This window comes from Arvicanthis niloticus, chromosome 21 (genome assembly GCF_011762505.2).
Source record: "Arvicanthis niloticus isolate mArvNil1 chromosome 21, mArvNil1.pat.X, whole genome shotgun sequence".
Classification (NCBI taxonomy): Eukaryota; Metazoa; Chordata; class Mammalia; order Rodentia; family Muridae; genus Arvicanthis; species Arvicanthis niloticus.
Genome location: NC_047678.1, coordinates 1,879,879 through 2,024,057, shown reverse-complemented (window position 1 = coordinate 2,024,057; position 144,179 = coordinate 1,879,879). Strand labels below are relative to the sequence as shown.

At 39.9% G+C, this 144,179-nt stretch overlaps 2 protein-coding genes and 1 pseudogene across 5 annotated transcripts in view; 1 reads left to right on the top strand and 2 right to left on the bottom strand.

Moving 5' to 3' along the window:
• The window catches only part of Myo6 (myosin VI), a 122,800-nt gene extending 107,453 nt beyond the window's left edge, over positions 1-15,347 (bottom strand). Inside the window, 1 exon segment of the mRNA XM_076918064.1 lies at positions 15,158-15,347. The gene's annotated coding sequence lies outside the window, so the exon portion shown is untranslated.
• A 20,755-nt stretch (positions 15,348-36,102) lies between these two features.
• Senp6 (SUMO specific peptidase 6) lies at positions 36,103-119,026 on the bottom strand. Of its 4 annotated transcripts, XM_034483855.2 has the most exons (24): positions 118,537-119,026; positions 102,340-102,433; positions 100,589-100,646; positions 96,008-96,153; positions 94,711-94,815; positions 89,948-89,968; positions 85,001-85,071; positions 78,355-78,497; positions 75,768-76,155; positions 67,123-67,355; positions 60,921-61,085; positions 58,986-59,019; positions 58,502-58,696; positions 56,291-56,517; positions 54,468-54,577; positions 54,270-54,386; positions 49,668-49,787; positions 48,101-48,193; positions 44,083-44,507; positions 40,980-41,083; positions 39,313-39,401; positions 38,076-38,144; positions 37,828-37,978; positions 36,103-36,631 (listed from the first exon to the last, which is right to left on the bottom strand). In XM_034483855.2, exons 1-24 carry the CDS (start codon positions 118,583-118,585, stop codon positions 36,422-36,424), a joined length of 3,417 nt encoding a protein of 1,138 aa, XP_034339746.1. In that variant the 5' UTR covers positions 118,586-119,026; the 3' UTR covers positions 36,103-36,421. The 4 variants fall into 4 exon arrangements, with proteins under 4 accessions (XP_034339746.1, XP_076773423.1, XP_076773425.1 ...); XM_076917308.1 differs by lacking the exon at positions 89,948-89,968 and having other exon boundaries at positions 118,537-118,727; XM_076917309.1 differs by lacking the exon at positions 48,101-48,193 and having other exon boundaries at positions 36,281-36,631; positions 118,537-118,727.
• Positions 119,027-127,340: 8,314 nt separating this feature from the next.
• LOC117693618 (large ribosomal subunit protein uL24 pseudogene) lies at positions 127,341-130,307 on the top strand (annotated as a pseudogene).
• The last annotated feature ends 13,872 nt before the right edge of the window (positions 130,308-144,179 follow it).

Sequence of the window (144,179 nt, the reverse complement as noted above, 5' to 3'; positions counted from 1 at the left end):
CATAAAATGCTATTTTCATCAATATACTCTATTACCCATAGATTAGCACATTAAATAAGTTTAAATTTTCTAAGCTTTAACTTCTAATACAGTAAATAATACAGATAGCCTGCAATCTTTATGACAGTCTCAATAATTTATGAGTGGGAAAGACTACTAGGAAGAGTGTGAGTGATTGGAGATGTGTCATATAATTGTTATTGATGCTATAAAATAGCTATAATGTAAATATAAACTTTTAAAGGATATTGGGGTGGGGTTCAAATACTGGGAATTTAACCATGGCCTTGCACACCCTAGAAAGTCACTGTACCACTAAGCTAATTCAAAAGGCTACCTTGAAAGAGTTAATTCAAGCAAATCCTTAAAGAAGGATAAGACTGACTCATTCCAAACAAAGGATCAGTCTGAGTAAGAATGGGGAGATAAAATATCTGGGAATAGGTCCGTGACATACGGCTAGACCATGCGCAGACAGGGTGTCACCGAGAAACAAAGAGGGTCTGAAACCTGCTCGAGTTTGCGTTCTGTTACTGGAATGACATGACTAAAAGCAACTTGGGGAAGGCAGTGTGTTCATGTCAGCATAGGATCACAAACCACCATCACCAGGAGCTTGAAGCAGAAACCACAGAGGGACACTGCTTAATGAGCTGCTCCCAGGCTCACCTTCAGCTGCCTTTCTTACAGAGTCCATCACATGTTCAGGGAGGATACTGCCCACAGTGGGCTGGCCCTCCTACAATTGTTAGCAATCAGGGAAATGACCACAGGCCAATCTGATGTGGGCAATTAATCAACTGAGGTTCCTTCTTCCCAGATGGGTCAAACTGACAACCAAGATTAGCCATCCCAAACCCCAAATTCTCCAGCAAGAGTTTGGATTGTAAAGAATGTTAATGAGGGGCCACTGTGGACCCATACGGGGCAGGAGACTGTCAGCATCAGTTCCACCTAGATGTAGAACCCTCTAAGGATACGACACGAAGAGAGAGCCATCGGAGGAAGACACGTTTGGAAGGAAAAGTCATAATGCCAGCACTCAGTTGCAAGCCAAGGTGGATCTTCAGAGGCAGAGCAGTGCTGGGCACACTTGGTGAAATCTACCAAGCAATGCCAGCAAGGACGGCCACAAGTTCTGCACAGGAGCTCTGCACAGGAGTGGTGCCATGTAAGGAACAGAAGAGGAATCTGGAAGGGATGTGGAAAGCTTTAAGAACCCATCAGCTTTACTGGCAAGGTGATACCGAAATAAATTCTGGAAAATTGTAGATAGAGGTGAAAGCATGAACAATACTGCTGACGTGATGACCACAAGAAGACGGTGAGAGAATTAAGTGCCAAGCGTGGACTGCTGAGACAGTGCGTGGCAACGGGAGGGGGTGGGGAAGAGGGGAGGAGGAAAAAGCAATAGGCAATGTCAGAGGCCAGCAAGAAGGCAGGAGGAGGGGCAGTCGCCCTAACAGCCAAGGCTGGCAGAAGGAAATACAGTCTAAATGGGGCCACTGGATCTATTAGTTAGCAGCTTACAGAGCAGGCATTGTGAAGTGTTCAGGGCAGAACACAGGCTGCAGAGAATCTGGGATCAAGGCCTTGTTAGCATGATATTAGGAACAGACAATATTCTGCCCACAACCACATGAAAATGTGTTCCAGACAGCAGTGTATTTGCTTTTCAACTTAATAACTTCAAATCAATTATCTTCTGAAACTTATCCATCCTCAAAAATTCATTTCAGACATGGGAAAGTGGCTTTGGCATAAATAGACTCTACACATCCTGAATTTTCTAAAACTTTTGCTTTAGTTGTTTTATTTTTGTTGGTTTCGGTATTATTATCATCATTATTATTATTACTATTACTATTTAGACAGGGTGTCTCTATTATGTAATTCTAGATATCCTAGAACTCACTGTGTAGATGAAGCTGGCCTTGAACTCCCAGAGATTCACCTACCTCTGCCTCCTGAGTACTGAGATTAAAGGCAAGCACCACCATGCCTGACCTATTTAACATATTTGTGTGTGTGTGTGTGTGTGTGTGTGTGTGTGTGTGTGTAGGGGTGTGTGTGTAAGGGGTATGTGTAAGGGGTGTGTGTAAGGGGTGTGTGTGTGTAGGGGTGTGACACCTTAAACCTTGGGAGTCTATTCTTCCAAGTAGAATCCAAAGATTGAAAGAATTCGTGTTGTCAGGCTTTCTTTAACCTGCTAAGCCATCTTCTGGGCTCAAAATTCAGGAATTTTATAAAACAAACATAATTTGCTACTACTGAAGCTCAAACTGTTGCTTAAAACAGGGGTTCTTACCATAGATAAGTCTACCGAAATACACATTAGTGTATAATCAGCAGGTAACATTTGAGCAAAACTGTCACCCAACCATTCTTGACTGGTAATGGGATGTGAAATGAGGTCAAATTTCATTTTGACACATTTAAAGCAAAGGTATACACAGCGAGAACTACGGCTATACAAAAATGAAGTGTGGACAAGTGGACTTTATTACGATAAAGTCGTAATAGTCTAGAAAACAATGACTTGTTTTCAAAAGGATTCTTCCCCTTACAAATAAGTCACTACTTAGTCCCTGTTTCAATCTCTCGTCTGGGGAGGAGCCCTCAGGCGCCAGGTGCTTATGTGCTTGGTGAGTCAGTTTCGCCGCCCATCTTCACACAGGCTCCGGGGCCTGGACTCAGGTCACCAGGTTTGCACACCAACACTTCTCCCCACTTGGCAGAACCACCTTGTCAGCCCCACTGGGCCCTGCAATAAGTGAGAGGCCCTCCAAGTAGCAAATATTATAAATCAGTTCATCATTCTCTTTATCCACAAGAAAGAAGAAAACAATTGTTTAAAGGAGATACCTCGAGTACGTGTACAAAACCAGTTCTCAAGAGGAATGGCTCCGTTTCTGTATGGTCAGGTCTCCCTTATCTCACCATCTGGCAGTGTAGGCTGGAACTGGGAGGCAAGGGAAACCTGAGGGAAATTCCAGATCCACCAGGAACACGGGTACCTGAGAGAGGCCTTGGACTTGAAAGGGCAGCAGCCATAGGAGTCATAATCATGGTCATGGAGCACGCTGACAGACGCCGGGCAGTGTGTAATCAGGCTGCTGACCCAGGGGCCTAACAGTCTTCCATTTGGGTAAGTAATACAGCTTGTGTGTTCTTCTGTTTCAAAAGTGCATGTTAATCCATTTCAATATTATATGCCAAAGAGATGAGATCTAAAGAACAAGACCGAAGTCCATGCATCCTGGATCAGATCCAGAAACAGAAACACGCCTTCAGGAAAGAGCGGCCTGCTTTCCCAGGCCACCACTGGACAGTCTCTATGTTTAACAGCTCATTAAAACTGCCAAATAAACAACTCATTTCTAAGTTCCTAATCTATGTAGCCTTCCTTGCTGAAATAGAAGGAGGGGGAAAAAAACAAACCGAGGGAGGGAGGGAAGACAGAGGGAGGGAATGAGGGGAAAGGGAGGGAGGGAGGGAGGGAGGGAGGGAGGGAGGGAGGGAGGGAGGGAAGACAGAGGGAGGGAGGGAGGGAGGGAGGGAGGGAGGGAGGGAGGGAGGGAGGGAAGACAGAGGGAGGGAGGGAGGGAGGAAAGACAGAGGGAGGGAGGGAGGGAGGGAGGGAGGGAGGGAGGAGAAGGGAAAGGAAGGGGAAGATTAAAATGTATTATCAAATGGAATATCAAATTCTGGTTGAAATAAACATTTTCTCTCTGTTTTAAAATATTTGTGTGGTGTCTAGTCATAAGGTCAAACTCATTCATTTCTCATCTCCACATTCTTCCTCCAAAACAGAAAAATCCTTCTTAAGATAAGATTTGCTTCCTCAATTAGCCACTTGGATAAGTGGTGATTGATTTTTGATTTTTGCTCATCTGTTTCCTCTGTCATCTCCGTGGCCAACACAAGCCCTGGTTTTGTTTGGAGTCTGAACACCATCGTAACAGACATCTTGTTCTTCTAACCTCCAAGATGAATATGAACAGGAAAAGCACAGGAGCACCTACAGTCCTCACCAGCACACGCATGGCCTTTGTTCCTTTGCCAAACACGAAGCCCTAAAGGATAGCAGACAGCAAACTGTACCCACAAACCAAAACACAAATGCTCAGTCTGATTTTATACATACATACATACATACATACATACATTCATACATACATACATACATACATACATTCATTCATTCATACATACATACATTCATACATACATACATACATACATACATTCATACATACATTCATACATACATACATACATACATTCATACATACATACATACATACATTCATACATACATACATACATACATTCATACATACATACATACATACATTCATACATACATACATACATACATTCATACATACATACATACATACATTCATACATACATACATACATTCATTCATACATACATACATACATTCATACATACATACATACATACATTCATACATACATACATTCATACATACATACATACATACATTCATACATACATACATACATACATTCATACATACATACATACATACATTCATACATACATACATACATTCATTCATACATACATACATACATTCATACATACATACATACATACATTCATACATACATACATTCATACATACATACATACATACATTCATACATACATACATTCATACATACATACATACATACATACATACATTCATACATACATACATACTAAGGAAGAAAAGAAAAGTTCTAAACTCAGTCCTTAAATCAGGGAAATTCAAAGAGCTGTTTGTAAACCAGCACCACAATTCTCTCCTGGGGAATTCTAATTCAGATAAACACTTAGGGTCTACAAGGCTGTTTCCCTAGTAAACGTGCCTGAGACTTAGACGGACCTTCCGAGCTTGTTCCCTGTCCTCTGACGACCACACAAACACACACTTGCACACACTCCACACACAAACAAAAGGGCAACTTTTAAAAAATTTTTAAATAAAACAAAGTTTTAGAAGTTGTTACAAACACTTTAGGTCACCTCTTTAAAATAATAAAATAAGATAAAATAAAACCTTTCAGAAAGAACACTCAAATAGACAGTTCCAGAGAGCAGCGCTAATGTAACGGATTCCAAACCTACTCATTTTGATCACACTGTTTGTAGGAAAAGAAAAACAAACAAAAACAAAAACAAAACATTCTTTTTTAAAACCTCAATTATGGAATACAACCAGAGGTATCCTGTATTTGAATTTGAATTTGTAATTTATATATATTTCTCAATTAATTTGCTTCTAGGCAGCATGGCTAAGATGGCTAACCTTCATTAAACACGACTAAATTGGGAGCTAGAGAGATTGCTCAGTGGTTAAGAATCGTGTTGTTCTCCCAAAGAACAAGGGTTCGATTCCCAGCACCCACATGGTAGCTTAGAACTGTCTGGCTCCAGGGCACACAATGCACGTGATACACAGAAATAAATGCAAACAAACACCCACACCATACACATAAAAGGAAAGCTTTTTTTTTATTTATAAGTTCACTTATGATTACCTAGGAGACACATTGCTGAGTGTGTCCGTGAAAACATTTCCAAAAGATTTACTGGAGGAGGAAAATCCACCCAGAATAGGGCAGCAAGGGTCTCAAGCAGAATTTAAAGGGTAAATGGAAAAAGCCAGCTGAGGAGTAACACTCGTCCCTCTGCTTCCTGACTGCAGAAGCACTGTGACCAGCTGCCTCAGGCCCTCACCTCCACTCTTTCCCCACGATGGAATGTCTCCCTCAAACTGTGAGCCACCAAGAAAACCTGTCCCTGAAGTTGCTTCTGCCTGGTGTTCTGTCACCGCAGCATGAAAAGTGTCTAACGTAGTGACTCTTCCTTTTCTGAAAGCTGTTGGGCAGAGCTTCTTTCTGTTTCAGAAGATCCCTCAAAAGAAGAAAAGCTGTGACTGGCCTGTTACTTGGCAGAAGTACTGCCTGTATCCTCAGAACCTTTTGTACTGCCTCTGTAAGAAGGAAGAGAGACTTTCTCCAGCACCCTCCATCCAGGCATCCAAAGTGTCAAATTTTTCTAGAATTAGGATTGACTAGGGGCAACAGTTTCAATTAACAAGGGCCCTGGTTTCGATCTCCAGGACACACAAAGATAAGATTCCTGGTGAGGCTGGAGTGAGTATCCAGAAGAGAAAAAATCCAGGTAAAGTCAGGCACAAGAGTTCACATCTGTAATCTCCACACAAAGGAAGAAACTCCAGGTGTTCCAGAACAGCAAAACGAAACCCTGCCTCAAACAAACACTGACCAGGTAAGTAGAAATGCAAGCTTCAGAATACAAAGGACTTTGGTTGCAAATAATTTGTTAAGTTTAGTTATTTAAAGGGTTTTTTGTTTTTTTTTTTTTTTTTTTTACTGAAACCGATTTATTCAACTAAAAAGAGAAGACCCAATGATGAAAAATGGTATAGTAATGAAAATTATATAACAAACACAGAAAGCCATAATGACATGTTAATAATATATTTTAAAAGATGTACATGGCCGGGCGGTGGTGGCGCACGCCTTTAATCCCAGCACTTGGGAGGCAGAGGCAGGTGGATTTCTGAGTTCGAGGCCAGCCTGGTCTACAGAGTGAGTTCCAGGACAGCCAGGGCTACACAGAGAAACCCTGTCTCGAAAAAAAACCAAAAAAAAAAAAAAAAAAAAAAAAAAACCCCCCCAAAAAAAAAAAAAGAGTGTACATTATGTTTCTTATTAGGATAATACATTGATTGATGGTGATAGATAGACAATAGATGTTTTGTTAAATAACTGGATAAGACATCTTGATTACTTCATATACAAGTAGTCCCAAGCATTTACAAATGTATCGCAATGCTAACAAGTTATTTAAAGTCACCGAGAGAATGTTACAAATTCCCAGGGGTTCTAATTAATCTCGTAGCTCTTCTCCCACAGCTGTACCCTCAACTCTCCTATTCTGGGGAGGATGAGCCTGCAGAGAGAATCACTTAGTTCCCTGCCTGGGTTCTGCCAATGGAAATCACTGGCCAAGGCCTGAAGGCAGAAGCCAGGGAACCTCCCTTCCTCTAGCTCTGCCTCAAAGCCACAGCTCCCACTGGTCCTCCTCCACAGGGCCAGATGGCAGCCCTGGTGATCTCTGGAGAATGGCGGACTTCTAGCTCCGCAGTGCTCAGCACCCTTGTTTGCTCTCTCACTGCTGCAAGCACTTGCCGTGATTTGCATCATCAAGAAGAATCCTCTTTCCTACGAGTGCTTTTTTCCTGTTCTGACTGGTACCACTCTGCTCACTCAGTAGTCCACACTAAAGAAATCTAATTAAGGCTTTTTTTTTTTACGACTTATACAAGCATATTTTTTATTCCTGCTATTTTTATAACAGTTTAAAGGTTACATACTAATTCACTCTAAACAAAGCTAGGTCATCACAATCTAATTAGTTATGAAACCAAACACTGCATTGCCCTGACTCAATATAAATGCTATAAGCTTCAAGGAAGCTCTTTAAAAAGAAGGAAAACTCAGTGAAAGGATTCTGGTAGGGGATATTTCACTTCCATTTTCCCCACCTCTCCTGTATGATCCAAACCACTTGCTTTCACTGTTGAAGCCCTTCCTAAGAACAGGAGGAAGAAAGCTTTAAGCCAGCACTTCTCAAACGTTGGTATGCCAGTAAATCAAAGGTAAGCTTATTAAATGCTGACACTCTGGCCCTGCCGTCACCTTCTTTATGTTTTACCAGCTCCCAGGGTAATTTCAAAATGAACAGGGGCCACCTTCAAGCCTCTAACCTACTCTCCCTTCCTTTCTTCCTTCCTTCCTCCCTCCTTTCCTTTCCTTCCTTCCTTCCTTCCTTCCTTCCTTCCTTCCTTCCTTCCTTCATTTATTTTTGGATGAAAGGACACACATAGCCAAAAAGAGGAGAAACAATGATCAATATGGGGACATTCTGAACCATTCTGTGCCTGGACTGCTGCCAACTGAAGAATCAGAAGTGAAGTCAATTAAAAAAAACAACCAGGCAAGCAAACACTGCCTCCATTTTACAGTGAGAAAACTGAAACTAAATAAATAAATTTGACCACCAAGTTAATTAGCAAACACCAAGACCTCCTGGGTGTGCCTATGGTCTCTTCCCAGTGAAGGTGACCCATAAACACTCCTGTTTAAACGCCCTTTGGAATCGGAAGCCCCAGAGATTTCACAGGAAGGCATAACCCTAAGGGACAAGCATTATCAAGGAAGGCCCTCCTATCTGTCCGACCATTCCCATCCCTCTGGCCTCTCCCCACCTTCCTCCTTCACCAAGGCCTTCTGCTTTCCACCTTCCGACACACACAGAAGTCAGTGTATTTGTATAAGCACGCTGTCCACATATGCTCCACCTATTACATGCTAACTACCGCAAGGGATTTGACTGTCCGGATTCAAATGTCGGCTGGGAGCTTGAGCAAAATCTTGATCTCTGTCTCAGTTTCCCAATATGTAAAATGAGTCACAATGCCAATCCCAAGGGTGACAATGTGACTACCACCATGCCTCAATTACTCTTGTGGTATAGTATCTGGCACACAGCAAAACGGCAACAAGCAACAGCTACAATTTAAATGACACCGACTCCTCTTAGACCAACACATGGGCCCGGGGCTCTATTAATTTTCTTGGTCTCATGTCCTGATACTGTGATGAGTAATGAAACATCCTGGTATTTGTGTGCAGCAGAGGTGACACAGTGTTATACCCTGGTGGACTGGGAGTGTCCAGGAGGAGAATATTTTAGGGCAAATAAGTCTTTCCATAGCCCTCAAATTACACTGCTTTGACAACTGTCTATTTCTCAATGTTAGAGTCAGCCCTGTTGATTACATGCTGGAATGAAAAGTCTATAATTAGCTTAATTCAAAACAACAATGAGATGTCACTCAGCCCAAGGACTTGGCCTTACTATAATCACTGTATCCCCAGGACCAAGAACAGTGCCTGATCTCTCAATATTTTAAGATATGTGTGTGTGTGTGTGTGTGTGTGTGTGTGTGTGTGTACACAGGTGCCCTGAAGCCAAAAGACAGCACTGGATTTTTTTAAAACTGGAACTGCAGGCACATAAGGAGCTGCCTGATCTGGGTGCTGGAAATTGAACTTAGGTCCCCTAAACAAGCAAAACTGACTGTTCAGTCAGTTCTCCAGCCCCTCAAATATTTTTAAATGAATTAAGGGAACCATCATACACACACATGTGAGTGCACACACACACACCATTAATGATTCCTAACCAAGAGTCATAACCATTAGATCAACACCAATAAACTAAGTAATAAAGGTTATTTTCAGAATTCTCCAAGAACATTTCTCTTTTATTTATTACAAATACATATAATTTTTGTTTTATTACACCTGTAATCCCAGCACAAGGAACTGAGGCAAGAGAGTGGCAAGCTGAAGACCAACTTGGCTACATGGCAAAACTCTGACTAAAATCAACAACAAAAGAAGCAAAATTTAAGCCGGGCAGTAGTGGCACATGCTTTTAATCCCAGCACTTGGGAGGCAGAGGCAGGTGGATTTCTGAGTTCGAGGCCAGCCTGGTCTACAGAGTAAGCTCCAGGACAGCCAGGGCTACACAGAGAAACCCTGTCGAGAGAGAGAGAGAGAGAGAGAGAGAGAGAGAGAGAGAGGAAGAAGAAGAAGAAGAAGAAGAGGAGGAGGAGGAGGAGGAGGAGGAGGAGGAGGAGGAGGAGGAGGAGGAGGAAGCAGCAAAATTTGAGAGAGAGAGAGAGAGACAGAGAGAGGAAAGAAGCAAAATTTTTGATTTTTCAGAATTTTAATTATCTGGATTAAAATCATAATATGATGTAAGTTCCTTGCTGACAGACTAGTCCTAACACCAGGAAGTAGAGCAATACTGCCAAGAAGAGCCTTCCACCCTGGGAACACAGAGACAACATGACCCATCCTCAGAAATCCTTCTAAAGGACTACCTGACCTTAAACAAGTTAGTTAACTTTAAGTAATAATGTTTAGGGTTTTAAATCTTTATTTTCATACCTACAAAAGAAGAATAAACTTGCTATGCCTGTTTTATCAAGTTGTTTTAAGGGAAGAATACACCTAAAATTATTTCTACATCTATATGTATATGTCTTTTGGAGATATTAAAAAAGAAGATATTCACTTTTGGCATAAACACATTCAGATTTTCCTGGGAAAGGAGAGGGAGTGGCATAAGAAAGAGTCTCACAAAGCTGAGGTTGGCCTGAAACTCAAAGGGCTCTGCTTGCCTCCACCTCCTCAGTGTCGGGATTATACACAGATGCTACCACGCCCAGTTTTATACAGTGGTAGAAGTCAAACCCAGGACCTCACACATGCTAGGCAAGTGCTCTGTGAACTAAGCTACATCTCAAACCTCATTCGGTAGGGGGCGGGGGTGTTTTTCTTTGTCTGTTTGTTTTGTTTTGGGGGTTTTAATTTGTTTATTTTTTAGATGGGATTTTCTCGTATTACCCAGATTAGCTACAAAAAGCTGAGTTCAATCCTCGTGCCTCATCAACCTCCCATGTACCTGGACTACCTCATTGTAGATTTTAAGTGTTCCATTTCAAACCATATTTTTATATATCTGACAATCTTGGATAATTCCTAGATCCAAAGATCCCCATCATAACCAAAACTCTGCCACATGAAAGAGCTCACCTTGTAAAAGTGAATCAGCTGATTTCTTTCTTTAAAATAAAGATGTGCGTTTTTATTTATCTGTATGTGTCTGTGTGAGTACATGCTACACATGTATGGATGTCTGCAGAGGTTAGAAGGCACTAAATCCCCTGGAGGTGGATTTGCAGGTGATCGTAAGGTACCCAACAAGGATACTGGTAATGGAATTCTGGTCCTGCGGAAGAACAAGTACCCTTAACTGATGAACCATCTCTCCAACCCCTGGTTACTTTCAAATACAATAACAAGTGATGTAACACACACACACACACAAAAGATGCCTGTGTTCTTGCTGGGAGCTTCCCTGGTGGCATTAGTCAGCATGAGTGCTGGTGTTGCACCCTGTGTGAATATACACTGAAGGAATGTGCTTCGGTGTTTTGGTTTCACCCGATGCATGCTTTCTGCACAACCAATTATCTCCTCTCCTTTTAACACCAGCAAGATTTCTAAACACGCCAGAGTTGTGCTCTGGGTTTGATTTCCTAGGCTTCAGTACTCACAAAGAAAATTTTGGTGGATTTGTGGTAATTTCTCCAAATTTTATGTTATTGCTTTCTAATATTTATGTTTTAAGGTCATCAGCCCACTAAAAAAGCTAACGAATAAAAGCATACTATTGTAAACACAAAAGATCCTGGTACCTCTAAACATTACCTAATGCCTCAAAAACAGAACTTTTAAGTCATTTAACTAGGGTCGGTTATCAATTACCTGTACTCTGACCTCTTTCCAAAAGAAAAAAAACAAAGCATGTTACCATCAAATGCTAATGATTCATATTTAAGTCACTGGACGATTTTTTTTTTTCCACACATCTATCCAAAAGGCAAAGGACTCTGCCATTTCATTCCTTTAGGTGAATTACAGGGATACTCATGAAGCTTGATATATATATATATATATATATATATATATAGAGAGAGAGAGAGAGAGAGAGAGAGAGAGAGAGAGACAGAGAGACAGAGAGACAGAGAGACAGAGAGAGACAGAGAGAGACAGAGAGACAGAGAGACAGAGACAGACAGAGACAGAGACAGACAGAGACAGAGAGACAGAGAGAAATAGGGCTAGAGAGAAAGCTTAGAGGTTAAGAGCACTTGTTCTTCCAGCAGACCCAAGTTTGGTTCCCAGCACTCAAGCCAGGCAGCTCACAACCAAACATAGCTCCAGGTAAATGGGGTATGACATGCTTTTCTGGCCTCTACAGGCATTATCTCTCACACACACATACGAAAATAATTAATAAAGTAAATTTTCTTTAAGAAGCCATGACCATTTTGGTTAAAAGACATTATATAAGCTGGGTGTGGTAGTATATGCCTTTAATTCCAGTGTTCAGGAGACAGAGGTAAATGTATCCCTGTGGGTTAGAGCCAGCCAGGTCAGTCTCAACAATGAGTTCAAGGTTGTACTACATAGAGAGACTCTGTCCCAAAAATATAAAAAAGCAGGGGGTGGGGTTGGGGTAGCAAGATGGCTCAGCAGATTAAAAAAAAAAAAAAAAAGAAAAGAAAAGAAAAGAAAAACCACTTGCCAGGCAAGCAGGATGACCTGAGTCTGGCAAAAATTGACTCCACAAAACTGTCCTCTGACTTTTACAAGTATGCTATGTGTGGGCACACACAAATTATATACACACAATCATAAATAATTATTGTCCTAGGCTAAAGATATAGTTCCCCTGATAAAGTGCCTACCTAGCACCAAACTAGGTTTGACCCTAGTACTATGTAAATAAGCAAGGGCAGAGCTGCAAGCTCTGGCACTTGGGAGGTGGAGGTAGGAGGATGTCTTAAGCTTTATTATTATTTTTCTTTCTTAAATTACAACTATTTGTTCATGGCTATGTGCCATGGCATATGTGCGGTAGTCAGAGGACAATTCACAGAAACTGCTTCTTATGAGACCCAGGGATCCAGCTAAGGTCATCAGGGTTGCAAACAAGTGCTTTTACCTGCTGAGCATCTCCCAGGCCTGGATATCTTAATCTTGAAGCATGTTTCCCTCCTTAGGTTAAAGCTAATTGAATAACATTTAAGAGACAGTCACTGTATTTAAGAGTAACAATATAGCTCATTTGAAAGACAAGATATGAATACGAAATCAATCCAGGATTAGATTGCACTGGTAATTTCTATAAACCCATCAAAATGAAAAGCACATAATACTTAATACATGCTGGAACCACACCAGAAATGATGCCCCATCATTGGGTCACTGCTCAAGGCCTTGAGAAAGAAGACAGAACTCAATTAGTTCTAGACTCCATGCATGGCCTATCCCAGTTTACTCAGGGTACAGACTTCTAATCTCCAGATCAGTTCTACAAAGGGCTCTCAATAGGTCACCAAGTAAACGGAAATCAAGACAGCTTCTGGTGAAAGGGGAAGAGAGGCTTTGCTGTCAGAAGACTCCCATGTGTACTCAGAGTCTGGACTTTGACCCTCCAAGGCTACATGCAAGTATTAATTCTCTGAGCCTCTGTTTTCTCCTCTATAAAAGAAAAGATGTCAACCTGGAAAATTATTTTGTAATTTAACCTTACAAACCTTAAGGTTTTTTGTGTCACACCGCTACCAAATCACTAGTTCATACAAAATATCTCTTTCTGGGAATCACCATTATACTGTGTGAGATTTATCCAAATTGGAATGTGTTTTTCAAACTTTTATGTTTAAATAAGATGTTTTAGTACAGAAAATGAAAACCCCAGTACCCAGGGCCTCACACACAAACACACACAAGGCAAGGGCTCTACCCACTGAATGACATTCCCTGTCCTATGTCCTAAGTGGAGTTTTGAGTACCAAGAGAAAGTTAAAAATTAGAGAAATTTTTTTAATGTGGAGTTCTTATGTATTTATTCAGACCTTGCAATGGTGGAGATCTTTAAAACCATCTAAAGGCCTTTCAAAACCCAGATACAGACCAGTTGTCTAAACAATAAATGATCCACCACAGACTCCGGGCAAAGTCACAACAGGATGAGAGAGGAGCCTTCGGCTTCTCTCCGATTTCCTGGCCACTGTTATTTTAAAACTTGATAGTGTAAACAGGGGAAAATCCCTTTCAGATAAGCCCTATGGACTATAATTTGCATCGTTGTTTTTAATATATTGTTGTTTCTATTAAAAATCATAGTTGTTTTTTTGTTCACATAGTTGCTCATGTGTCTAGGTGCTAAAGATCATATGTAAAATCTATACTACATGGCTTTTTAACTGTATATTTAATCACAATACTCTTTTCTTAATGGTAGTATTCTGTCCCTGCCTTTTATAAGTAACTTTTGAAAACAAATACAAAACTTGAAAGGAAGAGAAAAAATAGGTAACAGACCACACACACACACACACACACACACACACACACACACACACGAAATAAAAACACTGCAGGCAGACGAGCATCAGACTAAAATGACTTGTATTTACCACTGTGCTTGTTTACTCCTGTGCAACTGCAAACACAGAAAAAGAGCGGATATTTAAAAGTCAATGAGCTGTCCTGAAGAACTGCATTGTTTCTGGCTCTTCCTCTGCCCACCCCCAACCTCCTTGTAGCATTTGTGGTTATTTCTAAAATTAATGCTAGAGGGAGGGCATTAAGGTAATTTTTTTTTTCCACTAAGCATTTCCCAGTTGGAAAACCACAAGCCAAGATGTCTTCAAGTTGAGTTAATTTGTACACAAATGTTGCTGATCCGCGGCCAACCTTTGGACCATCACCACCACCAAGCTCAAGACTCAGATTTTATGGTGTTACAGTCTCAAGGGCTGTTAAAAGCCCCAAGCTTTTCGAGCATCCTGCAACTGTACCACGAAAGCAAACTAAAGTTTTATTCAACACATATGAAATCGGAGCAGCGTCCGTATAGAGCTCCAGCAGTACCTCCACATTGGGATTTAAACAGACCTGCCCTACATACTTTATGCCGGATAAAATGTATCGCTGTGTAAAAGTTCCTGACATAGATTATCTAAGAATGGCCTTATCAAATTATTTCCTATTTAAAAATACAATACACAGCTAGCACGTTTTAATTAGTTTAAGACGTTTTGGAATTAAATAACGAAGTTATTTTCAGCAACACATCCATAAAACTCACACTCAAGACACTAGACCGCTTAGAAACTAAAATTCCAGCTTTGTAGAATGCTACCATAGTCTTCTTCTGCACAGCTAAATTATTAATAGTATCATTTGATCTTTACTTCTGACAACAAACTAGTCTGTATAGAATTTTCACTGTGCTTCCCGAGGAGAAAATAAAACTATCTCGAAGTGTCAGGTGGGACTCGTCGGGTGACAGGAGCCCCGCTGGCCCGAGAAGGGGAAGCCAGAGCTCCAGTCGGCGCCGGGTAGAGCAGAGGCCAAAGCGGTGAGGACAGGCAGGCGGGCAGGCGCCCACACTCACCGGGCGAGGCAGGTGCGCGAGGGGTCGCGGCCGTGGAGAGGCTGCCGGGCTGCGGGCGCGAAGGGCGAGCGCGACGCCGCGGCCGAGAGCGAGCACGGGAGACGTCGGCGGCCGGGATACGCTTCCTGCTGGGACAGATCCCGGATCGGTCTCCACCCGCCGGCTGGAGAGCCCCGCAGAGTGCCCAGCCTGCGGCGCACGTCACTGCTACGGAGCGCCCAAGGGGGCGGGAGGCGGGGCCGGAGGCGGGAGTTTGTGGGAGCGGGGCGGGGCGGCTGAAGAAGGGGCAGGTCTTCATTGGGGCGGGGACCGCCGAAGAGGCGGGGCCTTGGGGCAGAAGGGCTGAGAGGGGCGGGGTCCTAGGCAGCAGGGCGGAGCGGGCTCGCAAAGCGTAGGGTCTTAGGAATGAAAGAGCGGAGGGACCCGGCCTCAAGTCTAGGAGCGCCGGGGCGGCTGGGAAGGGGAGGCCTCTAGAGCCTCTCTAGGTCGAGAGGGGCGGGACCTCAGGACGCGCCGGGGAGGGGATGGTCGAAGGAGTGCTGCGTAGGGGCGTGGCCTAATGGCGTGAGGCAAGAGAAGGGCGGGGCCTCAGAGGTCTAGTAGGAGCGGAGGTCAGAGGCTCGGACCACATCCCTGCATCCCTGCGAGCTGCTGGCTGCAGGTAGCCCCTCACGAAATTCCCTTCCTCGCAGTGGTAGCTTTTTCCAGTGCCACAGCGAGGGTTCACAGCAAAGAGTCAGTTGAAGAAAAGTTGAGAGTGGGACAGGCGAACTGCGGAAGAACTCGCTTGTGGGGTTTAAGTGTGGCACGGCGGCCCATCCAGGCTTGTCCTCCTCAACTGCCTGTGTCAACTTTCTTCTGTTCAGTCCTTGGAGGTTTGGGCCACGGAAGAAAATGTTTTCTTCCCTGGCCGGCCTCCCATTCAGATATCATATTTAATTCTTACAGCCCCTGTATTTCCACCCTGCCCCCTTTGTGGTTGTTTATTTGGAGTCGTGAGAGAGAGACTCGGTCTGTAACCAGGCTGTCCTGGAACTCATCATGTAGCCTGCACAAGCCTTAAAATAGTGATAGTCCTTGTGGGCTGGTTTTATAGAACTGAGCCAACTGCCCACGCTTTATCTTTCCGGTTAATTTTACTGTCCTTTATAAGGTCATGTGTGAGTCATCGTTTTAAATTAAATATTACATTCCTATGCAAATTTGAGAACAAACATCTTCTTTACTAAGAAAAAAGGTGACTACAAAAACAAAATAAGGGACTGGCAAGTAGTTCAGCCAGTGAGGGTTCTTCAGCCCATCCTGAAAGCCCAGCATGTTTCAAGGGAACCAACTCCTCAAATTGTCCTCTGACCACCGGGCACTGTCTGGAAGATTCCTAGAAAAAAAAAAAAAAAAAAAAAAAAAAAACGTTTCAGAAATTCAAACTGGACCTGGTACCTCATGCTCGTGATTCTAGCTACTCAGGAGACTCAAGTTCAAGACCAGTGTGATCTGTTAGTAACATCCTGTTTCAGAGAGAGCTGGACTATAACTCCACAGTAGTATGCTTGCCTAGCATGAGAGGCACTGGGTTCAATCCATATCACCACAAAAATGCTAAGGGTCAGACATTCAGAGACGACCCAACAGGCTTGATGAAAAACTCCCGTTCACTGAACACATTTCAAATTCATAAGACAATAAGTAAAATTAGGGAAACTAAAAAAGGGGAAGAAAAACTAAGAAAGGAAGTAATTTACAGCAATCACAGAAATGTAGCTCCAGATTGCCAAAAGAAAAATCTCAACTATATCAGATTGTAAAATGAACTAAAGCCAGGGGCAAACTTATTTCTATAACTCCAGTGCTAGGATGAAGGAGGAGGATGGAGGGCAAGTAGAACCTTTGGGCTCACTGGCCAGCCATTCTAGCAGAAATGGTGAGGTCCAGATTCACTGAGACCCTGTTACAAAAAATAAGATGGCAAAAGACTGAAGAAGATGCCTGTGTTGGCTAGGTTTTTCATTTTGTTTTGTTTTGTTGGGTTTGGGGGGTTTGTTTTTGTTTTGTTTTGTTTTGTTTTGTTTTGTTTTTTGGCAGCTTCTTGCAAGATAGAGTCATCTGATTTGGAACTTCAGTTAAGAAAATCCCCTATCAAATTGGCCTTGTAGGCAAGCCTATGGGACATTTTCTTGAATGATAATTGATGTGGAAGGACCCAGTCCACTATGAAAAGTGTCATTCCTGGGTGGGCAGTCCCAGGGAATATCAGAAAGCAAACCGAACAAGCCAGGGCAAATAAGCCAGTAAGTAGGAATTCTCCATTACCTCTGCAACAATTCCTGCCTTCAGGTTCCTGTTTGGAGTTCCTGCACTGTCTTTTTCCCTTGATGATGGGTTGAGACATGAAATAAGCCCTAAGCTGGTTTTGGCTGGTATTTTATCACAGTAATTCAAAGCAGACTAAGGCAATGCCTAACACTGGGCTCGGCCCAAACACGCTGCAGGGACGCAGAATCAATTGGCTTCTTTAAAATGAAGATCATGGTGCTGAAGAGATGGCTTAGCAGTTGTGAGCACATGGTGGCTAATAACAACCTTTAACTCCAGCTCCAGAGAGAATCTTGCAGCCTATTCTAGCCTCGACAAGCACTGCATGCCTGTGGCACACAGACATACATACAAGTACAGCCCCCTACACATGAAGTAAGTATAAGAATAGCAAAATAGTAATAATAATAATATATTTCTTTAAAGAAAAATGAAGATTGCTACATATGTTTAATACATACCTTACTTAATTTTGAATTTGGCATAAAAATCTGTTTGCAAGTCAGTAGGTATTTTATTTACAGTTGCTTTTTGTGACTAATGATGCCCAAGAGTCTTTTCCTCCCTTTGCCTCCTCTTTGGTCTGTTTAGTCTCTTTGCTTCTAGCCTCGTGTCTCTCTGCCCAGTTCCTCTTTCTGTCTTCTACCATTATCATTTTGCAGGCCATCATCACTGCAGATCTTAGATAATCATAACCACTAGCCTAGATTTAAGATTCCAACAGTGAATGGTTCTCCACTATCCTCAGCAGAAAGTCCTTAAGATACCTTCCCCTGGACCCTTACATGCTTGGGGACTGGATCTGTGGGTTGATGCCTGCTAGGCAAGCCCACCACAACTGAGTTACGTCAGTCCTAAAATACCTGGTAAGATCCGGAATCTAGCCACCTTTTGCAAACCGGTAGTTCTTGTTTGATTAGCATAGTGGATTATTTCTTCTTTCTGTTTTTTTTTTTTTTTTTCAAGGCTCTTCACTGGTCATGTGATCCCACCGTTCACTACTATGTTCAAGCCCACAAGCTGAGCCACCAGGTGTCTGTCCTGGGAATCACTGTCTTCTCCATGCTTAGATGCCCAACCTCATTTCTACCCACAGCCTTCCTCCATGTCTCATACATTACATTCAAGTCATTCTGAAGGGCTTTTGTGTCCCCAAACACACACTCTATACTATTTACTACACTGGAGCACAGCCAGGCTAAACCCAATTATTTCTTCAAAACAAAGCCTGCTTGTCCTCTCCAAGAATTTTCCCTACCCGCCCTGATGGTAAATCCTAGGCATAATTCAGTTCTGTTCCCATCTTTCACTTAATATCTACTGTACAAATATCTCTTATAATACATATTACACTAATCGCCACCTAGGCCTACTTTTGTGTATTCTCTACTTGGCCTGTATACTCTTTGAGGACACAATAGGCAATCCTTTGGATTCCAAGTGTCAAGCACAGTCACTTTTTTGTTAAGTAGTGACTACAGGGCCCAAGATGTAACTCAGTGGTAAAGTATTTAATGGTAAATAAATAAATAGTGCCTACCAGTGGTATTATTATTGAATAAAGAAGAGGGACGGACAAACAGATGACGATTTTGGAAACTGCATAATGGAAGTAACTCTGTCTTTGTGGCCCTATTTACATGCCTTAATTTCTACATTGAGCCTCCACATCTCCCCCCCCACCCCCCGCCCCTCTGTTAACAGGGCTTCATAGATCACAGGAAGGCCCGAGCTTAGAGCTGAGGATGCTCTTTCTTCTTTTTTAAAACTTAATTAGGTCTTTGACAATTAAAGGGTCTATGATCCTCGCATAATGTACGCAGAGTGCCTGTGAGTGTGATGCAGAAACTCATCATCTACCTGTTCAAACTAACTTAACTAATGCTGACAGTCCTACTGACTGGCATTACTAGGACCTGTGCTCAGAGTTACACCATCCAGGGCTCCTTCTCTTCTTCCACTTTCAGAGTCACCAAATCCAGTTCATTACATATCCTAAATTATTCCAGAGTTGATACTCTACTCCATCATACTATGCGTCACCTTCTTTTATATGAACCCCCGATGTTGTTTCTGCTCATTCCAGCCCATTCTCTGCTCCATTCCTAGAGTTGCCTCCTGTCCAGTCTGATCACATCACCCCTTTGCCATGTCCCAATACCTTCAGCAATTCCTTTTTAGCTTGATCAAACTTGTCTTCTAAAATGCCTCTTACATCCAAACGTGTCCTTCCTTGTAAAATACAGTTTTGGCAAGAACCCTGCTGAATCCCTCAGCAAGAAGCACTGCCCTCAGCATCTCAGCCTCCACCATCCCCTCTGCTGAAGTCTGATCGCCCACATGACCTGAGCTAGCATCTCCTTTCCCCTGATGTTGTCTTTAAGATCTTCTCTGTCTACTAACCTCACCTTGGTCTTGGCTGTAAGTTCCCACTTGCAGCGAGTTCAGTGCAGAGCCCAGTCTCCCATTCCCTCTACAAAAACTCCATCACCATTGTCCCTGTTCCAGCCATCACCAGCATGAGTAAAGAAAGTCACAGTACAGTTATGCTTCAACAAATATCACTGAACATGGATTTTTTTTTTCAGTATCTTTTAGGTAACTAAAATTCACTACTGAAAGGCAAATGGAACCCTTCACAATTCTGGATGGACCCCAGTCAAAAGTGCTGTGATATTTTATATTTCTCTGTCTTCCAAAACTCAAAAGCCAGCCATGTTTGCTCAAACTTGGGAGAGTAAGACAAAGGGGTAGAGGAGATTGCAACAGTTCCAAAGCTAGTCCAGAGCAACATTGTGAATTACATTGGGCTACATTGTGAGACTCCATCTGAAAAAAAACAAAAAAAAACTTTCAGTTTTTAGCAAATGTTATTGCATTTGCTAAAAAGGGTTTTAATTTTTGTGTATTATTTTATCCCTTTAATGATGCTTCAAAATACTGAGTTTGTTTTGTTCATATAGAACTCTCAAACATAAAGCCTCATGCATGCAAAGCACACGATCTCCTGCTGTGATACTGCACCCAGCCCAGAGTACTGAGCCACCTAGGCACAGTGGCATTCACCTGCAATTCCAGCTGCTTCAGTGCAATTCCAGAGAGTCACTGGAGCCAGGAAGTCCATGCCAGCCTCAGCAACAGAATGAGACCTCAAAGCAAAAGACAGAGCAAGGGCTAGAGAGATGTCTCAATGGGAAAAGGTGCCTGTGCCTGAGTTCAGACTCCAGGACCTGTATGGCAAAGGAGGAAACATTCCACGCACGGTCCTCTGACTTCTGCCCTCACACCATGACATTTAGCATACTCCATGTGCAAAATAAATATATTTAAAAACATATTCTAAGAAAACAGAACTGTCAGCTGTGGTGGTGCAGACCTTTAATCCCAGCGGAGGCTGAGGCAAGTAAATCTCTGTGAGTTTGAGGCCAGCCTAGTGTACATAGTGACTTCCAGGATTGCCAGAAGGCAGCTCTATGTAGATACTCTGTCTCAAAACACAAACAACAATGGAGGAGGGGGAGAAGGGGGAGGAGGAGGAGGAAAGAAAGGAAAAAGAAAAGAAAAGAAAAGAAAAACAGATTATATCCTTTTATATTCTTGTCCCGGAAGGCTGATGTACTGTCTGCCTCAATAAATTAATAAAAATAGCAGTACTAAGTATAATTTATCATAATCACTACACGGCGGCATCATGCTAAGCCCTCTGAGCGATGACTCCACTCAGGACTACAGTGAGCATTTGCCTACGAGGTCTCTGAACTCGCATCTCAGTTGTGGAGAATGTTTCATTTTTATGTCTTGGCGGAAGCCAGAGGCCTGCTCACTTGGGAAAGTGATTTGGGCCAAAGTCCTTGTCATTACCTGTAGCTGGGGCAGAGGCCTGGCACTGGACCTGACCTAATCTATCAGGAAATGTGTGCAAAGTGATACAAAGATTCAGAGATGGGGACCAATGGTTCACAGTAGTGTGGGCAGCTGTGGCAGCCAGCTTTGCTGATGAGGGCAACAGTGCGCTCGTGCGGCCGCCCCTCAGTCTAGACAGCCAGATCTCCGCCATCTTGGGTGGTGTTGAGAGTTTGCTGGCTGCACATCGAAGCTTACAAATGTGATGATAGGCTAAATCTCAGTGAAGCCTGAGTGGATGGGTCCAGGTTATTGCTCTGAGAACTCATTTCCTGCTTTGCTCTTCACCTGTCTGATTATTATTAACCACAAGGTAATATTTAACTCCAACAGATTCAATTAGGCACTTCCAAGGCAGTGATTCCTTGAAACTTCCTTGATCTGTTTCAAGATACCACTGCTGCTTTTTAAATGGCATCTGCTTATTGCACATGATGATGCGTTTCAGAAGGAGAAATTCTTTAAATATATCATGTGACTTTACCATACTCGCCTAAGTGCCCCCCCCCCCTTTAATTTTTCCTTCTTCCTTCAAGGGAATAAGGCTATGAGCAAAAGAGTGGGACACGTGGGGTCCTCCTCTGACCTCCACAGGCACATGGGTAATACACCGACACACATGTGCAAGCACATACACATATGCACTGACACACACAAATGAAAAACTGAAAACCAATACATAGAGCCAGTGAGATGGCTCATCAAGAAAAAGCACTTGCTGCACAAACCTGACAAAGTGAGTTAGAACCCATGTAAAAAGTTGGGTGCAGCGGCTTGCCTCTGTAATCCCAGCACTCCTGTGGCAAGATGAAAGGCGGAGACAGGAAAAAAATGGAATAGCTATCCTGGACCACACTGCATAGTAAATAAAAAAAATAGAAAATAAGTAAAAAGTAGCAAGAAAGATTCTGCTTCATTCAACAAGGTATAAGTAAGGCTCAACTCAATTCTCCAAAATTGTCCTCAGATCTTCTTAGGTGTGATATGGCACACACATACCTGCAATAATACAACATATATCTCCCCACCCTGCTAAGGAAAATACTCTTTAAGCAAATAAATAAAATAGAATAGGTTTCCAAAAGGCATGTGAAAGCTTTCCTGAACATAGATTGAATGTGAAATGTGCCCTCATGGTTTGGAACTTCTGACGCCCAGCTGGTGACAATTTTGGGGAAGGTTGTAGGAATATTAAGAGGTGGAGACTCGATGGAGAAGGGCGTCACTCAGGGCAGGTCTTGTAGTTTTACAGCCCTGTCCCCATGTCACGACTATATAGTTCCAGACTGCAGATGCCACGTGGCCAACCACCTCCTATCCTCTTGCCGTACCTAACCATTTTCCTGTCTCCGCCTTCCATCTCGCCACAGGAGTGCTGGGATTACAGAGGCAAGTCCCCGATGGTCTGCACCTCTGATCCTCCCTTAAGTTGCTTCTTTTTAGGTATTTTGTCACTTAAACAGAAAAAGTAACTAGGACACTAGATATTGATAATGGTCTATTTCTTACCTGGCAAGATATTACATGGATGTGTTCACTGTGACTTCCCATTGTGACGGACCTTCATTCCCCTCTCCGTCCATCTGCCCCTCCCTACCTCCCTCCTTTCTTTCTGTTTGCTGTGTAGCCCTGCCTGGCCTGGAACTCTTGGTGATCTGCCCACTTCTCTCCCAACTGCTGATCTCAAAGGTGTGAGCCAGCACACACCTGACTTCTTTCTGATCTAAAGACAGGGTTTTGCTCTGCTGCTCAGTGTGATCCCCACTCCGCGGCCTAAGTGACTCTCCTGCTCTCTTGCCTTCTCCGTGTGGATGCCAACACTTGACCTGACGGGAGACACATTCACACTGGGGCGCATGCCCTACGTGACTCAAAAAAAAATTTTTTTCCCACCGACCCAGAAGCTTCTGAGCCCTGAAGTTTGGTTGTTTGTGAAGGCTTCATTTCATAGGTACAATTCTGTCAGTCACTAGGCACTGGTGATGACATCAGTCTCCAGCCATTTTCTCCTCTCTGGAGGTCTGAGTTCAAGACATAAGAGTAAAAAGAAATTTACAATGAAAGTGACATTGGGGAAAAAAAAATGTAAAGATAGAAGAGAAGCCAGTGTGAGCTTTGGTCACTTTGACCTTCACTGCAGGCACCTGAAAGTATTAGATCACTAAACGTTATCCAGCTCTAGGTGTCTACAGGACATTGTGCCTGCATTGTGGATGCTTGCTAGGTATATAGTTCTGTTTTTTCTGCCAGTCACTAGCACATGGCTCCTGATTTTACTCAACATTTAATAGACATTTCCTTCAAAGCAATGCTGCTTTAGAATAAAGTCTGTCCTTACTTGCTGCCTCCATGACACATTAATCTGTAATTATCTGAAGTCATGTTTATCAAGTTGTAGTTCCTGTGACTTCCAGGTAAAGTGTTTTTATTGTTGTTGTTTGTTGTGGTCAAGACAGGGTCTTACTACATAGCTCTGGCTGTTCTGGAATTCACTGTATACTTCAGGCTGGCCTCAAACTCACGGAGACCTGCCTGCCCCTGCCTCACAAATTCTGGGAGTTTTACAGATGTGTAAGTCATGTGTCACTAAAACCAGTTTAAGAAATTTGTTTTGAGATGAGAGCTCATATAGTCCGGGATGGACTTTTTCCTCACTGTGTAAGCAGAGATGACCTTGAAGTCCAGATCATTCTGCCTCCACCTCCCAAGGACTGACATTACAGGTGTGTGCTGTCCTGCCTGGTTCCAAGCAAAGCTGTTTTACATAATGTTTTTGTGTTTGATTAGCTAGGCAGGGAAGAAAAGTACCAGCTTGTAGCTATGGTACCCAGGCCTCTCAGGCTAACACCTGGCTAGTCGCCCCACAGTACAGGCTTCCTCCTGCTTCACTGTTTCTGAGCTGATTAGGAATAGAGGAAACTTGGCTGGTGACATGGCCCAGCGGGGAAAGGTGCTTCCATCTAAGCCTGATCATTTGAGTTCTGTCCCAGGACCCACAGGCCACTGCTGCAAGTTTTGTCTGATCTCTGTACATACTCCTCACCCCACAAATAAATAAACAGAAGCATTTTTTTTTTAAAGTAAAAAGTAGAGGAAACCAAAAAGGGCAAACATTACAATAAAAGATATTTGTTTTAGTCACATCATTAAAGATGTTAGAAATGTTTTAGACTCTTCATGCCAGAAACTGGGGAAAGAGCCCAATATGTATATATGCATGTATGTATGTGTGTGTGTGTGTGTATACTTGTATGTATGTATGTATGTATGTATATAATATGTACTATAATTATACAATATAATATATTCTATGTGTTATATACAATATTATATAATTATATATTATATATACATACATTAGAATATATATATATAGTTTTATGTGTATGAGTGTTTTGCCTGAGCGTATGTATATGCACCATAAAAATGTGAGGAGCTTTTAGAGATCAGAAGAGTGTGTTTGTTGGATCCCCTGGAACTGGAGTTACAGATGGTTTTAACTCACTATGTAGGTTCTGGGACTTGAACCTGGGTACTCTGCAGAAACAGCAACTGCTCTTAACCACTGAACCATCTCTCAGTCCACCAACTATGCTTCCTTATTGTGTCACTGTTACATTCCAGTTGAACGCTCCCATTCCCTAACCAGAGTTTGAACCTAATGCTTCACACCCTGTTCTCTTTCTAATGGAATGTTTATTAATAATGTGAAGACAAGCAAATTAAATTAACTCAGCTTAATTTAAAAAGTCCAAGGTACTTTCAAGGTATAATAAACTTTGAATGTTTATTTATTTATTTATTTATTTATTTATCACTCCAGATTTTATCACCCTCCGTCGTCCACCCAACGACTGTTCCATATCCCATACTTCTAACCCACCCTCTGCCTCCACAAGGCTGCCCCCGCACGCACCTGACCTCTAAACTCCCAGGGGTCTCCAGTCTCTTGAGGGTTAGGTGCATCATCTCTGATTGAGCACAGACCCAGCAGTCCTCTGCTGTATATGTGTTGGGGGCCTCATATCAGCTGGTGTATGCTGCCTTTTTTGCTGGCCCAGTGTTCGAGAGATATCGGAGGTCCAGATTAATTGAGACTGCTGGTCTTCCTACAGGGTTGCCCTCCTCCTCAGCTTCTTCCAGCCTTTCCCTAATTCAACTATAGGGGTCAGCAGAAAGTTTTTCTTTTGATGTTTTAAAATTCTCCATAGAGAAATGTGTTTAACTGTGTGAAACTGTTGTGGTGCAGATGTTACCCCAGCTGGTCAGGAGCCTGAGGCAGCAAGATCCCCCAAGCCTGGAGTAGAAGCCAGAATGGGCAACATTGAGATAGATACTGTCATTTTCTGTCTGATTTTTACCTGGGCCTGGGAGTGTAACTCAATGTTAAAAGCATTTGCCTGAGGCAACCAAAGCCTTGGATGCAAACCCTACAACCCCAGTATAGAGGAAATAAAAAATGAGCAGACCAATAACAATATTTAAGTAAACCAGAGAATTAGGAAGCACCCTGCCTCAGTATAAACCAGCCAGATAGTTCAGAGCTCAAAAATATCTTCCTAAACTGAGAATGGTGGTGTAAGTCTTTAATTTCAGAACTTGAGAGGGTCGCTGTGGTTTTGAGACCAGCTTGATGTACCTAAGTGACTTCCAGGTCAGCCAGGGCTATAGAGAAACCCTGTCTCAACCAAACCAAACCAACAAAACAAACAAGTAAGCAAACAAAAATTTCTATTATGTTACTGAAACTAAGCATTGAGAATTTTAAAAATGTGTATTTATTCATGTACTTATTACTGTGGTATGTGTGTGAGCATGTTACAGTGTAAATGTGAAGATCACAGAACTGTGTGGAGTCAGTTCTTTCTCTCCATCTTTAGGTGGGTTCCAGAGATCTGAACCAGCTTACTTCCCAAGCCCCTTTACTGAGTCATTTCATCAGCCCACTGACAATTCTTGAAATAAATACCTTTTATAACTTACGTAGCGGGGATGTATTATCAATGCATCTAAGTTGTTACTAGACAAAATATTACTCGTGTACATTTAAGTCTTATAGCATGTTAGATTAAGCCTTAGCATTGGCATTATACAAATTGCAATGGCAATATCACGTAATGTGTGTTTGTTAGTTGGCTGGCTTGTTTGTGACAGGGTCTTACTATGTAACCCTGGCTGGGCCACCAACTCACCATGTAGACCAGGCTAGCTATGGACTTGCAGCAATCTTCCTGTTTCTGCTTCCTGAGCGCTGGAATTACAGATATGTGGCCCCACAGCCGGCGTTTATGTGATGAATTTTTATAGGAATTTTTTATAATCAGAATTCATCTTGTTATTGCTTTAGAAAGAGTAAGAATTGTTTCTCAGCTGTGTGTGCTGAGAAGGGGCAGTGTCAAAGAAAAGCAGCTGCAGCAAGAACTGTATTTTCTTTTATTATTATTATTTACATTCCAAATGTTGCTCCCTTTCCAGTCCTCCCTCCCTTCACCTCTGGGAGGGTATCCCCCTTCTCTAGGGCATTAAGACTGTACAGGATTAGGTGCATCCTTTTCAATAAGGCCAGACAAGGTGGTCTTCTGCTACATATGTGCGGGGGATGGGGGCCCATGGACTAACCTGTGCATGCTCTTTGGTTAGTGGCTTAGTCTCTTGGAGCTCCCGAGGTCTAGGTTGGTTGATACTGTTGGTCTTCCTATGGGGTTGATATCACCTGAGAACTGTATTTTCTATTTTGGCAAATGTGTCAGCAATGTCTCTCAAGTTTGAAGCTATTGCTTACACTAAACTCCAGTTAATGAATTTAGCCTTGCCCTGGGCTTTCTTGCTTACCTGGCAATAGAAAATTATAACTAATGGTTATATCTAGAAGATAATTTCTTCTGAAGTTATCCATTTGTAGCCAAGTCAATATTCAAGGAATAAAAATCGAAAAACTGTTATGATAACCTACCAATTAGCATTTGAACTTCTACTGATAGTAAAAATTTATTCTAAAACTCACAACAGGGTTTAGGATGGAGTTCATTGGTAGAGTGATTTGCTGAACATACACTGAAGCCCCAGTGGATTCCCAGCACTGCATAAAAGTTGTGTTAGTGCAGGTCTGCAGCCTCAGCATGATGGTATGGAGGCAAGGGGATCAGAAGGGCATCCTCAATTACCTAGTTCTTGGCTATATGACCCTGCCAAATCCAGCATACACACACACAAACACATGCACACACACACACACACACACACACACACACACACACACACACACACACACATGCACACACACCATGCCTCACTTCCTTGCTGTGTGGAGTTGATAGTCTCTACTGTTTCCTCTACTCCCCTTTTAACACATCATTTTTCATGTCATATTCCTCTTTGGATTTCATATATCATATATATCATATATCATTCACAGTGGCCTTGCCATACATGAACCTCTCTTTTAGTTAATTATGGTTTTGTTTAATGTTTTCTTCAAATCATTATTATTTTTAACAATTACTTACTGGGTTTTCCTCCATGCGTTTTTATATGGTCAAGGGACAATTTGTAGGAGTCTGTTTTTCTCCTTCCACCACATGGTGTCCAGGGGTCCAACTCAGCTTAGCAAGTGGCCCTACCTACTAAGCCATCTTGCCTACCCAATTAATTCCTTTAGAGGATCCTTGCTGCCTTGAGGTCCAGTCTGTCCTCTAACTTACTTATCTCCCAGCCTCAGGCCCCTTCACATTGGAATTGCAGGCGTCCAGTGCCAAGCCTGGCCTCTCCTCTGTTTTTATAAACCCTTTTTGGTATTTGTCCTCCTGTATAAACTTTGAATTTTCATTAAAAGCACAATACAAACTACTAATAAACAGTTGTGTTCGGAGGCTTGCTGCTAGGATGTTAGCATTTCTAGTGTTTCCTTCCTGATTAAAAATTGTCTGTTTTTCTAGGGTTATTGTTTATAGTTATGGTCTATAATTGTCAATAAAATTCTATAGTTTCTCATACAGGTCATATATTTCTTTTGAAAAAAGTTTTGCATGGGAATAAAGTGATGCACATGGAGATCAGAGAAGTCACCGGAGTCAGTTCTAGGGATCAAACTCAGGTTGTCAAGCTTAGTAGTAGGCGCATCTACCACTGAGCTATCTTGCCAACTACAGTCAACATTAGCTTTAATTGTAATCTCAGTTACAATTCTTTGCCAGTAATGTGAATTTTTCTAATTAATTTTCTGTATTTTCATTGTCAGAATTAATTTTTGGCATATATTATCCAGGTGCAGCATCTGATCTTCTTGTTCTATCACTCTATAAATAAATAAATCCAAATGGAAATGTTCCATTCCCCCCAAAAGTTTTTTTCTTAGTATATTTGCAACAATTTTAAAAAACGGCACCTAATTTTTTTTTAAAGATTAAGCCGGGCGGTGGTGGCGCACGCCTTTAATCCCAGCACTTGGGAGGCAGAGGCAGGCGGATTTCTGAGTTCGAGGCCAGCCTGGTCTACCGAGTGAGTTCCAGGACGGCCAAGGCTACACAGAGAAACTCTGTCTCGAAAAACCAAAAAAAAAAAAAAAAAAAAAAAAAAAAAAAAAAAAAAAAAAAAAAAAAAAAAAAAAAAAAGATTAAGTTAACTGATTTTAAGTATTTTACAATTTATTACATTGTTACTTTCTCATTTTGTTTTCTGTCTCACCTTCCAGTGCTGGGAGCAAGCCCAGAGTTCTCATGTTTGGCATCGGAGCTACACCCTCATCCTGGTCCTACCTTTTGACATTTTCACTAGAACTTTGTATTACAGGTTTCACAAGTGAACTGGAATATTTTCAAGGGCTTTAATGGTCTGGAACAATTTGCTGTTCCCTCAAAGTTCAAACAAGTGGATCCATCCACTTGGTACATGTTTCTGGTACAGGCTCTTGACATTTTTGCCAGCATCTTCTCTAAGTGCACAGGTTCTAGCCAAACTTACTTCTTGAATCTGTTCTGATGCTTTTCAAATTGTGGTCACAGTGTTAGAAGTTGATGTCTCATTTTCAAGCTTTCTGTCTTGGATATGACTTTTCTCTTTTCTCTAGGCTTGAGAGTTTATTTTATATTTATCTTTTTAAAAACCAGACTCATAGTCTGGAGAGATGGCTCAGCAGCTAAGAGCAGTGACTGCCCTTCCAAAAGTCCTGAGTTCAATTCCCAGCAGCCACACGGTGCTCACAACCATCTGTAATGGGAACTAAGGCCCTCTTCTGGTGTGCCTGAAGACAGCTACAATGTACTCATATAAATAAAATAAATAAATCTTAAAAAAAAAAAAAAAAAAAACCAGACTCATGAGTAGCAAGGAGGAATAGCATTCGTTTCACTAAAATAGTGTTCTTTTCTTTCTACTTTGTTGGACAAAATACAATTGATTGCCCCATTTTAACATGAGGTTTCAACTCTTATTCTTTGTCCAATAATAGACATCTATCACCTTTTTTTGTGTACCTAACTTAATGAAATCATTAGAATTTTAGAAATCTCAGTAATTTTAGCATGAGAACGTGACAATTCAATGTAAAACAGGATTTTTAATAAATGGTGCTGGCATAAATGATAGTCTTGAAGAACTTAAAGCCATATACAGACATAAACTTCAGTCCCATTACTAACAATTTAAAAATCTTGTAAGAAATATTTGCCCAAGTGTACTACCTCAAGTTAGCTAAGACTGAAAAGTCAAATAATATATAAAAATTAAAAAAAATCTGCTAAGGAAAATACAGCATGAGGTGTACAAATAAGAGATGTCAAAAAAGTACATTTGTAGCCGGGTAGAGGTTATATAGGCTTATGATACCAGTACCTGGGAGGCTGTGGCAGCAAACCCTGCACTACAGAACAAGACCCTATACATCTGCAACACAAATGGCAAAGTAGAAGGTCAGATGCTAATGGGAAGAATATACACTGCCTGGGGAAAGCATTCAAATCAGTGATAAGGGAAAGCCAGGGTAACAACAAAGAGCTTTTCACTCAAGGCTTCAAAGAACTGTTAACACCTTTAAGGAAAATAAAACCCACAAACAGATGCCCACTATGGCAGAAGTCACCAAAACAACAAAAACAAAGCCCAGCCTACCAACCAACCAACCAACCAACCCTTTCTCTCCTGGAGAAGTTGTAAAAGCAAGCTTCACTGGTCAGTTGGAAGCTAGAACGTGCAGACTTATGTAGACTGAATGCTGGGTGGAAGCTTGTGTCAGTGCTACCCACAAGCTGCCTTTCCCACTCTGAAGACAGAGAAGCTACATCTGACAGGCCCATGTCTGTGAGCAACAACAATTAAGTAGGGCTCCCCTTCTTTTTCTTTGCTTTCCTGGACATGTTATGATCAAAGTAAGGAAATATCTTACAAAGAGTAAGGGCTGAGATTGTGTAAATGTTTCTATAGCATTTTTTATAGGAAAAACTAGCATTATTAACAGCGAGATAAGGCTAAATAGTTTGTATGAGATACTATGGAGACAAGATTCTATAAGTGTTTATAAAAGTTACCCTAGTTTTTTAAGAAAAATTGTATTTTCATACATTTATTATATAAATGCCCAGAAAAATAATAAGATATGAGGGAAAGACAAAAAGGAGAGAAAAGTTCAGAGCATAATAAAAAAAATCACAACTTTAATTACATGCCTCAGTTCAGGTATAAAACACAGACAGGACACAGGCTCACAGAGCACTTCGGCAGGCCAATGTGGGGATGGATGCGCGGTGCCTCAGCTTCCATGGCTGCCTGAGACACCACATCACTCAAGCACATCACTGGTTCCCAAGTGTGCTTTTGCCTGTAATCTTTTAGGGCTGTAAAGTTATGGACTACATTGCACACAGGAGTTGGTAACGTAGGACCAGGCTTGGCAACTCTTATTTCTGCTTTCCACTAATTCTGAGACAAAGTCAAGTTTATTTGATAAGATACAGTTTTATTTCAGAGGTTAAAATAATGCCCATCTTAAAATAATTTATTAGGCTGCCATTTTCACACCTTTTCTTCCAATGTGCAAACTGGTTGCTTCCTTTAACCTAAATTCCCAGCACCTAGATCTGCTCCACTTCCTCCCGTTTTGTTTCCTGTGCCTGCTCTGTCCTTGGGCCCAATCAGCTGACAGAAGGGGACAGGGAGTGGAGTGTAAAACTCAGCAAGCACTGGGGTAGCTTCAAGTTTGGACATCTTGTACAAGTAGATCAAGCATGGGTTACCTTTAGGTTACACCCCTCTAGTCTTTTCTGGGAAGGAACATTGGTATTTTATTCTAATGTTACGTCTTCCTTTCATGAGGTTTATATTTAAAAATAGAAAGCTTTGCTTAAAAAAAAAAAAAAAACAACGTTCTTTATCTCTTTGGTAGTGTCACGAGTTTTAGAAATGATCTGGCTTCTACAACATATTTTATGTTAGTAATGGCTAACGTTAGTCAGTTTTTCTATTAAGCAGCATATGTTTGAGCTACCTTTGAACCATTTGTTAAGAAACAACACACGTTCTGACTGGGATACAGAACAGCCTTGTGTTCTTGTTGAATGTTCCTAAAAGGAACATTTCAAATGGGACTTCTGTTCTCTTTCCAGCAGTCCTATCACACAGGCATATTATCTACGCCTCACGCGGGGACGCATGTATTCATTAAGAGACTGCACTCCTTCTGGTGCCCTTCTCATTACTCCATGATCTTCTCTGCATTCACGTCTGATCATGTTACTCCCGTTCTGAAATGCTTCCGTAACTTTTCACTGTAGTGATCGTGATCTTCCACCTGGCCACAGGCCCTGCATGACTAGCTCCCAGCCTCCCCCTCCACTTCACTGAACTCGGCTGTATAAGGCATTCCGAAAAACTATGCAAATGTTTACACTGTATTTAAAAATAGCGTACTTCAGAGCAACCCCTAAAACCCGCCTTCAGAGATGAAGACTCCACAACAGTCCATCTCTAGGACACGATCAGTATCTTACTCACCTAATCTTACCAAGTACAGGTTAACCTAGCGACGTTAATGCTGTGAATTCAAGAAACTCTTTGGACTTATCTGTCTCATAAAATGTAAGTACTAGCAGTACACAAATCTAAAATTATTAAGGAAGTGAATTCATTCATCTTAAATGTTCTAAACATCATCCAGCACTTAGTACATAATTAATGAGGCAATTATCATTTTAGGCAAAAGCATCCTTCTTTCTACTTCCTCCCTAGACTACTACCAGTAATCACCCCCCCCAGGAAGTCTCTAACCTGAGAACTGGAGATTACCATCTTTATCTACACTGGCTAGCACTCACTCATGGAGCTGATTAATGCATTTCCCACCACACTGTGAAGTGGGAACATGGTGTCTATGTGATCTTCTACTAAGTAGTAGGTGCTCAAAACACTGAATGCTTAATGCATTTTAAAATCTAATTAAATTCCTTTACAGTTACCTGTATAAAGCTAATCATGATAACTTTTTATAAATCTGAACAACTTTCAGCAAGTTTCAAATATTCAATTATGTTAATAAGGCTATTCCTTCTTATAAAAGAAAAAAAAATTGCAGATTTTGACAAAACAAAAAAACCAGCCACACCTTTAGGTATGATGCTCACCTATTATTTAGTTCTAAGGGGAAGTTCAACCTAGCAGTAAGAGGTTCAGAGAAAAGGGAAGCGCCTCCAGACAGCCTTTCAAGTCACTTCCATTTTTATGATTTCTACTTTCATGTTGGTTGGGATCTGACGACTTCACAAAAGTTATCAATTCTCTTTTCCCTAAACATTAGTGTGAAAAAAGTAATTTATAACCTTTACCTTACAAAAGTTATTTTCATGTTTTTTAAAGAACTTCATTTCACCAATGCATGTTACTTTCAAGATTCTAAATAACTCAATTGTTGAAAAAAAATTGTTTTTTAAACCCTCAAACAAGCTTCAAAACCATCTTCTCTTGAAGGTTAATTCTCAAAACATCTTAAGTTGTTCACACTAGTTGATCTGGGAATGGAAGATAAGGCCCAACTGCTTATGGTGGTCTGAACTTTTACTTAATAATTCTGCATATCAATTACTACACGACAGACTTTGAGAAGTACAGTGGAGAAATGTGTCTAACTCGCTTGAAGCTGCTCTGCACACTTGACCCTGGATATGAACTGCTAGTCTGCAGTCTGCCCTCACAGTGGGCTTCTATGTCTCGTCCTCACTCCACAGAGCAGTTTTGATGTCTTTCTGCTCTAGACAAACACCACCCTGCCTTGTCAGTTAAAAGGCTACTTCTTTCCTATAGATCATTCCACCAACTCCTGATTTAAAAAAGACTCAGTGGACTGAGTCTTAAGTGTAATTTTGAGAGAACTGGTATTTTCTATCTTGACAGTCTTCAGGGATTACAAATAGGCATTTTGGAGAAAAATACTGAATTCATTTTATGCTTTTAAATAAAACCATCTACATTTAATTGACTCAATTAAGCACAAGCTGCATGCAAAGAAAAGCTGTTTCAGGTTTGCGTGGAGCCGACCCAGTCATGTTCTCAGCTGTCTGAAGTCAGTGACACCAAAGGGATGAGACTGGTTAAAAGCTCCTTTGCTCCTCAACTACCAGAAGTCAGACACATACAAATTTTATGGCAAGTAATCTAAAACTCCTCTAAATATGATTAACTGTTATTCTATCCAACAAGAAAACCGATACAGCAGCTCTATCTAATTAGTGAAGTTACCAGATAGCCGCATGCAGTTCTGGTGTCAAGTGACAGGTTTCTGACAAAAAAATTCTGTCTCACAGCTTGTACTAATCACACATTTTAAAGAGGGATCTCCACTTTAAACTATTTATAAAAGAACTAGAGGACACAATTATCAAGCAAATTTACCCCTCGAAAGACTGTGTCTAGTTCTGCAGTATTCCTAGCAGTTCCAAAGATCTTAATGTGTATGTTGCAAGGGCATTAGCACAACCAGCAGAAGTAAAAAGCTTTCTTTACAGGGGTGGAACAAAAACCACCAAAGAGCTACGTGTTTTATCTCTAGAAAGTTGACACACAGCAATCTTTATTTTTCATACTGAAATTTAAAAAAAAAAAAAAAAAAAATTGACCAGAATTAGCCCAGGGAACAATTTATAACTTTACCTTATCAAAAATTACCTAACACTATAAAATAAAACTACCAAGAACAAAACACCACAAACATTTAAAAATACTTTGTTTTGTTTGAGACAGTGTCTCACCATATTTTGGGCTGACCTTTAACTGCCAGACTCAAGTGGTCAAGTACCTCAGCCCCCGGAGCAGCTGGTATTAAATGGTCTGTGCTAGTATACCTGGTCCTTACAGTAACTTTTCCAGTTTCCTAAAATTTTGGCAAAGTCCATTTTAAAAATAAAGCTTGCCAATCTCGTTTATACGTTCTATTAAGCTTTTTAAATTCCTTTTCCTTGGTCTTAACTTCAGGAGAGAATAAAAGCATACTGACATTTTTCAGTTAGAAATAAAATTTAAAAAACTTTTCTAATCAATTAAATTAGAATCTAACTAAATTAAATTAGAAAACATATCTGAGCTAATTATATGGCCTAGCAGCTATAAAGTCTTACTAAAAAGAAATAATCAGAAGTAAGAAAGTTAAAATAAAAAAAGAAAACATGATTGCTAGCACTAAGGTGACTTTTCCTTACACTAAATTCAGTGGTCACTAGAGACGAGCTTTTTGTTAACATTCTCATGCACTTAAAACCTTTCCCAATACTTTACTAAACACATTAACAGTCTAAATTGTGGCTCACAGTGCCAGAGTCAGCCACATTAAAAATAAAGTATTTGCAGAAAAAAAATTGGCCTTTTTGTGGTGGTTGTTGTATGGGCATTTAAAAATTCACTAACAAAAATGCTTAAAATACATATTTTAAGTCTTACACTTAACTCAAAATATATATCATTCATTTGAGAAAATAATAGTTTCTACATACACAAGTGAGAACTCTACATGAATTACAAATGTCGCATCAAAAGCTTCACATTTTTGTATTTTATTTGCTACACGGTATTATTAAAGGGCCTCCGGATGTTAAACGTACACTCTCTCTGTCACTGTACTACAGGCCTGACCAATATCTTCTCAACTTAAATAGAAAACTGAAAATAAAAGCTTCTGTTGCACTATGCAATTAAAGAGAGCATAGTATTTTATCAAAACAATGCTAAACAAAATAATGAAAAATAGCAGAAGCTACAGAAAATAAGTTCCTATTTGAAATCCCGTGTTCACACAGATTAAAAATGTTTGTAACTAGTTCTATCATTCAGGCTGCAGCATACTGTAAGATGAACTGCAAAGGTAATATTGGATATTTGAGATTCAAGCTGCACTTGCCAGGATAGCTTTCACCTGAGTTGCAAAGGGTATACTGGTGCAGTGACACTTCACTAGCAGAAGTCAAGGCGCACTGTCTTTGATTGCTCCTAATGTGTTTAAGTATTTGTGTAAAATTATTAATAGTTATTATACTTTGGGGTTCTGCGAACAAACAAAAGAGCATGAGTTGAAAAGATATTAATTTTTCTTGCTATGCAAGCATATAGAGATGCATTTTTAGTTTAAAATGTCTTTGACAACTATATTTTCACATTTTTGAGTATTTTAGAACAAAGGTTTAAAAAAAATCATAAGATACTTCTATTCCCATGAAATAAAATCACACTGAGGAATTATGCAAGTTCACTAAAGAATATCAAATTAATCATTTCCTCCTATAAATACTTTATTTATTTGTGTTTAAAGTTGCAGTTTTAGTACTATTAACAGAAAATACATAACAAAGGCTTCCTAAAAGTGAAAAAAATAATTATAAATGTTGGAAAAGTTGGCCTCATTAACATATTTACAGACTTTTACTTAATACACACTCCTTTGGAAATCACTTATGACATTTTTACAGGCTTTATCACCCCAAGTCTCTGAGTAGTGAGCACTTTAGCTCTTTACTGTCTACACCCGCAAGTAATGCTGTGTCCCCTGGAAGGGAGGCCCTTCCAAGCCCAGCCTCGTCATCACTGTGCTGCGAAGCTGCTGGCGCGCTGCTCCGCCCCTTCCCCTGAGGACAGCTCTGTTGAGGCAGTGTCCTTCAGCTGCTTCTCTTTACTCTGCACTTCCTGCAGCTTCAAAATGATGTTCCGGATTTCTTCTCGTTTTGTTTTCATTCTGGGGGGAGGAAACCAGTTCACCAAATTCATAGGGAGCTCAAAATTTAGTATTGGATTCTGAAAATAAAAAGATTTAATAGCTATTAGAAAATTATAATGGGGACATTTTTGTTTCAGTTATAACACTCAAAAGTTAAATATCACTATCTATTCATCTGTCACACTCCACAAGCAGGGTACTGAGTCAGGCACTGGTGATAAAGAGTGCTGGCCTAGACTAGCGGCTGGCAAACTACAGTTACTGGGAAGAATTCTGCCTATACCCTGTTTCTGCACTAACGTTCACTTTAGCAGAAGCAAACAAGTTTACAAATGGTTTACTGTTTGTACAGCAGTAGGACTGAGAACTATAGGAATCTCCACACCAGGAAACACAAGTATTTACTTTCAGGCCCTGCTAAGGAAAAGAATGACAGCACCATACTATATAAAAAGAAAGCTGATCTTGGCAAACATAACAGAAAAGTATGATGTGTAATGAGACTAACCCCATTGGGTCTGATATTTAAGGCTAACCTGGAGAGTGAGTAGATGTTAGTTAGCCAAAGAATGACAGAAGCACAGAAGCATCAAGGAGACATGGCACAATAAGGAACAGAGTGACTTCCAACTCGCTGATGCTCAGCTATGTTTAGGCTACGAGAGGGGTTCTGTCTTAGGCTCACCAACAACAGGGAGCCACTAAATATAACCTGGTGAGAGTAACCGCTATGAAGAGCATCTCAGAACAACACTAACGCTGACTTGAAAGTGCTGGCAAGAATGCAGGAATGCATACACATGACTTTTTAAAGTGCTAAAAAGAGACTTGGTCTCTTTTTAATTAAACTGCTCATTTTTAATTATGCTGCACATTTAATAAGCAGTGATTAAGGAGTCACGAGAATGTAAAGAGTATGTGAGAGAGGCTTGTATAGAGCCAGGCTGCAGGATGAGAATGAAGGAAGAACAGTGGCGAGGGCTGGAGGTCAAGAGAGAATTCAGTGTAAGGGTAGGGCTGATGCACTTGTAAGACTTCGGGGTGACTGTGTGGATGGCAGGGAGCTACAGCAGGACAGGCTGATCCTCTCTCATCAGCAAGCCTGGGACTCAGTAGTCAGTAATTATAGCAGTGCAACACCTAAAAGAGCTCTAGCTTGGGAATTTTTGTTCCTCAGAGTCACTTTCATGAATTATTTTCTTAATGTTTTTAATCACATGAAAAATCAAACACATACTTTTTATTTCAGCAGACAGGACAGAATGAAACTCACCTCAAAAAAGCTCTCCACATACTGCAGCACATACACACCACAGTCACTGAAGTTGTTCTGCTGTGGGACTTTTGGGTTGGACCCTTTCATAACATCTTTAGAAAAACTTCTTTTGCTTCCTTTTTTAACCTCCCATTCCACTTCTAAATACCTACAACACACATGTACCGAGAATACACATTTATGTAAGAATACTTTCTACTTCAGCTACAGTATATCAAACAGGTGGAGTATAGTTTTGAACTTACTCTCTTAGAATTTTGACAACATTTGACCGAGAAGGGCCTCTGAGTGAGTCCATAAGTAGGATACAAGGTCTACAGGACAAAAATACGAATTATAATGTTACACATGCACAAGAAAACTAAAAATAGTGTATTAATAAGATTAAAAACTTTGAAAACTTCTTTGGTTTCAGTGAATACTCAAGTGGAGAAAGCAAACCTTACAGACATAGGAAATTTAGATATCTATGGTAATATTAAACACTGTGTTACAGAATAGTAATGGAACTCCAGCAAATAAAAACGGAAGCCTATAAAAGTTAAGTACTGTGTGTGAGCATGTATGCACATGTATGTGCCGTGGCATGCATGTGGAGGGACAACTTGAAGGGGGGCTGGCTCTTGCCTTCTACCACACAGGTTCTGGGAATCATTAGACTCAGGTCATCAGGCTTGGCAGTAAATGTCCTTACCTACTGCCTCTCTCACTGGCCTCCAATGGCCTCAATACACCTTATTACAAAAAACCAAACAGGTAACCGTGAGAATTAGTTTATGACACAATATAGTTTTTAGGCAAGATTTTATTTTAGAACATTTTATGTAACTCAGGGCTAATATTATAATTTTAATTCTGTAGAACTGTTGTAAATGCAAATAAATAAGGAAATATCTAGGATACGAAGCATGGCAGGTTGCACATCTGAACGTCCTCTCTCAGAATCTGTCAGATCTGACTATGAGGGCTCCAAGTGAGTCTCTAAGTAGGACACAAGTCTGCAGGGTAGGGCTGCCTTCAGTCACCCTCTGACCGCTTAAACTAGTTATGAACCTAGCATAACTGTCCACTGCACATCACTGTTTTGATATACAGTGTTCTCTCTCCTCAAAAACAAAACATAGTCTACAATGTTATAATGGTTCATTATGAAGGTGTGCATGCACCTGTGGGAGCACATGGGGAGAACTGTGAAGTGGAAAACAGAAATGGGCCGTAGTGGACCTCTAGATAGGATACCTACTTTTCCCCTGACCCTGAGCGCACTTGTCAATTCTCCTTAAGCAAGAGTTGTTCTGTCGAATTCTATTCTACAACTCTAATTAGAAGAAGAAGAAGAAGAAGAAGAAGAAGAAGAAGAAGAAGAAGAGGAGGAGGAGGAGGAGGAGGAGGAGGAGGAGGAGGAGGAGGAGGAGGAGGAGGAGGAGGAGGAGGAGGAGGAAAAAAGAATCATAGGGGTTTCAGGGTGTGGTCAGTGCTTACTGTTTACAGACAGTAGGCTTTAAATGCCACTGTCCTATTTCTGAACTGTAGTTTTCATCAGCAAGGAGCCCATCATCGCTGCTATCATCCTATAGAAGATTGACATACAGAAGTGGTTAATTATTAAGCATCTACTAATCTAAGAAGACAACATTGCAGGTGATAAAATTCCTTCCAACAAAGTAGCAACACTTGTAGTCCAGGAACCGACCCGGACAACTCAGCCTGCTACTCGATTTTGTTTATTCATTGTTATTGTGTGTGTGCATGTGGAGGTTAGGAACAACTTCGTAGAGTTGGTTTTCTTTTCTTCCAAATTTATGTGGGTTCCAGATACAACTTAGGTTGTCAATATGTGCGGCAAGTGCTTTGCGCACTAAGCCATCTCACCAGCCTGGCAACACTAAAGGCCTTTTTGTGTTGGGACGAGCTTTCAGGTGTTTACATATGGCGAACATGGATTTATGCTATAGTTTTCCCTTTCCACTTAATCTTATAAAAAAGTCATTTTTAATTATTCCTTGGTTTATAAATATATAGCTGGAAATTGCTATTTTCTTTTCTACCAAACGAGCATCCCAATCTAAGGTAAAGAGCAGTGCTCACAAATTTGTTTCAAATGTCTGATATTTGTATTATATTGCTATCAGGTAAAGTCTCTATAAATAGTTTAAATGTAAAAAAAAAACAAAACCAAAAAACTTCTACAAAGAACTTCAAAATCTTAAACCGACCTCAGTCTACATCTTCCAATAGAGACACTGAGGTCCCATGGTTCAGTCACAGCATATACTGACTTCTTAGTTGCCTGTGGCTATGGCAGTCCATCTGAGTGTCTTATAGCTATACATTATCAAGTACAGGATTAACACACAAAATACACTGTGCAGCATAAAGTATGAAGTATCTTCAGTGCTATGTAAACTGAAAGTCTGTCTTAATATTAAAATCAGAAATCCGGAGTTTGGCCTCAAGGACCCACATGGTGAAAGGAAAGGACTCCTGCAATTGCGCTCTGATTCCCACAAGCTCACTGCACAAGCACACTGAGGTATGTAAGCGTGTCCCCTACACAAAATAAACAAACAAATAAAAGTTCCTAGAAAGAAAAATTTAAAATAAATTAAGTTTCGCATAAACTTTTTTCATAAACTATTTTCAAAAGTATAATTTATATATTTAAGTGTTTATGATATTTGTTAGGGCAAATGAAACCCAAAAGCAGTACAATTTGTCTATGATAATGTTAACTACATATCATTTGTTCTTATAATGCATGTACATTATACTGGAAAACAAGAATAGTTACTGAGTAAGTAAGAAAAAAGATAATGAAAAGTGGGAAAATGGTAATTTTACCATTCTTATGTATAGTACAATTGTGTGTATTACATAATTGAAAATTTTACCACTTGCATCTCAGATGTTGTTAAATCAAGGGTCAAGCACAGCCTTGACCCTTTGTATTAAAACTTGATCTCAGGTAGTATTAGAATTCAATGCCAACATCACAGTTTCAACACCAACACTAATAAATGTATCCTGGGACCTTCTAACTGGAAAACTGGTTTCATTTTTAAATAAGAACCCAAATCCAGAAGCAACACTGCGTCCATTGCTGGTTCTAAGGTTCTGTAACCAGAGTCCTACAAATCCTCTGATTTTACCGGGTCATCCTGATCTTCTGAGAAGTCAATGAGCTCATCTTCAAGTAGCTTCCCACTGTCTGCTGACTGATCACCATAGTTCAGTCTGATTTTGCTTAAGGCATCTGTGGCAACAGGAAACAGTGTATGATAAAAACCCCATGCCTATGACCATAGGATAGAATACTGAAACAAATGCTAGTAAGAAATGACAACAAACTAGATGATATACGTAATCTAGAGATGTTTTAGTGTCTTTGGAAAGATACAAACACACCATATAGGAACACTATCCTATTTTATACACAAGGAAACTAAGCATCCGTGGTTTTACTCTTTCTGTAGGGAGTGGGGTGGAACCAACCTTCCACAAATACTCAAAAACAGTCATACATTCACAAGTATGGGCAACTGCCAACCATCACAATGTTGTTTTTGAAGTTATCTTTGTGGGGATTGAACCCAGGGCCTCATAAATGCTAGGCAAGCCCTCCACCATGAGCCCTTACAACCATCGCAGAGCCTCAGGAAGAAGTCCCATGTTAAGACTGTCCTACTTCTATTTCCCTGCCTTTTGTCTTCTACTGCTGAAACCCTAAGTAATCAATCATTATACATATTCAGGTTCTGGAGAATTCATACAAATATTCAGTTTATTTTTTTAATTAAGAATTAAAATATTCACACTGAAAGAATTACAGGCTAAAAACTTGCTTGTTTACCTATTCTGTTTAACTGTATCCTAATAAACTAGACTGGAAAAAAATCCTAGACAAAGATTTGATCAGATTGGCTTTTAACAACCAATCTTGTTCTTGTTCTATTTTTCTTTTCCATTTCATCTCATGGGTACAGGACCTTATAAAGCTTAGTATAGCAAAACATCATTACCAAAGCTCAGCAGCATCTCTTCCCTATACCCTTGCCTTGTTTAGGGTTTTTTGAGATGGTATGAACATAAACCAGGCTGACCCTGAACTTGTTATGAATTTCTAATCCTTCTGTTCCCTACTTCCTAAGTGATGGGATTAGAAGCTTGTACTACCATGCAGATGTGAAACTCCTAATTCACCAATACAAATTGGTAGAACACCAAAAATATGTTCATTATGTTCAATTTTGTATTGTTTCAAATTTTTTTCTATAGCCTAGCTTATCCCACAAAAACTTACAGGTCTATGCACAGTTTAATGTCTGCAAGGCAGAACCTACATTGAGTACTATGGAACACACAAATCTTTTAAAAAAAACTTATTTATTTTGTATACAGCATTTGGACTGCATATATGCCTTCAGGGCAGAAGAGGGCACCATATCTCACTATAGATGGTTGTGAGCCACCATGTGGGTGCTGGGAATTGAACTCAGGACCTCTGGAAGAGCAACCAGTGCTCTTAACCCCTGAGCCATCACTACAGCCCCAACACATAAGTTTTTTAATTGACACATTCTTGGGGTTAGAGATTGGTAGAGTGGGGGACCCTGGGTTTGCTACTCAGCAATAACATGAGAGGTCACCCTGCAAACACTTACAGGGTAGAATAAGATGTTTTGATGTACATCTACATTGAATAATGCTTGCACTGGCTAGCTCTATATCAATTTGACACAAGTGATAGTCATCTGAGAGGAGGAAGGCTTGACTGAAAAATAAAATGCCTTCTAAAATTGGGCTGCAGGCATGCATGTAGAGCATTTAAAACTAGCCATTAAAGTGAGAAGGCCCAGCACATTGTGGGTGGGGCAATCCCTGACTGGTGGTCCTGGTTCTATAGTAAAGCAGGCTGAGTAAGCCATGAGGAGCAAGGCAGTAAGCAGGACTCCAAGGCTTCTGCATCGCTCCTGTCTCCAGGTCCCTGTTCTGCCTGAGTTCCCAACTCTGCAAATGATCAACAGTGATGTGGCTGTATAAGCCGGGCAAACGAACCCTTTCCTCTGCCAGTTGCTTTTGTTCATAGTGTACGGTTCCAGCAATAGTAACCCTGACTAGGATAATGCTGAAGGCAGCACATGGAGAACTTGTCGGTTGGAGGAAAGTCACTTGATATCAAAGAGTTTTGACCATTACCTTTAGATTTCTGTTTAAGGGGCTAGAAACAATAGTTTCTAATTGTAGACATGGGAGCCAATTGATGAGAGCTGAAGGGACCTAAAAGGGCACTACAGAAGCACCCCTTTTCTACAGAACCACGTGAAGGAAAAGACAACAGGGACCCCACTTTGTTGGAAGGAGAAAGTTTTACTTTTGCCTTTGGCCATTTGAACTCAATACACCAATTTGGAAACTGAGAAGATTAAATAAACTTGTCGTGTTAACACAACAACTGCTGTACATTTTGAATTTAGAAAGTTACCTATGAAATAAAATGAATCCAAGCTCTTTTATAAATGGAAAATGTGAAGCTTGTACATCCAGATTAGAAAGCTCTTAATATGTTTGGGGCAGAATTATAAATTTTAAGATTTATTTTTCCTTTGAATTTTGAGTTGTGAAATCAAGATTAAACTCAAGCTTAAGGACAAAAATTACTTTTCACATATATCTTATATAGATCACTGGAAGGTAATCGTATATGACACACGTATATCTTATATAGATCACTGGAAGGTAATCGTATATGACACACATATATCTTATATAGATCACTGGAAGGTAATCGTATATGACACACATATATCTTATATAGATCACTGGAAGGTAATCGTATATGACACACATATATCTTATATAGATCACTGGAAGGTAATAGTATATGACACACATATATCTTATATAGATCACTGGAAGGTAATAGTATATAACAATTTTAACACGTCTACAGCCTGTTACATAAGAATTTTTCAGTGGCACCATCAATTTCAGACTAGAGATGCTAGTTCTGCTTCCAGAAGTAAAGAGATAAAATCGGCTAGACAAGAGACACTAGGAGATTTTTTTTCTGAATAATGATCCTAATGTTGGTTGTCATACTGATTACATGACTGAATACATTAATAAAACTTAAGTAATATCCATAAAATGAGTTAATATTATTGTAAGTTATTATAAGTAGATTCTACCTCTGTAAGTCTGACAAGAAAAATACATAACCTCAACAATTCTACTTTGTATTCCTTTACGTACCTGGATGATGTGCAGAACTGAAGCATTCATCCTGGAGGCCATTCTCACTTTCAGTTCTATCAGAAATGTCCTGGCATGCAGACTCTCCGTTACTTGCTGCTTCATCTTCATTGACGGCATGATTTTTTTTTTTCATGCTACACTTCACACCGTATGCGTTTCTCCGGTAGCAAAGCTCACTTTCTTCCTGTGCAGCACTCGAATCAGTCACAGCTAAGCAATGCTTTCTATTTAGCATCTTCTTGATCACAGGCTTGGCAGCAGAGTTCTGTGAACAAGCATCCATCTCACTGGCAGAAGAAACATAACTGTCCTCTGCACTTGAAGTTTTTTGCATGACTGCATTTTCATGATAATGAGGATTAGGTTCATATTTTGGTTTTTCCAAACCAGGGAAACAAACAACAGCCAAAAACCAATGTGCACTGTAAAAACAAACAACACTACTGAACATATCATTGGAAAAGCTCATCACGGTCGTCAATAACTATCAATTGAAATGGTTTTCACAAGTTTGTGAATACTTATCTTTTAAAATTTTAATACTGCTTATAACTATTCTCATCTGCTTACTGTCAGTAGCTAGCATACTAAAATGTCTACTAATTTTGGGGGGAGTTGTCGGATTATGTACCTAATTATTATCATAGTACCTATTATTATTATAAGAGTATTAAATTCATTCTTGCAAACAATCTTCTGCATATTTTGATTTACAGAATCCATTTAAATTTTTTATCATGTCTCTTTCGACTGTTAAAGAAAGGCTTATTATTAAAAACTATATGCCTAATCCTTAATTTTATGCTATGCTGAAATGTGAATACATTAATATTAAATGGAAACAGCATATCTAATCTAGTTATTGTTATAAAATCTCAAGTATTAGGAAGGAGTTCTAGCTATCAAGTTCAAGTTCACGCTGCTACTTCAGGTATTACAGCTATCAACAGTATAGCTCACTAGAAAAAGAAAGCTGTGTAGCCTAGCAGTCACTAATAACTTATTGACTAACCAGAGTATGCAGTGAACATGCTATGGATGAAAGAGGACCTCTGGGTTGAGTACAGTATCTGGCATGTAGTAAGATGCTCAGAAAACATAGAAAACATTTTTTCCCATTGCTAGGGATCAAACCCAAGGCCTTGGCCATGTTAGTCCAGGCATGTTAGGTAGTGCCCTACCATTGAGCTACAGCCCGAACTGAACATCATTAGTAATTTTGTATTGTTTTTTTTTTCTACGTATTAGATGACTTCTAAGGCAGTATTAGGAACAGTATTATTTCTTCTTCTGAAAATGTTCATTACAAAGATCATAAAGACTGATTTTGTTTTAAGTATCAAAAAAGGTGGGGTGATACACTAAGGCAGCAGAGGTAGGCTGATCTCTGTAAGTTTGAGACCAGCCTGGTCTATACAGCACATTCTAGGCAAGCCAAAGCTACCAAATGAGGCTCTGTCTCAAAATTAAACAAAGTAACAAAAAACAAACCCGCAAACCCCAAACAAAAAGACCACCCACAAACAAATCAAAAGGACAGATGGATGAATACTTCTTTCCTATTCCTAAGAATTGGTTATTAGTATACACTGGTCTTAGGTCAGAATAAAGCAGAACTAACAGCATGTCAACGTCTTCATTTCAGTATGTAAAACACAGGAAATCCTAAGTTCCACCTCAGTTTTAAAAAATGATAAAGTGTAGAAAAGTCTGTTTCAAACACTGATGCTATAAGCAGGCATGGATTAACACGAGAGGAAGCAGGACCAAAGGTTCAAGGTCATCTGTGGCTACATATCAAGTCTGAGGACAGCATGGCCTACATGAAATCTTGAAAAATATTATTTGTGAAAGAAATATGATGCAATGTGGTGAGCGTTCTCACACAATGTGTGAGACTTCACAGCTCTACCAAACTCTATTCATGCCAATATGACACATCACACATTTCCTGTTGCCTCACTTAAAAACTAGGCAAAATGCCTTTTTTTTTCTACTAACTTTAAGGACAAAGACGAGGCGTATGATCACTTCTAACCTCTAAAATACAGGGCTTAAAGAAAATCAGCACCATGAGGATAGACAGATGGTTCACTGGCTAAGAACACATACTACTCTGGCTGAGAACCAAGGGTTCAATTCCCAGCACCCAATGGCAATTTATAGACATTTTAAATTCCAGTTCTAGGGGATCTGGTGCCCTCTTCTGACCTCCAAGGGTACCAATGGTGCACATAAATACAGGCAAATACTCATACATATAAAATAAGAATAAATCTTAAAAACAAAACAAAACAAGAAAAACCCATCAAGCTGACTATGGTCATGGATACTTTCAATCCCAGCACTCAGGAGGCAGAGGTGGATCAAGGAGTTTGGGGGTGAAGGTGTGTGTGTGTGTGGGGGGGGAGGGGGGAGCGGCAGCGCACACACCAGGCCAGTCAGGTCTACATATGAAGACCCTATCTCAAAAAAAAAAAAAAAAAAAAAGAAAAAAAAGAAAAAGGATTAACATTATTACTACAATGAAGAAGATGATACAACAATGGTGGCCTATCTAGTAATGTGGCTTTAACCTCTTAAAAAAAATAAGACTAGAAATTTACAGACTGTTTTCAATCAACTTATCAGAATCCTGCACTAGCTCCCAACTCTGCTGGTTCTCTACCACACATGTCATATTGATGTCTATTGACATAGTGATCATGGTGGTCCTAAACTATATATGACCTACATTATATTTCAACTTAATACCTTTATTATTCTTTTCTTATAAGCAACTTTCCTCTTTCCTCTTAAGAGGCTTGTGTTACTTTATATAAATTCCAAGAAACCTTATTTTATGCAGAATAAATTTAAACTTATTAATTTTATTATACTATGCATAAAAAATTCAGTCTCGAATAAGTTGTACTTTAAAGCTATAACTGATGCTCTGACTTAAGAGAGATGCGCTCTGCCCTCTACACACACACACACACACACACACACACACACACACACACACACACACACACACACAGTAGTGCTGGGAAAAGAACTGAGGGCCTTCCAAAAACTAGCCAAGCAGCCTGCTACTGAAACCCCAAAACATAGTACTGATTATCTATTTTAAGAGAGGATTCTACTATACTTGTTCAAATGAACCTCAAATTATTATGTTGACGTGATCCTTGTGTGACTAAAACATCTGAAAAAGAGTTTGCTCATATGACAAAGTGAGTTTGCTTTACAGACAGAAGAGGAAGAATGGATAACGAGCACATGCTTGCATAGAAACAGTCCTGCACTACACTAATTTCAGCCAGCATTAATTACTCCAATCATGAAGAGGACAATGGCACAAAGTTAAGGCATTTCTTAATTTGTCTAAGCAGAGCACACTGTGTGTGCCAGAAAACAAAAACCTTTTGCCAAACAAGAAAGCTACTTTTTACTCACACAGATTACCTCTATCTCAGACTCTCCCAAGACCACAATCTTGGGACCCAATTCTTTCAAATAAGTTCTTGAAAATAAAAGCAAAGAAAGAAAGAAACACAAATTCTCAAGTCTTCATCACATGATGAAGCTGTATGATATGTCAGCACTGTCAGCGTCGCTGGAGAACAATAATGAAGCACCAGAGCATCGCTGCTGAGGCACTTACAGGTTTCTAGTGGCTGGCACGGCTTTCAGGTGAGTTACCATGCACGCAGCCGCCTTCTCCTTTACTGTGACCTAGGAGTGAATTTTAAACTGAAGATTGCTACTAAACAAGGTAATCTCCATAGATGATCTTGCATCACACAAGCATCATTTTTTAAAAATGACTGCCTTGTACCTTGACCAATAATAAAACTAGAATAAGCTATCCAATATATTCTGTAAAACTCTGTATCTTATGATTCTGTAGAAAACTATGTTTACGTTCATCAGTATTGTTAATACCTAGAACAAATTTCAGAAAGATGTTTTAAAACAAGTCCTTTGTTTTAAAGACTGTATCGTCACATTCACATAGAATTTTACTCACGCTTCATTAAGGGGTACAAAAATAAAATCCTTCTCAAAAATATCTACATGTCGGGTCCACGTTTTTACTCTCCCATGCCGTTTTTGTTGTATCCTGTAAGAAAGAGATCAATCACCTTCCAGAGTCACCACAGTTTGTCTTATATGCAGTGACTTACGATTAGAGGAGTCATCTGTAACACCTCCAACAGTTTCACCTGATGTTTTAACAAGTTGAAGAAAGAACATGGTATCTTAAAATTAAATATATAATTATATAATTATATAATTATATAATTATATAATTATATAATAATATATAATTATATAATTAAATATATAATTTTATATGTATGAGTGTTTTGCCCCTATGTATATGCATCACACATGTGCTTAGTACCCTCAAGCCAGAAGAGGGCACTGGATACCCTAGAACTGGAGGAACAGATTGATATATGCAGCCATTTCAAGCTGGGAACCAAACCCTAGCCCTGTGCAAGAACAGTAAAGTGCTCTTCACTGAGCCATCACTCCAGACTCATCAACAGAATATCTTCGATGAAGTCAGGAAGGGAAAGCATGAAACCTCATCACTGAACTGCAGGGAGGGGTCTTTAATCCATTTCACAACAGTCAAGGGAGCTTCGGTGCTTCCCCTGGCTGAATTTCTTTTTGCCTCTACTGTTTAACTGGTGCAGTGTTGCTATTAGGAACTATACTGAGATAATTAACAAAGCATGATTTACTGGTAGCTAAAAGAAGGGATCAGGTAAAAGATGCACTATTTGAAAATAAACAGAGCAACACCATAAATTATGAACTGTGGTCAAAAATCCATTTCAAGTCTATGATAAAAAAAAGTAGGAAATTCTTAAATAGTAGAAAATATAATTTATATTTGGCATAGCAACCCCAGATCAAGTATTATTACAAGATGATGTGCCAACTCTTGAATCTTTTGATCAACTGAAGGCAAGAGTAAGATCTGAATGCCAGCATTATATAGAGAGGAACTGTAAAGAATTCAGGTATGATAGAAGATTAGAATTTCCATAACTTGTCTGCAAACAATCATCCTAGAGCTTATTAAAGGAACAAATTAAGTGTCAGGCAGTGGTAGCGCACATCTTTAGTTTTAGTATCTATCTCCATCCGTAAAGAATAAATGAACCTGAGCTGTGTGCTGTTCCTTGTGGAAGAGTCAAGAAACAAGAATGTAAACACAGAGATCTGTGGGGCTTTTGTTGGACTTTGTTTTTAATTATCATCATAGGCCATTCATTTTGCATCCATGAATTCAAATACTGAGAAAATATTTTGAGGAAATGTCTAGTCATAAGACACGGACAGACACATCCTTCTTCTTGTCATCGCCCACTGAAGAACACAGCTTCATAGATATCTAATATTTACACCACATTACAAGTAAGCTAGAAATAATGTGAGAGAATATATACAGGTCAAATGCAATACTACAGCATTTCACCCATAGGACATGAACATCTTGATATCTCATGTGAGATGGTGAACTAATACCCATGGGTACTAAGGCATAATGTACTAGAGAAACTGTTAAGAATCTGACTTACGAAAGATTAGTTGTCTCAGAATTTCTCCTCTCTCTCTGATTAAGGCGTTTATAGAAAAAAGAACTGAATATATGAATTCGGTCAGCTTCTTCTTTCTTCAGTTTTTCAAGCACCAAGTATCTATTTTAAGGAAAAAAAAAAACCCAATTATCATATAATAGATCACAGTTCACTAGATATACAAATAACCATTTATTTGGTCACCATAATCACTGTCTAAGAAATGAAGTTTACTTAATATACTAGATGTATTAGTCACCAAAATATTTTAGACAATTTAAAGAGGTCTTTTTTAGAATTAAAACTATGACTTGAAAGATATGTTTTAAAACAAACTCTAAGTTAGAAAAAAAAGTATACAGGAATATTTTATAGAAACATTCATAGAAGCATTATTGAAAGCTAAAAAATTGGCAGAAATGTTAATTTACTAATGAATGCAAAATAAAATATATGATACTCAGCAGAAGAAACTGCTGCCATAAACAGGAAAACGAAGAAGAATTTCAAGAATATTAAGCAGAATAAGAAGCTAGTCTTGGGGCTGAAGAGATAGTTCAGTAGTAAGAGCATGTGCTGCTCTGCCAAGACCTGGGTTTGGTGGCCAGAGCACACAGCCATCTGTGGCTCTAGCTCCCAGTATGCATATGGTTCACAAAATTGCATGCAAACACTCAAACACATGAAATAAAAATTTAAGGACCCACAAGAGAGGGGCTTCCCCTTCTCAAAAGGAAAGAAGAGGTGGAATGGGGATCAAAAGGAAAGAAGAGGCGGAATGGGAAGCAGACTTGCATGAGGGGTACTGGGAAGAAAGTACCCCTGGCTGATACTGGGTCGTACAGTGAATAAACCTTTTAACGTAAGCATTCTTGTTTTTCTTGCGACTGTGCTAGAGACTTATATAAACAAACATCCATGATCCCTTATATTGCAAAGGGAAATTAAAATTTAATAAATTTAATTATGTTTCAAATTGTCACTGAAGTTAGGTGAATCAGGTTTATGGCCATATTCTTTTGATAAGATAGTATGAAAGTCTTGTGAAATCTTACACAGAAATACAAAATAGTTAGCTCTGTTCTCCTTTTACTTTATACCATTGGATAATTTCAAAGCTCACTTTTTTTTTTTAAAAAAAAAAAGCTACTATTATTATTATGATGATGATTCCACTATTATTATTATGATGGTGATTATGATGATGATGTGTCTGGAGGGTAGCAACACACATGCCAAACCATGTATGTGGAGACAACTTTGCTGAGTCTGCGCTTTCTTCCCACTGTGGCTTTGATTTGGGGATCAAAGTCAGGTCAGCAGGTTGGCACGGTGCACTATCACCTGCTGAGCTCTCTCTCTGGCCCACAGCACAAGCTTTAATAAAAAGGATACAACCTAAAAGAATTCTTATATTGAGGCAGCTGAGGGGGCCCTGCGAAAGGCATTATAAAATAAAAGATTATCCCCTCAACATTTGAATCAGTTATTGATTTTTGTAATAATATTCCTAACAGAATACATAGTAGACTAGTTAGAAGACTGGACCTATACCTAAAAGGAAAACCATACTGCTCTTGCTGGCCAAAAGCTACTTTTGAAAACTTAACTGAGTTGGGCATTGTTCGTGATTACATTCTTTCATGCTCGAGAGGAGACAGGAAAATAGAAATTTCTGGGGTTGTTTAGGCTATAGTCCAAGTTCAATGCCAGGTAAGCTACACTACAGAGTGAGACTTACAAATATTCCAAAATTTGAATTAAATAAATAAAGGTACAATTCAAAAGGGGTGAGGATAAGGTATTTGTGGGTAAAGAAAGCTGAAAAGCCAGGTATGATAGTCCCTACTTGTAATCCCAGCATTTGGAAGAGCTGAAACAGGAGGAATTCTGTGAATTAGAAACTAGCTTGACAGACATTGCAAGGCCTTCCTGTCTCCAAAATACAAGAGAGAACATTACACGCATGCATGCACGCTTGCTCGCGTGCATGCACGCGCACATGCATATGCAGGCAACCTCTTCTGAGCTATCAACATGGCTCAGGAAATAAAGGCATGAATGGAGCCTGACAACCTGAGTTTGATGCCCAGTAGAAGAAAAATGCTCCCACAAAACCCCAGCTACTCAATAAATAAAAAGCAAACAAAAATTCCATTATATATATATATATATATATATATATATATATATGTATGTATATATAGATAGATCTATATATTTTTTAAAAGATTTATTTTTATTTTATGTATATGTGTATTTTACCTATTTGTGTACTATGTGTGTGCCTGGGGCCCCAGAGGCCAGAAGAGGGTGCTGGAACCCCTTGAGCTAGAGTCAAAGGCAGTTGTAAGCCACCATGTGGGTGCTAGAAAGTGAACCTGGGTCTTCTGCAAAAATAGCATGTGGTCTTAACTGCTAAGCCATCTTTCCAGCCCCCAAATCCGTGGCTTTAAAAGACATTAATCCTCCCCTATAACTCTCTTATGGCCTTGATGGCTAGCCAGCAAGATTTGTGTATCTGTTTGTTTCTGCTCACCCTTCTCCTGGTGCTGGGGGCACAGACAATGAAGGCAGATGTGCCTTGTACAGAAGACCTGAGCATTCAAGCTGAGATCTCTTGCTTACAGAGCAAGCACCCTTACCCACAGAACCATCTCCCCAGCCCCCAAATCCTTTCTCAAACAAGTAAAACAAGAGGTTGGAGAGAGATCAGCAATTGAAAGTATTTTCCGCTCTTCCACCAAAGGACCAATCAAGTACTTGGGTAGTTCACAAGGCCCCATAACTCCAGCTCTAGAAGATCTGGGATACTCTTCTGGCTTTGATAAGTACCTGAGCACATAACTGTCTGCACACACACAAATAAAAATAAAATTAAATCCTAAAACAAACAAACAAACAAAAAAAACTTTCACAGAACAATCAGAACTATCCTTTTATTTCACTTCTAAAAATACCATGAGACATAAATAAAAATTTTAAAGTATGATGTATTTTATTATATATAATTTAATTGGAAACTTAACTATAAATATGAGTCCTGAATAAAGTCAGGATTACAAATTATAAATATTTTAGTATGATATAAAAAATTAAGATTGTTTCAATACGAAATACAAACAATAGAAATAGCAGGGGTAAGTTGGTTGGCAGAGTGCTTTCTTAACATGTATAAAGTCCTAAGTTTACTCTCCAAACACCATATAAGCAAGTTTTCAGCTCCTAGCTATACATGCCTGCAATCTCAGCCAGCAAGAAGACAACAAGTCCAGGTCATCCTCAGCTACACAGTTAAGACTGAGGCTAGCATGGGATATGTGAGATTCTGTCGCAAAGAAGTAGTAGTAGTAGCAGCAGCAGCAGCAGCAGTAGTAGTAACTCCAAAATATTACATACTGACCTAATGATAAAGAGTTAATTCTCCAAGGTACAAAAGCACATTTTCCTACTAATATGACTTCAAAATACAGGAGGCTTTAAAAGCAGCAAGCTAGGGGAGCTGGAGCGATGGCTCAGTGGTTTGAAGCACTGACTGTACTTCCAAAAGTCCTGGGTTCAACTCCCAGCAACCACGTGGTAGCTCATAACCATCTGTAATGGGATCTGATACCCTCTTCTAGTGTGTGTGTGTGTGTGTGTGTGTGTGTGTGTGTGTGTGTGTGTGTGTGTGTGTGTGTGTGTGTGTGTGTGTGTATGAAGATAGCTACAGTGTATTCATATACATAAACAAATCTTAAATAAATAAAAACAGCAAGCTAGAGATTTTAACAATCTTTTCTAATAATTTTATAGAACAATTAGGCATAAAAGCTTCATACATGTTTGTCAAGTATTCTTATCCAAGCCAAACTGAGGTATAATGCCATTCAAAACAACACTAGAAATATGTTACTCAGATTTTATGTTTTGTGTGCATGTCAGGGCTGATGCCATTGGAAGCCAGAAATGAATATTAGATCCCTGGAGTAGAAGTTACAAGCCTTTTCCCCTCAAAGTGTTAAGTGAATTCTACTACTGGGCTATTAAGTCAAATTTTCAGGTTTCAACCATCATGCTTTGAGTTAAGAGATGTGCTGAAATATCTAGGAACTAGAAAACACCAGCCTAAATATAAGGAGGCTGAGTTTAATTTTGTTTCATGTATGTGCCCTTTCACTACACATACCAGTGAACACATACCACGTTAGTGTTTATGACAACTGTGCTGGCACTTCCTGACTGTCTCACATGTAGTACCTCATTCAACTCTCACAACCCTCTATTCTCATTTAAAAAGATTTAATTATTTATGTATATGAATACACCGTTGCTCTCTTCAGACACACAAGAAGAAGGCATTGGGTCCCATTACAAATGGTTGTGAGCTACCATGTGGTTGCTGGGAATTGAACTCAGGACCTCTGGAAGAGCTTATTCTCATTTTAAAAATGATGAAACAAAATTTGAGAGAGAATACTTGAGTAGAAGATTACTCTTTTCAAGTGTCACAGTATATGGCAGCGACAAAAACTAATCTAAAGTCTGATTTTAGAAAGCAAAGATTTAAAAAGATATGCAATGGCAGAATGTCAGGTTTACTAATACCTCAAGTTAACTTACTTCAAATAAAAGTCGATAATGACATCATTTAAAAATTCTCCTTCACTTAGACAGTGCAGGTCCTCATTAGTAACAGAAATGCCTCCCTTAGCTGGAGGTGGTGGATAGACTATCAATCTATAATAAAGGAAAAAGAAGAATTACGTAGTACAGAAACAGACATTGTTAAGCACTAAAGACATAAAGGAATCTCCTCACTTTTCCACAGGGCCAATGAAGATTGTGTGGCTCTCTCCAGCTTCCTCTTCATCATCAAAAAACTGCAACTCTTGTTTGCTTCTAAGTTGTATTTTAGATTCAAAGGACACCTGGCAGAAAAAAAACAACCAATTTGTGAAGTTAACTGGGAAATTTCTTTAATAAAAAGAGCAAGTACAAGGCAGAAGCCTTTCAATGAAAAATGTACACCTATAACCTAAGCACTCAGGAAATGTGGGCAGGCTCACTGGAAGCTTCAGACAGCCTGGTTTCCAAAGTGAGTTTGAGGGTAGCAAGGGCTACACAGCAAGATCCTGCCTCAAAAACAAACAAACACAAACAAACAAAGCAAGCCTGAAAAGAGCAATCTAGAAAAGTATAAACAATGTTTAAATATACAAAACAACAAAAAGCTAGAAATGGGCTAGTTTCACTAGTAGCTTCCTGACAAGATATTATAATAGGTTTTCTAGTTTCTTATGTCTACTGTTCATACCGAATCATACTGGTAAGATTTGAAGAACTGCTAAAATAAAACAAACTCCAAAGTTGGGTTTTTTTGTTTGTTTGTTTGTTTTCTGATAGCAGTGGAAACCTAACTTAGTGGAAAGGCTAGGCAGTTCGTGGGAGTTGGGGCACAGATGCAAAGAACACATAGATCAGTGAGCTAAACACTTACTACAGGAAAACCCGAATCCATTGCACTTGCTTTTTTAAAATCTCTGCAAAAGAGCAAGGATTCCCTTTCTTCCTCCTCCCCACCTCCCACCACACGTATGAGGTCTAGTTCATCTATCACGACTGTCTGGGGCTGGATAGACAGCTCACTGGAGATACAGAGTAACTGCCCAGGAGCATTAAAGGGGCAAGAAAGACTTTGCCAGGCTGCTGATACACGCCTTTAATCCTAGCCTTGAAGTGGGGGTAGGAAGTAGGCAGATTACAAAATTTTAGGCTAGCCTAGTCTATATTAAGACCTAAGTTATACAGAGCTACAGAGTAGGAATCATCTTAAAAATAACTATAAAAACAAAAAGAAACTAAAACAAATGAACAAAAGCAGTTTTTAGTTGAGTGTGGGAGACACAAACGTAATTCCAGAGCCTCAGAAATGCAGATAGAACTGCCAGTTAATTAACTGCCATCAGTTAATGAACAAGACCCGGAACAAACAAACAAAACCTATCGAATTATGCCTTGAGCCATCCACATTTAAGTTTGTAGCCAGGTTGAAAGACTTATTTCAAATAAACTAAGCAAATCTCAAAACTAACAAAACTGAATTGCTATTCAAATGGTACAGTGCTCCTGTGACCACAGAGTTTGAGAGTTACCTAACTTTGAGGCATTTCTATATAACTGCATGCAGATTTTGACAAAGCCAAAGTATATTCTTTACTTCCAATATTGTCAACTATATTAAAACAAAGGTGACTATGCACAGGGCACCTAAACTTCAGCTCTAGGACACAGGGTAACAATCTATTTGAGTGAGCACTGAATGCCGTGTGAAGACAGTGATGGGAGAAAAAGAACATTACAAAGTGTGAAAGGGAACTAAACGAGACACAAAACATGTTTTAACATTTAAATTTCTTTAATTTTAAAATGTATTTCTGAAGTCTAACATTAAAATGAGCAGTATTTAAACATTTCATTTTAAAATTACTCATTATTATTGAAGATATGGCTCACAACGAGGTAAACCTAACATGTAAAAGCCCGGGTTTTGATCCCCAGATAACAGGGTTTTGATCCCTTACAAAAAACAAACAAAATTGCACAACTATTAAAATTATGGTAAGATTTTAACATATAATTACAGTTTTCACTTTGTTCTCTTTTTGCACACAGTTTCCTTTGATGCTCTCTTCATAGCTTCTTGTACAGGCAACAAGTCTGCTATTGGCTTCTTCAAAAGGAATTTTTGCAAAAAAGTTGGAAACATTATTCTTTATACCAATGTCAGTAATGATACTTTCAAAGACCACTTCTGCCTGATGATCAAGGCCTGTTTGAAAAATTAAAATAATGTACTGTTCTTCTAAACCTGAAAAGAAATAAATATAGCTAAGAGACTGAGCAGATTAAGTAGACAATTTAAAAACATACCAATAAGTGACGGGTCTGGTGACTTGTGCCTTTAATTCTAGCGCTTGTAAAGTGAGGGCAGGAGGATTATCAATGAATACTGAAACGCTCTTTTAAAAAAAAATGCCAAAAGAAGGTTGGAGAGATAATTCAGTCAGTAAAATGTTTGCCCCCAAAGCATGAGAAAGAATCTCAGTTTGATTTTCAAAATCCACATAAAAAGAGATGGAGACAGGCAGATTGCTGATTTGCATACCGGCAAGCTAGCTTACATGTTAAAACTTGAGCAGTAAAAGATCCTGTCTCAAAAAACTGGACAATACCTGAAGCTGACTACCTCTGGTGTCTGTATCTGCGTATGCATCTGCATACGTATGTATACGTATGTATCTGCGTACGCAGATACAGACACACATGCTCACACATTTGCACAGACAGGTAAGAGTACCAACCAATTATTCCCTGGACGATTACAAGTTCAGGAATATATATCCATAACAGTATTTGGTACACAGGAACTCAGAATACTAGAAATGGGTAGTATTACCCAGAAATGTTACCAAAGGAACCAGATCTAAATTAGTTCATTAACAAAGCTATTAAAAAACAAAAACAACCTACTTCTAAAACATGGCTCTCAACCTATGGTCCAAACCTCCACAGGGGTTACATATAAGATATCCTGCATATCAGATATTACATTATGATTTACAACACTAGCAAAATTAGAGTCATGAAGTAGCAACAATAATGGTTGGGGGTCACCATAACATAAGGGTTGCAGCACTAGGAATGGTTCAGAACCACCATGCCAAAAGGATCAAAACTAAATCATAATCTTAAAATATATCAATTAGTATTTCTGCCAAGGATGGTTAGGAAAAAGCCAAGCACATAGTATTATCTCCACGTAATAGACCTGCAATGTTTACTAATGTGTGAATTTTTACAGCTACATTGCCATCTACTCAACACTAAGCTGCAGCTGCAATTAATGCTAACATGTATTTTTTATAATTTTTTTTTTTTGTTTTTTTTGCTTTCTTTGTTTTTCGAGACAAGGTTTCTCTGTGTAGCCCTGGCTGTCCTGGAACTCACTCTGTAGACCAGGCTGGCCTTGAACTCAGAAATCCGCCTGCCTCTGCCTCCCAAGTGCTGGGATTAAAGGCGTGCGCCACCACTGCCCGGCATAAATTATATTTATTGTTTGTGTTTGCCTTCATGTATGTCTGTGCAGGTCTGTGTGCCTGGCGCCTATAGAGGGACCAGAAGAGTATTACACTTATAGAACTGAAGCTACAGATAATCGAGAGCTGTATGTGGGTGCTGAAAACAAACCCATATCCTCTGCAAGAGCAGTATGTGATCTTGATCATCGAACCATCTCCCCAGCCCCCATTTATAATATACATATAAATAAATATATATTAGTATATATGCTACATGCTAATATATATACTATATACTAATATATATATACTAATATATATAATACACACACACATATTAGTATATAAACAGCTGTGCTGTTATAGCACAAAGTGAAGAACTACACCTACTTAAGGAATAAAGACCTCTTCTTCTATATCCTTCAAATTTTTCTAGTTTGAGCTCCTCAGGCAAACTTAACTCAGCAGTCACATCAGTTAAATTCATTTTACTTAAGTGTTATAGACTTCAGATCCTTGGAGTTTTAACTCAATTTGCAACCTTTCTAATTGGGCAAATGCAGGTTTTATCTTCCACCCTTCTACTTTCTATTGCCTTTCCTAGGAGTCTGGTGTACCCATTCACAGTAAGGAAATTACATTCCTACCAAATGAAGTGACTGTCCTAAAAATCATTATTTCAACTTCTCATGATGTACTGATACACTTTCTACAACACTCCTATTCCACTACTCAGCAGACCTATGTTAACTGTGATTTGTCTACAAAACTTACTCGTTATCCTGTTTATTCCTTTACAATCATTCCAAATTTTATCTTCTTTACTCATCTGTAGCTGCATGCTAAGCTTCTGATAAACTGTTGGTATTGCCTGGAGAAATACTACTGGTAATTTCCGGACATTACACCATTCACATTTAGTTAAATCAGAGGTATTTAAAATAATATCTACAGAATCTCTTTCTGGTCCTAGAGGGAAACAGAGAAAAACAAAAAAATGGAGCAAATTTTTAAGGTGACAAATCAAAAATGGAGGAAATACAAGCTTAAAATTAATAATTTACTATACTCTATACTATTCTTAAGAACTGCATTTATAAAACAATTTTTCCAAATAAAAAGGAGACTAAAATATTAGGCTTAGTTGCACTGCAAAATGAAATTACATGAAGCCCTTTATAAAATGTATTAAATATTTATTACTATAAAAATAGATCAGTATAAACTTTAGTGCATGAACAGATAAAGAATAGCTTACCATCTAGATGTATCTTGATTGACTCTAGAGAAAACTTTAAAAACAAAAGATAAATTAGTATTAATGACAGACTTATTGATATTTTTGTTCTATATATTTTCAATGGTATATATGGTCTATAAGTATACAAAGGGCAGAAAAACTGAGTCATATACCATGTGCTTACATCTAAAATGAAATAGCCACCCTCAAAACAAACAACCCCCCCCCCAAAAAAACCTAAAAACCTCTGCTATTTTGAACTTGAATATTACAACGAACACCTACCTGAACACTCACTCATTTCCTGGACTAATAATAATTATTATAATTAAGTTGTTAATAATAATTATTATTAATATTTTCATATATCTACCATATTGCTATTTATAAATCATATTTTTACTAAAAAAAAAAAAAGCCACAAAGCAGGCAGCAGTCATTACTCCATCCTTCAATCCTACATTGTAAATACAAGCACATTTTCCTACACAACTAAAACATCATCAGCAAATCAAGTTTAACTTCTTCAATATATAGTTTATACTTGAATTTCCAACAATCCTTGTTTTAACTTTCCCTCAGCCATTACTCTGTCAATATTACATAGCATACACTGTGTCTATACTACAAACTTGCCTCTCTATTCTTCAGGACATGGCTTTTATGAGATCTAAGTTGTATACACCAAGCAATCTTCTAGAGGGGTTTCCTCGTCTCCAGATCCAATCCATACAGTTTCAGGAAAAGTAGCAGCAAGTCCTGCGAGTGCCAGGCTGTCACTGCTCATGTTACTCATCACCTGCCTCGGGAGTGACTGACTGCTAGGCTTTTGCTCTCTTCCATACTTGTCCATTTATAACTAAATAATCCGAGCAAAGATAAAGTCAGTGGATATCATTTACCCAGTGGTTTTAGCCCCCAGACATTCTTTTCCTGAATCATTATTGTTGGTTGTAAAATGGTTTGTCTAATCATTTCAATTAACATTATTCAATTAACATTAAGTCTAATTAATAAACCTGAATCAAATTATCTTGAATGCTAGAGAAGAGACTCAAAAGAAAAGGCAAATGTTTTGATAGGCATTGAAAAATAAGATATGTTAACAACAGTAAACAGATACTTGAGAAGCAAACACAGACCACATGTTCCTTAATCAAAATTCTAAAATGTTGGGGACCAAAGGAGGTTCATATTTTACAAACATTCATGCAGGATATTTTCTTAGACTTCAGTGGTTAAAAATCCCTGATCTAAAAATAAAAAATTCAAATCCTCCAAAATCTAAAACATTACTTTCTTCTCCCAACCAACACTGAGGACTAAATACAGGGTTTTGAGACTAAGTCTGAGTCTATCACTGAGCTCCGCCCCTAACGCTCAACTTTTTTTTTTTTTTTTTTTTGGTGGTGGTGGTGGTGGGGGGAGGAATATGCCTCTCATTTACTATCCAAGTTGGTTTGGTTTGTTTGCTTGGTTGTGACCATACCACCACACCCAAATTCCTGGTGATCCTGGTGCCATCAAACTAGAAAATGGCTTGTAGCATGCACCAGCATATCTGGCTCAAAATATCTATCACCCTATCCAACAATACAAAACTTCCTGTTTAAGTTCCTGTCAGTACTAAAGTTTCAGACTTCAGAGAATTTCTAACTTTTGGACAAGGTGTACCCAAACTGTATAGGAAAATACCAAAAGACAGAACTTAATTCTAAGTATGAGAGTCACACACATTTCCTACACTAACTCTAATACCACTTTGAATTTATGTTCTATCTACATAGCCATCAATTTTTAATGGGTTATTATTTATATACTCTTAAAGCAATCTGAGATTTTAAATATAAACTTCAATAATATAATTGAGCAAACTTTAAACATACTGATTAACCATGTCAGTGGCATCTGATTCTTGTTACCAGTACAACAACAGTTTAAGAACATACTTACAATTACAGGCTCTACCAACAGTCGGAAGAGTGTTCCAACTCTTATACTTCGGCAGTTTAAAATGACACTGTCAAAGGTTTGGCAGCTTAAAGACATAGTGTGAATTAAAGTTCCATGAGTGTTTACTTTACGACGTTTCAGAGGTGTGCTGATGGAATTACCAAGCTGAAAAAAACAAATAAAACAAAAACAATTTCCCATAGTAAGGAACTGTAACAAGCCTGGAAACTAAACACACATGCAAGAAGACCCAAAATGAGAACTGTCACTGCATGGACTGATTGTCCCACCTTAGAGTAAGAGAAAATAGAAACTGGTTTTTATATAAAGTAGATTCTCAAGTTATGACTTGAAATTCAAGGTCAGAAATAAAACTCACAAAATATACTGGCTATGTTCAAATAACAGCCAAAAATACCAACGAATGATTTTGCAAAAAATTAGTAACTTCCTCAAGCTTCTGTTTGCTAAAATGAAAAAGTGCTGAGGGCTAAGAATGTCTCTATTTGCTAGGCAGTGGTAACATGCACCTTTACTCTCAGCACTCAGAAAGCAGAGACAAGAGGATTTCAGGGGTACAAGGTTAGCCTGTTCTACAGAGTTCCAGGAAAGCCAGGGGTACACAGAGAAACCCTGTCTAAGAAAAAACAACAAAACTATCATCTAACTTCAAAATATCCTCCAAAGCCACAGTAATTAAAAGAGCATGGTAGCACAGTAAATACTGACCAAAAGGCCAGCTGACAGAACACAGACCAATGCAACGGAATAAAAAACCTGGAAGTAAATTCAGGCTTCTACAGGCAAATAATTTTATGTTTTGTTTAGTCAATGAGTGTGTACATGCATGTACACTACTGGAGGGGAGGGCAGGATAGCCTGAGAGATGTTTTCATCACTGTGGGCTCTGGATACTGTATTCTGGTCCTTGGAAGTCTGCGTTTTAGCCTTCAGCAATGAAGATGTTATTTCAGCCCTTGTTTTTGTTGTGGTTTTTTTTTGTTGTTGTTTTTTGTTTTTTTGTAGCTGGATCTTTGTGTAGTCTCTAATGCCCTAATCGGCTGTAGTCTCTAATACTGGTCATCTCACCTCAGCCTGCGAAGTGGCCTGCTACAGGGTAACATATTTTGGATGAAGTGCTAAGACTATACACTAGAGGAAAGATAGTCCTTTTCCATAAATGATGCAGAAAAATGCAGTATCAACAAGCACTGTATACGAATAGGACTGGAGAGAGGGTTCTTAGGTTCAGAGCACTTGCTGCTCTTTCAGATGACCTGAATTCAGTTCGTCTACATGGTGGCTCACGGTCATCTATAAGCCCCATCCCAGCTCCAGTTCTAACCTCTGTGGGCATTGGCAGCCAGTGATGCATAGATACACATGGAGGCAAAACACCCACACACACAAAAAATTTTTTTTAAATATTTTAAAATACTGAAAAGACCCTGATTGCTGACTATATGTAAAAATTATCTCTAACTGGATTAAAGACATTTACAATCTAAATTCTATAAAATGTGCAAACAAATACAAAGCAGAGACTTCCAAATGATAGAATAGCAATGGACTTTTCACACAAGATAGCGAAAGCAAGCAAGCAAGCAAGCAAGCACGCGCGCGCGCACACACACACACAAATCCTAAAAGATATGAGAAAATTGTCAACTGTATACCTAACAAAGTTTAATAACTAGAATACATTAATTAAGCTGGCACTCAAGTTCATGCCTAGCATCTCAGCACTGGGAAAAAGTAGGCAGGAAAAACATCTCTAGCTACATCAGTGTCTGTGTGTTGGACTACTTGCTGCCTGACCCTACCTGCCCTTGGAGGTTGGAGGTGAGGTGGTACAGAGTCAATGGCACAGACTCTGGAGCAGGTGAGAAACACCACAGCAAGCTCATCTGAACACTGCTGAAAAGCTTCTTTAATACCCACCACTTGAGCCCCATTGGTCCCAAGAAAGCATCCCTTCTAAACAGCAGTTCCTGATTGGCTGGCATTGTTGCACCAGCAATCCTTGGTCTCTCAGGCAGTCCTCAATTAGTCCTCCTGCAGGAGATGCTTTTGTGGCTGCTCAGCCCCTGGCATTTACATAGAGGTAGCCCTGCCGGTCCTGCTACACATAGGAAGTTCAAGGCCAGCCTGAGCTAAATGACATTTTATATCTCAAAATAAATTAATAAATCAACAGAAACAGGGGCATTACACTTAAATAGACAGTTCACAAAAGAAGACACACAAATAGTTAACAGGTATAGGAAAAATAGGATTAGCACCACTAATTACAAGGGAAGTGCAAATCAAAACCACAGTGAGGTGTCTCAGAAGAGATTTTTCCAAAAATTAAAATATGACAATATAACTGCTACTATTCAAAGTATATGAAACCAGTCTGCACACCCATGTTCATTACACTACTATTCACAATAAATAAGACAAAAACCTTAAGTGCACAGCAACTGATGGAAGAAATAAAAACACGGTACATAGACACACCAAAATAGTTCTCAGAGATGTAAAAGCATGGAATCCTATCGTTGGCAACATTCTGGACAGAATTAGAGACAATTACCTTAATGGAACAAGCCTGAGCCAGGCTTCTTCCACTTCTGTAACCTCAGCACTGGGGAGGCTGACCTTAAGGCCAACCTGAACTATTCAGTGTTTGAGGGCAGACAGGGCTGGAAACAAGAGACCTGCTACCTCCAGACTCCTCTAGGAAAACACACGCCACACCATATAGCTATGGATTTATACATCGCTTTTTCAGGTTAAGAAACTGTTTATCATGACTGTTTTCCTAAATTATTAATAGAATACATCAAAGACTTTTAAAAAACATCTTAGACATGTTTGTTTTGACTTGGTTTGGTTTTTCAGCTTTACAGTCAGTTTTTCATGAGAGCTATTCTGCTCACTAATCAAAAATAACTTAAGTGTTGGCCCCGGTAGAATCCTAAAAGGAAGGTGTCTGAAAGATCTACAAGCTGCTACAGAGCATCAGAGGAATGGGAAACAGAACCCTTCTGGTCAGTGTCCCATCAAAAACCTGAATACTCCTATTCCATGAAAGTCCGAGTCATTTAACTAAACTCCTCTATGATTCATGTTTCAGTCTGACTCCATAATAAACTATCTCCAATAAACATTTCTGAAGCCGAGTCTGGGTCCCATGTGCAATTATTGCTCAGCTGTCCTCCAATGAAGGTATACCAATTTAGAACCCTAACATTCCATCTTTGCAAACACCACTGGAGCACTACCACAGTTAAAAATCATTTTGGCAATCAGTACAGTTAACAAGGAGCAATTCATTTCATAGTCATTACCACCTTTTCTGAACTTGATTCATTTTCAATGCTTGTATGCTTGTGCAAGCACCTGTATGCCAGCATGTGCCAGTGGTCTCACTGGGACCTTGGGGGTCTTGGATTGGGTAAGGATGTCTGGCTAGTAAGCAAAGGATGCACATGGCCCTCCCTTTCCAGTGTGAGTTACAATCCACACTTGACTTTCTACCTGGATGTTTATTAATGACAAGCATGTTAATGACATATTAATGACAGAGCCGTCTCTCCTCCTTAGTCCTCTCATTTCTTTTTGGCTTTAAGAAAGTACAAACACATAAAAATAAACTACAGTACCAGTTAATGCTATTTTTCCTCATTAATCCATCAAATCCTGTTCATGTTTCATACCCTGGTTTAAATTTCTTTTTAGTAAAATGTACCTACACTTCTGCTACTTATTCTGCTTGGAAAGGCACTTCAATTATATAAATAGTAATCCATTTTAAAATACGATTATATAAACAGTAATCCGTTCTTAAAAGTAATCTTTGTTGTTTCTCAGTTTTAAAGTACAAATTATTTCTCTTTTCCTTAGGAGACCTATTTTCTGTTTTAAAAAAATGTTCATTTTGTAAAACATGTCCACTTTATAATTCATATTCCTGTATCTTGTTACTCTCTCTAAAAGAGTACAATGTCCTGATTTAACTAGTTATCTTCAATTGGTGACACTGGTCCAGCCATCCCTGTATCAGTGGACAGTGATTCTTTTCATTACTAAGAGTTCCTCGCTGTTGTTGGCTTCTACTGTTTTGATTTTACAGACAGGGTCTCACGTTGTAGCCCAGATTTGCCTACAATTCATTCTAGCCCAGAGTAGTCTCAATGAAAGGCGCAGCGATCCTCCTGCCTTGGCTTACCAAGTGCTGGGATTGCAGCCATGAGGTACAATGCTCAGATAAGAATCTTGTTTGTACAAATACTTCACACCTTGGGAAAGAGGGAAGAATTCCTTTGAGAAATATTCTATGAGGTCAAATAATATATACTAAAAATGCTTTGTTTTGTTTTTAAACATTGCTTTCCCCAAAAGCCATAGCTTTCCTTTCTACTGCCACCAAACCAGAAAAGTACCCTCCCTTCCCTTGGAGTCTTACCAGGAACACATACTGCTTTGTATTAATTTAAGTCTACTTAGTAAATAGTGATATTTCATCTTTAGTAAGTACTTCCTTTTTAATTTATACTTTTTATGTGGTAGCTTACATCTGACAGCTCTGAAGACAATCCTAAACTTACTTAAAACACTGTGAGATTTAATTTTATTTTTATTTATATGAGTACACTGTAGCTGTCTTCAGACACACACTAGAAGAGTGCATCAGATCCCATTACAGATGTTTGTGAGCCACCATGTGATTGCTGGAAATTGAACTCAGGACCTCTGGAAGAGCAGTCAGTGCTCTTAACTGCTGAGCCATCTCTCCAGCCCCATTGTGAGATTTAAAACAGTACCTCCAGCACAAACTCTGTAGTTTACCTTACAATGACCATCACTTTATAGTGACTGTCACCTTACAAGTTAGATACACCTGCTCCTTTATTCTTTTCTTTTTATCCTCGGTTTTATTTATTTATTTATTTATTTATTTTTTTTTGGGGGGGGGGGGGTTTCCGAGACAGGGTTTCTCTGTATAGCCCTGGCTGTCCTGGAACTCGCTCTGTAGACCAGGCTGGCCTCGAACTCAGAAATCCACCTGCCTCTGCCTCCCAAGTGCTGGGATTAAAGGCGTGCGCCACCACCGCCCAGCGTTATTTACTTTTTAAAACATTTATTTATTGGTGTGTGTGTGTGTGTGTGTGTGTGTGTGTGTGTGTGTGTGTATGAACATCAGTGCACACAGAAGTCACAGGACAATGTGTAATTTTTTTTTTCCCTCATGTAGGTCCTGGAAATTGAAATTAGATTATTGAGCTTGTCAACAGGCACCTTTACTTGTAAAGCCAGCCCTATTTACTCATTTTTGATAACAGTTATACAATTTTGTATGTCATTTGTATTATAAATCTTTCCAAATCTTTTAATTTACATTATCTTTTTTCATCTGAATGTTTTGAAATTTTTAAGCAAATTATAAAATATGGTAAGATATAACTATATACTATGGTGACATACATTGAAATTAAAATAACTTCTAGTCTACTAGGTTTTCTAAGAAATATATACATTAATATACACACACATACAAAGATGTCAGGGAGGTATGGAAGAGACAGCTCCTTGGTTAAGGACACATTCCGCTCTTCCAGAGAACCTGAGTTGAGTTCTCAGCACCCAGATCAGAGGGTTCACAAATGTTTGCAATTCCAACTCCAAAGGAGGCCTGTGGCCTCTGCTGGCACCTGTACTCCTGTGCATGTTTGCACACATATACACTTGAATAAATATAAAAATACAAGTTTTACAAAAGAAAGTGCAAGTAAACTAAAAAAGCTGTACAAAACTTAACTCAAAATTATCCATATACTGTATGTGACAAATATAAGTAATTTCCTTTTAGATTTAGTTCCTAGGTCCTAATACCTGTTTATATGCAAATATTCCAAATTTTAAAAAAAGCTGAAATTTAAAACATTTCTGGTCACAGACATCTTGGGTAAGAAATCCTGTACTGATGGTTTGTTAAGAACAATACTGGTTTTTTTCCTATTGGATTCTTATACTCAAGCCTCTGGTTAAATTGTAATTTATTTTTGTATATAGTTTAATGGTCTTCTAGAATAACCTTGTAACAGTATTTGAGCATGCATTAATGAATAAGCCTATCTTCTCCTGCTGTCACTAACAAACTATTTTTCTAAAATAGAGGTAATACCCCAAAGGAAAGACCTTGATTAGAAAGTACCTGGTCCTTCATTCTTGCTTTCCTTGGTATGACAACGGTATTTAACTCGGACTCTGTTGGACTGCTTCTAGGTTCCTGCTCTGCTCTGCTCGGACGAGCATTTAGTGCAGCTTCGACTTTTCCTGTAGACGGTGCTGGGGAGGAGCATGCTGAGTCGGCAGGCTGCGGGGACATGCTCTCTCTTCTCTTTGTCCTGTCGTCGTCATCATCATCATCATCACTGGACAAAATGACTAAAATCATAAAGAAAAGTCAAAATTTACATTTATAATTTGTCTTAGATCTTCTCACATGAGATCAATAAAAGCGAATCAAAGAGGAGCTCATGAGATAGTTCAGCATGTAAAATTGCTTGCTGTACAAGCCCAGTGGCCTGTAATGTTGGAAAGCAAGAACTGACTCCACACACAAAAAAATAAATAAAAATAATAATAATAATATAATCCACTGCATCTCATAAAAAGAATAAGATTTTTTAAAATGTCTAATTCATACTCTTTTAAAAAAATATTAGACAAATATGAAATCAACTCTTTAGCCTTAGAGCTTCTACAGTCACCACTACCAGGGTTGGGGATACAGCTCAGCAATAGATCACTTGCCTATCATATATGAGGCCCAGGGTTCAAATCTCTAGTACTGGCAAAGGGAAAAAAACAAACAAAAAACCAAAAAAACACCATAGAGTCACCACTAATCTACACAGCTACACCAGTAACTCATAGAATTATCCGTAAGTCTATTGCCGAGTTACAAAAAATTTATGGCTTAAAAATATCCAAATTCTGTTCAAAACAACATATACTTAAAATATGTGGCCAATAATTTTCCCTTATAATGGGAAGCACTGAAATTATAACTGGTCCTGAGAAGAAACTATACCAATATCTGATGTTCGATAAAATCTTGCTTTATAAACATGAAGAAGACAATTTGATCTTAGATCTGGGGTGCATCACTGCACCTATCAAATCGTTCCGTGTACCATAACAATGGAGCCGCCCACAATGCACTGAGTAAAATCACAATGCCTCAACCCAGGAACAATAGCAAGAATTTCTGTCATCTGTTCTATCTTCAATTCTCTTCATGCTTTGTCATAAAGTATTGGCTTAAAAATCTCTTCTTGATAGACAATCTAAACTAATGCAAGCACAGAGACAGTCAGTTACTCGTTACTCTCAATGTTATAACACTCTTTGATGTAAAAGGTTATTTGCAACTGTAATAGATGGGACAATGCTATATTCTAGAGCCTAAAACTGTGCTTCATACAGAAAAACAACAACAACCAAATACCCTGGGTTAACATAGAGTCTTCCAGGTGCTCCAGTATAAGAGTAAATAGCTAGATATTCCGGGGACGCAGCTGCCTGTGAGTCACTTCTGTAAGTAACCTTAAGAAACAGGAAGTGGGTAAAGAAGGCATAATCCACGACCCCACGGGGCAGTTTTCTCTTTAGTACCCTACACATAAATGCTTACTTAATATGGAGTAATGTACTCGCCCTAGAGGACCATCAGCCCAGTAATATCCAAGTATCTCTTTGGTTTTGTTAGTTTCATAACAAATACTGGCCTTTTATTATTTTCAAAGCTGGTTATTTGATTCAGTTTCTCTCCTCTATGAAATCAGAGACTACAATGATATCTATTTCATAGGATTGTGGCAAAGAAAGCAGGACATGACCCAGCCGGTCTGCTCCCATGTGGAAACCGTAATCCGAGACATCCCAGAGAGGCCACTGACCTCAAAGAGGCAGGTAAGATCAGTCGCCCACCGCCCTAGGCCTCAGAACCAAAACTGGGAGCAGGAAGCTCACAGGATCCACCAGGCACCCAAACCCCGCCCTAACGGAATACCACTCCCCTTCCGCCCCTCTCCGGATCCCTGTGGCTGGAGCATACAACCAGACGGTCTGCTCCCATGTGGAAACAATATCCCGAGACATCCCAGAGAGGCCACTGACCTCAGAGCAGCAGACACCAAGCTATTCTGTTAACGGGTGGAAACCGTATCCTGAGATATCCTAAAAAGGCCACCGACCTAAGAGCAGGGGACACCGTACCCCAAGACATCCTAGAGGAGCCACTGCACTCAAAGCAGCTGGAGCTCAGGATCACAGGATCACAGGATCACAGAGACATCTGGACCCTGAGGAGTTCAGACACAAGCAAGATAACTGGAAAGACAGGCTCCAGTCAGAACCAGTGAGTGCAGGTAGCACTAGACTTAACCAAATGGTGAAAGGCAAGCGCAAGAACATAAACAACAGAAACCAAAGTTCCTTGGCATCACGGGAACCATTTCTCCCACCATAGCAAGCCCTGAACATCACATCACACTGGAAAAGCAGGATTCAGAATTAAAATCACTTCCCATGATGATGATGTTAGAAGACTTTAAGAAGGTCATAAATAAAACTCTTAAAGAATTTGAGGAGAACACAGGTAAACAGGTAGAAATTCTTAAAGAGGAAACAAAAATCCCTTAAAGAATTGCAAGAAAACACAACCAAACAGGTGAAGGAATTAAACAAAACCTTCTAGGATCTAAAAATGAAACTAGAAACAATAAAGAAATCTCAAAGGGAGACTACCCAGGAGATAGAAAACCTAAGAAAAAGACCAGGAGTCATAGACGCAAGCATCACCAATAAAATACAAGAGATAGAAGAGAATCTCATGTGCAGAAGATACCATGGAAAACATTGACACAACTGTCAAAGAAAATGTGAAATGCAAAAAGCTCCTAACCCAAAACATCCAGGAAATCCAGGACACAATGAGAAGGCCAAACCTAAGGATAATAGGTATAGATGAGGGTGAAGACTCCCAACTTAAAGGACCAGTAAATATCCTCAACAAAATTATAGAGGAAAACTTCCCTAACCTAAAGAACGAGATGTCCTTAAATATACAAGAAGCCTACAGAACCCCAAATAGACTAGACCAGAAAAGAAATACCACCTGTCACATAATAATCAAAACATCAAATGTATAAAACAAAGAAAAAAATGCTACAAGCAGTAAGGGAAAAAGGTAAAGTAACATATAAAGGCAGATCTATAAGAATTACACCAGACTTCTCACCAGAAACTATAAAAGCCAGAAGATCCTGGACTGATATCATACAGACCCTAAGAGAACATTAAATGCCAGCCCAGACTACTATACCCAGCAAAACTCTCAACCACTATTGATGGAGAAACCAAGATATTCCATGACAAAACCAAATTTACACAATACCTTCCCACAAATCCAGCACTTCAAAGGATAATTGATGGAAAACTCCAACACGAGGAGGGAAATTACAACTTAGAAAAAGCAAGAAAGTAGTCTTCCAACAACCTCAACAGAAGATAGTTACACAAACAGAATTCCATCTCTAATAACAAAAGTGACAGGAAGCAACAATCATTTTTCCTTAATATCTCTTAATATCAATGGACTCAATTCTCCAACAAAAAAGACATAGACTAGCAGACTGGATATATAAACAGGACCCAGAATTTTGCTGCATACAGGAAACACATCTCTGTGACAAAGACAGACACTACCTCAGAGTAAAAGGATCTTCCAAGCAAGTGGTTCCAATAAACAAGCTGGAGTAGCAATTCTAATATCAAATAAAATTGATTTTCAACCAAAAGTAATCAAAAAAGATAAGGAAGGACACTTCATACTCAAAGGAAAAACGTACCAAGATGAACTCTCAATTCTGAACATCTATACCCCAAATGCAAGGGCACCCACATACATAAAAGAAACTTTAGTAAAGCTCAAAGCATACATTACACCTCACAGGAAAATAGTGGGGTATTTCAACACCCCACTCTCAGTTATGTACAGATCATGGAAACAGAAACTAAACAGAAACACAATGAAACTAACAGAAGTTATAACCAAATGGATTTAACTGATATATATAGAACATTTCACCCTAAAACAAGACTGTACCTTTTTCTCAGTACCTCATGGTACCTTCTCCAAAACAGACCATATAATTGGTCCCAAAACAGGCCTCAACAGATAAAAAAAAATGATTGAAATAATCCCTTGTACCCTATCAGACCACCATGGACTAAAGACTGGTCTTTAATAATGACAAAAACAATGGAAAGCCCACATACACGTGGAAATTGAACAATACTCTACTCAAGGATGACTTGATCAAGGAAGAAATAAAGAAAGAAATTAAAAGACTTTTTAGAATTTAATGAAAATGAGGACACATCATACCAAAACTTGTGGGACTCCATGAAAACAGTGCTAAGAGGAAAACTCATAGCTTCTAAGTGCCTACGAAAAGAAACTGGAGAGAACATACACTAACAACCTGACAGCACAGCTGAAAGCTCTAGAACAAAAAGAAGCTAATATACCCAAGAGGAGTAGACGGCAGGAAATAATCAAACTCAGAGCTGAAATCAACCAAGTAGAAACAGAGAGAACTTTACAAAGTATCAACAAAACCCGGAGCTGGTTCTTCGAGAAAATCAACAAGATAGATAAACCCTTAGCCAGACTAAACAAAGGGCACAGAGATAGTGTCCAAATTAATAAAATAAGAAATGAAAAGAGAGACATAACAACAGAAATTGAGGAAATTAAAAAAAAAATCATCAGATCCTACTACAAAGGCATATACTCAACAAAATTGGAAAATCTGGATGAAATGGACAATTTTCTAGACAGATACCAGACACCAAAATTAAATCAGAAGCAGATAAAGCATCTAAACAGTCCTATAACCCCTAAAGAAATAGAAGCAGTCATTAAAAGTCTCCCCACCAAAAAAAGTCCGGGACCAGATGGCTTTAGTGCAGAATTCTATCAGACCTTCAAGGAAGACCTAATACCAATTCTCTGCAAACTATTCCATAGAACAGAAACACAAGGAACACTACCCAATTCGTTCTATGAAGCTACAATTACACTCATACCTTAACCACATAAAGACCCAACAAAGAAAGAGAACTACAGACCAATCTCTCTTACGAATATTGATGCAAAAATACTCAATAAAATTCTAGCAAACCAAATCCAAGAACACATCAAAACAATTATCCATCATGATCAAGTAGGCTTTATCCCAGAAATGCAGGAATGGTTCAATATTCGGAAATCCATCAATGTAATCCACTACATAAACAAACTCAAAGAAAAAAACTACATGATCATCTCACTAGATGCTGAGAAAGCATTTAACAAAATTCAACATCCCTTCATGGTAAAAGTACTGGAAAGATCAAGAATTCAAGGCCCATACGTAAACATAGTAAAAGCAGTATACAGCAAGCCAGTAGCCAATATCAAACTAAATGGAGAGAAACTTGAAACAATCCCACTAAGATCAGGAACTAGACTAGGCTGCCCACTCTTACCCTACCTATTCAATATAGTACTGGAAGTCCTAGCCAGAGCAATTAGACAACAAAAGGAAGTCAAAGGGAAATAGAAAAACAAATAGGAAAAAAAGAAGTCAAAATTTCACTATTTGCAGATGATATGATAGTATACTTAAGTGAACCTAAAACTTCCCCACCAGAGAACTCCTAAACCTGATTTAAAAAAAAAAAAAAAAAAAAAAAAAAACTTCAGCAAAGTGGCTGGATATAAAATCAACTCAAACAAATTAGTAGCCTTCCTCTACTCAAAGGATAAACAGGCTAAGAAAGAAATTAGGGAAATGACACCCTTCACAATAGCCACAAATAATAAAAAATATCTTGGAGTGAATCTAACCAAGCAAATGAAAGATCTGTATGACAAGAACTTCAAGTCTCTGAAGAAAGAAATACAGAAGAAGATCTCAGAAGACAGAAAGATCTCCCATGCTCCTGGATTGGCAGGATTAACTTAGTAAAAATGGCCATCTTGCCAAAAGCAATCTACAGGTTCAATGCAATCCCCATCAAAATTCCAACTCAATTCTTCATAGAGATAGAAAGAGCAATTGACAATTTCATTTGGAATAACAAAAAACCTAGGATAGCGAGAACTATTCTCAATAATAAAAGAACTTCTGGGGGAAATCACCATCCCTGACCTCAAACTGTACTACAGAGCAGTAGTGATAAAAACCGCATGGTATTGGTACAGAGACAGACAGGAAGATCAGTGGAATAGAATTGAAGATCCAGAAATGAACACACACACCTATGGTCACTTGATCTTTGACAAAGGAGCTAAAACCATCCAGTGAAAAAAGGGCAGCATTTTCAACAAGTGGTGCTGGCTCAACTGGAGGTCAGCATGTAGAAGAATGCAAATTAATCCATTCTTATCCCCTTGTACAAAGCTCAAGTCCAAATGGATAAAGGACCTTCACATAAAACCAGATGCACTGAAACTAATAGAAGGTGGGGAAGAACCTCGAATACCTAGGCACAGGGGAAAAATTCGTGAACAGAACACCAATGGCTTATGCTCTAAGAGCAAGAATTAACAAATGGGACCTCATAAAATTGCAAAGCTTCTGTAAGGCAAAGGACACTGTCAATAAGACAAAATGGCAACCAACAGATTGGGAAAAGATCATTACCAATCCTACAGCTGATAAAGGGCTAACATCCAAAATATACAAAAAACTCCAGAAATTAGACTCCAGACAACCAAATAACCCTATTAAAAATGGGGTACAGAGCTAAACAAAGAATTCTCAACTGAGGAAACTCGAATGGCCGAGAAGCACCTTAAGAAATGCTCAACATCCTTAGTCATCAGGGAAATGCAAATCAAAACAACCCTGAGATACCACCTCACACCAGTCAGAATGGCTAAGATCAAAAACTCAAGTGATAGTAGATGCTGGCGAGGATGTGAAGAAAGAGGAACACTCCTGCATTGTTGGTGGGATTGCAAGATGGTACAACCACTCTGGAAATCAGTCTGGCGGTTCCTCAAAAAATTAGTCATAGCACTACCTGAGGACCCACTATGTTCATAGCAGCCTTATTTATAATAGCCAGAAGCTGGAAAGAACCCAACTGTCCTTCAACAGAGGAATGGATAAAAAAATGTGGTACATTTACACAATGGAGTATTACTCAGCTATTAAAAATAATGAATTTGAGAAATTCTTAGGTAAATGGATGGAACTAGAAAATATCATCCTGAGTGAGGTAACCCAATCACAAAAGAACACACATTGTATTTACTCACTGGTAAGTGGATATTAGCCCAAAAGCTTGAAATAGCCAAGATTCAACTTACAGACCACAATGAAGCTCATGAAGAAGGAAGAACAAGTGTGGATGCCTAGGTCCTACTCAGAAGGAGTAACAAAGTACTCAAGGGAGCAAATATGGAGACAAAGTGTGGGACAGAAACTGAAGGAGGGGCCTTCTGGAGACCATTCCACCTGGGTATCCATTCCATGTGCAGTCACCAAAGGTAGATGCTGATATGGATGTCAGGAAGTGCATGCTGACAGGAGCCTGATATAGCTGTCTCCTTAGAGGTCTGCCAGAGTCTGACATATTCAGAGGCAGATGCTCACAGCTAACCATTGATCTGATCAAGGGTTCCCAATGGAGAAGTTAGAAAACCGAAGGAGCTGAAAGTGTTGGTGGCCCCATGAGGAGAGCAAAAATACCAACCAACCAGAGCTCCCCAGGGTCTAAACCACCAGCCTGGGAGCACATAGGGAGGGACCCGTGACTCCAGTTGTATATGTAGGGGAGGATGGCCTTGTCGAGCATAGGTGGGAGAGGAGATCTTTGGTCACATGAAGGCTGAACACTGAGTTGGGGGGGGGGGGGAGGCACGGGAATTCGAGGGTAGGGAGGTAGGAGTTGGGGGTAGGTGAGGGCATACCCCCATAGAAGCAGGAGGAGGGGGATGGTATAAGGGGTTCCTGGGTGGTGGGGGGAATGGGGTAAGGGGATAAAATCTGAAATGTAAATATAATATCCAATAAAAAAGAAAAAAAAAGAAAGCAGGACATATAAAATCCTATTACAGGCATTGGCACATGTTAACTTTTAATTCATGTGTGCACTTTCTTTAACATGGCTTGAATTGCCCATGAATTTCCACTGATTCCTTTCTATGTCTCAAATATTGTACTGAACTATAATTATTTGTTATTTGTGTTATTTTATCTCCTCAAATTACTAACAAAGTGTCTGGGGAGGCAGCTTGGCTGGCAAACCCTTGCAATTACCCAGGACCGAGTCTGATCCCCAGAACCCACATAAAGTTGGGCATGGTAGTTTCTAACCCTAGCGTAGGGAAGAGACAGGATAATTCCTGCAACTCCCTGGCCAGCCAGGCTAGTGTACTCACTAAGAGCACACACAAGTCTAGATAGGAGATACACACTGAAATGAGCAGTCACTGACTGGGGCAACGCTGTCATTCTCGTTTGTTACTCTGACAGGAGCAGAATGGGAACAAAGTCAGTTGTTACTTTAGGCCTGTTCTAACCACTTAATCCCCAAATGATGCATATGTGCCACAAGAAGATACCTCTTAAAACTGTGTTTCTCAAATATACTCATATTTAAAGTTATGCAACAAAAATATTGGTTATTATTAAGTATTACTGAAGAATATGGCTACTCTAATTCAACAGTGCTCAGGAAAAAAGGCAGGAGGCCCACGGGAGCCCAAGGGTTTCTGAGTTTCAGGATACTTACTTGGATCGTTTAAATCTGACACGCTTGTCCTCCGCTCTTTTGGGTTTGTGAGTTTAGGTATTTTTCCTCCAGGTAAAATGACTTTCCCATTTGTCTGTATGTAATTATGTCTGCTAGCATCACAGGTGACCAAAATATCAACTGGAATCTTTTCCACACTGTTCCCATAAAACTTCTTAGCTGTTAATCCTGTGTTTTGTGATTTCTGTCCTCCAGAGTTCTGATGAATTGATGTTCTCAGCAATGGTCCAGTAGATTCATTCAAAGTTACGGCTTGTCGAAAATTTCTTTGCAAATCATTATGAAAAACAATACCACAACTTTGGCATTTGGTCTGATTTTCTTTTTCTTTTCCACATTTTGGGCAACATTCCCGCTGTTCAGAAACCTTATGCCCCAAGAGAACAAAAGAAAAGACTTTGGTATTTTACATTAGCATCAAAAAGCTTTTAAAAATCTCAAAATGCCCAGCAGTCACCATGGCACTCACCTTTAATCTCAGCACTCAGGAAGCTGAGGCAGGTGGATTTCTATGAGTTCAAGACCAATATATGGTCTACAGAGTGAGTTCCAGGACAGCCAAGGCTACACAGTGAAACCCTGTCTCAGAAAACCACAAAAACCAAAAACAACAACAACAAAAACCCCAAACCCCCCAAAACAGTAAATCTAAGTAAGACTATCTTGTTACACCAAGTAATGAAGTCCTAGAAGAATGACAGTGATGTGTCAAAAAACAACAGGGACAGTTTAAAGGGATGGTCACAAACAATAGTGGGCATCATCTGAACATCAAAACATATGAACGTTAAGGACTCCATGTGCTCATGATGATGCAAATGACCAACCACAGGCTCAAGAGACTGTGCTTGATATTCTCTTATCAGGCCCAGAGTTTACATCTCAGCACTCACGGAAATAAAACAATTTCCTTTAAAAAAAAAAAATAATAATAAAATTAAAGGGGAAAAAGAAATTACTGGAATCGCTGGAAGTAATGGCACACACCTTTAATCCCAGCACTTGGGAGGCAGAAGCAAGTGAATCTTTACAAGTTCAAGGCCTGCCTGGTCTACGAAGTGAGTCCATGACAGCCAGAGCTATCTTAAAACAAACAAAATAAGAAATTGCTGGAATGATTCCAGATGGAAATAATCTAAAGAGTTGTGGCAAATAAATATAACATATGACCCTGAAATGAAGCCTAACCCACTAAGAACACTGTTCACACACAATCTGACTGAGGGCATTCAATGATCAGGACCTGACCAGCATGGCGAACCAACGTCCTAGGTTCACAGAAAGGATTTAAAAAAAGAAGAAGAAGAACTGGGTTTTGTGGAACAGAAAGTAAGTTTAAAAATCAATATTTATGTATTGATGCATCGATAGTTATGTATACGTTGGGGCAGTATGTGCCTATGTCAGTGTAAGTTCCTGTAGAGCCCAGAAAGAAACACCAGATTTTCCTCTACAGTTACAGATGCTTGTGAGGTGCCTGGAACTGATCTCAGGTCCTCTGTAAGAGCAGTGTGTACTCTTTATCCCTGAGCCACCTCTCTACACCCAAATTAGAAATTTTTAATTAAAAAAAAAAAAACCAACCCCTTATTCTTTGTGTGTAACTTAGTATGAATAAAAGAAAAGAACAGGGATGAAGGACAGAGGGAGAGAGAGGAGTTCGGGGAGAAAAAGAAAGAGGGAGACGTGAAAAGAAAGAGAAGGGCAAGAAGAGAAATGAATAGAAGCAGGTCAGAGACAACCTTGAGCTCCAGTCCTTGCTTTCTTCTACTTTGAGGCAAAGTGTCTTTCTGACAGCAGATCCTCCTGCCTGCCTCCCATCTCACCCTACGAGCACGGGTATCACACATATGGACTATTTATCACATTTGACTCTACATCGGTTCTAAGGACTTGAACTCCAGTCCTCAGACTTGTTTGGCGAGTGCCTGTACTAACTGGGCTGTCTCTCCCGTCCTAATTTCTAAAAATTTAATAGCTACATATGATACCTCATGTAATCAACAATTTGAGAGTTAAGGCTAGAAGATTGTAATGAACTGGACATTAGCCTGGTCAGTTTCAGGTCAGTTGGTATTGAATAAGACCCTGTCTCCAAAACAAAAGCCAGCCAAACAAAACCACATATTAAAAAAAAAAAAATCTCTCTTTAATTTTTAACTTTGTTATAGGGATGTATTGATAAATTCTTTATATTAAAAAAAAAAAACTCTGTAGTTTGGACAAGTAGAAAATGGTCTATTTAAGCCAGAAACATTTACTTAAATAGCTTTTCTAGGTTTCTTTGGGTCCTAAGATGAAAAATCCCCTAGAATGTACTGAGCAATAAAGGCAATGGGAATGGCTGGGGAGATGGCCCAGAAAGTAAAGCTGAAAAGCCTGAAAGTCTGAGTCTGATCCTGAGGCTCCAGAGTAAAAGAACCAACTCCTCCTAAAGGCTGTTAGCCCACCGTCCACCTACCACAAGGTATGCACATGACTATACTTTACACAGACAGTCACAAAATGAATGTTAAACTAGTAATAAAAATACTAAGTCATTAGTAAGAGCAACATTTTTACCTACCTCTAAATGGGTCAAACACTTCTTTGAGGCAGGGGACAGAGGCGATAGCTGGTAAGTACTACAATGCCGTTTCTGCTGTACTTTCCTCTTAATTTCAGGCTCTACATATGATTCCGACTCTTCAGTTTTCTTCATTATATGGTCTAAAGAAAGTGGAGGTGAAAAGCACTGAATTTAAATTTAATAAACTTCTCGTGATCTTTACTATTTATTAAAGTCCTTGTTTTCAAATTTTAATTTTTAGTTAAAATGGGATCGTGTATAATATGTATGATAAAGATGAACAGATGGCTAGTGGGCAGGAGTGCTTGCCTCTAGTACTGACAACATGAAAGTGATGCTCAGGATCCGCATGATAGAAGGAACTCCTGAAAGTTGTTCGCCTGTGCACACATACACACACCGTACACACATACATGTGAAAACAAAAGCAAGACCTTTAGGATGCAGGCAGCAATAACGTCCAAACTACTCTTACCTGGCTGTCCCTTCTCAGTAGCTTTCCACTACTTCATTAGTGTGGCAACATTTGAGTTAGTTGAACAGTGAAGGCAACAGAAACACGGCACTAAAGCACAAACATGCCTCTTCCCCTCCAACTTAGCTCTGTTATTAGATTAGTAATAAGAAAATATAGGAATTCAAACATTTGGTCCAAAGATTTAGAAAAAGTAAAAGTAAACTAACTCTTAGGCTACTTGTGTGGGATTGTGTGTGTGTTAGTAGTTGTTTAGATATGTATTCTTCCCTAGAAATATAAGAGATTTGTCTTTATTATGGTTTAACGTAACTGCTCTATTGACCTACTCGCAACATTGCTAAATAGCTCTACTTGAATATTTTATTCTCTTTTTTCTTATTTTTGGAAATGAAGTCCAGCTATGTTAACAATGTTGGTATGAACTCACTAAGTAGTCCAGACTGGTCTTAAAAGTACAGGCTTCCTCCTGCTGCTAAATCCCAAATGCTAGCTCAGTCACATACCACTGTGTCCAACTTCCTTTTCTCTTCCGACTGCAAAACCTTATGTGGACCCTGGACATGCCAGTCTTGATTCTGTATTTCATTTCACAGAGATTCATTTTTCCAGAATATTTTCTTGTATTCTCTGCCACATACTCCTCTCTGTACAAGCAAAGTCTACCCAACTGAATGCTCAATTAAGCAATCCAGTTTCCATGGCATCTAATCTGAACTTCTATTAGCACTCATTTAATAATAAAATGCTTGTTTGTACTTTTCTATTGTTGCCAATATGCTGTGAGAAATTGGGTTTTAGTCATATGTTTTTCTAACATCCCAAACCTACCAAAGACAAAACTGGACAAGTATTTATCACACTGCTTAACTGCACAAAGACAGAATTGTATGATGCATTTAAGTGTGAAATTAGTGAGGTATGTGGTACAGGCCTTTAATCCCAGCACTTGGGAGGTGGAGGTAGAGGCAGAGGAATTCAGAGGAAGGGATGATGTTTCTACGTCACTTTAAAATGACTTACACTTTACAATAAAGATAATAAACTTAGAACCCGAAGACTTAGCCTACGGCCGAAAAGACAAAAGAATATATATATATATATATATATATATATATATATATATATATATCAATCATCAAGGTTTTACACTTGAAGAAACACACTAGTCTAAAGCATCCAGATGTTAGTGTTTTTTGAGGGATACTTAACTTTGCAATCTCTAAACAAAGGATCACTAAGAACTATAATATCCCACTCTTCAGACAAAAGAGAGTAGAGAACATTTTTAAAATCAGACAGTACATAAACACAGGTGTCCAGAATATAACAACTTACTTGTAAAATTAATTTACAGCAAAATAGCCTAAAACCCTCAACAGGATATGGGTTCTGAGTACTTGAAAGGTCAAGAGTAAACAGACCAGACTAACTAACACAAAGTGTGCTATAAAAAGAACTCTCTGTCCCTTTAGTCAACATGCTGCTTCCAATTTGTTTTATTTTATTTTGAGACAGGGTTTCACTATGAAACCTTGGTTGACCTAGAACTCACTAAATAGACTAGGCTGGCCTTGAACTCACAGAAATCTATCTCCTTCTGCTTCCCAAGTACTGGGATTAAAGAGTTGTGACACCAGGCCCTACTCAGATTTATTTTAAAAAACAAATTCGATTATGCACATAAAGGAAAAATCCTTTCCTCATGAACAAATTTTCAATAGATTGTATAAATGGAACAACACAAGATCTGTGGGTGTTGTTCAACTCAAATTTTCTGCTAAATGCTTCTTACATACAAATACTATTTAATTAAAACACAAGTAAACATAACAGTATGCATAATATTTTAAATTGAGCATACTGTCTTCTACTTTGTATATGAGAGGGGTCTAATTACAAGATTTGTGATGACCAGAATTTGCAAATGCCTGTCACCTATAAGAAATGTAGTACTTAAACTTTCATGGTGTGCATATCTGCCTATACTTTACATCATTTCTAGATGCTTATGTTGTCCAGTATACTATGAAAGCTATGTAAGTAGCTATTTTACAGTGCCATTTAGTAAATTAAAACAAACAAAAAGAAGGTAAATGTTCAAGACAGATGCAGTTTTCCTTTGTCAAATATAATTGATCACTGTGGCTGAGATCTGTGGGTGCAAACCCCAAAGTTACAGAGGCTTGATGCACATGGGCAGAAAGGTGATATAAGTATTTAAGGAATAAAATGAACTGACTGAATATAACAGGATATTTTCTTTGTACATGTGAATCAAGCAGCTATTTATCAGCTGACAATAATTGCAATCCTAAGACATAATTGCATGAAGTATGTAATTAAAATGTATATATTCAAAGATGTCAACTAGTTCTACACTTCTGGAGAAATATTAAAAACAATTACAAAACGAAAAAGAAGCTTAAGGAACAAAATGAAAAGCAGGGGGGGTATGGGTGTGTTTAATGTATCATTATACAGATGCTATTCTACATGCTTGGAAAAATTAAAATATTACCAAAAAAACAAACAACAAATCCAATGTGTATTAACAAAACCTAAAATATTTACACTTAATAGTTCATGAGATTGAACTCAGAAGCTCAATCCTCTGAGCCCACAAAGTAAATTTTTTGGACTTTGCACATAGGATGTGATACTACACACACACGCACACGCCCTAATAAATAAATGTAAAAAAATGTAAAGCTAAATCTAATTTTTATTTACATTTTAAAATCCCTTTGGTGGTGGTGGTGGTAATATGTGTAATATGTCTGAGTGCAGGCATGTGCATACCATGGTGCACACATGGAGGACAGAGGGCAATCTTGGCGTCAAGTCTCACCTTCTACCTTTAAGAGTGTGAGATCAAATTCAAGCTGTCTAACACAGGTACTCAAGCATTGTTATCCACTGCCCTCATCTTGTTAGTACCATGGTGGTTTCTTTTAGAAGAAATATTCCAGAACTATGATAGAAACACAACATGTAGTCTCCGGAGGAAATACTAACATTGAATGTGATTTTCATTCAGCATTCTATCCAGTATGCTAGTATGCGGTTTATCCTATAACCGGGCATTGTTCCACCTGCCTTACACAAACATGGCTGAAAATGGAGGGCTCCCTTACCTCTAACATAATTAAAGAAAAGAGGCAGCATCTCAACATAGCTTTTATATTCCTCTCAAAGTGTATACAGCTTGGGCTGAAGTAGTTCAGTTGGTAGAGTGCTTACGAAGCCCTGGATCTGATACCCACCACTACAGAAACCAAGAGTCTCTCTAAGATATGAGACTCTTAAACACCTCTCCCGAAAATGCTTATAATTTAAATATGCAAATATTTTCCCAAAATTATGGGTAAGTGCCGCCCATAATGCAAAATAAAAACAGAAAAATACCATTGAACAGAAATCAACAAATGCTGTGTGAATGAGGAACAGGTTCATTAGGACCCACAGATGAAGCTATGGATGATGGTACTGTTCTATAATCCAGAGAACTGAACATGGGCAGTTTGAGACTGAGCCATCTGAGGCTATCTGAAAACTCCTCCCCTCCAACACTCACCAATGGAGGCTTAATCACAGAGTGAAAAGTTAAGGGGAAACAGAAATTCTGTAGTCCCTTAGAATTATCAAAGAACTTTACTGAGTACCAAAGGAAAAACTAATTTTACAGTAATGAAGGTCAGAGCAACTGCTGTATAACACAGTGACTGTGACTGACCTCACCAGTGCCAAACACACCAACATCATGTCATCCCTGACACAATGCACTGACAAAGGCATATCATGTCTGTAACTGCTGTCTGAAACCAGCAGAGGTGCAGCGTACAAACAACCAAACACAAACCAAGGGGCATTACAAAGCAACTCACCTGTACTCATCAAAATTATCTAGAAACTAAAAAACCAATTAATTGCAATGTGGAAAAGGCATCAGTGAAAAACATTTACTCCTGAACAAGGTCAACAGCTTAGTAAATAATCTTATAACGAGACAGACCTGTGGTGGCATGTGCCAGGGATCCCATGACTCAGAGGCTAAGGCAGAAGATCACTAGTTAGAGCTAACGAGCTATAGAGTCCTATGATGGCTTAGTCTGTGCAATGAAATTCTGTGTCAAAAAGCAAACAACAACAAAACCCAAATAAATAGGCAAACAGCTTCTACTAATCTTCATTTTGACAAACACTGATTTAAAGGGGATAGCAAGAATGAAGAATAAATAGGAACCACTTTGTTCCTTTTGCAACTTTAATTATTATACTCTATAATTGTTTCAAAGTGAAAAACAAAGAAATTCAAAGATTATTTCTAATTTCTTAGTAAATATTATCGAGTGATTTGTTTGTTTGTTTGTTTGCTTGCTTGCTTGAGACAGAGCCTTACTATATAGCCTTAAATGGCCTTAACTTACTAGGTGGCCTAGACTGGCTCCAAACTCACTGAGATCCACCTACCTCTCTCTCCAGAGTGCTGGGATATAAGGTGTGCGCTACAATGCCTGGTTAAATAAATACTGTTGAATATTAATGAATATTGTTGAATAAACTGTAGGTATTCTAACAGCCTGGCCAATTGGCATCTAAACTATTACTAGTGGGTCTAGTCACTTTGCTTTTCTGAAATGCATTTGTCAAATGAGAATAGTATTGTACATTCTTCTTTGAAGATCAAAGTAACTTTGTACTAAGCAAGAGATCTGGCATTAAACAGAGCTGAGTTAAGCCTGAGCAAGTTATCTCAGTGATCTCTAGAACCGCTTGCTCTTCTGTACAAAATTTAGAGGAATCTTCCACAAGAAATAGGACATAAGTAGTATTTAACTTAGCAAGTGGAATGAAGTCAGTGTTCAATAAAAAATGAATGTGTAACAGAATAGATGTTTAAGAAGGTAGTCATTATTGCTAAACTCAATTTATTAACATAACTAACTGTGCACTGCAAAGTATATGATTCCGATTTGAAGTGAACACTACAAGATAATGAGGAATGATGAAACTGAACATGAAGATTTTTAATCACAGTGGTATATTCAATGCATGTACCAAAGTTTGGAATTAGAAATTATTATTGGCCAAGTCTTGTCTATAAACAAGGACACATATTAAGAAAGCTATTATATAGGGGCTGTGTAGATGGCTCTTGGAGAGGACCAGACTAAGTGCCCAACACCAATGTCACACAGCTCACAACTTCCATATATTGTAGCTATATTTCGAGAAGGATGAAACTTCCTGCCTCTATGGGCAGTAGTACACATGCATATATCTCACACAGACTCATGTACATGCAAAGTTAAAATTAACAAAAATAAATCTAATAAACAAACAAACAATCCATTCTAGCTTGGGCTCAGCAACACATGCCTTTAGATTCCTTCCACCCCAGAGGTTAAGGAAGAAAGATGAATTTAAGTTAAAAGAGAACCTGAAACAGAAAAGCCTTGATCTCAGAGCAATCAACAGAAACAATGCTGAGCTGCAGGGCGGCTCAGAGTAAACGCACTTGCAGTGCAGACTCAAGCACTAGAGTTATACGCCAGGGTACATATAAAAGGAAAGCTGAAGAGAGTGTGCAACTGTAATCCCAGCATTCCTAAGGCGGGCTGACAAATGGAAGGAAGCTGCCTGGAAGCTCATGGGCCAGCTATGCTGGAGTACACAGTATGGCAGAAACAACAAAGCAGACTGCATCAACAAGGTGAAGAAAGGGAAGAAGAGCCCCCCCCCCCAAAGTTGTCTTCTGACCACTACACACATCTGTTGCATGCAACTTCATATACCCATAAAATAAAATCACTATCTTATGTAAGGAAAATCAATTTGTTGATGAAATACATTTGATACATGTTATTGTATATTAATATAAAACTGTTATTATTCAATATAAAACTATTTTAAAGCTATAGCTAATCTTTAATTAATCCAAAGATTTTAAGCTATACTCACCTAACTGCACAACCATCCTGACAATAAAGCCACAGTTTAAAATTAAAAAAAAAATATGAAATCTGTTATAAAGCAATAGTTTTCAACATGATTTCTAGTAGGCCCCAGAGTATTCTAAAACTAGTATCTATATTCTTCTCTTTGTACTTCTTATGCAGGAATTCAAAACCCTGCACAGGTTAACAAACAAAACTGTATACTTACCTCCACCTTGGCCATGACTTAACATTATAGTGTTGTTTTCAGCTTTGTGGACATGAGGTGGGTATTCTTTCCTACAATGGGAAATTTGTATGATCTCATTTAAACAGAAAATGAAGTTTTCAAAATGACAAAGTCAAAGGACCACTTACATTTATTCAGAGAAACTATAGCTTGTCATGTTAAAAACTGACGATATAAAATAAAACTGCATTAGGAAAATAAAGCTACAGCTAGAGAACTTAAATCTTCAGCCTACCAGAATCACAACGGACTGCTAGATACATAGTCAGTAAATAAATTCAAATGATTGGTTTTTCAAGGAAGTCTTTAACTTTGGTTTTTTAAAGAAGTCCCTCATTTTTGGTCTCAAGCTGCCTGATGCAGGTGGCCTTCCTGTCTCACCCTCATGCAGCTGCTATTCCAGACACTACCTTTAGCCAGGTTTTTTTGTTTTTTGTTTTTTGTTTTTTAACTTTGGAAGCTATGTATTTACTCCTCAAATGCAAAATTTAGACCTTTTCTTTAGAAACTGACTTTTAACCAGTTGATGACATTCCCATTAAAATCACTGTCAGTCTGAACAAATACCCAATAGAATACCACCCAATTGTTTTATTATTTAAAAGTAATCAATGAATAAAATAACTATTGAACAAAAAACGAATATTAAATAACACTAGTCTTAAAGACAATGCTAGTATTAGTACAGAAATGTATCAAACAAATCCATCAATTATAGAACAAGTGATGTCAAGCTCTTGTCATGGGACATTATAGCCAGAAATACATTTGTCTAAACATATTAAACTATTCTGTCAAACAATATACAGTTAGTTACCATTATTTTAGAAGGGGTCTCATTATATAGCACAGTCTAACTTCAAACATGCAATCCTCCTGCCTTCGTGCTGGAAGTACAATTATAAGTCACTGCACTTGGTTCAACATAGAACATATAATAAACCTAACTTGAGTAAGTAAATGTCCTAAATAGTATACTTTTATAAATCTAAGTATACTAATTTTGAGAAAAAACAAGCATGTTGTGTCTAGTATTGAGAGAAAAATCACCATAGAAAGAAAAAGAAGCACTAACTCAGGAGTTATAACAGATACTTACCAAGCCTGGGTAAGTATATACAAATACTCATTTTATATCAGTAAGAAATTAAAGAAGCTATACTATCTATTTATAAATGTTTACACTAGTGTTAAAGTAGTTTCTTTTCAGTAAAGAGCAATGTAATTCATTTGATTACATAAATCAGATGAATACTTTCAAGGATTTAATATTTCCACATAAAACAAGGCACTCAAAATATGAATGACAAAGAAAATATTGCAAAAGTAGACAGTAATGTATTTGTAAGAGCAATCAGCAAACAATGAATACGTTGTGCCAGATACTAATGTTCAAAAGTTCCCTATTAACTCCATATTCTCTTGATAACCTTTCAAGCTACACATTATCAACATTTTTATAGATGAAAAAGCTGAGGGACAATAAAATTGATTAGTTGGTCCATAGCCCCACAATTACAAAATGATAATTTTGGAATTGAATCCCAGCAAACTATGTCAGCAACAATGACTAGAGCAGTATCAAGAACATGTGAACAATTTCTACTTTGCCAAGATTTTAAACACTGTGATGACATAAATTGTCAGGTCAGGAAAAGGCACGACCTTGTCTTTCATGTCATGGTAGTAATTGAACTACGAAAAAAGGAAGTTGGAGATGTAGCTCAGTGGATGCTAGTTTGCCTAGCCTGCACAAAGTCCTGAGTTTGATCCCTGCATTGCAGATTATTTGTTTGTGTGTGTGTAATTATGCATGCATGTATGTATGTATGTATGTATGTATATATGTATGTATGTATGCATGCATGTATGTATGTATGCATGCATGTACAAGAGGTAGAGACAGAAGGACCAGAAGTTGAAGTTCAAGGTTAGGACTAGATATGGCTCAGCAGTTAAATGAAATCTTACCTTCTCTTGTAGGAGCACACACGCTCACACATGTGCACTCACCCTCTGCTCCAGCTACTGGAAGAGTTGGAAGAGTCAATGCTTCCAACCTCCAAAATTACCTGTGCTCATGTGCCCATACCATAAGAAAATACACACACACACACACACACACACACACACACACACACACACACACTTACTAATAATCATAAATCACATAAAAAAGGCAAGGTCATTTCAGCTACATAGAATTCTAAGCCAGTCTGGGATAAATGAAGACAACGTACCAAAGAAAAAGAAGGGCTAATCACCCTGCCAACTGGCTTTCATAGTGCAGGAAGGTAATAACTAGGAAGAAAAATCATCACTGACCCTTGTTACGAACCCTATGAGCTATAATGCCAATCTGTCAAGCAGAACATGCCCACTGGCACAATAGTGGGATAAAGTTACGGGGGTCCCAACTCTTTGCTAGTTAGATCTGAGGTCCTCTGCACAGGAGGGAACTCATACCTGGTATTATAGACCTGGCCAAAAGTTCTTGACTGGGAAGGTCATAGTAGGTAACCTACTGCTGATGGTTTGCCACATAAACATAGAATCAACCTGCCTTCTCAATATGTTTATACACACTATATACCCATAAAACAGTGCTGCCCTCAGCCTTGTTCAGAGAAGTTTCTATTTGCAATACATGACAGTTAACACAGAGACTCACCAAAAGACCAAAGTGTTAAGAATAAGTGGCTGTTCTCTGCTCTAAACATGACATCTACGCAAACTACATGCACACTCTTTGTCTCACATACAGAAGCCTAGGAAACACTGGGGAAAGTGGTAGAAGAATTAAGAGCTGAAGAATGGGGAGTAGTGGTGTGAAATGTTATTTTCTGAGCATAAGCGGCAGTTTGCACTCACAGTATGGAGTTTACCTACATGAGACCTGCAGAAGCGTGGGCCCACCAACATTCCATCATGGACAGGGAAAGAACTCATGGAGACCCCTCTTCTTGAGGAGCCACAGGCAGCTAATGATTATTGGGGGAAGGGTGAGCTAGTGGTGAGTTGTCCTTGTTTAAGTAAAAGAATCCCCACCTATGTTCAAGCAAGCAACTCTAATTAAATGCAGTGTGCTGTGCACATCAGCGGGGTGGTGGTGGGGGGAATAGAAGAGGAGGGAAGGGAGAAAAGAGGGAAAAAAGAAGGAAGGAGGGAGGAGGGGTGAGAGAAGAGAGGAGACAGGTTCATGTTGGGAAGAGGAGGCTGGGAAAGAAGAGAAGAGAACGGGGAGATCAGTTCATACTGCATGTGTATCAATTTTAAATGTTCAAAATTCATTTGTTTAAAGGGCATGTTTTCAGCATCTAGCTCAGCATGGCGGCACATGACTACAATCCCAGCATTTGGGAAGGCAGGAGGATCAGGAGTTCAAAGTCAACCGCATTTTTATAGTTCAAGGCCAGCATGAAAATCAACCTTAAAAAACATGTTGGGCTCCTAACTATACTATATTAAGCTTAGAATATACATGTTTCATACTAAAAAGTTACATACAATAAGAAAGCTGGAAGCAAACATGGTAATACTTCTACTGTAATTCTATGTCTCCCATTTTTAAAATTATGGGCAACAGACACAGTAAATATTTTGAAATGCTGGATATCATTAACAAAATTCCACAATTGTTTAAGTTATAAGCACTCTGAAAAATAAAATATATATACTGCATAGTGAACTATGTTGTTTGTAATTTAACACTGTTCTACCATGCATCGCTAATAAGAATGAATACATGATTATCATGTAATACCCACAATGCTAAAATGTGTTACAATATTATTTTCTTGTATTCCAAACTTCATAGTTACCATTTCCAAATCTTCCTGAATGATTTTCAACACAAATAAGAACAATAAACTGCTCTTAAATTATACTAAGATGCAGGCATAAGCTTAGAATAAAAACGTTTCCATATGCATCCCAGAGATCACACTCAGTTTGTCAAGCTTACTGGCAAGGACCTGTATCCCTGTGACCCCTCTTTTGCTCACAAGAATAATCTTTTATTTGATTAAAAAAATTTGAATCCCCACCCATAATCTTCTTCTCTCTAGATTGTAGTTTCCAGGCTGGCTGAAGCTCCTGAGTACTGGATTAAGGAGTGCACTTCCATCCCAGCTCTTCTCTCCCCTTTTCCTTCCCCTAGATGTCTCCAGGGCTTCTCTGTGTAGCAATGGCTGCCTCTCCTTTTTTAAGTCTCTCATGGCCCAGACAGATGGATCCTACTATCTCAGCCTCCCTCTCAAGTCCTGAAATCACAAGTTGTAAACCAGCACAGCTGGCCAACCTTGGTCTCCTGCCTAAGGTAACCTTTACTCAATTCTAAGCCACCATTTCCCCCTTACTATACTTGGCAACGATTCCATCCATACTCAAAGGAGAGCAATATTGACATACTTCACTTAGAACTATTCTGTAAGAAATAGCTGTCCCCCAGTCCACTTGACAGAACATGCTAAATTATACTATAAATCTAGCCTGGTCTACATAGTGAGTTCCTGGATAAAGACAAGTCTTGCTATTTATATTTAGCTCACACTGTCCTCAATCTCCTGCTTCTCCTGTCTTAGCTTACTCATGTCTTCCTGGCATAAAGATTTTGATGATTTAACTGTATGCAACCTTACTATTAAGGTACTGAAAATTTTAAAGAACATTAGTCAGACATCAGTATAAATATAATAAACATAATATAATAAATATAATAAATATATAACTATCCATGCAATAATAAATGCACTGAGAATTATACTGAAATATCACCCATATATCAAAATATTGCAATGTACTATTAATCAGTTTTCTGTCATTAAATAGTAAACTTTACTGATGAACTTCAATTCAGGGTATTATTCAAAGCAAATAAGCTGATATTTTACTGCTACATCCATGTTCTAATTTCATTAAGCTTACCTTTCTTTTCGGTCCTGATTGCTTAAAACATGAAAAAGAAAAAAATGTAAGAGAGGAGCCTTCATTGTTGATAATATGTCATTGCAATTGTAATTATTGACGTTAACAAAGCAAAACTATTAATATGAGCAATTTGTTTTAATAATATTTTGCATGTACTATATGTTAACTATTGCTTTTTTTTCAATTGTGGTCAACATAAACTAATTTAGGTAGTTACATATTTAACAGGAAAACACGGATGCACAAAATTATGAAAATTCTCAAAGGGGTTTTACTTATAAAGCATTTAATAACAGATTCTTTTATGACAGTCCATAGACATAATTTTCAAGAAATAATGACATTTCCTGGAAGTTATAGCTTATAATCACATTCTTATCACAAGTTTTATGAAGCCAGTGTACATTTCTCCACAACTCATGGAAACTCCAGAAACCATCAGATAGACATCCAAGAGTTACACTGCTGAGTTTACAATAAAACTCCCATTCTGAAACTATTGTTCCTCATCACAGAAAGGCTTAGATGTTCAAAACTTTAAGATGTTCATAAATAACAAAATCTTGAAACTACAGTATCTCATTCCTCTCCTGGAAGCACACAAGTAAGCTGACAATACAATCCAGCAAAATAAGAAAAAAAAAAAAAAAAAAAAAAAAGCACTGTAAACTCCCTAAGAGCAGCACTTAAAAGACACATTAAAACAATGAAGAGCCCGGAGGTGGTGGCGCACGCCTTTAATCCCAGCACTTGGGAGGCAGAGGCAGGTGGATTTCTGAGTTCGAGGCCAGCCTGGTCTACAGAGTGAGTTCCAGGACAGCCAGGGCTACACAGAGAAACCCTGTCTCGGAAAAAAAAAAAAAAAAAGAAAGAAAAGAAAAAGAAAAAGAAAAAGAAAAAGAAAGAAAGAAAGAAAGAAAGAAAGAAAGAAAGGGAAAAAAAGTGAAGAAACAATACATCTATGCTAATACATCTGAAACTTTATCTTCGCTATTAAATATATGTCACATGACAACCCCCCCCTCAGCTACAGTCCCAGGAAACGTAAAGCACCTTAAGTGAAATACTTCTAGCATCCTACTGTTGATCCCAAGAGGTAAACGGAGTTTAGAAATTAGAAAGAACTCTGTTGTTTCTAAAACTCACCTGTACAAAACCCCGAAAGTGTAGAGGCTGATTCTTCCTGATAAACCAAGAGACGTAGTAGCAAGAGAAGGAAACTATTACCACCTCTCTTTTCTTATCCATGAGGAAAATACATTTTAGAGACAGAGAACGTCACTCACTGGGAATAAAATCCCCATGTTCCATCCTCAGCAACACACAGACAGACTCTCTCTTCTCTCTCTCTCTCTCTCTCTCTCTCTGTCTCTCTCTCTCTCTCTCTCTCTTTCTCTCTCACACCCACACACACTACACACAACATGCACACAGACACACACACTGTCTAATATACAAGCATTCACAAGAAGCTTCAATGTATATACTATTAAATCTCACTCTAGAAGGGGTAGATTAAATAGATTAAACAAGTAGCTGTTATTAATAATGTAGGACTTGAAAGTGTCAGGTTTTTGGAAAAGGTTCTTTTGACTAATGCTGTACTAGTCGTCTTAAAAATATAAGGAGGGGTCAGAAAGATGGCTCTGAGGATAGAGCTAATAATGCTCTCACAGAGGACCCAAGTTTGACTTCTGGCTCCCATACCAGGGATGCACAACTGCCTACCATTATGGTTCCAGGAGACCCAATACAATCCGTTAGCCTCTGAGCACTTTGGAACTCATAGGTATACACAGACACATACTTAAAAACAAAACAAAACAAAAATCTTAAAATAAAAACTTTAAAATAAAAGGAGGAAATAAACACTGATTTAATTCTGATATTTCTGTATTGATTTAGGGCTTTAAAACTTCAACCAAAGCCGGGCGGTGGTGGTGCACGCCTTTAATCCCAGCACTTGGGAGGCAGAGGCAGGCGGATTTCTGAGTTCGAGGCCAGCCTGGTCTACAGAGTGAGTTCCAGGACAGCCAGGGATACACAGAGAAACCCTGTCTCGAAAAACAAAAACAAAAACAAAACAAAAAAAAACTTCAACCAAGGTAGAGACATCCATTAATTATTAAATCTTGCTTATTCTAGGACCCAGTTTTTCATGCATGGTTTTATGGTTTGTTTGTTTTGTTGTTGTTTTTTATGCATGTGAGAAAAGGTGTCAACAGAGGCTAGCCTCAAACTCATGACTCCCATGCTTCTGGGCTCCTGAGCAGTGACATACCTCTCTGCATTCTGCTTTAAAGACATGCATTTACCTTCCCCTTACAAGATTTTTTTGTTTTGCTTTTTTTGTTTTTTGAGACAGGCTTTCTCTGTGTAGTCCTGGCTGTCCTGGAACTCACTCTGTAGACCAAGCTGGCCTCGAACTCAGAAATCCACCTGCCTCTGCCTCCCAAGTGCTTGGATTAAAGGTGTGCGCCACCACTGCCTGGAAGATTTTTTTTTTTAACCAATCCTTTAAAGAAAGCTAAGAAAACTTTTTGATCAAAAAGTGAAATTATAACTAAAACACAAATCTATAAAATGTGCTAGGTTTTCGGTCTGCTTAAATAAAGTGAAGTTGCAATGAAAACAAACTTAAATAACTGCAGTTCATTTTTCTATTACTTTCCTTTAGCACTTTAGTGAATGAATCTATCGTTAATATATAAAATAACTTTGGAATAGTAGTAAGAAAACAGATGAGAAAGTTAACCATCTGCCCCAAATGATATAAAACTGATGTAATATTTAACAACCTTCCCTCATGCTCTTTTCAGATTAAAAAAAAAAGTAGTAAACTTCTTAAAAACTAATTATTATCATGAAGATCTGACCCCCCCCCAAAAAAAAAAGCCTTAATACTCTCCAAAAACTGTTCTGTGAACTACCAAACTGGAAACATTTTTTAAATTTTCAAATTAAGACTTAAGAAAGCAACAACATTTAAGAGAAGTCAGAAAAGACAACTGTCTTACCTTTCGGCCTCTCAGCTGTGCTCGGTGCTTCTGAAGCACACTCAAGAGTTAAACCCCGTGCAGCACAGCTCTGCTCTCTGGCAGCTCACACTGACTTAGCTTATACAGCTGTGCTACTGAACAAAACTAAGCCTTTGTTTGCTAGGGGTGGAGAGGTGCTGGGGAGAGAACCTATGTTTGACAGTTTTTCTTATGCAGTGACCCCGACTAGCCTTAAACTCACTAGCCCAAGATGTCCTCAAATCCATGACATTTTTTTTCTGCCTCAGCTAGCTCCTGAGTCTTGGGATTGCAGGCATTGCCACCACATATGGACTCATTATCCACCTTCCTGTCCTTAACAGTCATTCCGTAGTAGTAAATGGTGGGGCTTTGCCATATTAGTCTTTCTTTATCTATACCCATTTTATAAAATACAAATCACTTTGCTTTTTTGAAGGAATAAAACTGAGAGGAACTTTCAACGACTAGATTTTAGACTTCAAAATCCTTTAAAAGGCAGGTCACAGGATTAAAAAACAAAACAACAACAACAAAAAACCCAGTGTTTCCTCTTATACAGATTGAGACAAACACGAGCAGACTCTGTCCTGCTCGTTTGAATCTTTCTGCTCCAAAGCGTTTGGGTCACATATTCTGATTCTTGGAATATGAATTAATTTCAGTTACCAAACCCATTAGGTCTTCAACTAAGTATTATTTACAAAGATGAACATCACACACAAACAAGGTACAATAAGGCAAAGTCCTAGGACAAGACACAACCCACCAACCTTCTGACTTTAGTCTTTCTGTGTGACCACACATCTTACTTTTGATTCTTGATCCTATGTTAGAGCCCCATGGTGGCCAGAGAGCCTGCACTGTTTGTGCACCCTACATTACAACAAAGCAAATTTTTGGTGTGAGCAGTAAATTCTGTCTTTTGTATTGAATTTCTTAAGAATCTTATGTGAAAACTATAGTAAAATATTTTAAAATCCAAAAGTTTTCATTTAATCACCTTAAATTGAGAAAGATATAAAGATTTTAAGTTAAAGATCTATTCTAGTATATCTCCATAAGCATCATGTATAGCAAGTTTCTAAGGTTTGAAACAGTTTTTTAATAAATAACAAGCTTAAAAATAAAGAACACCATGCAAATTGTAACCAAATATAAATGCTATCAGTTATAAATAGCTACGGTGTAATGGCTAACTCCTAGGGCCAAAGAATTTTGAATCAAATGAAAGGAGATAACATTCTAAAAATGATTCTGAAATAGTTCAAAATCATTTTAAACCTTTTCCCAATATTACTTTCAATACTTTTAAGGATGAAACAGTATTGTGAACAAATTCCTAAACTTATAGAAACAACCAAACACTTAAAATTAATAGAATCTGCTTGATACACTGAAATCTTATACAACAAGAAAAATAATAAAAATTAACTTTGCTCTTTAGGTCAACTACCAGTTCAATCCAGTACAGTAAGATCAGTATTTATGAATCAGCTTCATTAAAAATCTTCTTAGACCTAAAAAGTAATACAACAAATGGCTCTTATTTTAAATTCTCCTCAAAAATGTGACTTTCTAAAAAGCAAATACAAAATAATTAAAATATATCAGGTCTCATCAATTATTTTGAAGATGTATTTCAAAGACAATGAAAACTGCCAAGTTCTACACATCACAGAGGTGTGCAATTTTCTATTTCAAAAGAGGAAATCATCTAGTCCAAAAGAATGAGGTCCTTACCTCTGAGCTGCCGTTCTGATGCCTGGCATCTGTACGTGAGCGTGATGGAAGCGTCTACCGTGAACTACAGTTCCAGAACACAATGCTGTGGCCTGTGTATTTTCACTGCACGTTAAAAAACAAAGAATAGTTTGAACAGGTAGAAAAAGGTTGTGTACATATGACAAAATTACCATTTAAAATCTGAGTGCAAACCCAAATTGTACACTAAAATAATAGTTTTTTTTTTTTTTTTTTTTTTTTTAAAAAAAAGAAAAAGCCCAATAACATCTACAGTTGTCCACGAGGAGACTTCCTAATATCTTTTCAACTATTTCCAAATCCCTCAAGGGAAAAGAATAACCGGAATCCTAGAAATCCAAAGTCTAAGACTTTAATTCTGCTACTAACTTGAATGTCACCTGATGTTTACAGATCCTACTTAGCTGTCCATATAGTAATAAAGTAGAAACAAAAGAGTAATTTTCACGTCCACTTATGGGATGTTAATGACATTAATAGCTTGGTCCTAAAATAACAATGATTTACTACCATAGTTACTAGAAAACGAATATTTTATCTGAAGAAGAGGAATAAAATCTTAAGAGAAAAACAAGACCCTTGAGATGATCTGAACTAGGATGTGCTAAGTGAGGTGTGAATATCTATGATGATGGAGCTTCAGACTGCTAAGATTGTGACTGATTTTCTACTTGCTTATGTTAAAGAAAATGCATGAGATGTCACACATTAAACTCCTAATTCAAGAATGAAAGGGGACTGAAGAGTTGGCTCAGAAAGTAAGTGCTTGAGAACTCTGAGTTCAGATCCCTAGCATCCTTGTAAAAAGCAAGACTCAAAACTGCATGTGGGCCCCAGCACTGCCAAGGTGAGGACGTACATGTCAAAGGGCCTCACTGGTTTAAAAAAAAAAAAAAAAAAAAAAAAAAAAAAAAAAAAAAAAAAAAAAAAAAGATTTGCTGAAACAGCAAGCTAAAAGCTCAGTGAGAAACCATGTCTCAAAAAAAAAAAAAAAAAAATTAAGGTATAGGCTAGGAATGTTAGCATATCTTTAACCAGCATTCCGAGGCAATGCACACACACACACAAATAAATCAAATAAATGCTTGAAAACAATTTTTTTAAGATTCAAAGAATCTATCCAACCTACTAAAAAAAAATCTGAATTTGGCCACAAATGTAGTTTAGCTTCTAATGTTAAACTCTCTCTTTTTTTTTTTTTTTACCTTCTCTATAGTGAAGCATCTACACATCAATCTTTCTATTTTTAAAGAATTTATTCAACTTTCAAATGTACCTCAGTTTCTTATTGTTGCTTAACATGTTAAGTCCAATTGGGTTGCCTTTCAAAGTTTTAAAGCCGTCAGTCCTGTTCCGCCTTACATAAGTCTTCAAGATGAAATCACCAGAACTAGTAGCAACAATTTCAGATCTTCGATTTAACTGCAAACAGATGTTAAAGAATCAATATATACCATCATGTGATAATTTATCAACAATCTCAAATTCATTAGTTTAAATTAAAAAACAAGCCAGTTATGACAGCACACACAGGTAGAAGCAGAAGGATCACAATTTCAAGGCCAGCCCAGGCTACACATTTTAAAAGCCAGTGAGATGACTAGATCTTTTTTCTAAGATACCACCAGCCTGACAAATGGGAGTTTGGACCCCAAGACTTAAAGAATTGATTGATTTATACAAGTTCTTCTCTAAAACACACACACACACACACACACACACACACACACACACACACACACACTCTCTCGTAATCAAACCATTTAAATGTCAATAGAGGAAAATGGCCTCTAACTTCAGCGTTCTGGAGATTGGGAAGTAAAGGTAAAGTCAAGATGACTGCCACAAATTTGAGAGCAACCTGGTCTATACCGTGAGTTCCAGGCTAGTCCAGGCTATTACAGTAAAACTGTCTCAAAGAAAGGAAAGGAGGAATGGGCGGAAGAAAGAAGGAAAGGGGGGAACCACAGGGAAGGAAGAGGGTGGAAAAGAAAACCGGTATACAGCTGCTAGAGCCAGTGGGAAAGGCACAGCGAGAGGACAGCAGCAGGACAGACCTGAGTGGCAATGGTTCCGTCTTTTTCTTCTAAAGACAGTGAAAGTTGTGAAAGGAACAGGGAATATATTACTTTTCTTTTTATATAAACCTCCTCCAAAATACATATAAAATTAAGATAATGGCTCTTGGGCTAGTTTTCTCTCTACAGAGCAAAACCAAATCAAAACAATAATAAAAAACCCTAAGATTTCCACTATTTAACAGGCTTGCGGCTATCAATAGAACAGTACTGCAAAATATGTGTCTTTGCCTCAGCATCAAAGTTTCTCCATCAATACAAACTGAGGTAATGTCTGTGCCTTCATAGGTACAAACAACATAAACACACTGACAACAAGAATGTGGTGAGAACCCTAGCATTTAAACAACTTATCTTTGGTACATTCTTTGAACAAGATGCTTTCATACACTATGATCCTGAGTTCTTTTCTTTTAATAGGTATGAGTGTTTGCCCAAATATATGCTAGGTATACTTTGTAGGAAACTGGTATCTGAGGCTAGAAGAGGCATTGGCTCTTCTGGAACTGGAGTTATACACAGATGTGAGCCACTGTGTGGGTGCTGAGAACTGAACCCAGGCCCTCTGCAAGAACAGCAATGCTCTTAATCACTGCACTAAGTGATAATTCAGTTCCAATAATTTCTTTAAAATTATATAAAAGAAAACCACACATCTATTTTACTAATTTTGTTTATATTATCTATTTACCAACTTCACTTATGCAGGTCTCTTCTTTAAACAAGCATAGCAAGCAACTTTTACCCATAGTGCCATCTTACCTTGGCCTTATCTGTTTTAATATTTTCTTTCTTTCCCTCCTTGGTGGTGACTGCACACACCTTTGATTCCCAGCACTCAGGAGGCAGAGGCAGGCGGATTTCTGAGTTCGAGGCCAGCCTGGTCTACCGAGTGAGTTCCAGGACAGCCAAGGCTATACAGAGAAACCCTGTCTCGAAAAACCAAAAGAATGAAAAAAAAAAAAAAAAAAAAAAGCTGTCTTACCAGGCCCTCAACCATGCTACTGATTAAGTAACTGAGTGTTCTCAAACTATCCTTTTTGATGGCAGATACAGCCTAAAACTCTAGAACTGGAGAGGAAGAGGCAAGGGGATGGAGTGTTGAAGGTTAGCACGGGCTACACAGCAATGTTCTGTCTTAAATGACATATCTTTTTTTGAGAAAGCATTTGAGGAACTATCTACCAACAACCTAATGCCATCATCAAAACAAGAGTATGTAAGAAAAATTCTGCAATTCCTTACTTTCATTGCTATATGGGTTGGATCATTTCAGGCAGCAATAAAATAACCAGTACTTCTAGTTTCATTATGTTATGGACTGCATATGAAATGTCCCTATAGGCTCCTATGTTTGAATAGGATACTTGGTTCCTGGCTCGTGGTGCTGTCTGGAAAGTTGTGGGACCTCTAAGAGGCATAGGATTACTGAAGAAAATGTCACCAAGGGTGGGTTTTGAGGTTTTATAATCTGTCCCCACTTCCTGTTCTTTATATGCAAGTGGAACATGCTCACTGCTTGGCTGTCAGGCTGGCCCATACTCCTGCCATCATGCCTTGCTGACCTTGATGGACTGACTGTGCTTCCTCTAACTGTCAGCAAATAGGCCCTTTCTTCCCTAACTCATTTTTTGTCAGGGTATTAATGAATACAGTAAGAAACTATGAATCTCACAGAAAATAACATTTACTATATTGTCAAATCTTTTTTTTTTTTTTTAAAAAAGGCTTTCCTCAATATCTGTTATACTTAATAGCTCCAGGAAAGGTAATTAATTATTTTTTTTTAAAAAAAGAGTTTTATTTATTCTTTTGGTTTATTTATTTGGCTGTGTATTGGAGACAGGGTATGTATGCAGTGTGACCCTGGATGGCTTTGAGCTCCTGCCTCCCATCTACCTCTGACTCTGCCGTCTCCACCAGGCACGCAACAGCATATGGTGCCAAGGCTCAAACTCTTGGCTTCATGCATGCTAGGCAAGTACTTTGCCAACTGACCTATACCACAGCCCCATATATAAATCTAGATTTTCAGAACCCACATAAAAGCCAGACGGGCATGGTGGCCACTTGAAGTCTCAGCATCTGAAAAGCAGAGAGACTGGAGACCAAGGAAAGAGAATAAATGAAGTCAGCCAACTCTGGGTTAAGCAAGAAACTCTGCCTCAATAATAATTAAAGATCAGTAAAAGAAAAAAATCAACTTTGGAGCACAAATACAAACACATCCCCAACACACACACACACACACACACACACACACACAATTTTCTTTTTTTAAAAATGCAATTATAGGGCTGAAGAGATGGCTCAGAGGTTAAGAGCACTGACTAGTCCTCCAGAGGTCCTGAGTTCAATTCCCAGCAACCATATGGTGGCTGAGCCTTCTCTCCAGCCCTAGTTTTTACTACTTATGGTCTTAGTTGGTAAAACATCAAATTAGTAAGAGAGGGAAATATAATATTAACAAGCAAAAACTGAGTCATTTATGTACAATTATCTCACAGAATATTTCTGTTCACAAAAATCAAGATGATATTTTGGCCCAAGTCAAGTTTTCCAAGTAATACAAGCCACATACTGCTGAGGAATGGAGGAATGGCTCAGTTTATAGCGTGTATGCCTGGCATCCACAGAGCCCTGGAGATTCCCAGCTCTGGTCCTCACATTTGCAGAGCAAACACTTCACACTGAGACATCTCCCCATTCCCAGAGCTATTTTCTATGGTGTTTTACTGATGGCCTTACAAACGACAAGTGAAAGAAGACTAGAAAACTGTGTATAGTATATACTACCAACCACATAAGGGGGCAGGGCCTGGAAGACTACTGGGAGATCTGCCTCTCCTTCTCTGCTTCCTAACTGCCAGGGAATGAGAATCTCCATAAGCCATATGCTTCCACCATGCCATTATAGGCCCAAGCAACCTTGGACAAAAACAAACGAGCCAAAATAAATCTTTCTCCTTTATTAAGTTTATTTAGCTATTTTTTATACCAATGGGAAGCCTAACTAAGACACATTTGTAGATAAACAAAAAAAATCATAACTATTCGTGTTTGGAGTCAGGAAGGGGAGCAGTGGGGACCGGGCAGGCTTACGGTAAAACAAAAAACAAACAACAACAACAACAACATAAACATACAAATCCTCTTCTTTAAAAATGACACAGCCTCAACTCTGTGGCCTTGATCTCCATATAGATCAAGCTGGCCTTGAACTTATGGCAATCCTCCCTCCATTAACTCTTTTTTTTTTTTTTTTTTTTTTTTTTGGTTTTTTGGGACAGGGTTTCTCTGTATAGCCTTGGCTGTCCTGGAACTTACTCGGTTTAATCCCAGCACTCAGGAAGCAGAGACAAGCATATCTCTCTGAGTTCAAGGTTATCCTGGTCTATAGTGAGTTTCAGAGTAGCCAGAACTGAACAATGAGTCCCTTAAAAATACTGTTAATTTGACTATAGTTAAATCTATAAATGTTTAGACAGATTTTTTTTTTTTTTTTTTTTTTTCCGAGACAGGGTTTCTCTGTATAGCCCGGGCTGTCCTGGAACTCACTCTGTAGACCAGGCTGGCCTCGAACTCAGAAATCCGCCTGCCTCTGCCTCCCAAGTACTGGGATTAAAGGCGTGCGCCACCACCGCCCGGCCCTCCATTAACTCTTAAATGGCAGGATTACGAGGTATATATTATTAACATGCCCGGCCAATTTTTTTTTTTAAATAACTTTTTTTGGGTTTCTATTACAAAAGAAAAATTATTTTTAAAGCAATACTTGCCTTTTTTCCTTTTGAGGTTTCAGAATCCTCATCTTCTACACTGAGTAGATTTGCTCCACTATACAGAAAATAAAGGAAGAAAACTTAAGCAACAGTTACAGTCCAAACATTAATGTATCTGCTTTATGTTCAGTAATTATCTAACTGGGGGAATTAGCAAACTTTGCTGCAAAGGCTCAGACAGTCACTTAAGGCTCTCATACAGTAACTACATATAACGCCCTCTGTAACATCCCTGCCACAACAGCATGAAAACAACTGTTTCCCAACAATCATGAACAAATCTAGGAAACGGGCAAAAAAGCTAGTCTGCTGACCCCACCTTAAATGAGCACATGATTTTGTTTTCAGGCTACAGATTTTATACAGTCATGCTCGCTAGTTTCCTTTTCTGCAGTTGTCATCTAGAGCTCAACAGAAAAGTTAGAGAAGCAGAGAGAGCACCATGACAGTCACAGCACCAGCCCTGCAGATGTCAACCCTCGACTTGGAACCTCAGCCACCATGCTGCTCCTACTGCAGGAGAGCTCATGGCCATCTCAACACGACTGAAAACGGAAACCTCTAGGAACACAATGAATTGAAAAATGCGGTCTGTACAGACGGCACCTTAAGAGATCACTTAAAAGACGGTCATAGTAAATCTTACAGAACAGAAATCAAACATATCTTTTAGATAATTCTGCTACATATAAGCTATTTGTAATAAACTTCAAGCTATTTGTAATAAAATGCAATGTTTTATTTCATTATTCTCTCATATACCAATACTGTTAATATAAAAATTTTATTAAAATGTCTGAAAGATAAAATATTTTAATCATAATTTCATATTTAGTGCCATTTTCAAAACTATATAAATACCAAATTTAAAAATAATTTTAAAAAAGGGTAAGGACTATAAAACACTAATCTTATTGAAATAAATTTATCAGTTCAAACTTTTCTTTCAGATAAAATTACTTAAAATAGTGAATGCAAAATACTTCAAATATTTAGCCAACATACTTGAATGCTAATTGGTATAAAGATTTTTTTCCGCCAGGCAGTGGTGGCACACACCCTTAATCCCAGCACTTGGGAGGCAGAGGCAGGTGGATTTCCGAGGCCAGTCTAGTCTACAGAATGAGTTCCAGGACAGCCAGGGCTACACAGAGAAACCCTGTCTCAAAAAAACAAAACAAAACAAAACAAAACAAACACAAAAATAGTATTGAATTTGCAACACAATTATCCTATTACAGGAAAGTACTATTGTAACTCTTATTACAGGCCATGGATGTGCTCTGTGAAAGAGCACTCTCCTCATTAAGGCCCTGAATTAGGCCTACAGTATTTCCAAAATCCCACAATAAAACCCACTCCTGTGTTGTAAAATTTCACACTGGATCGATTTAAGTGTATGAACCGAGTATGACATTGCTTCTGCTTCATCGGCACAACGCCTACTCAAACTACTTAGACTGTGGTGCTGCCTTCCCCGCTGGAAATCTGATCCAAGGTCAAAGTGATTGCCTTTTAAAAAGTGTAGTTTGAAACTTGTCTAGTAATTTTTCAATCATTAGAAAACATTTATTACATACATACATTTTCAAGACTGATAAATAAGCAAAAGTATTTACTGATAAAATACTGCTTTATCTTTTCTTACTGTAAAAAATACCACAATATTTTTAAAATTCCACAAAATATATATTAATTCTCTAATGAAAAGTTTCATTCATAGGAAATATGGAGGAAGCAATCCTTACTCTTTATCTGCATCTCCTTCACTTTCTTCTTCATGATCAAAGCTCCAGTTATTTTTAAAGCCTCCATCCCTCTTAGATTCTGATCTAGCCAAAGCTGAAATAAAACAAACTGAAATAAGTACTCATTAATGTAACTATTAAATATAAGAAATGTGAGCTTTTCCCAAACTCTGTCCTAAACTGACTTAATCTTGATGCTTTTCTATTTTTAAAAACTACTTTCTTCAAGAGAAAAAGAATAAATTAAAAGATGGTTTGCACCCGTGCACATGCGCATGTGTGTCTGCTGCGGAAACTTAAATTGCTAAAACATAATAAAATGCGGGAGGGGCGTACATGTGTATATGAACTATGATTTTAGGAATTAGACCCTCTAATTTAATTTTTTGCCTTCTCATGAGAACTACATTCAGACCACTAATACTGGTTAGACTCAACAACCTCTGCCTTTCAACTGAAGAAAAACAAAACAAGACCTCGTGTGTTAGTGAGATAGTTGATTTGATAACCAGAAAACTGTAGATCAGGACACCAAAGGTGCTCATTAGGAAATACAGAATGCAGTGAGAAGGGAGAATTGAATGGAGCCGCATGACAAAAGTCTAATTTCATAGAGTTGGGGCTAAGATTAAGTTCAGGGTCTTAGTGTTATAAGGTCAGACTGACCCAAATGGCAGGAAAAAGAAAAATACAACTAGTTTTTTTTAGAAGGTAACAGGGATAACTGATAGCTTACCCTTGGATCTAAGCTTGTCAGTGCTGAGGGCAAAGGGTATCTATCTACAAGTCTGGTAGGAAAGCAGAGGCTATGTGATGAAGTGCTTGCGCATCATGCTACAGACACTGGCTTCAATCTCCAGAACCATCAAAAACAAAGAGACACGGGTTAGAGAGGTGGCTCAGTGGTTAAGAACACTGGCTGTTCTTCCAAAGGTCTTGAGTTCAACTCCCAGCAGCCACATGGTGGCTCATAACCATCTGTAATGGGATCTGATGCCCTCTTCTGGTGTGTCTGAAGACAGCTACAGTGTATTCATAAAAATAAAATAAATAAATCTTAAAAAAAAGAAAAAGAAAAAACAGACAGACAAAATAAAAAAATAAAGTATATCTACCAGCTGTATCTAGCTACTGGCTGCAGCCCAGGGTAGCCATGAATGTAGCCCAAAACTGTAAACTTACTCAAAACAATAAGATTTTTAAAAAAGATTTATTTATTATGTATATAGGGTTCTGCCTGCATGTATGCCTGCAGCCAGAAGAGGGCACCAGACCTCATTATAGACGGTCATGAGCCACCATGTAGTTGCTGAGAACTGAAGTCTAGAAGAGCTGCCAGTGCTCTTAACCTCTGAGCCATCATCTCTCCAGCCTAAGATTATTTTTTGTAAACAATTAACAACAACAACAAAAAAGTTAACTTAATTTCATTGTTCTAAGGATGACCTCTACAGGCAATCATTTCAGGTTAAATGTCAAAGAACTAGGACCCATCTAAATGTTTGCATCTCTCCAACATTTATATTTTTCCCCTTTCAACATAAGAATAAATTATCATAGTTTAAATAAAAGGCAAGAAACCTGTAAATCCTGGAATCTTCCCACAGAAGGAAAATGGAGACAAGAAGGGGAACAAAGCTATGTGGTTTGAGATAAGTCAGTATGTAGATCAGCTGCATGACAGAAAAGTGGCTAAGTAGGCAGGCTTAAGAGAAACAGTAAGAAAGTATAAAGTCCCAGAAAGAGCATACTCAGCTCTGACCAGCATCCAAAAGAAAGAGACAGAAAAGAAAAGGTACACTTTCCTAGTCAAGACTCAGAAAGACAGGTCCTGAAGGGACTGTAGGAACTGTCCAAATTCAGACTTTTAAAATCCCACCCCCAAGATATTAGTGGTAAGAGAAGGAACTTTGGGAGACACGGCAGAATCTATAGGAATGGGATCAATCCTTTAAGAGACCCAGGGAAGTTGTTTTACACTTTCACTAGGACAGAGTTGCAAGTTAATATCTCTAAGAAAGCAGGATGCTTCCAGATATTGGTTCTGGATATTCTGATTTGACGTCCAGCCTCTAGCGCTGAGAAATACATCTAGAGTTGGGCACAGTAGTGCATTCCAGTCATCCCAGCACTTGGGAGACACAGAAAAAATTACAAGTTCATGGCTAGCCTGGGCTACAGAGTTTGAGCCAGCCTTAGCTACATAGCAAAGTGCCCCCCACCAACCCCCAAAAGACAAACTATGTAATCTGTGAAACTTTGTAACAGCACCCCAAAAAGACTAAGTAGAGCATTCGTAATCACAAACCCTCAATTACTAAGAGAGAGCAGAATTTTCATCATCTAATAGGAGTCCATAATGAAAACAGCTCCCTTTTTGGTGTCAGGTACCTGTGTTAACAAAGGGCCATCAGTACTTGAAAGCCCCACAATTAGACACCCAACTTCTTTAGAAGTTGGCCTGTCACAGATCTGACTACCTTACTGTCAGCACTAGTTTTAGTTGTCAACCTAATAAAATCTAGATTATCGTGGGACGACAGTTTCAATAAGAGGTTATCTAGATTAGTTGGCCTATGGGAATATCTAGGGAGAGATGTCTTGATTGTGAGGTGGGGAGGTGCCCACTGTAGAGGGCACCATATTCTGTTTTGGGGTCCTATACTACGAAAGAATAGAAAAAACAGCATGAGCATGATTCATTCATTTTCTCTCTGCTCTTAACTGGATGTAACTAGGTGCTTTAAGTTCCTGCTAGCCCCGCCGTACAAGCAAGCAATGGTGGACTGTAATTTTGGGAGCTAAATTAAACCCTTTTTTCTCCTAAACTGCTTTTGTCATGGTATTTTATAACAGCAATCAAACTATACTGAGACACTTAACAAGTACAAAAGAAAAGTGTACCTGGAGCATCCATCAAGGCTAAAAGTCAAACTAACTTAAAAGTACCATTCAAATGAGACACGTATACAGGACATCTGTTCCACAGTTTCATGAATGAACTACCCAAGGAAGGCAGCATGGCAGCACTCAGCCACTGTTGAGAATGTCAGTCAAGACTTCAACAATAAATGCTCAAGTTTTAAAACACCAGAGGTTAGAGAGAAGGCTCAGTTGTTTAAAGTACTTGCTGAACAATCATGAAGGACAGAATTTGGATCCCTATAACCCCAAACTCCTAAGTGGGCAGAAACAGGAGGACTGCTGGGGCGTGGTGCCTTCTAGAATAGCTGAGAAAATGCAAACCCCAGGTTCAGGTAGAGACCTGGTGAACAGTGATATGATATCCAACAACTTTTTCAGAACTAATGCACTCACAGGAACCACATACAGGCACAATACACACACACTATAAGTTAGAAAAAATTAAAAACACAAAACTACAGAACTGGTTATATATAACTTATCAGATAAAGGACACATTTTCCTTAGAAAATTTTTTAAAATCATGTTATGAACATACTAAAATAATTTATTCAGAATAGGCTACACTTGTTATGTCACCCCCACCCAAAATTTAAGGAGAAGGAAAGCAAAATGAACTCCCCCAAAAAAACAGCCAGTGGAGAAACCCAACAAGCACTTACACACTTACACTCCAGTGCTGAAGGCTACATCATCACTAGTGATGTCTTCTTCATAGCGTATAACCAATTCTCATACACCGCGACAGGAAACGCTCTCTGCTCTGCTGTTCTTCCCTAAAACTCCTAACGCTAATTTACCCATCAGGAACAATCAGACACACCCCCAGAGGAGACATTCAATAAAATACCTACTCAGAACTTCTTCAAAAAGAGATTAAGAAACTGTCAGAGACCTGAGTAAGTAGACATGGTGATACAGGCTGAGGCAGGATGGTCACTGAATCAGGCCTTCCAGGTCAATGCCATGCAGCAAGACCTGGAGAGTTAGTCAGTGTCTGTGTGTATCTTTCTCTCCTCCACTGGAGGACACAATCCCTCTGGCTTCCACAGGCTCCTACACTTATGTGCCCAGACCCCATCACCAAAGACAGACAAAGGTAGATACACAATAAATATACAAATAATATAAATCAAATGAATCTTAAAAACAGTTGGTTTTCGTTATCTTTCTGTTGCTGTGATAAACATTACCAAAAGCAACTTGGATAAAGAGGTGGTTTATTTGGCTTACAGGTTACAGTCCATCACTGAAGGGAAGCCAACGCAGAAATTTGAAGCAGGAAACTGAAGCAGCAACCAAGAAGAAATGCTGCTTACCTGCTTGCTCTTCAAGATTTGTTCAGCTTGTTCTCTGATACAACACAGTCTCATCTGCCTACCAATGCACTTCCCACCATGGTTGGCCTCTCCTCCATCAACCAGCAATTAAGAAAATGCCCCAAAGACATGCTCACAAGCCAATCTAATGGAGACAATTCTTCAACTAAGGTCTCCTCTTCCCAGATACATCGAGTATACAAACTAAAGCTAATAACTAAGACAATCATCTAGCAGTAGGTTAGAAATCAATAAGTAATTTTGAACCTTAAATAAACAGTTTTTATGCAATAATAAAAATATTCAGCCTTGGTATAAAGTATTACAACTTTAAGTCACATGTGACAATCAAAGGACACAAATTAAGTAAAATAGTATTAAGAGGATGATGGTATCTAGAAAAAACAAAACCTGCTGACAAGATTTTGGATATCAATTTGGACAGTGAAGCTAAATTTGCTGACACAGGGCCTAGTCGTCCCACTGAGCACACAATAGGTCAAGTAAGGGAAACTATGATACAGCTGAATCTAGCTTGCTTTTTATTATAAAATGCAAAAGCTTCCAGCTATAGTAGCACATACTTTCAGTCCCAGCACTCGGGAAGTGGAGACAGGTGGATCTCTGTGAGTTCCAGGCTGGCCACAGTTATATAGTAAGACCCCACCTCAAAAAAGGGGGGGAAAAAAAGGAAAAAATAGAAAAGAGAAGAAAGCACAACAATTACATAAGTGTGGATATTGTTTATATGAGAATGCATATGTATATGTGTGTATAAGCACAGCTCAGTGATGCATAAAAAAAAAAGTGTACCAGGTACAATGACACAAACCTGTCAGGAAACTGAAGCAAGAGGATTGTCATGAGTTCAAAACCAGCCTAGGCTACACAGTAAATCTCTGGCCAGGCAGGGCTACTTACACAGCAAGATCCTGGCTAGAGTGGGAGTGATGAAACTGTCAGTGAGTGAACGGCTACCTGGGGTGCTGCTGCTGTGTTGCTCTTCTCAGAACTGTCAAGATTCCTGAAGGCAGTTTCTGTGGAGCTCCTGGTTCCCCATGCAAGTTTAAGCCCACTGCTTTAGATACTAACCACTAGAGACTGCATGGAGAGGGAGGAGGCCAGCCAGCCAGATACATGAATGAAGCCAACCTGGAATCAGAGTAGCCAAACCAGGGCAGAGTCAGCCCTGCAGTTGTTTCATGGAGCCTCCAAAAAATAAAAATAAAATAAAACTTTCTCAATTCCCAGATCTATGTAAATGTAAATTTTTTTGATAAGGAAAACAGAACAATATTTGGTTAAGTCTCTGAAACTATAATAAAATTACATTTTTCTATAAATACAAAATACCCAAAATACCCTCATGATAACCCAGCTATTGTTCACTTTCTTTGCCTGGTTTTAAAAAATCCCCTGCCAGTTCTTGATCAAAGAAAATCTAATGACTTGATATGCTACTTTGTTTTATCTATTCCACCGACCCCAGGGCTTGTGCTGGAACACAGGCTCTTGTAAATGCATGCTAGGCAAACACTCTATCACTGGAGTGTACCTCTAGCCCACTTTTAGGTTTTTTTTTTTTTTTTTATAAGTCCTTAACTGTTCTAAATTTGTAAACTTAGATTTCATAAAATATGTCCTTTGCAAGTTTGAGAAAAGTAGAAGTCTTTCACTTACAACACTCCAAGACGTCAGTGAACATAACCTTGTAATTTAATGCCTTTTCTAAGTTGATCTCACACTCATACACAGAGACACATTACTGTAGCTATAACTTTTACAGTTTGATATTACCAACAAATCTGTCTGCAAATTTATGATTCTTACTGTAGATTGTGGCGAGCTCAGCTGACTATTTTTCTCTTAGTAACTAAAGAACTCTGACTTTTTCTCTTATTACAAGCAAATTCAGATCAAAAGCATCACCACTCTTGAACCTTGGGGTCATTATTAAATAAAACTGCACACAGGAAATGTTAAAGGACAACAATAGATCTTGTAATCAAGGCAAGTGAAAATCATATAAAAATCATATAAAAAGCCAGGCACAACTGCGGAAATATAGAATGACTCTGTCTCAGTTGGGGAGGGAGCATACAAGGCTGGATAGAGAAGGCGCCTGCCAAGATCTCACCTAGCTACTGGGAATGGAGTGCAGTTTTAAACCATGACTTGTTTATTGTTGGGATTTTCCATTTGATGTTTTTTCAGATCTTGCTTGACCATGGGCAACTGAAACTAAGGAAAAATCTGGGTCCTTCCAAAGCTTGGCCTCCCTCTCCTTCTGCTCTCCGACAGCACTGCCTTATCACCGAACTACAATGCCTGTCTCCTCTTCTATAGTGCCCCTCATCCTTTTGAGGGGGTTGTAAGAAAAAAGAGAAAATACAGAACACAGAACTGGAGGAAGAAAGAGAAGTGCTGAAGAAAGCTGTGACTACCAGCTAAGTCCCAAACTCCAATTCCAGTCCTCCTAATGGCTTGCTGTGAGTCACAAAACCAGAATATTTGGAGTTCCTCAAATAGTCAACATATTTTGTAATGGCAAAAAGAAAAACCAATTTATAAATTATAAGACAAAAAGAAATCATAATTTTCTTTTCTATTCTTCCTCACTATACCAATCAATCTATAATGTCAAGATCAGCAACTAAATATTTTTAAAAAGGAAAAACTAAAAGCAAAAACAAGACAAACAAAAAACCCTAAATGTCCAAATATATGAGATAAATGATGAAAGATAAGCAAGGAAATTTCTTCTACTAGTTAAGAAAATAGCTGGGCTCTGGTGGCACACGCCTTTAATCCCAGCACTTGGGAGGCAGAGGCCAGCCTGGTCTACAAAGTGAGTTCCAGGACAGCCAGGGCTACACAGAGAAAAAAAAAAAAAAGAAAGAAAGAAAAAAAGAAAAAAAAGAAGAAGAAAATAATAGCATTACCTAACACATGGTGCTCATTAAATGACTGTTTTATTCTCTCTCTGTCTCTCTCTATGTGTGTGTGTGTTCATTTACTACTCATAGCAATCTTATGAAGTAATTGCTATAGGTAGGTAACTATCCTCCCACATGTAAAAGGCATGATGACTAGACTGAAGTCTCAGTTACTTTTCTAGTGCTATTACAAAACACCATTATCAAGGCATATATACAAGAAACTGTTTAATTGAACTTAGAATCCCAGAAGGGTAGAGTTGATGATAGAGCAAAAGAATGGGGGCAGAAATAGCTGAGAAACGAGCTCACATCTTGATCCATAAGTAGGAAACAGAGAGGGCACACTGTGAATGGCTTTAAGTCTTTTGAAACTTCAAACTGTGCCACAAAGCCACACCTCCTAATCCTTCCCAAACACTTGTACCAATTGGGGACCAAATATTTAAACATATAAACTATGATGGTCATTTTCATTAAAATCACCACAGCTAGTAATAAAACCTTTAGAAGGTAGGCCTCATAAAAGGACCCATGAGGGGGATATCAGACCACTTCCCTCTCCCCTTATTCTTCTTTCATGTCTCAGCAGCTATGAAGTGAGTAGCTTTCTTTCCTGTGCACTCCTATCGTGATAAACAGCTTCACCAAAGACCTAAAACTACAGACCATGTTGGTGTATGGTGTGTGTGATTGTGCCTCTGTCCTTCCTCACTTACCTAAGCCATTCTTTGATTGGCTTTAATTTAAAAAAATATGATGGCAAATTAGCTGGGCAGGAAGTGGAAGATGGGACCTCCTGGGAGGGAGAAAAGAATCCTGAGGAGAAGGAGGAGGAGGAGAGCCTTTTTGCCAGAAGACATGAGAGGAGACCCATATGACTGCAGGCCTGGAAGGTATAGCTAGCTAGCCACATGGCTGGATGGGACTAGGTGGTCAGGTTAACTTAGATGTAATTGAAAGCTTGCCCAGCTAAGGCCTAAGCTTTGAACTATTAAAAGGCCTCTGTGTGGTTATTTGGGGAAAATCTGGTTAAGGAATAATTGTCATTAATAATCATTTTAGTCTACAGGCCAACTAACCACGTGCTGAAAACTCCAAAACCCCCAAATAAGCCTTTTTCTTTAAGTTGATTTTCATAGTATTTTGTCACTCTGACAGATACCTCACTAGCTTACAAACACAACAATGTTTTTTTACAACTGAGAAAAAAAGAGCTAAGACAAGATAAATTGTTAAATAATATAGCCACTAGTGGGATGTCAGCATTCTGGCTGCCGAGTTTATATTCTAAATTCATTTCTAGTAACAATCTTTTTTATGGGCTGGAGAGATGGCTCAGCCATTAAAAGCACTTACTGCTCTTCCAGAGGTCCTGAGTTCAATTCCCAACAATCACATGGTGGCTCACAAACATCTGTACTAGGATCTGTTGCCCTCTTCTGCCATGTAGACATGCAGATACAGCACTCATATACATTAAATAAATAAATAAATAAATCTTTAAAAAAAAAAGAGTAATTTTTATACACAAGTATAATTGTTCCTTCCTGCTTCATGTGAGCATAAACCAAGAAATAAAATGCATCACTTTGACTGGACTGATAACAGGAAATAGCTGTAAGTAAGGGATAAATATACTAGGATGTATATTTAAGTAAGGAAAGATACTAGGATGTATATTTAAGTAAGGAAAGATACTAGGATGAAATTCGTAAAAGGAAATCAATGAAAAACTTTGACCAGGCTTGCAGGCTCATGCCCATGATCCCAACAATGAAAGCTGAGGCAGGGTGACATAAAATGCCCACCAGTCAGAAGGCAGGTTGGGCTACTGACTTCTAGGTCAACCTAGGCTACTTACTGAGATCCCCCACCCCAAAACATAAAGCAAACAAAAACCACAAAGAAAAGCTACACTAAACAAAGAATCATGGGATTTGTTTCACACAGAGTAAAGCTAAAGGCCTCGCTCACATGCCATGGAAAAACAAACAGCGAGTTCGACTAATAAAAAATGTGTTGTCTCTGTGAAACTGGAAAACTCACTAGGTTCTAAACTAAATTCATATATAGAAGTATGGCTAAGCATAATGGAAAGCAGTTCTGACTGGAGACAGAGACATTTTGCTGGCTTAGAAGACAACAGGGGGAGGCAAGGAAGGCAAGCTCAGTGAGCCTGACCACCTTAGAAAGTCTCCAAGACCCGCATGGTAAGGACAGACCTGACTCCCACCAAGCTGTCCTCTGACTAAATCAATATGACTAAACATTTAGAAAATAAAAGTAGTCTTTCATCACCATATGCTTCAACCTATGTGTGCTGAACCCAAGGTGTGAATACTGTTACATCCTAGAAAGGGAGAACTGGACATAGTGCACCCTAGCAGGAGGATTGCTCAAAGTTCAAAAAGAAAGGGAAGGCAGAATGTTATTTCAAGAGATGGGTAAAATGGCTGGGTAATGTACTCTCCCCCCCATGAGCAGGACTGAGAGACCTTGGTTGCCACAGCAAGGTCAAGTGACTGGGATCTATGTGGAGTTACCCACCTTGGCTGCCCCTGGTATTGCCTTGAGACATCTCCAGCCGAGACCTGGAATGGACTATGGATTATCCCACCCATCTGAAACCAGGAGGGGTTGTGGGTTGGGTCTTCCCCTTTAAATTGAGAGCTGAACATTAAAGCTTTGGGCCTTGATCAGAGAACTTTGTCTTGGCCTCATCTCTTCTCGCCCTCCTTCCCCCTTCATTCCCAGCCCCCCTTTCAGGTGAATCCAGTTGACTTGTGGCCTCGGGCGGCTACAGGGTAATGTGCAGCAAAAGCATGAAGACCAAGAGTTCAGATGTGTGTCCCACATAACATGCCAGGTGCAGGCTGGGACACAGCTCAATTGGTAGAGTGTTTAGTCAGCATGGAAAAAGTGCTGGGTTTGAGCCCTCCGAACACTATATAAACTAGGTGTGGCAGTTCATGACATAAATCACACCACCACAAAGGTCGAAGCAGGAGGATCAAAAGTTCAAGATCATCTTCCACAGGGAGTTTAAGGCCAACACAAATGGAAGACCTAAAACCATCAATTTACTGATGTACCTGACATTTATAGACCATCAACAGTCCACTGTAACAAGACATGCATTCTAGAGCTGATCATGGTGGTGCACACCTTTGCCTTTAATCCCAGCACTCACAGGCCAATTCAAGGCCAGCCTGGTCTACAGAGCTAGTTTCAGGACAGCCAGGACTAAGAAGAGAAACCTGTTTCCAAAAAAAAAAAAAAAAAAAGCATTCTTTTCAAGTACATACATTCTCCAAGACAGAATATATTATGGGAGATAAAATATGTCTCAAGAATGTTCCACAGCTACAAATCAATTAAGTTTGAAATCAGTAATGCTGTGTGTAACAGCACATGCTTGTATGCTCATCACTGGGAAGGAAAAACAGAAGGACCCCAGAGGGGACTTGCTAAGTCAGCTAGTCTGAATTATAAGCTCCAAGTTCAGTGAGAGATTCTATATTAAAAACAAAACAAAAAACAAAACAAAGAACAAGGTACAGTTTTCCAAGATTCAGCTTCCCAAGTATGATCCATGAAGGCACTGCCACTAGTGCTTAATGGACATTAGTGCTACATACGAGAGATTGTGAAGGCCTCCCTCTTCCATGATGGTTTAGTATGTGGAATTCATGAAGTTGCCAAAGCCTTGGACAAAGCCCCATGCCTATCTTTGTGTGTTGGATCCAACTGTGATAAGCCTATATAAGTCAAGTTCGTCGGAGCACTTTGTGCTGAGAATTAACCAACGTAATTAAGGTTGATGACAAGAAATGGGTCATGGTTGGATACAGTTGTGTAGTGATTAAGAATGATAGCCAAGAACCTAGGCCAAAGATAGCAAAGTGTACTTTAAATGCAAGAAATGAACAAATAAAATATTTGGCTCATATAAATAAATAAATAAATAAATAAATAAATAAGTAAAGTGGAGGGCTGGAGAGATGGCTCAGGAGGTAAAGCACTTCATGGGTCAGCATGAGAAAGTGTTCCAATTTCCAGCACCTCAAAAAGCCAGTGCTTTTGAAATCCCAGCTCTTCTATGGGCAGGCAGGCAAGCAGGCAGGACAGTTCACAGGCAGTCAGGACAGTTCCCAGAACTCACAGGCCAGCTACCATGGTCTATGCTGTGGCAAACAACAAAAGAGACCATGTCTCAAACAAGGTATAAGGCATGGACTGACACCTGAAGTTGTCCCTGACCTCTACATGGACACTGTGGCAAATATGTGCCCATATCTGCACACATAAACACAATCACAAAAGGGGTCGGGGAACAGACATTAAAGGGGTTGGAGAGATGGCTCTGCAGTCAAGAACCCTTGTTCTTGTAGAAGATCTGGGTTCTGCTCCCAGCACCTGCAGAGCAGCTAATAATCTTCAGGAACTCCAATTCCAGGAGACCCAATATATCTTCTGACTTCTGCAGCCTCCTGTGTACATATGATACACATATATACTAAGGCATATACACATAAAATAAAATAAACATTTTAAAAATAAGACTTTTAAAATAAGACTTTCAAAGGCATATAGAGTGACAGAAGACACTTTGACCTTTGGTTTCCACATACACAGGCATGAACCCATGTCTGCTTACATATGCGTGTGTTTTCTCTCTCTTTCTTCAGAGCGCGCGCGCGCGTGCGCGCGCGCGCACACACACACACACACACGCGCACACACACACACTCTAAATGGGAGAAAGTAATAGGGAAAGCAATTCAGATAGCAGAAAAAAGGTTAATGAGAAAGCAAACTAGATATAAGTGTAATGAATAAACAAATGTGAGAGAACAAAGACTTGTTAGGAAGATATCACAGATGAGAGAATATCAAAAGAGAAGAGGAATAAGCAAGCTATAGTTGCTATATAGAAACACAGCATCTCCCAGCTGGTTCCCTAGTGATCTTACAGTCCTCTAAAGCTGTCTCCGCATGGAAGTCACAGGTCTTTTTGGAAGCACACTTATGATGTCACGGTCAGCCTTACCATGCACCCTTCCTGGTGGTACTATTTTCATCCCCTAAAACATCCATGTTCCTTCTATTTTTACCATCTCGGCCTGGAAAGCTCTCTCTCCACCATTCCTTCCCCTATTTACACTTTAATGCACTCTGATAACATTTTTATTGTAAATAACTCCTTTTTTATGCATAATAGTCGTAATTGTATATGTGATTATTAGTCTCCTTACTAGGAGATCCAAAAACCCAAGTGCCTCTGTGTAGTGACTAAATGAAGCAATTGTTATTCTTAAACACACACTGAATGAACAGAGAAACCTGCCTAAATTATCACAAGTGAAGAGGCTGCATGACCTTAGTATATGAACAGATGTAAAAGAACAGTCAAAGATGGAAAAGAAAATTCAACACAATGACAAACAGAGGACCCAATAAATAGTAGCCGAAGTCACAAAAGCACACAAGTAGAATTCCCCTTACTAGTTAAAACATACTCTAGAGCAAAGTATCATTCACTTGAGACGTGGGACACCGCAAAGCATTATTTCCCTTCCCAGTTTACTGAGGATCAGCAAATGGCATTAGTTCCTAGAACCTCAAGCTCAACCTCAAAGAATGAACTTAGAGTTTTCCCTCACTTTCATCTCAAGTGAGCAATCTTACAAACTCTATACCAAACTCTTCTTCGACCTACTGAATCTCCTTTTCCAATTTCCAAGCCAGGCTAACTTCTATCAAGATTGCAACAGTGTTTTGTTTTGAATTAATCTCCCTTTAATTCTTGTACTTTTGTTAATTCATTGCAGACAGGACAGCCAATGTGATCTTTAAAAAAGTCTCCTGTATCATGTATCCATAGGGATGACCTTGAACTTTTGATCTTTTGATTCTTATAGACATTCATCACCCTGTCTGTTTTATCCCATGCTGAGTGGGGATCAAACCCAAGGCTTTATGCAGCCTAGACAAGCATTCTACTACTGAGCAAGTACTACAGTATGTGTAAATTATATCATACTTTTCTGTCCCCAGTTCTCCAATGGCTTCCTACTGCTTGGAAAGAGACATAATTACAATCCTGTACCACACAGAGAGCTTCTACCGCTCTCACCCTTGCTTGCTTTATTTTAAGCCATGAAACCACGCACCACCTCTAAACCCTGATGTGTGTCATCTCCTTTGAGTACCTCAGGACCAAGGTGTTTTTTAAGGACACTTTTCTTTTTATTTGTTTTTTGTTTTGTTTTGTTTTTCCAGACAGGGTTTCTCTATATAACCTTGACTGTCCTGGAACTCAGTCAGTAGACCAGGCTGGTCTTAGATCCATCTGTCTGCCTCTGCCTTCAGAGTGCTGGGATTAAAGGTGTGTGTCACACTTTTCTTAACTTGAAAAGCATAAAATACTGTTTTATGTTTTATGTTTTAAAATACAATTTTACAACCATCACTGCTCTCCATGCATCCTCTACAGCCATTCCACGTGGTAATGACCCAGTTTATTCATTAACATATTCACATTAACATATTCATTAACATATTGCCTCTTCCAGGCATAAGAATATGATAGTAAAACCACACATCGGGATTGCTTTCACAGAGCTCTTATTTTCATAAAGCTGAAAGCACAAAGGAGTCATTTGACAAATTGGTAAGAAAAATAAAGCAGTATTCCATGCACTTGTGTGAGCACAGGCGGCACAGGGGCATTATAAACAGTTGTCAAGTTTGAGCAAACCTCAGTAAACTGATAAAGTTCTGAAAACTATGAATAGGACTGTTCTAAATGCATTGACTTTTTTTTTAACTTGTTGATAGCCTCTTCCACTAGTTCCATGAAGGTAGTGACTTTGAATACTTCACTGTTTTATTCCAACCATGCTTCCAACTAAAATATTTGATGAGTTAAAAAAACAAAACAACCCCCCCCCAAAAAAACTATTTCCATTTCTTCAAAATTGTCAGAGAAAACCCAAAGTGTAATAGAGGGATCTTTAATAAGTAAACCTAGGGGCTGGAGAGATGGCTCATAGGTTAAGACCACTTGCTGCTCTTGCAGAGGACCCAAGTTCAGGGCCCTGTACCTACATAGTGGCTACAACCATCCATAATTCTAGTTCCAGGTGCCCTCTTTTGACTTCGTGGTCACCAGGCTTGTATACGTTGCACATACATGCAGGAAAAGATTAAAAATAAACAAAAACAAACAATTTTTAAAAAGGTTTTAAAAATAGTAAATTCTAAAACTTTCATATCTATAATCCTAGTCCTTGAGAAGCTGAGCCAAGGAGGATTTCCAGAAGTTCAAGGCTGGCCTACATAATGTGATCCTGTCTCAATTTTTATTTATTTATTTGTTTGTTTGTTTGTTTTTACTGAATGAGACAAGGTGAAACTCAAACTTTCACATCTGTACATTTACAATAGAGTAAAGTTAGGATAAAATAACAGCAATGGAAATCAGATCAACTCTCTTTGTGGTTGTATTATTCTATGTTTATCCATTCAGAATGTAAACTGAATTAGAAGCCCAAAACTTACAAAAGCCTACAATGTATAATGATCTGCCTGGTGACTATGAACATCAGAAAACCATCTGGTGCATTTCCAACTTCCAAACAAAAAACAGGCACAGCACTGGCTACCTGCAATATGAACCACTCCTCTGTCTGCCCACTGGCAGGGGTTCCCTACCGTGGTCAAATTAGTATGGAGGTAATATGAAATGAAGTCATAAAAACACACTAGCTTTCCTTATCATAGAGAAAAACCATTCCTCACTTTTTATATAAAGTCAGGCCTGCAAAGTAAAGAAAGCTTCTTTTTTTTTTCTCCACTTCCCTATTCTCAAGTACAAAGAATAAAGAAAATGACTTTTCCTCTTCTTTTAGTCTCCATTCATGACCCACTGAGAGAGGAGTAAACAAGGCATAAGAAGCCACCCTCCTGTTACCACTAAGAGTCTATCTTAATTTTAAATTACATTTTCTAATTTTGAAATATCTCTAAACCATATTTTAAAGCATGGCCTGGATATATTTCATCTAGAAAAAAAAAAAACCTGCAAATTACCCCAAAGAGTAATGATTCTTAGCAATCACTGAACGCTGACGTATTTTTCTAAACATATTTATAAAATTCGATTCCCAGAAAATGTAAAGTCGTATGAACGTTTACGTTCCCGGTCTACAACTGCAACTAAATGTACCTGTATTGTGGGGGGGTCCCTATACAGCCATAGGCAAAAACCAGAATCGTAAACAATTTACCACAACCCCAAACCAAAACATACCTTTTAATCCGGCTTAGTCCACCGATTGAAATAGTTAACTCTGCCTCGAATGCGACTAAAAATGGGAGCACCCTAACTCTTTTACCTTCCCTGGCTGTCCCCAAAATTCCACTTCGAAGCTCATTCTCTCTCTCTCTTTTTTTTTTTTTTTTAACATAAACTGCTTTACAAAGTAAAACCAAACACATTATCCCTGGAGCATCCGGCACCGCCAGGTCTAACCTGCACCCCAATGGCAGCGGCTAGCCTGGGAGCTTTTAACCAGCAGGCAGTGAAACCACCACCTCTCCCCCTGCCTACTTGGATCGGCCAGTTCCAGCCAAGCTCAGCGGGCTGAAACTTTCCCCGAACGCTAAGAAAGACCTACCTGAACGCAGGCTGCTCCTCACCCATGAGGCAACCATCGAAAACATGGAGGCGGGAGCTAGTCCGAGCCGTCGGCGTGGCCCCCCGCAGGCCGCCCTGGGCCTCGGCTCGCCGCGCTACCTCCGCGCCGCCTCGCGCCGGCCTGCCCTAGCCTTCCACCCGGGGCGGCCCCGAAGTCGGCGCGCCCGCAGCGCGTTCCCTGCCCGCCATGGGCCGCCCGGACCCCCGCGGCCCCAAGCCCACCCGGAGTCCACGGCTGAGTATCTCGGCCCGGGGGAGATCCCGGCGTCGCTCATTTCCCCCCGACTCTCCCCGGAGGGAGATCCGAACGTACCTTTCAGGAAAACACCCCCAGCGCTGCCACCGCTCTTGCCCGCCGCCATCTTCCTCCTCCCACGCCGCCTCCTTCTTACTCCATGGCCGGCACCGCCGCGGTGCTCGCGGGGAATGAGGGCCGCGCGGCGGGAAGGTAGCAGCCACAGGGTGGCGGGCCTCGGGCTCGACCGTGCGCGAGGGGCTCTCCCCGCCGGCCGGGCCCCCGCACAAAAGCGGGCCTGTCGCGGGCTGACGGGAGGCGGCGAGGCCCGCGGCCTGGGCTGCTTCTCCTCAGGCGCCTACCGGCGGGGACCGTGAGCGGCGGCGGCGGCGGCGCTTCCCGGACCCGGCTCCCCTCGGCGCACGACTCCCCATCCACCGCCCGCGCCGGCCTCCGAGAAGCTCCGCTCCGCTCCGCCCCGCCGCTGGCCCCAGAGGACGGAGAAGGAAGGGAACGCTCGCACGCCTCCTGCGTCCCGGGCCGTAAAATGGCCGCAGCGCCGAGCCGAGCCGAGCCGAGGCGAGCGAGGGCTCCGCGACCGTCAGGCGCCCGCGACCCCTCGCTGCTTCAGCAGTGGCCGCCGCCCGCCCGCCCGCCCACCCCGCCCAGGCGTCAGAACATCAGCCCAGGCCTCGGCGACTGTCCATGTGGACGGGGGTGGGTCTCCGCCGCCGCCGCCGCCGCGCGTCGGTCGCCACAGCAGCCCCGCCGCCGCTCCTCCCCCACCGGGCTCCGGGCCCGCCCCGCCGCCGCTCCAGATCCTCTCCCTTCGGGGCCGGGCTCGTCGCCTTTCGCTACCCCCGGCGCCGGCCGAACTCAGCCCGGGGGCCGTCGTCTGCCCGGCCTCGGCGGCGTGCGAGCAAAACCCCTTCCTCCGCAGGCCCCATGGCCGCCCCGGCCGGCCCGTGAGCGCTGGCAGGCTTGCGGGTGAGGTATTCTATTAGGTCCTGTGGCACCACAAATTCTAAAGAAACGCTCCAAGTTCTTGTCTAAACCTGAATCGGAAACGTACCATGAGAAGAAGAAGAAGAAGAAGAAAAAAAAAAAAAAAAGATGTAGCCGGGTCATGCAACCACTTTGGAAAATGTGTTCGCTTCAGTTTTCAAAACAATGCCTGTGGTTGAGCCACTACGCTTTGTGTGTGTTAAAAAGACAGAGACCTTTGTCATTTATGTGTTGGATACTGCAAACACCACATTCTATGCCAGACCATGTTTCAGACGATGATACAGTTTGAGTTCTTCTTTTGCCCTTTTTCTTTTCTTACAAACCCAGCGTGGTGGTGTAGGTTTTTAATCCCAGCCCATGAGGAGATAGAGGCTGGTGGATCTCTGTTAGACGGAGGCCAGCCTGGTCTACAAAGAGCCTGTCTCTAAAACAACCACAAAAACATCTATGGAAAATGCAGAAAATGAAAAAAAAAGTTACAGAAATTCAAGCCCCTCAGGTGTGTGGTCTGCTAATAAACATTTTGTTTCTTTAAAAAAAAAAAAAAAAAAGAATGTGGGTGGGGGTTGGGGAGGGTATTTTGCCTTCGTTTAGGGTTGGGAACACTGCTGCTTGTAGTTACTTCAGGGGCCAGAAGAGGGTACCCCGGCAAGGCTCTTGGAACCAAACTGCTAAGCCCATTTCTCCAGCCCTTTGAGCACTTACCTTCTAATGCAGTTGCTTATTAATCACTACTCATATAGCAATTTGATAACTTTGTATTTTATCCCACTGTAGTGGCTCACACCTATAATCCTAGTTCTTAGAAGGCCTCTGTAAGTTCAAGGCCAACCTGGTTATACAAAGGGAGTTTCAGGCCAGCCAGGGCTACACAGTGAAACTGCATCCAAACAAACAAAAACAGACAAACAAAAAAATCTATTTTGCTGGGCGGTGGTGGCGCACGCCTTTGATCCCAGCACTTGGGAGGCAGAGGCAGGTGGATTTCTGAGTTCGAGGCCAGCCTGGTCTATAGAGTGAGTTCCAGGACAGCCTGGTCTATAGAGTGAGTTCCAGGACAGCCAGGGCTACACAGAGAAACCCTGTCTCAAAAAACAAAACAAACAAACAAAATCTTTAACCATAGTGACAGCAGTAATCTAGCCTGATTTCATAAAAGTAACATAATGAATATAATGTGTTATGATTTGTATTTTTATTGCCTAAGGAAATACTTGATCGTGTAGGGAAAGTCTTTGGATGACATAGTCTGTGCAAATGACTTAGTACTGAGGTAGATGTGGAGTGATTGGTCTGACCTACAAAATATAAAGAAAGAATGCCTTTTGTTTAAAAGATAGACGTGCTGGCTTTGTGGAGGAAGGCACCAGGAGTCAAGGAATACAGGTGGGCTCTCAGCATGACACAGGTAAAGAAACTGATTCTAGAGAAAGAGGAACTTAGAACCTTGATTTTAGCTCAGTGAGACAGATGTTGACTTCTGGCCTTACAGAACTGTGCCATGATAAATTTGTGGTAAGTTGTCAGCTTGGTGGTATAGTAATTTATCCCACCATGGTGACTCATCCTGAAAGGTCCGGGACTCCCCAGAAAGGGGGTCCACTTAAGTCACAGGATAGCACGCACCCAAAGGACACACGAGAGACCTTCTTGCTGTAAAGCACATGAGGTGGTTTATTAAATCAGAGCTCTGGGCCAGCCCATATCCCCATATCTCACATAGGGGATAGAGGGACTGACCTCGTGGCTCAGGGGCATAGCGCTTATATATGGGCGGGGTGGGGAAAAAGCCAACTTTCGCGCGGGCGCACAGGATTGGTTGTTTTACCTTTTTTTTTTTTTTTTTTTTTTTTGAACACTAGGCAGGGTGTAGTTCCTCTCTTGGCCAGTCAGTTTCTGGGATGTTCTTAACAGGCCTTTGTCCTGTAACTCCCCCTCCTCTGTAACTAATTAGATGGACCCAAACCTGCTGGCAGGTGCTTTTCTGCCCAAGGTCTAAGGCGAAAAATTTACACATATTTCATAAAATGGCCTTTATAATTTTTCACTCTACAATCCCTGTAATCCTAGCACTTGGAAGGCAGATGTCTGAGTTTGAGGCCAGCCTGGCCTACATAAGGAGTTCCAGGCCAGCCTGACCTACATAAGGAGTTCCAGGCCAGCCTGGCCTACATAAGGAGTTCCAGGCCAGCCAGAGCTGTATAGTAAAACTTTGCCTCAAGACAACAAATGTAGAAAATGAATACACATGGAGTGGGAACAAGGAAGTGTTATCATTGTAAGAGGATTTAATTAAGCTAGGTGCAGTGTTGCACGCCTTTAATTTTAGCACTGGGGAAGCAGAGGCAGGCAGATCACTGTGAGTTTGAGGCTGCTCTGTGATATAAAGGGAAAAGGGGGGAGGAGGAAGAGGAAGAAGAGAGGAAGAGGGAGGGAGGGGAAGAGAGACCTGAATTGGGCCTTCCCAGACAAAGGCCACTGTGGGAAGTGGCTCCACTCTCGCCATTACAAGGTGGAGCTTGGCATAGGCATTGCTTGCGAGAAATATATATATATATATTTATATATATTAAGAGACTGTTATATTTATATGGAGAAATATATATGTATGTATATATATATTTCTCCATATATATATATATATATATATATATATATATATATATATGGAGTTGTATGCGCTGAGATGTGTGGTTACCCAGTCACCCCACCTCGCATCATTGAGAATGGCCAATCTCCGGTGACTTCATGGCAGCTGCTGATAGGATCAAGGCAATGCTTACAAGGGGCTGTGGGAGCTGTGGAGAAAAAAAGAGAGAAGAAGCTCGCTGTACAGGGATCCCTATATAAACCGCTTGAAGAAGAACACGGTTGCCGTTGCCTTATTCCGAGGGTCGGACTTGGGTAGCGACAGGCCGCTGCTTCCATTATTTTTATTTTGGTTTTTTAAGACAGGTTCTCTCTATGTATCCTGCTCTGCTCCGGAACTCCTTAATGTCGACCAGGACTCAAAAAGACGGAGATCTACTTGCCTCTGCCTTCTAAGGTGTGTCCCACTACACCCTGCATTTCTTTTAAGTGTTAGTAATTTCAACTAGTCTGTGGAGCACCATCATTCCAACCGTGAAGCAGAAGTATCGATTACAGCATTATCCAAAGGCTCCTTACAACACACTGGTTCCCCCAAACCCAGCGTGCCTGAGACTAGAGAGACCACAATTCTAACGAGTTCCCAAGACACAGTTGCTGTGATTGGAGGCTTTACTTTGAGAATGAGATGTCAACAGTCTCTTAAGTTCCTTTCTAGTTCAGTCATTCTCGTACCAAGCCTGCAATTAGAAATCAGCTTACACACTCAAATATATTGTAGTGATAGTCGCTAAACTCACCATTACTCCTGATGAGTCTGATCAACTAAGATCAATAGCATTGTGTTTATCCAGCATTCAGGACCCAGAAAATTTTATATTTAGAAGATGCTCCTGTAACTATATATTCAATATATTCACAAAAATACTGAGTTGGCAGTATTCTCCTCTTCTTCCTCCTGTCCCCCTTCCCCTTCTCTGAGGCAGGATCTCCCTGTAGAACTGAAGCCCCTATTGTCTCAGCTTCTTGGATGGCATAGGGTGCATAACAGTATGCCCGAGTCAGTCCTTCCTTAAGCATACGTTTTGAAGCTCATGGACTAATGACTAATAACAAGACCAGTTATCTTAGTTACTCAGTTTTGAAGTCAGCCATGGGCTAGCAAGTCGGCTCAATAGGAAAAGGCACTTGCTCGGCAAGCCTGGTGAACAGAATTCAATCCTGGAAGATCACAGAAAAACGCCAGTGCAAGGATGTTGATGTAGCTCGAAAGGTAGACTGTAGCTGGACACATGCCGTACAAGCCTGATGATCTGAGTTTGATCCTCCGAACCCACGTAGAGGTGGAAGGAGAGACCGACTCTACAAGTTTGTTCTCTGATTCCCACATACACACCCATTTCACGTACACACAGAGAAAAATGGTAGTACCTAAAATATTTTTAAAAGCCCAAATACAATGTCATCACTCCTACAACAAAGTGGGAGGAGGGAACAATCTCTGAAAATTGCCCTCTGACCTCTTCCACACACTAAATACACAGTAATAATAAGCATTAAAGTAAAATATACATTCATTTAAAACATTTTTATTACCATGCTTTTGTCATTTAAATTTAACAAATGTCATTCAACTATCAGCTAACTTATTAAGGAAATTTTACTTTTGACATATAAAAGAGAAAAGGGAGGTTATTTTAGCTTATATGAGTGGGCAGTTGATATTAAATAATGTGGTATTTTGTTTTACTGATTTTAATTTTTCCACTAAAGAAAATTTGGGGGGCTGGGGATAGAGCTCAACCGTTTATAAGGTATTTATGGAGGGCATGTGATCTAATCCGACCACAACATCTGTGCTGTCAGCCTCTCAGCATTCCCAGCATTCCCAGCTGAAGTCCTCAGTGCTTACTGTAGAATAAAACACAAGCTGAGCAGCCCTTAGTTTACAGAATTGTCTGCCTGTGCACATACCTACTCTAGTTTTAATATCCTGATTTAAACTATAGATGCTCACTCTCCACAGTCGATTAGAGTACATCTTCTCTGTATCAGAAAGCATTACTGTTTGCAACCTTAGGATGCTTTGTTACCGAATACACTTCAGAGTGAGCCTTGCAGACAAATGGCAAGCATAGCTGTAGCCTTCGTAATTTGTTTAAGCACGCATATGAAGCTGGGTATGGTGTTGCAGTCCTATATTGCCATCACTTGGGAGATAGAGGCAGGAGAACCACCCAGGGGTTCAAGGCCAATCCTGGTGGAATTCTCCATTGTGAATTCCAGGCTATCCTAATAATGAAAAATGAAAGCCTGTCTCAAGAAGATGAAAACAGCCAACCAAGATTGATAACTGTGTTCTCAAAACCACGCATACTGAAACCAGGATTCTATTTTAATATGAATGTGGATCAGTTTGTCCCAATCACTCTCTTCCTGTGCTCTTCCCTGCCCAAGTTTGTGGAGATGAAGTCTCACTAGTTCTTGAGATGGAATCCAGTGCTTCCCGCATGCTACATGAGCCCTCTAACAATACAGATACACCTCATCTGTTTTTATTTGTACTTATTTTTCAGTCTGGGATGGGAGAAAGCTTATGTGGTTCCAGGTCTGCATGTGGTGGAGGTCAGAGGACCTAGATATTGGTCATCAGGTGCCATCCATCATTAGAGACAGGGTCTTTAATTGACCTGGAACTTTGTCAATTAGACCAGCCTGCCTTCCAGTTTGCCACCCCTGGTATTAAAGGTATGTACCATGTTTGGGTTCTTGGTTTTGTTTGTTTTTTTTTAACATTGATTCTGGGAATCTGTGGTAGTTTGAATGAGAATGCCAATCCCCTGTTAATGGAAAGATTAGGAGGGATGATCTTGCTGGGGCAGGTATTTGAGGTTTCAAAACCCAGTCTCTCCTCTCCTCCTCTCCTCTCCTCTCCTCTCCTCTCCTCTCCTCTCCTCTCCTCTCCTCTCCTCTCCTCTCCTCTCCTCTCCTCTCCTCTCCTCTCCTCTCCTCTCCGCCTCTCCTCTCCTCTCCTCCTCTCCTCTCCTCTCCTCTCCTCTCCTCTCCTCTCCTCTTCCTCTTCCTCCTCTCCTCTCCTCCTCTCCTTTCTCTTCCTTCTCCTCTTCCTCTTCCTCCTCTTCCTCCTCCTCCTCCTCCTCCTCCTCCTTCTTCTTCTTCTTCTTCTTCTTCTTCTTCTTCTTCTTCTTATTCTCTCTCTCTCTCTCTCTCTCTCTCTCTCTCTCTCTCTCTCTCTCCCTCTTTCCCCCCTTTCTGCTTCCTGCCATGGTGGTCATGGATTAACCCTCTAAAGGTATAAATAAACCCTCAATTAACTACTTTCTTTGAAAAAAGTTGCCTTGGTCATGGTGTGTCTTCACCACATAGAACAGTGACTTAGCAGGAGCTGAGTTCAGGTGTTTACACATGTAAGGCAAGAACTTTACCAACTGACCTGTGTGTTTAGCCATGCCCCGTTTTCTTTTGTTTTAGAGACCAGATTTCATGTAGCCTAGGCTGCCCTCAAACTCCCGATCCTTCTGCCATTGTCCCGAGTGCTCAGACTACAGGCCTGCCAGTCAGGCCTGGCTTTGACATTTTACATTGACATAGGTTCTCACTAATTTTCCCATACTGGCCTTGAACTCGTTGTAGCCCAAGCAGATTTTGAATTGGAAATGCTCCAGTCTCAGAATTCAGAGAATCAAGGATTACAGGCTTATATCAAATGTAGCTAAAGACCTATTTCAAAAGGTCAGTCAGATAAAACAAACCGACAAAGCAAACTGAAAGAAAGGTCAACCAGAACCCAGTATGGTGAGTGAAGCCTGTAATCCTAGACCTCAGGTTAAAGGAGAGCTTGAGAGCCTAATACAGAACCACGATGAGTTACTGATGATTGTGTACCACACACTGTGTGGATGCTCAGAATGTAGGTCCTCTCCAAGAGCAATAGGCATCCTTAACTGCTGAGGCATCTCTCCAGCCCAGACTCCTGAATGTTATATCAATACTCAATAGTTTCTTCCTACTTTTAAAAATAAATTTTGTTTATTTATTTGGTGGTCAGTAGTACATATGGAGGTCAGAGGACAACTTGTAGGGGCTCATTCTCTCCTTCTACCATGTAGGTCCTAGGAATGAAACCGAAACCCAGGCTGTCAGATTTGAAAGCAGCACCCTTACTCACTGAGCTATCTCTCTAGCCACCACCTTCTTCTCTCTTCTTCCTCTTCCTCCTCCTCCTCTTTTTCTTCTCCTCTTCCTCCTTTCCTCCTCCTCCTCCTCCTCTTCCACTTCTACTTCTCTTCTTCCTCCTCTTTTTCTTCTTTTTTTACAGAGTCTCACTATGCAGTATGTAGGCTGGCTTCAGACACTCAGCAGTCCTGCTTTAATCTCTCTCTTGTGCTGGGGCTGCAGGTGTGGCCTCTACCCTTGGCTGTTTCTTTTAAAAGTTGTGTGTGTGTGTGGGGGGGGGGGGAGTAGGTAGGATGTGTAGGCCACAGTTAATGTATGGTTGGTAGAGGACAGGAGTCAGGTCTCTTTCACCTTGTTGAGGCAGACTTTCTCTTGTTCCTGTTATTCAGAGTACTCCAGGCTAGCTGGCCTGTGAGCTCCATGGTAATTGTTTTGTTCTGCCTCCCATCTCAGAGAAGGAATGTGGCATTGCAGATATATGCAACCACATTAGCTGTCTCCCTACAGGCTCTGGGAATTGAACTCAGGTTGACAGGCTTGTTTGGCAAGAACCCTTAAGCATAAGTCCAGCTCACCATTCTTCTTTTAATTAGCATGTATTCATTGCTCATAGTGATGGCTTTCATAAAAACATTTTCTTTTTTTAAAAAAACTTTTATTTTATGTATACAAATACAATGTTACTCTCTTCAGACACCAGAAGAAGGCATTGGATCTCATTACAGATGGTTGTGAACCATCATGTGATGCTGGGAACTGAACTCAGGACCTCTGGAAGAGAGGTCAGTGCTCTTAACCCCTGAGCCATCTTTCCAGCCCTTATAAAAACATTTTCATACAAGGGTATTGATAAGTTATTTCTCCATCCAGGGTGAAATGAGCTAATTCAATTTAGATTAGATTATATTAGATTAGATTAGGTTTGTTGTAAAGCTGCTCTGAGGCATATTCACTGGCCCTAAGGACTGAGACAAGGGGAGTCGTCGTCGTCGTCGTCGTCGTGGGAAGGGAGAGAGAGATGATGGGGAAGAGAGATAGAAAGAATGAGAAGAGAGGAGAGGGAGAGAGAAGGAGAGAGCAGGGAGACCAAAATGTCTGGATTGTATGGGAAAAAGCCTCTGGGGGAAGGGCTGACCAGCTCCTGGGAGGGAAAGTTCAAGGTTGAGGGCTGGGTGTGCAAGGTGAGGACTGAAGGATGCTGGGAGAACTTGGAAGCCAGAGCTGCTTTGGTATGTAAAATATGCACCTCAGTTTATTGTCAGGTCAGAATCCAAACACTAGGGCCTTGAGTTTCCCAAGCAGTCCTTCTACCACTGAACTGTATCCTCAGCTTTTACTGTGTATTTTTCTTACTATTGTTATTGTTGCTGCTGCTGTTGTTGAGATGGTATTAGTAGTATGTATCCCTAGCTGGCCCTGAACTCACAGAGATCCTACTACCTCTACCTCTTGAGAACTGAGATTGAAGGTATATACCACTTTGGGCTTGGATGATTTCTTTTCTTTCTTCTTATTTATTTTTTAAATCTATCTATCTATTTACTTATTTTAGGTTTATTTATGTATATGAGTATTTTGCCTACATATGTGTTTGTACACCATATGTGTCCCTGGTGCCTAAACAGCATTGAACCCCCGGGAATTGGAGTTACAGGTTGTGAGCCACCATGTGGGTGCTGGGAACTGAACCTGGGTCCTGCAAGAGCAGCCAGTGTTCTTACCCACTGAGCCACCTCTCCAGACTCCTAGGTGGTTCCTTAATCCGCATAAAAAACATCAGGATTTGTGTTGGTAGATTTGAGAGAAACTAGAAAGACAACAAAACTTATGGGGATGTGGGAAGGAAGAGGAGACCCTCACTGCAGTAACTGGTGGATCCTCTTACCTGCTGAGTCAAGATTTCAACGAAAATTACTACAAAGGTTGCCAACATAGAGAAAATATTTCTTTTATATGAAAATATTTTCAATTAAAAATATTAAGATATCATTAAGCAGGTATAAAACGTGAATGCATATGAACTCAGATAGGACTTCCTTCCTTTCTCTGATACTTTTGGAGAATCTCAAAACTGAGATTATTCACTTGTTTTACACTACATATATCCTACATTGCTCCACCCCTGTGACCTAGAACATTACTTTAGAGTTCTGCCATTTCTTTCTTCCATGTCCTAGTCTTTCTAGGTAGGTATGTGTAACATTCTTCTACCATCAATATTTTGTTTTTGTTTTTTGAGACAGGGTTTCTCTGTGTAGCCCTGGCTGTCTTGGAACTCACTCTGTAGCCCAGGCTGGACTTGAACTCAGAAATCCACCTGCCTCTGCCTCCCAAGTGCTGGGATCAAAGGCGTGCACCACCACTGCTCGGCTACCATCAATATTATAATCAATAAGTTTCATCACATGTTGGACAAGCATTTACGTTTTATTTCTCCTTTGTTTTTGATATCTTAAGGTCCTTGGGGTGGTTTAAATAGGTTTGGTCTTCATAGATTCATGTGTTTGAATGCTTGGTCCACAAGGAATGGCACTATTAGGACAAGTGTGGCCTTACTCAAGTATGTGTGGCCTTTTTGGAGTAAGTGTGCCATTGTGGGGTTGGCTTTGAGGTCTCCTATGCTTAAACTCCACCCAGTGTGGAATTGTAGTCTCCTGGTTGCCTTTAGATGAAGATGTAGAACTCTTAGGTCCTACAGCACCAAGTCTGCCTGCATCATGCCATACTTCCCACTATGATAATAATGGAGTGAACCTCTGCAAGCTAGCCTCAATTAAATGTTTGCCTTTATAAAAGTTGCCTTGGTTATGATGTCTCTTCACAGCAATAAAACCCTAAGAAGTCCTTAATATTTGATGTTTGTTTTTTATTTTTGTATTAGAGTTTTCAATAGTAACAGAACTTATAGAATGAATTGCTCTCTTATATAGAAAGGAGATTTATTAGAATGACTGACAGGCTTCAGTCGAGCTAGCCAATAGTGACTGGCTGTGAACAGAAAGTGCAAGAATCCAGCAGTTGCTCAGTCTGTGAGGTTGGTTGAATGTCTCAGCTGGTCTTCAGTATATGCCAGAATCCTGAAGCAGTGGTCCCTAATGCCAGTGAAGGAGTAGATGTGCTAGCAAGGTGAGAGCAAGCAGGCAAAAGCAAAAGCTTTCTTTTTCTATGTCCTTATGAAGCCTTCCAGCAGAAGGTGTGGCCTAGGTTACAAGTGTGTCTTCCTACCTCAAAGGTCCGATTAGATGTAGATCTGCCTACTTCAAATTAAGCAGAACTCCTTTTCAGGTATGCCCTCCATCTTTGGATTTTATTAGGTAATTCCAGATATAGTCAAGTTGACAGCCAAGAATAGCCATCATTACATTAAACTATAGGGTGAGATAAACATTTAAATTGACTTATTTTATGATTTCTATTGCTTTGATAAAACACAAAGACCAAAAAGGAAGTTGGGAAAAAAAAGATTTATTTGGTTTGCACTGCCAGATCCTAATCCATCACTAGAGGAAGTCAGGACAGGAACTTAAGCAAGGCTGGAATGTGGAGGCAGGAGCTGATGCAGAAACCATGGAGGGATTTCAGCCACCAAAGTGAAAGTCAATCAATCCCTTCATGACTTCTGACCAAAGCAAGAATCGCAAATAGCATTTCAATGCACCTTCTTACATTTGGTGGAAGATCATGTCTTCCCCTCTTTCCAAAGAGCTGAGACAAGTAGAATGTTTGGTCTATGCACATTTGAAAGGACGCTGAAGTTCAGGTTGTTCGAGAACACTAGAGGCCAACAGGTGGGCCAAGTGGTCCAAGTGTTCAGGAAGATGTATGTCATCCACATCAAACGAGTCCGGTGAGAGAAGGCTAATGCCACAACTGTCCATGTGGGCATTCACCCCAGCAAGGTGGGTATCACCAGGCTAACGCTGGACAAGGACCAAAAGAAGCTCCTGGAGAGGAAAGCCAAGACCTAACAAAGAGGAAAAGAGAAGGGGCAAATACAAGGAAGAAACGAGATGGAGAAGATGCAGAAGTCGAGGCATTTCATACATGGCTTTCATTAAGGACTACTTATGTAAAAGACAGAGACCATGGAGGGGTGCTGCTTACTGGCTTGCTTCCCATGGCTTGCTCAGCCTGTTCCTTATATAACCCAGGACTATAAGCCCAGGGATGATGGCACGACCCACCATGGCTGGGCCCTCTTCCATTGATCACTAATTGAGAAAATGCCTCAATATAATGAGAAATTGTAGTGAGAAAGACAGCTGGATCTCGTGGAAACATTTTCTCAACTGAGGCTCTGTAGTCTCTGATGACTCTCACTACGTCACGTTTATGCACTAAACCAGCCAGTACACTTGTTTTCAAAATTCCAGACTTGCTTGACTGCAAGTGCGTGTGCGCGTGCGTGTGCGTGCGTGTGCGCGTGCGTGCGCGTGCAAAGGAAAACAATCTTGAGTGTTGTAGCAGGGAGCTAACCCCAAGGATCTGTTGGCCTCTCTTTCAAGCACTGGTTTTACAGGTTCACATTAGCACGCCCAGCTTTCGCCCAGCTTTTCACATGGGTTCTCAGGATCCAGTTCAGGTCCGCAAGCTTGTATAGCAAATGTTTTACCAACTGAGCTTTTCCACATCCCAGTTGCTGCCTGCCTGCCTGCCTCCCTCCCTCCCTCCCTCCCTTCCTCCCTCCCTCCCTCCCTCTCTTCCCTTTTCTTTCTCTTCCAGGCTAACTCACAATGTAGTTGAGGATGACCTTGAATTCCTGATTCTCCTGGCTGGGATTATAGGAATGAGCCACCATCACTGGTTTTCATGGCAGACAGCATGGTGACAGAGAGCCTTGTGGATGTTCAGAATAGAACCTGAACTCAGGTCCTCTGCAACAGCCAGTGCTTTTAACTGCTGAGCCATCTCTCCAGCCCCACATTGTAGCTTTTTTTTTTGTTTTTTGTTTTTTCGAGACAGGGTTTCTCTGTGTAGTCCTGGCTGTCCTGGAACTCACTCTGTAGACCAGGCTGACCTCGAACTCAGAAATCCACCTGCCTCTGCCTCCCAACTCTGCCTCCCAAGTGCTGGGATTAAAGGTGTGCGCCACCACCGCCCAGCCACATTGTAGTTTTTAAATAACATTTGATTCATTGGTTTTTCCCTCCCACTGCTGTTTGTTCTTATTTGCATATACTACAGAATTTTAGCATTTTATTTTATTTAAATTTAAAGTAAAACTCTCCTTAGAAAATTGAAATTATTCAACCTGTGGAAGAAAGCTCCCAGCTAACAATTTTTTTTTAAAAGAAACTAGGTTTTATTTTTAAAGCTGTCTAAAAATATCACTAGGCTTTAAAAATATTTTCCCCCTTTCCCCCCAAATGGTGCCAGCTGTGCAATTTTGCTTTCAGCCAGAGTATTGCTTTCAGCTTCCACTGAGTGGTTTTTCCCGCATTAATCAGGCTATTTTGGATGACATTTGCCATAGCCTGAGAGAAATACTGAGACATGATTACATATTGAACAGACATAAAATTACTGTACATGATTATATACACGCGTTGAACAAATCGGAATCATTTTGGTTTTTTTTTTTTTCTTAGAGTTTTTTTTATTTAAAATCTCTTTCAATTTTGTATTCTGTTCTGTGGTCTTTAAGAGAAAAGGGGAAGGGGGTTATCCCTCTTGTCCTGTATGGTATTTGCAGTCATTGTCCTAAATAGCAGTTGTCTCGTGAGAAGAACAGCGCGAGGACAGCTGTATGGAAGGAAACCCCAACACTGCCTCCGAGCTGACCACCCATTCAGAATCTAAGCTTCCCCTCTGTATGTGGGAGCGACTTCTCCAGCAGTGAGCCATCTGCTTCTGAACAGCTTCCTTTGAAGTACTCATTGTTTCAGCAGATTGACTTGCTTTCTCATCCCGGCTACCCTCAGCCTCCTTACCTCACCTCTCAACATTCCTCTCATTCAGGGACAGTTAGCCCCACAGATCAACTCCTCCGAGCCCCTCCTCTCCAGGCTCCCTACCGGAAGCTGGCCTACCTAGGTACCCTAGTCACCACCCCCTCCACCTACCCAGTATCCTGAAAGCGAGGAAGGAAGGGGAAGGACGGAAGGAAGGACGGAAGCACTCAAGGTCTTCATTTGAATTAAAAAAAAAAAAAAAAAAAAAAACAACAGGCAGAGTCAACGGATCATTAAACAAGGCCCGAGAATTCCAAACTCTAACCCCAGCAGCGTAGCCTCTAAAATGTGATGGCTTCCATGACTGTTTTCTATTGTTCCGTGCAGCATTTGGGTATTATACATGCCTTTTATTTTGGTTAGTGGTTTCTGTTTGAGTCCTGACTTCGTGAGGCTTGATTAAAACAGGCTGTTAGAGAGTCCTGTTCAGCTATGTCTGGGAATGCATTGACCTACACTCAAGCATTCGGAGTCTCTGAAATATGCTCCCTCCTACTCTCTTCCCACTCTCCCTCTTTTGTGTCTCTGTCTTTCTCTTTCTCTCCCCACAGCTATTCTGTCTCTCTTGATAGAGACTTTATTTGAAAAAAAGAAAATTCTATACGACTGTGGTGGTTTGAATGAGAATGGCCCTCATTGGTTCATATGTTTGAATGCTTGGACCTCAGTTGGTGAAACTGTTTCAGAAGGATTAGGTAGTATTGAAAGATAGAAAAATCATAAGTTGATCCCCTGAACCCTACTTTTAAAGCAAAGACATAAAAACCTGTAAGTCAAACACTGTGTTGCCTCAGTCCCAGGAAATTAGCTGACCATTTGAACAGATGGCCCTAACTAAACAAATCTTAAGATTCATGGTGTCAGGATGCTATGGGCCCGAGATTAGCTTGGCCGGGCTTTGAACTAACAGCCCTGAGACAGTTGGTGCCAGGATGCTAAAAGTTTGAGATAAGCCTGACCCCCTTGAACTGGAGCTCATGATATATAGTGTGAAACTACTTCGAAATAGCCAATTATAAAGTGACACACCATGCATCTTAGGAATTTGAGATCAAATGTATCCATGACCTAGTGACCTGTTCTCCCTCCTTCCCCCTTCCCTAACTCCACTCTCAGCCTTCCCTCTTCCCTAACTCCACCCCCACCTGGTTTGTAGATGCCCCCTTAAAAGCTGTAAACTTCTTTTGTTCTGCTGCTGAATTCCGCTGCCCCTGCGCGGGCTTGAAGGAAAGACAGCCCTGGCTAGCCAGTAAACCTCTTGCGATTTGCATCAAGTTGTGTTTCTCGTGAGTGATTTGGGGTGCGTCTGCAGTTCTCCACGGATCGGTGAGGTCCTTTTCATTTGGGTTTTACAGTATGGTCTTCTTGTGTGTGACCTTGTTGGAGATGTGTCACTGGGGTAGGCTTTGAGGTTTCAAAAGCCCATACCAGGCAGGCAGGCAGTTGTCTCTCCAAATTTCTCTCTCCCTCTTCTCCACCCCTCCCCACCGCATCCCCTCCCCTCCCCCCACCTCCCCTCCACCCCCACCCCTACCTCTATTTCTACCTCTCTGTCTTGCAGATCAGGTAAGCTCTGATCTGATCTAATAAGAGCACTGACTGCTTTTCCAGAGGTCCTGAGTTGAATTCTCAGCAAACACATGGTGGTTCACAACCATCTAATGGGATCCGATGCCCTCTTCTGCTGTGTCTGAAGACAGCTACAGTGTACTCATATAAGAGGGAGAGAGAGAGAGAGAGAGAGAGAGAGAGAGAGAGAGAGAGAGAGAGAGAGGCGCTGAGCTCCCAGCTACTGCTCAAGCACTGTGCCTGGCTGCCTGCCACCTTGCCATGTTCCCTGCTATGATGGCCACAGACTAATCCTCTAAAATTGTAAGCTGTTCTCCAGTTAAACACTTTCTTGTAAATGTTGCTTTGATTGTGGTGTCTCCTCACAGCCATAGAACAGTAATTAAGACAATGTTCAAATGTATTTGCTATTTTTTTTTTTTTAACTGTGGTAAAATACCATGACCAAGAACAACTTGTGAAAAGAGTGTTTTTGTTTTGTTTTGTTTTTTGCCTACGGTTCCACAGGGAGAGTTCATGGTGGCAGGGATGGCAGGGCAGCACACTGAGGACCAAAAAGCCAAGAGGTCCTTTCTTCAACAGCAAACACAGAGCAGAGCACGAAGTAGACGTGGGGTGAGGTTACGAACTCTCGGAGTGTGCTCCTCCCCCCATGATATACTTTCTTCATCGAGCCTCCATCTCTTATAGGTTCCACAACCTTCACTAGCAGTACCACAAGCTACGGGGAGCCACGTTTTCCAATGTGTGAGCCCATCAGTGGACATTTTATATTCAAACTATCACACAAAATAAACGGAAGATTCTGTTACATCCAAGGGGATGAGAGCTCGTTTGCCGGTTCTAGCAGGGAAACACAGCTACACGTGTAGGATTGTGTAGGAAACACAGCTACTTCCTCTATTTGGCCTGTCATCCTCTTCGGCCCAGAGCATGTGAAGGAGGAATGGGTCACTGGTTATCAAGTTAGAAAATCTAAATAAACCCTGGTGGTCAATGAGGTGACAGACATTGCAGCCAGGCCCTCCTCAAATCCTCCATCCAAGAAGATGAGTAAAGAGTGTGACCATTTCAAAGTGTCAGGAACAAACTTTGACATATAGAAAAAGGGAAGAAGGCTGGTGTTCACACCTGTCACTGCACCAGGCTGAGTAAAAGGACTACAAACACAGAGTCATTCTGTTCTCAGCTCTGACAGCTGGCTCCCCGGAAGTATATTTCTGGAAGTGCTGGGCAGTCCCCAGTCTGTGCATTTTGTTGTCAGGCCCGGAAAAAGTTGAGGAAGCTGAGGATTTTCTGTTCACAAACAGGTGAATGGGTGTCAACCACAGATGAAGAAAAAGCAGATAATATGACATTCAGAGCTCCCTGAAGCAGATGTATTTACACGTTGGTCATCGTACTTACAGAGACACTGAGCAGACCCTGCTCCCAGCTCTGGCAGCCAAGCAGCTGAAGAGAAACAGGCACACTGGATGCTACAGCACACAGATAGACGCCAGCGGGAAGAACTGTTACATGTTATTTTCCCCACTGAGCATTTACTTAAGAAAGACTTTAAAGCTCGGCTTGTATGTTAATAAGAGCGACTGCTCCGAGCCAACTATGTTCATATTGTTAAGCATTTTTAAGGACTTAATACAAAAAAATTGTGTGTGTGTGTGTGTGTGTGTGTGTGTGAATAAACATGGGTGTGCTTGCCCCCAGAGGACAGAAAAGGCTGTCAGATTCCTTGCAGTTGTTGTTACATGTAATTGTGAGCCACCTGATTTGGGTGCTTGGAACTGAACTCATGTCCTCTTAACCTCTCGGGCGTCTCTCCACCCCGTGAATAATCACTTTTAAAGGTAGTGTGTGATGGTTGCTACCACTTCATAAAGCACTTCCATTTGGCCATGTGGTCTTAAACACTCAGAAGGGAAGTACAATTGAAGATTAAACATTGATGATGATATAAAACATACGACAAAACTAAACTAGATTTGAAAAGTACAGTTGACCTAGGCCATGAAGCCCTCTCCCTTAGACAAGCCCTGAGTATTGGCAGGTCAAGTGGGGTAATTAGTCTTCCCATCTGTGATCAGGTTAGACTCCCATTCTTTTCCTGACATAAACAAAATATTATTATTATTTTGGTTTTTCTAGACAGGGTTTCTCTGTGTAGCCCTGGCTGTCCTGGAACTCACTCTGTAGACCAGGCTGGCCTCGAACTCAGAAATCTGCCTGCCTCTGCCTCCCAAGTGCTGGGATCAAAGGTGTGCGCCACCACTTTCTGGCAATTCTATTTGTATATTCCTTTTTTTTTTTTTTTCTTTTTTTTTGTTTTTTTTTTTTTTTTGTTTTTGGTTTTTGGTTTTTCGAGACAGGGTTTCTCTGTATAGCCTTTGGCTGTCCTGGAACTCACTTGGTAGACCAGGCTGGCCTCGAACTCAGAAATCCGCCTGCCTCTGCCTCCCAAGTGCTGGGATTAAAGGCGTGCGCCACCACCGCACGGCTTGTATATTCCTAATAATTCTCCTTTGCTTTAAAAGGTCAACGTGAGACTGGGACTATGCCAAACACATTTCAACACGTTTGAAATTGGATCTTTAGCCCTTATAGTAAAAACGGACTGTAGTCATGCTTTTAATCTCAGGACATTGTGTACTCAACTGCTGTTTTAATTTTATCTGATTTTATTTACAGTTGATCTGTACTCAGATGATCCTCTAACATTCTAACTCCACCTATCTTGGCCTGATTGCTCACCCTCCAATGCCTGAAAGTCAGCAAAAATGGGTACCCTAAACCTTTCTGTCCCAAATTTCAGGCAGAAGCAGCTAGCATGATTTGCCATCCATTTGCTTAATAATCTTAGGGTATCAACTCATAAGGGAAAATTGTTTGGTACCTCCCTACACAGATAGTAATAGGTTTGGAGGCCATTAAGAAATGACTCTTCCACCGGGCGGTGGTGGCGCACGCCTTTGATCCCAGCACTTAGGAGGCAGAGGCAGGTGGATTTCTGAGTTCAAGGCCAGCCTGGTCTACCGAGTGAGTTCCAGGATAGCCAAGACTATACAAAGAAACCCTGTCTCGAAAAACAAAACAAACAAACAAACAAAAAACCCAAAAGAAGAAAGGACCCTTCCCTTTCTGCATGCTTTCCCTGACTCTCTGCCCTTCTCACTCATTCTCTGAGGCCCTGCTTTCTGCCACACGGCTGCTTGCCTGCCAGGTGGCTGTTGGCTGACGTCCTCTACTGAACCTATATATGGACTTGGACTCAAACGGCTCAACTTTAAAGCCTTGTCTTTTTAACTGCCTAATCAGTCTTGTATCCCAAAGACTACATTTTTTTTTTTTTTTTAAATCTAGGACACTGCCAAAAGACATATTAGCAGTACTCTTCTTCAAAACTTCTACCGGAGACTGCCTCAAGACTCTCTTGTTGAAGCTACCCGTGTCCCGTAGGAACATGCTATGAGAGCAGTATCCATGTCTCCTTCTTCTCCACATAGAATTAAAAGTCGAGAATGGGGGCCAGGTCTAAGCAGTTTTGTGAAGCTCTCCATTTTGATTGAACCATGACAGCATTAATAACTTAGAAAAATCTCTTACCCCAAGGAATAACCTGCTTCATTGTCTCGCCTGAACTCTAAACCAGAAACCTTTGATCATGTCACGTTTGAGATCTACTTCAAACAACACAATTTAGCTTAAGATAATTTCCCAGCTTCAGTGTGATGGCACATGGGAGAGAGAGATAGGTAGATCTTAGTATTATGCCAGCCTGGTCTACATAGCAAGTACTAGGCTAACCAGGACTACACAATGAGACCCTATTTTTTTTTTTTTTTAAAAAAGGCTGTGAATGAGAAGTCTAAGAATCTAGTAGTTTCTCAGTCCCACGAGGCTAGTTGCTTCAGCTGGTCTTCTGTAGAAGTAGGTTCCAAAGATGTGTTGGTAAGTAAGTGCAGTCCGTGGAAGAAGGGTGAATCTTCCTTCTTCCAATGTCCTTATGTAAGCCTCCAGCAGGAGGTGTGGCCCAGATTAAAGGTCTGGAACTTGCTTTGTCCCAGGCTGTCCTTGAACTCAGAGATGTCCTTGCCTCAGCCTCCTGGGATTAAAGGCATGTACTACCTTGTCTAGGCCTAAACTTTTTATGGCCATTATGCCTCAAGATCTCCATGCCAAGATCCAGGTCAGAAACTTGTGTCTTCTAGCATCTAGAGCTGGATCACAGGTGAGCCCTCCAATTCTGGATTGTAGTTCATTCTGGATATAGCCAAGTTAACAACCAGGAATAGCCATCACACACACACACACACACACACACACACACACTACAAAACTATGATTTTTAAAAAATCCTATGACTAAAACAAAACAAAATTTCAAAAAATAAAAAAATAAAATGCTAGGTGTTAGGGGAAATTGTTATACAACACTATATAATATAGGGAGCCCTTAGATGTCTGAATTTTTTTTTACCTCCATACTAGTTTGTAGGTTTGGCTGAATTTAAATCTGAGATATAAATTAACTTAATTTAAACTGAACTAAATTACGCATCTTGGTTTTTGAGTTTTATATATTTGCTTCCTGACCTGGTTTTTTTTTTTTTTTTTTTTTTTTTTTTTTTTTTGTTTTTTTTTTTTTTTTTTTGTTTTGTAAATTTAAGAAAAGCTAGAATTCCTCCAGGAAGAGGAACCACAATTGAGAAAATATCCCCCTCGGTATAGCCTGTAAGCAAGTCTGCAGTTTGTTGATTAATAGTTGACATGGAAGGGTCACTGGGGCAGTGCAACCTGTGGGAAGGCAGTCATGGGTGATATAAGAAGGCAGGCTGAGCAAGCCACGATGCACCTGTGAGTAGGCAGCATCCCTCCATGGGCTCAGTTCTTGCTTCTAGTTCCTGCTCTGGAGGAGTTACTGCCTTGGCTTCCCACAACGGACCATGACCCAGGATACATAAGTCAAATAAACTCTTTCCTCCTGTGTTTCTTTGGTGTAATGTGAATTTTGGTTGCTTTAAAAACACAGAAATATTATGGGAATATGTTTTTGTTTTAAACAAAACATATCCAGGTGTGGGATGTGGGGCTGCTTCAGATCGTCCACAGCAGCTGACTATGGTTTGCCTCCTGCTGTAGCAGGGTGTGGTTTGCCAGCTGCTGATAGTTTCTTCTAGTGTGGGATATTTGGAATTCTGGGACTTTTCAGAGGGTATATAAATGCCAGGGCTTCAAGAGGCTGTGTGTGTGTTGTTGGTAGGTTGCTGTTTGTTACGTAGTTATATGCAAAGAAGAAACCAGAAGAAATTAGATATTTTGATGATGAAGATCCAACTTGCCTCAAGGAACTTGATACTCCGAATCAGCGGCAAGTAGTGTAAAGACAGCTGTGCCCCCTTTCCCTCTGTCCTTGTCCTCTCCTATCTAGTGTAAGGGGTTTGGAAGGGTGGGGAAAAGAGAACCCACAAAGTGACCAAGTCTACACTGGCTACACTTTGGCCAGTGTTTTTTCACAGTAATAGAAACAAACTAAGACACCTCTCTTCTGCCAGAATGTCTCCTTCCCTGTCTTTGGTTTTGTTGAGACACTCTCAAGAAGCCCAGGTAATCTTGAATTCCGAATCCTCATGCCTTTACTTTTTATATGCTAAGACTACAGATATGATTCACCAAGTTATGTTTTCCATCCGAGATGGCTTGGGACTTCTTTACCTCACAGTCAGAAATGTCACGATGACATTCTTAATATGAATGCTGCTTGTTATGCTAGAGCTACATTCCTATCCTATGCCTGGGTTCCCAAGTCCCTCCCTTCAGGCAATCGACCTATCAGTTCTTACATGACTTTCCAGAGGTCATGTGCAGAACAAAGAGTTGTGCCATGCTAACCTTTAGACAGCACAATGGGCTAGATTCTGTATACTTTCCATTGAGCAATGTTTATCTTAAAGAGTACACAGAACCAGTTCCCTCCCCTTCTCTTTTGTCCTTCCTTCCTCTCTGAAATTTATTCATTTAGCCACTATATGTGAGATGCTCTGCTATCCATGGGGTGGAGCTTACACTTTTTCAACTCCCTCACTGTACTTTATCTGAAAGGTCTGTAGTTTATTAGGCACTTTTAATGGGAGGTATTTGAGTTATTTAAAAAAAAAAAAAAAAAAACCTGATAGTAAGCCAGGTGTGGTGTCAGTCACATGTAATTCCAGCATATAGAAGCAAGAGACAGCAGGGTTACAAGTTCAAGGTCATCCTCCACTATATAGAGTTTGAGTCTAGCCTGAGGAACATTAAACCCTGTCTCAAAATGTGAACAAAAACAAAACTCTTGATATTACTTGATATACTATTTGGATTAATCTTGGGTAGCTATTATTTTGAAAATCAGTGAATCTTACTGAAAGATAAATTCCACCAGTCACGTTGCCTGAACATTCACACTGGGTCACTGAGTTGGCTTCCACAGGGGTTGTACCAAACTACATCCAAAAAGCAATGTGTCCAGTTTATCGGTTTTCTATCTTATCAACTGATAGGTGAAGTCTTAGTGCATAGTTGTTTTGCATGTTCTCTGGGCATGAGGATGGCAAAGAACGTTTAGGTAACCTGCTGTACTTACTGAACTTTTTCTATGCCCAACCCTGTCCCCCTACCCTGCCCCAGATTCTTATCTAATTTTCCTTTTTTTTTTTTTTTTCTTCGAGACAGGGTTTCTCTGTGTAGTCCTGGCTGTCCTGGAACTCACTCTGTAGACCAGGCTGGCCTCGAACTCAGAAATCCACCTGCCTCTGCCTCCCAAGTGCTGGGATTAAAGGCGTGCGCCACCACCGCCCGGCTTATCTAATTTTCCTAACACAAGTCCGGTAACAAACTTCTGGGCTGAGCTTGGTAGCACTCCGTTTGGGGGCCCTCTTCTTTATAGGAGCTCTGCCTGCACTTTCTGTTTTCTTTTGGTATGAGTTCCTTCCTGTTGAGCAAGCCTTAAGTCTAATTCAAGAGCTGCAGGTTACCATCAACGTATTCACGGCACCATTGCACCCTTAGGGTTATCCTGCCATGCTGGCTGTCATTGTGGCTTATAGGTGTCATATCCACTGGGTAGGGCTCTTGTTTTCTTCCCCCTTTGGAAGCTGGCATGGCACCTTCTCGTACCTTGAAAATTAGTCCTCAGGTTGGGAGCTTTCAGGTCAATTCCAGTTCAGGGGCCACTGAAGTTCATGGTATCTTCAGCAACAAGGACTATCAAGAGCACTGGGGCTGTGGTGGTGCACGCCTTTAATCCCAGCACTTGGGAGGCAGAGACAGGCGGATTTCTGAGTTCGAGGCCAGCCTGGTCTACAAAGTGAGTTCCAGGACAGCCAGGACTACACAGAGAAACCCTGTCTCGAAAAACCAAAAAAAAAAAAAAAAAAAAAAAAGGATTATCAAGAGCTAATATTTATTAGACGCTTACATACCAGGCATTAATATTTCTTTTGTTTAATTATTAAAACAGCTCTGTGCATGGAACATTGTTAGTGTGATTTATTTTTGTTTTGTTTTTTTTTTTAATCACTTATTAATTTTGAGACAGGGCTTCATTGTGTAGCCCCGGCTAGCCTGGAACTTGCTTTGTAATCCAGTCTGTTCTTGAACTTGAGGATATCCTCTGCATATCAAAGGCTGGAATTAAAGACAAGCTCCACCACTTAGATTAAATAGATATGTGTATGAAAAACTGCCTTAGCAATGAGCCTTAAGGGTAAGATCACAGGGACTGATTGTCAGATTCCCCTAGATACCCCAGTGCTGGTTCCATCAGTGTGTACATCCAACTTTTACCACTAGGTGTCAGGGTTGCGCTGCACGAATGAATACCTTAGTTAATTCAGGAGACCTTGTAGAGTTCATGTGAGTTTTAAGGATTTTGTTTTCTATATTTAAAGGCTTTTGAGAACATGACTGTGCTCTTTGTGAGATTAATCAGAAGGAATATTTCCCTTTTCTCTGCTATGTTCAGGTTAACTGCGTTTGCCACCAGCCTGGAAGACGAGTCAGCTCTGTTACTGTGACCAAATACCTGCGGAACTATCAAAGGTGGGGGTGGGGATTCACTTTGTTCCTGGTCTCAGAAAACTCTCTCCATGGTTGCTTGGGCCCAGGTGCCTGGGCAGGATACCCATGTTGGCATACTGGCACATGCCTGTGATCCAAACTGTAGAGTGCATTTGTGACCAGCTGGGCTATAGGAGTTGTGACCAGCTGGGCTGTAGGAGGCCCTGTCTCAAACAAACAAACAAACAAACAAATTGAAGAAACAATGTAATTCAGTTCCAAAATGTAAAAACATAGACTGTTCACGTGGACAGCAACACACATGTGCTGTATGCTGGTATACTGATTTTTATCTGTATGTGGCTATCTCTGCTTCTTACTCCCCCTCCAACCTAATAGTCTTAGAGATCTTTCCATATCCTGCCATAAATACTTTCTGGTTTTGTTCTTGTTTTTGTTTTGTGTGTATATGTCAGATCAGTATTTTATTATCTTGTCATTTAATCTGATCTAGATGATCCTCACAGAGCTGCCCAGAGGCTTATGTTCATGGTTATTCAAAATCCTAGGAAGTTGATAATATTAACAGAACACAGAGGTCTGTTGCAAAGGGCTCTGCTCTACCTGGCTTGAGACAAAAGACTTAACAATGCCTGAATAGTTACTATGTTGCGGCCTGCTCCCCTCTGCCTGGCTTGGCCTTTCAAAGGCTGGGATTAAAGGCGTGTGCCACCACTGCCGCTCTGGTCTCCGGGTCAGGATCTAGAGAGAGAGAGAGTGGGAATAAGGGGAAGAGACACACAGAATGGAGACAAGACAGAGGTTCTGATCAAGTCTCATTTATTGAAGGGAAATCTGGGGTATTTATACACTTTTGCCACGTGCCTACAAGGCACGTGGATATGACATAAGCGTTACAGGCATGGATAGCACGTGCACCTTGCAGGCGTGTATGGAGTGGATAGAATGTGAATAGCTGCTTTCTAGCCACTTTCTGCTAAAAGCCGGCTCCCAACAGAGGTCTTTAATTAATACTTAGCATATGAGTAATCAATTCTGAGATTTTGATTACTAAATATTGTTTTTTTTTTTTTTTTTTTGGTTTTTTGAGACAGGGTTTCTCTGTGTAGCCCTGGCTGTCCTGGAACTCACTCTATAGACCTCGAACTCAGAAATCCGCCTGCCTCTGCCTCCCAAGTGCTGGGATTAAAGGTGTGCACCACCACCATTCGGCTTCTGTGCTCTTCTTATGTTTAAAATATGTTATAGGACTGTGATCTTGATCATTTTACATCATATTTATATTTTTGCCATTCCAGGATACATCCTGGAGGGATGTGTATAGCTGTAAGAGATTATGCAACGCGCATTGGTGAACTTTGCTGGTCTGCTCTTTGTTAAGCAGTTGTCTCTTCTCTACCTTCTATATGAAGCAGATGTTGACTACTTTGATTAAAAGTAATTATGTGTGTGAGTGAGGCTGTGCTGTGGACATAGGTGGTAGGGAAGTAGAGTTGTTGTGTATTTGTTTATTTGTTTGCTGAGCTAGAGACTAGTTTATTGCACTGTAGATATTCTCAAGTCCTTTGGTCTTAGCATCACTTTATTCCCTAAAAAATATTTTTTTTTTGAAACAGGAACTCACTATGCTACCTCAGGCTGGCACCTGTCCCTCTGTCCCTCTGTCTTTCTAGGCTCTCTGCCTAGAAAGTGATTGCACATGCCACCAATATGGGCATTGTTTCTCTTTAAAGCAGAGTTTCCAATTGTTCCTACTTCTTATGTAGCAAGGACAGCATTGAACTTTGATCTTCTTGCCTCTAGCTCCTGAGTGTGGGGATTACAGGCACGTGCCAGCACACCCAGCCACCCGCTAACACTGAAGGGTAACCGAAGAACTCTTGTTCACACAGGTCTTATTGAGCAACACTTACTGTATTGGAAATGAAAATCAATTGGTTCTTTTGTGAAGCAGCAATGATGAACTGACTGTAACATATTTAGTGAAAATTAATTATATTAAAAAGCATATAATACTTTTGGATATACACACACATACACGCACATGCACATGTACATATACATATAATTATATATGTAATACTATTGGATGGCCCAATAGGTTAAACAAACAAACAAAAGCAAAAACAATCCAAACCAAACAAAAACAAAACAAAAAAACCCATGCTTGCGTCAGCAAATCTGACAAGCAGAGTTCAGTTCCTGGAAGCCACTGTGGAAAGAGAGAACCAGTTTCCAAAAATGTTCATCTGGGTTCACATACTCACTGTAGCATGTCCTGGCCCCATGCATTAAAATAATGAAAAAGAAATTATATGAAGTGTCCATCTGGGTTCACATACTCACTGTAGCATGTCCA

What these genes read in the sequence shown, in the direction of transcription:
- Senp6 (XM_034483855.2), bottom strand. Translation starts at nt 118,585, where the DNA reads ATGGCGGCGGGCAAGAGCGGTGGCAGCGCTGGGGGTGTTTTCCTGAAA. An exon ending in AATCAGGACCGAAAAGAAAG is followed by an intron (nt 85,072 to 89,947) that starts GTAAGCTTAATG and finishes TTCCCATTGTAG; the next exon opens with GAAAGAATACCCACCTCATG. An exon ending in AGTGTTTGACCCATTTAGAG is followed by an intron (nt 76,156 to 78,354) that starts GTAGGTAAAAAT and finishes TTGGGGCATAAG; the next exon opens with GTTTCTGAACAGCGGGAATG.